General features: G+C 35.1%; 12 protein-coding genes and 7 non-coding genes across 25 annotated transcripts; 12 read left to right on the top strand and 7 right to left on the bottom strand.

Annotated features, from left to right (window-relative positions):
• The first annotated feature begins 39,098 nt into the window (after positions 1 to 39,098).
• LOC118263447 (transcriptional regulator ovo) lies at positions 39,099 to 58,913 on the top strand. Of its 2 annotated transcripts, none has more exons than XM_035575454.2 (4): positions 39,099 to 39,439; positions 54,452 to 56,100; positions 56,464 to 56,889; positions 57,069 to 58,913. In XM_035575454.2, the coding sequence occupies exons 1-4, from the start codon at positions 39,277 to 39,279 to the stop codon at positions 57,252 to 57,254; spliced, it is 2,424 nt and encodes an 807-aa protein (XP_035431347.1). In that variant the 5' UTR covers positions 39,099 to 39,276; the 3' UTR covers positions 57,255 to 58,913. The 2 variants fall into 2 exon arrangements, with proteins under 2 accessions (XP_035431347.1, XP_035431346.1); XM_035575453.2 differs by having other exon boundaries at positions 54,452 to 56,157.
• A 1,948-nt stretch (positions 58,914 to 60,861) lies between these two features.
• LOC126912592 (uncharacterized) lies at positions 60,862 to 61,759 on the top strand. Its single transcript, XM_050705320.1, has 2 exons — positions 60,862 to 61,009; positions 61,448 to 61,759. Exons 1-2 carry the CDS (start codon positions 60,880 to 60,882, stop codon positions 61,702 to 61,704), a joined length of 387 nt encoding a protein of 128 aa, XP_050561277.1. The 5' UTR covers positions 60,862 to 60,879; the 3' UTR covers positions 61,705 to 61,759.
• Positions 61,760 to 64,386: 2,627 nt separating this feature from the next.
• Positions 64,387 to 67,270, top strand: LOC118263595 (uncharacterized). Of its 2 annotated transcripts, none has more exons than XM_035575681.2 (6): positions 64,387 to 64,546; positions 64,642 to 64,735; positions 65,502 to 65,741; positions 65,979 to 66,011; positions 66,377 to 66,448; positions 67,119 to 67,270. In XM_035575681.2, the coding sequence occupies exons 1-6, from the start codon at positions 64,496 to 64,498 to the stop codon at positions 67,130 to 67,132; spliced, it is 504 nt and encodes a 167-aa protein (XP_035431574.2). In that variant the 5' UTR covers positions 64,387 to 64,495; the 3' UTR covers positions 67,133 to 67,270. The 2 variants fall into 2 exon arrangements, with proteins under 2 accessions (XP_035431574.2, XP_035431573.2); XM_035575680.2 differs by having other exon boundaries at positions 65,979 to 66,015.
• Positions 67,271 to 68,554: 1,284 nt separating this feature from the next.
• Positions 68,555 to 86,822, bottom strand: LOC118263289 (glutamine-dependent NAD(+) synthetase). The gene is given in 13 exon segments (XM_050705322.1): positions 68,555 to 68,999; positions 69,854 to 70,030; positions 70,525 to 70,829; positions 71,142 to 71,268; positions 71,638 to 71,793; positions 72,060 to 72,208; positions 72,482 to 72,628; positions 72,955 to 73,159; positions 73,367 to 73,616; positions 73,899 to 74,044; positions 74,203 to 74,458; positions 74,626 to 74,792; positions 86,664 to 86,822. Coding segments are annotated over 12 exon segments (2,193 nt in total). The 5' UTR covers positions 74,772 to 74,792; positions 86,664 to 86,822; the 3' UTR covers positions 68,555 to 68,870.
• Positions 79,193 to 85,648, top strand: LOC118263288 (cytosolic carboxypeptidase 2). 3 transcript variants are annotated; one of them, XM_050705317.1, is made up of 17 exons: positions 79,193 to 79,557; positions 80,972 to 81,147; positions 81,230 to 81,382; positions 81,448 to 81,680; positions 81,755 to 81,901; positions 81,973 to 82,231; positions 82,306 to 82,470; positions 82,548 to 82,663; positions 82,743 to 82,902; positions 82,974 to 83,293; positions 83,402 to 83,519; positions 83,603 to 83,680; positions 83,753 to 83,935; positions 84,348 to 84,493; positions 84,715 to 84,891; positions 84,974 to 85,147; positions 85,339 to 85,648. In XM_050705317.1, exons 1-17 carry the CDS (start codon positions 79,434 to 79,436, stop codon positions 85,643 to 85,645), a joined length of 3,036 nt encoding a protein of 1,011 aa, XP_050561274.1. In that variant the 5' UTR covers positions 79,193 to 79,433; the 3' UTR covers positions 85,646 to 85,648. The 3 variants fall into 3 exon arrangements, with proteins under 3 accessions (XP_050561274.1, XP_035431069.2, XP_035431070.2); XM_035575176.2 differs by having other exon boundaries at positions 79,193 to 80,392; XM_035575177.2 differs by lacking the exon at positions 84,715 to 84,891 and having other exon boundaries at positions 79,193 to 80,392.
• Positions 86,823 to 86,994: 172 nt separating the features above from the next.
• On the bottom strand, positions 86,995 to 88,697 carry LOC118263291 (uncharacterized). The gene is made up of 6 exons (XM_035575181.2): positions 88,572 to 88,697; positions 88,164 to 88,267; positions 87,978 to 88,089; positions 87,799 to 87,882; positions 87,612 to 87,710; positions 86,995 to 87,523 (listed from the first exon to the last, which is right to left on the bottom strand). The coding sequence occupies exons 1-6, from the start codon at positions 88,635 to 88,637 to the stop codon at positions 87,212 to 87,214; spliced, it is 777 nt and encodes a 258-aa protein (XP_035431074.2). The 5' UTR covers positions 88,638 to 88,697; the 3' UTR covers positions 86,995 to 87,211.
• An 852-nt stretch (positions 88,698 to 89,549) lies between these two features.
• Positions 89,550 to 90,069, top strand: LOC126912593 (vacuolar ATPase assembly integral membrane protein VMA21 homolog). The gene is made up of 2 exons (XM_050705321.1): positions 89,550 to 89,713; positions 89,805 to 90,069. The coding sequence occupies exons 1-2, from the start codon at positions 89,690 to 89,692 to the stop codon at positions 90,051 to 90,053; spliced, it is 273 nt and encodes a 90-aa protein (XP_050561278.1). The 5' UTR covers positions 89,550 to 89,689; the 3' UTR covers positions 90,054 to 90,069.
• A 22-nt stretch (positions 90,070 to 90,091) lies between these two features.
• On the top strand, positions 90,092 to 92,047 carry LOC118263290 (piRNA biogenesis protein EXD1). Its single transcript, XM_050705319.1, has 3 exons — positions 90,092 to 90,676; positions 90,757 to 90,873; positions 91,018 to 92,047. The coding sequence occupies exons 1-3, from the start codon at positions 90,092 to 90,094 to the stop codon at positions 91,258 to 91,260; spliced, it is 945 nt and encodes a 314-aa protein (XP_050561276.1). The 3' UTR covers positions 91,261 to 92,047.
• A 34-nt stretch (positions 92,048 to 92,081) lies between these two features.
• On the bottom strand, positions 92,082 to 94,250 carry LOC118263293 (vacuolar protein-sorting-associated protein 36). The gene is made up of 7 exons (XM_035575183.2): positions 93,843 to 94,250; positions 93,465 to 93,660; positions 93,022 to 93,383; positions 92,773 to 92,937; positions 92,591 to 92,691; positions 92,398 to 92,512; positions 92,082 to 92,316 (listed from the first exon to the last, which is right to left on the bottom strand). Exons 1-7 carry the CDS (start codon positions 93,936 to 93,938, stop codon positions 92,143 to 92,145), a joined length of 1,209 nt encoding a protein of 402 aa, XP_035431076.2. The 5' UTR covers positions 93,939 to 94,250; the 3' UTR covers positions 92,082 to 92,142.
• A 165-nt stretch (positions 94,251 to 94,415) lies between these two features.
• LOC118263401 (histidine--tRNA ligase, cytoplasmic) lies at positions 94,416 to 101,350 on the top strand. Of its 3 annotated transcripts, none has more exons than XM_050705314.1 (9): positions 94,416 to 94,704; positions 94,810 to 95,079; positions 95,964 to 96,179; positions 96,378 to 96,599; positions 96,829 to 97,035; positions 97,317 to 97,611; positions 98,053 to 98,153; positions 99,505 to 99,687; positions 100,171 to 101,350. In XM_050705314.1, the coding sequence occupies exons 1-9, from the start codon at positions 94,612 to 94,614 to the stop codon at positions 100,402 to 100,404; spliced, it is 1,821 nt and encodes a 606-aa protein (XP_050561271.1). In that variant the 5' UTR covers positions 94,416 to 94,611; the 3' UTR covers positions 100,405 to 101,350. The 3 variants fall into 3 exon arrangements, with proteins under 3 accessions (XP_050561271.1, XP_050561272.1, XP_050561273.1); XM_050705315.1 differs by lacking the exon at positions 94,810 to 95,079 and adding an exon at positions 95,360 to 95,532 and having other exon boundaries at positions 94,417 to 94,704; XM_050705316.1 differs by lacking the exon at positions 94,810 to 95,079 and having other exon boundaries at positions 94,417 to 94,704.
• Positions 101,351 to 103,415: 2,065 nt separating this feature from the next.
• LOC126912582 (uncharacterized) lies at positions 103,416 to 105,252 on the top strand. Its single transcript, XM_050705266.1, has one exon. The coding sequence runs from the start codon at positions 103,513 to 103,515 to the stop codon at positions 104,821 to 104,823; it is 1,311 nt and encodes a 436-aa protein (XP_050561223.1). The 5' UTR covers positions 103,416 to 103,512; the 3' UTR covers positions 104,824 to 105,252.
• Positions 105,253 to 106,661: 1,409 nt separating this feature from the next.
• LOC126912622 (uncharacterized) lies at positions 106,662 to 108,290 on the top strand. Its single transcript, XM_050705632.1, has 4 exons — positions 106,662 to 106,770; positions 107,135 to 107,293; positions 107,613 to 107,762; positions 108,117 to 108,290. The coding sequence occupies exons 1-4, from the start codon at positions 106,711 to 106,713 to the stop codon at positions 108,288 to 108,290; spliced, it is 543 nt and encodes a 180-aa protein (XP_050561589.1). The 5' UTR covers positions 106,662 to 106,710.
• Positions 108,291 to 125,571: 17,281 nt separating this feature from the next.
• Positions 125,572 to 125,660, top strand: Trnay-gua (transfer RNA tyrosine (anticodon GUA)). The gene is given in 2 exon segments: positions 125,572 to 125,608; positions 125,625 to 125,660. It is a non-coding gene; the product is annotated as a tRNA-Tyr (tRNA).
• Positions 125,661 to 125,982: 322 nt separating this feature from the next.
• Trnay-gua (transfer RNA tyrosine (anticodon GUA)) lies at positions 125,983 to 126,073 on the bottom strand. The gene is given in 2 exon segments: positions 125,983 to 126,018; positions 126,037 to 126,073. It is a non-coding gene; the product is annotated as a tRNA-Tyr (tRNA).
• Positions 126,074 to 126,603: 530 nt separating this feature from the next.
• On the bottom strand, positions 126,604 to 126,694 carry Trnay-gua (transfer RNA tyrosine (anticodon GUA)). Its single transcript is given in 2 exon segments — positions 126,604 to 126,639; positions 126,658 to 126,694. It is a non-coding gene; the product is annotated as a tRNA-Tyr (tRNA).
• Positions 126,695 to 127,226: 532 nt separating this feature from the next.
• Positions 127,227 to 127,317, bottom strand: Trnay-gua (transfer RNA tyrosine (anticodon GUA)). Its single transcript is given in 2 exon segments — positions 127,227 to 127,262; positions 127,281 to 127,317. It is a non-coding gene; the product is annotated as a tRNA-Tyr (tRNA).
• Positions 127,318 to 127,541: 224 nt separating this feature from the next.
• Trnay-gua (transfer RNA tyrosine (anticodon GUA)) lies at positions 127,542 to 127,630 on the bottom strand. Its single transcript is given in 2 exon segments — positions 127,542 to 127,577; positions 127,594 to 127,630. It is a non-coding gene; the product is annotated as a tRNA-Tyr (tRNA).
• A 14,377-nt stretch (positions 127,631 to 142,007) lies between these two features.
• Trnay-gua (transfer RNA tyrosine (anticodon GUA)) lies at positions 142,008 to 142,096 on the top strand. Its single transcript is given in 2 exon segments — positions 142,008 to 142,044; positions 142,061 to 142,096. It is a non-coding gene; the product is annotated as a tRNA-Tyr (tRNA).
• A 72-nt stretch (positions 142,097 to 142,168) lies between these two features.
• Trnay-gua (transfer RNA tyrosine (anticodon GUA)) lies at positions 142,169 to 142,257 on the top strand. The gene is given in 2 exon segments: positions 142,169 to 142,205; positions 142,222 to 142,257. It is a non-coding gene; the product is annotated as a tRNA-Tyr (tRNA).
• Positions 142,258 to 144,179: the final 1,922 nt, after the last annotated feature.

Raw genomic sequence — 144,179 nt, 5'->3', positions numbered from 1 at the left:
ATTGTGGAAATAACGTTTTATTGTTTTATTTGTATTGAAATATGATATAAATAATACATAAAGCAAATAAATGTATGAATAACTAGATTATTACTGATCTTTACTCTTAGCACAAACAAAAATTAAAGGAAAATAGACTGTATTGTGTGAGTATTACCTATCATAATCGGTTATGTAAGGATTTATGTTCGAGCGATCAATTGAAGCAACTTGTATTTTGAACAGTATTGATGTCTTATTTGCCGAGGCGTTGTTAAAGGAAAATGAGCTTTAGCGTGATTGGATAGAGTGCAATTTTGTAAGGTTGTGGAGTGTGTTATAGGTCTTTATGTGTGAGGAAGGGAGTATTGCGCGGAGGCCGACGAGGGTCGATGGCTTTGCGGAGACACGTGAGCGATACCGTTAGCCTGCACACGCCAGGGCCTCAAACACATGGAAAGGAAAATCTGTGAAATAGTAGCGTTAGCATATAAACTTATACAACGCATTATGTGCTACTTTTTCGCCATGACTTGTTGCTCAATGTATTTTAATAGTCTAAAGACGAAATAGGTTATATGAGTGGTCTTTGAAACAGTGTGCTGTTCCAGTATATGAATAAATGATTAACATTGACAAATATCAGTATCTACGTAGAGATTCTGCGTTAATTTCTAAACTTATGATTTGTAAGCATTACGTCAATATGCACGAATCACATATTCAAAAATAATAAAAACTAATATGTCTTCAAACTTAGTAAAAAAATAAATATGTTCTAGAATTTTCCACCGGACGTATTCGTACTTTTACCAACCCTACATTTCCCGCGGGTGCTCAATTCAATTACTAATTTCCGACGCTATGGCTATACAAACAGGGTTTAAAATCACAATATCTTTATATCTTGATAAGTTTGTGTGTGTGTGTATCGCATAACTTTTTTATTCGCTAACATATAAACTATGTTGTTTATGTCCTGACGCGACCGAGATTTTGAGGCACCAAAAATATTTCTTTGAAACCATAAGTAGTGCATACGTGTAGTAAGTGTCAAATAAATTGTTTATAATTTTATTATTGCATTTGTATAGAGCAGTTTTCATTAAAATTGAATAAAAATACGAGTTCAAATTAATGATGTCATTACAAACAGATACGATGGGTTTCTCGGGAATGTATTTGCACGAAAACTTGCGTTTAATTAGCCTTTGAGTTTTATGAATTATTATTAATAAAGCTGCGTCTAAAACTACTATACATCAAGATATGGGTAGCAACATCCTTTAATATATCCTTGACCTAACTGCAATCTTCAAGCCGCTTGCCAAACGCGGATATTGTAGGCAGATAATCCCTTAAAAGGGTGTTGCCTTTGTCTAACATGGAACATCTTCTGGCTGATGATGATTAAATAAAAAATCTCTGGTTATGATTTTTCTTATATTTTAATATAAATAGTAATATCGTCAAGTTACGATTGAATGTAAAGAAATAGATAATCTGATAGATATCTTATTACTTAAGTAAAAAATAAATGATTATAAATATATGACGCAAACAAATAAATGCACTCAATTAAAAAATTCTAACTCTTAACCAACTAAAAAGGATTATTTCTCCTGATTTTGATTTTAATTCAAAGCCAATTGCGCTGTTATATACGTTTTATTTATCGAATATAGCTAGATGCCTTCATAATGAGGAGAGTAGACCAGAGATATATCTGGCACTCGTTATGCATAACAACAGGGTAGCCTGAATGTTTTCGTATGCACCGTGCATTTGAGATAGTGCCAGATTGGTTATCGCTAAAGCTAGTGCTGGCACAATTTTCTATAAACATCTTTTACATTTTATTAAAATACGAAGCTTTTTACTTCTACATTCTTTTAAATAAATAATTAGTGTATTGACAGTCACATTGATACCCAACAGTTCTGACATATGTGCAAAAAATTTAGTTAAAGAAATTGATATATAGCTAAGTATGGATGCCATTTATCATCAGACGGGCTATAATATTTGTTGCTACCAATAGTAGCGTATAAAAATGTATCTTTATTTTGAGGGAGAGTGTTAGACTTACTAACTAAAAACCACCCCGTTCCTTCTCCTGCATTGAACCGGAGCCCCAGTAACCTGTTACATTGTCCGCAGAAGTCTGTCTAATGAGACAGGCTAGAAGTTTCGTTGCTACCAATTGTAGTATACAACAATATAATTATACCTACAAATGCATCTTAAATGCATTCATTTCTCATATCTTTCCTCGTTATTGTTCTTGACCCATTTTATACTTTATAATCAAAACATAACAGTGTCTTTTGTACAAAACAAAAACAAGTTTTTATCAATTTTTACTGGAAAATTTAATTTGAATATTTGGTGAGTACCTGCGTAATCTTACAAGGAAAACCACGAGGTTAAACAATTTATGTAGAACATATGTATACCGTATATCTTACTGGTATGTCCTTGAACAGTATCGGTTTCTTTTTCTTAGCTCTTTTTGTATAATGCATTTTAACTTACAATCTATTAGTTTATGTATGAAAATCAGTTGCTGTTCATTAGTCTCGCTAAAACTCGAGAAGAACTGGACCGATTTGGTAAATTTCGGTCTCGAATTATTTCTGGAAGTCTAAAGAAGGTTTAAAAGGTGAGAATAAAATGTTAGAGGCAATACGAAGTTTGTCGGGTCAGCTAGTATATTGGCTCCTACATAGGAATATAATTACAAGATTATATTTTTTTATTATATAGATGTAAATTTTAGTACAATTTGTTCTTAAAAAAATACAAGTTTTTATATAATTATAATATTGAGAAACATGATAATTTTCCTAAGGATTCACTACTACATTGAAAATCACAACTCTACCTGTACAATAAAATAAACGACTTGTCGCAATTTCATTAAAAAAACTCCATACATAAATAACTTATAAGATATTCTTATCGCATGTTATTACAAAAGCAATCATCGATTTATGGATCTTGTTTTATACGTTATTCAATTATTTCATATAACAGTGTGGAAAACCGATTATCAAATACATATTTTTGTAAAAATAATGATCGATAATTTGCTCGTTATGAATGTGTCGCTAATATAATTTCAAGCGGGACCAATACGCGCCACATTAGTGTTGATAGAAACGAATCAATACCTGTAAGTATGAAAATTCTAATGAAAATTTTCTAGTACGCTTCTTTCTTTGGAAGTATGAATTTTTTTTACTATTGATGGTTCGACGTTTGGCCGCTATCTCGCCTGATGGTAAGTGATGATACGGCCTACGATGGAGCACGTCTGCCAATAAGCAACCTATTCACTCGGGCTTTGAAGACACCCAAGACTCCGGCAAATTCCATAGCAGTTCGCACAAGCAATCTTGAACAAGAGCTTCGTGCGAGTGTGTGGAATATTGTGCGAGTGTTTGGCGCTTCACCGATTGTCTTGTGTTTCGATGATGGAAAGGACTAGGGGGAATCAAGTTGTGCAATTCCCCCGCGCACACAATATTTTTTTGTTCATCTAGTAGCCAATACAAATTAGACAATATAAAATAATATTAATAAGTTTCTTACATTTAATAATAACTGGATAAAAATTATAAGATGATTTACACCTTATAATTTTTAACTTAACAGCAGTATATCATTTTGCTACGACACTACGCCGTAGCACGAAAAAAAAAACAATATAAATTTATTTTTTGATTCTGACATCACAGTTATTTGAAGACTAAATACATATGAGAACTCTGATATGACGCCAATACAGACTGTGTCTTGAATAAATTCGTTTCAATTGAGGTTTTCCTTATGATCAGTAGGTAGGTCACTACGCAGCGCTCCCGTTGATGTCTTTCATTCGTCACGTACGCAATTTTCTTAACACGGATGTCTTGCTCCGAATCTCTAATGATTTTTGATAGAAATACTAATATCTTGAGGTTTGGACTTTCAGTATATGGTTAATGATATTGTTTTATTACGTATTTTATAGTAATAGAAAAAAATATATTATTTATACAGCATCAGAGATATTATAATATGCATTGCAATTTTTTTGGAATTAATTATTGGTAAAATTAAAACAATATCTAGATATCATCATATAGGTACATGAAGCTAGAGTCCTACAATATTAAAAAAAATGCTTACAGTCACTCAAGTAATTGAAAATACGTTACTAAAACTATAATTCTCCGTAACCCATGTGTTTTATAACACATTTATACGATAAAAGAAATTGAATTTGAAAAGTGGGTGTGATCAGTTCACAAACAACAGATGTTAATGTTTAAACTGAATTATAAATGTACCTAAGTACGTACGTTCGTTGGTTTTTCGTGATTCGTATGTTGATGGTCTCAAAGTATGCTTTTGACGTTGATAGCACCTAAGTTCTAAATGTGCGAATTTTCGAAATAATCGTCATCCGCATGTAAGCATGCAACCAAACACGTTTAAAGTAATCGAAATGAGAGCGCGTTCGGCGCTCTGATTGGTTGGTTTATTCGAGTAGGCCAATCAGAGAGCCGAACGCGTTCCGTTTTGATTACTTTAAACGTAAATCAAACACGTACTAAGGGTACTGATAAATACTGATCAATTCTCCTGACACTTTTCCTTAAGTCAAGGTTGATAAATGATAAATGATATTTATTTCTGTAAATAGGTCATAAAATAACACTTTTACACATCAATATAAAGTTGAATGTAAGTCATGACATTACTAATTTTATATTTGTAGTAATTGAACTTTTTCAATTTTTAGGAAAACAATGATTAAGCGAGCTAACGGATTCCCTGACAGTAAGCAATAAGTTATAAGTCACCGCACCAGAGTAGTTGAGAGGAGTCACAAGTTATTTTCATGTAGCTGACATCATTTCTTTTATTCTTCGAATTTAGGTTAGGAACCATTTTTATTATTACTGTTTACATGTGGTCCCACACCAAGATTTTCCAGAGTCAAAGAATTCGTTTGCATAAAAATAAAGTCTTGGATTATTGTAAACCGTTGCTCCTCTCAGTTTTCTCCTTTGAAACAAGTTTAAGGAATTAAGGTTTAACCATAGTATTTATTGGACATAATATTTTATTTTCCATTTTCCAGACCATATTTTATCTTTATTGGACCACCAGTTGGAAACCACTGATTTAATCAAAGAAAAAATTGGAATGTAATTTTCTTTAAAAAATATTTTCGTATGTAAAATCATGACAATTTAATAGTTCAAGTGTTAAAACGTGTCGCATAAGTTTAGTATTCATAAAATTATTTAACATAATTAAATATCTATTAGTTAGCATATTCCTAGTTTAGTACGAAAATAATTAGTGGGTTTGACATTGACAGATTGACCTGAAGTGCTAATTCAGTATTCTCCACTTAACACCAATTTTAAATTTTACATTAAAACTTCAGTACTTTATAAACATTTTCATTATTTATTACTTACATCAGACTTACTTAAACAATTACTTAGTAACGATTTTGTTCTGACGACGATTGGATAAGGATTAGGCTTAGTAACCATCAAATGACTCTGAAGGCTGTTAATCTTCCTTTTATATTATTACTACTAGTAGCTCAACGTATATTAACCTATCGATTACATATAGAGTATATTAAAAGTTGTCTGGAAGAAATCACCGTGTGTGATAAGACCGCCCATTGTACTCTAATTACTATTACAATGTAATGTGTTTTATGTATGTGTGCAATAAAGTATAAATAAAAAAAAAATGCTTGTATTTTTATATAGATAAATAATGTTCTTGTGAATTCTGCGTATCTCAAAATCATACTTCAGTAGGTTCTCTGTAGTTCCCTATATTCATTCATATTTTTCTCAACACTAAAGAAAACGTTACTTCTTAGGTCAATCCCATTACTAATAAATATTAACTAACTATCTCAATATATAATATACAAACATTTATTTTAAAAAAATGTAACATTCATAACATTTTTGTTAATGGAATCATAGTAGCGAGCCTATTCACAAACACATCTATGAACCGTAAGGTTTCAGAATAATAAAACTAATTATAATACTAGAGCATTAAAATTCATAGTGTATTTTTAATAATTCATAAGTTTCTATTGTATTTTTTTTATGGAACAAGCCGGTAAACGAGCAGACTGACCACCTGATGGTAAGCAATCGCCGCCGCCCATGGACACTTGAAACACCAGAGGCGTAACAAGTGCGTTGCCGGCCTTTTGGGGGCTAGGAATGTAAGGGTGATTGGAGAATCGGGGATTGGGTCGATTGGGAAGGGGGAAATTGGACCTCCAGTAATCTCACTCACACAACGAAACGCAACGCAAGCGTTGTTTCACGTCGGTTTTCTGTGAGGCCGTGGTACCACTCCGGTCGAGCCCATTCGTGCCGAAGCATGGCTCTGCTGCCGAAGTATGTGTTGCACACATACTTAGGTTTTCTATAGGAAAACAAGGTGTTATTCATAACATAGTACCTACCTAGTAGTGTCAAGTCAGTCGCCCCTGACTTCCCAAAACAATATCAAGGTTTTTAGCACGTTCTTGTTTACTACAATCTCGGGACGCTCGGTTTGCATTCTGAATTCAATTTTAAGGTCGTTGGCGTACTCTTCAACGAAGTGCCGTATTAATAGGTCGCAACGAGAATTTATAATGTGGTGTGTAGAAGACTTTTAGAACTGGCTGTTTAAGATTCTGTCTTTTATAGGATATTTTCGTTCGATTTTCGAGTCAAACAAAGCATTAATTCATTTTGTTTAGTTTTTTCGAAATATTTCAGTAATGTAACATTTATGTAAGATCACATTGAAAAGTGAGCACCTCAACTTATACTTTTGGGAATTAAAAACTGTAACTTGTGTATGTATATAATATGTAATTTTATATAATAAAAATGTTAATTTTGTTTCGCTATTTTCTTTTATTACATTCATAGGCTTGCCAATTTCTCCACAGGGTTAATGTAGATTAACCCTACAAAATAAAATATTCAATAATCAGTATGGTAATTTACTTGGAATATTCAATCAATTAAGTACTTAATAAATATTTCATAAGTAGACTGAGTGTTCCTGGTGAAACCAAATAACTTATGTTTATTAACTAAATTAGTACGGCATAGTTTAAGTAAATTTTACAAACTCGATTTCTAGATCCCTAATGAGATTAATAAAATTTTATTAAGTACTATAATATCATCAGCAATTTTATATTTTTTTGCAGGGGAAACATACACAATAACTTCTTTTGAGGCATGAGGAAGTGTCAGGCCCTTACTGACTAAAAACGATTTCCTACTCCTTCTCTTCGAGCCGGAGTCCTGGTAAGCCTGCTAGGTAGTCCGCAACTCCGGATTAGGAAACTCCTCAGAGGCGCGCGGAATACGAGGCGCCATACGCACTAGATAATATCATCAGTTGGAATGCGACCACTGCTAAACAAAGACCTACAGAAAGGGTTTACTAAAATCATATTCAATTCACGAAGCTTCAAAACTGCTGTTGGTGCGCCAAAAATTTAAAGACGCTGGTCTTCAATGGCTAAGCACATTTTTAGGACGTACAGGTGCTGTAAAATACATTTTTAGGGAATTATGACAAAAAACTAATGAAAACAAGACTATCTACAGTCTCACAGGACCCTAAAGTAAAGTAAACAGAATACCAAGAAAATCTGAATTTCAGTACAAAATGGGCTAAATTTTGAATTTCTGAATGTTTTTGTAATTCGGTTTTGGTTTGCATGGACAAGTCCCTGAAGTCCATTGCTGGGTCACTGCGGAGATGTAGAGAAATATGAATTCAAATTAATTCATACTTACTTTTGTTTTGGTTGTTCAGTAAAGGGAGCTTATAGAATAGTTAGGGAAACGTGCAGTCTCAAAAACAATAAGTTACAGTACAAGTCAATCTTTATGGTTGTTATAATTTTCTAAATTTTAAATAATCCTTAATTAGCTTATGGAAAAACAAAACAAAAATCTTCTAAAACTTTTTTAAAAAACCTAGTAAAATATCTTCAAAGAAGATATATTTCAACTAACGGCCTTCTGCTTTAAATAATATAATGACTTATATGGAATGGATTTATAAATATTATGACGAGAATTTTATAAATAAAATATTATTAAAACTTTCTTCTACTTGCATAAGACTTTGCAATGGAAATAACAAAAACGAATTGTTAATTTAGTATTATTTTTCTCACGCTGATTCATAACTTAACCAAAATAAGTGAGCCGGTCTCAGTGTCCCCATTTTTTGCCACAAACAACTTCAGAGGGCATTACCCTCTCTTATACACTCGAATGAAAACATCTAGCCTTGAGGCGAATGGCCAAACTATCACCGTCTTATAAAAAGCTCACGCGCTTTCATACTTTGATTCGTAATTTTAACAAAAAATGAAACGTTGACTCGACTAGCATGACCAAGAAATAATTAAAGTCTTTAACAAATATTAAGAAGACTTCTTACATTATTCACCAATTATTCTGTAAAATTAAATAATTCATTTTTAATATTTATTTTAACACTTAACTAACAACTCATCAGTGCCAATCTAAATAAACAAAACACTATTCAGGCGAATGTAAAACAATGTCAAATACCTGACAAAATATTCGTCTCATTATACAAAGAGAATGAGCACTAAGTCTTTATGTCTGAAATTATGCAACCTCTTTTTGCAAATGATGAAAAAACCGAACCGTGTCGGGCCGCCCACGGAAACGTACCAATGATAAACAGCAGTCTACTTTGGGTCCGAGGACCTTACCCTAGACATTGGCTCATGGCACAACGCAATAAGGTTGTCGTCGGTCAACGGCCGCCCCCTCCCGCGCCCCCGCGACCTCTTTTCGCCACAATCCAACGACTTTATAACGCCGGCTGCCACCAACAATGACCATACAGCCAAACTACCATCTCACAATAGCAGCTTTATCTAACATGAGCGCGAGAGAATGTGTGGCGTTCGCTCTATTCCAAATTTAGTTGAGCGAATCGAATCAAACCATGTAATGGCTACCAAATTACATATCATTATTGACAACTACGCACATAACTATTTCCTAAACTGTAATAATTCCTTAATTTTTATTTGTGGGCGAATCTTTCTGTGTAATCTATTTTTATTAGATAAAGTATGTATAGATTTTATACAGGGAGATTACGATTCGTCATTACACTGGATCACTCTTTCTTAGAGATGGAGCTCTGTCTTCTTTTTATATTATGTTTAAATAGATGAAATCAACGAAATATTAACACATAAAAATATACTAAATAATTTTAGTAGTGTTATTCATTTAACAACAATCGAAAGAAACAAGAAAATTGTTGATAAACTAGGACACGGAAAAGTTACCTGAATATGCTTTCTGGTTTTACCTTAAAAATAAATTAAGTTAAGGTTAAGTGTTACCGGCAATGGTCATGCAAACCTCACTGATTCACTTGCATAAACATGAATCAATTTCAGCCAACCACATTAACTGATGAGTGTTCTTATTCAATTTTTTTTTATACTGCATAGAATATTCAAATATGATGATAAATAAATGGCGTTATAATAAGTATTGGTCTGATCACATATTGTAAGACCGACAGCTACTACAAAAGATTAAAACCGCATTGGTATCATATCTTTAAAATATAAAATCATGTTCACTTGTGTCGAAGTGAGGTTGAAGTGCTCATACGCTTCATGATATTTTGTGGTCATTAGACTCTGAGGAGGTGCGTGGGCACATCTCTATTCACAACAATTAATGTTCCGGTGAATAACATCTGTCATGAACGATGTAGGGTAAGTGACTTCATAGTATTCCGTGACTCTATCGCCTATCGAATATTGCACAATATTGTTTTTAATTGCTGTTCCACAATTAGTACGCTCACCTGATTCGCTCCAGTTGTTACCGATTAAGTTTTTTACAATCCTCTGGCTAAGTCAAGTTTACAGTTAACTTCGCGGCCTGTTGCCAAGTTATACTGAGTTATAATGTCCGGAATCGTAATTGAGATAATGAGATACAATAAAGGATTCGATAATTAATTATTTATTTATTTGTTAATCAACGCTAATCTATATTGAAATATATTCATGGAATAAAATGTAGATGATTGGCACATTCATTATAGTATTATTATTCGTCTATAATAAAGAAGTATCCATGTTTGAATATTCATAATTGTGAATTTGTGTACCGTTACGATATCTCACCTCTAACCCCTAAATTATTGGCAATAACTTCTGATTGTATTAAACTACCTGACTTGGAAGAAACAGTTATTTTAAGATAAAAATAAAAGCTTAATCCATATTTTTACAACACATTTGGTATTTTATTGAAAATATTTTTGTGTTTTATTCTTATTTAGGATGGTAATCATCTGTTGCGCATCGTATTGCAGATTTGATCCGCACGGAAGATTTTTTATTATTTAATAGTTTTGTTTTGATTCTGCATAGGTATACAATATAGAATTCAACTCAATATTTTCCCGCAACTGAGCGCAAAGTTATGTAACTCGAAGATATTTTTCTTAATTATTTATTTAGGATCAAAAATTATTCACGCCACGTGTTTCTTAATTAATCGTATCTAAGTTGAACTCACCACAACGGTATCATGTGTAATCTCACGCTACAACTGCCAATAAATAAGAAATATTAAACAAAAATATGACTTAGTGCCAAATACGACAGGAAAAGCATCCTTAAACCTCATACAAAAGACAAAAGACAAAGCAAGGGTAATTGCGATGCGTAGCACGAACTTATTTAGTTCAATGTAGGTAGTATAATATCTGCATACACATTACTTCCGTCGCTTCGTGTGGGTGCCCGCATCTAACATTTTCACTCTTGATAGTTAGGTACTATTTTTACGACTGTTTTGTATTCACTTATATCCTTTTACGTTCTACGAGTAAATTGAAATTACTGCTCGTATGGAGGAAAATTACTGTCGCAATTCCTTTGTCAAACAGATTCGTTGTTGCTTGAGGGACTAGATATGCAACTTTAAATTGAAAATGTGATAGTATATAGACTTGGAGCTGTGGACAACCAGATTACCAGGGCTCCGGCTCAAAGCAGAAGAAGGAACGGGGTGATTTATAGTCAGTAAGAGTCTGACACTACTTCTCGCCTCACTCAAGGCGGGAGAAGACGTCGGATGATTTTCCTCCTTCAAAAAAAATAAATAAATATAGACAGGTGTACTTGAAATTGTAAAAAAATTACAATACTCAGCTTGCCACGAATTTGTTCGGAAATCCTCAACAACTTTCAAATTAGGACCGAGGAATATAATCAAGACCAGCATGCGCAACAAACGATGATGTCTCGTAGATATTATAGAACACATAATAACGGTGTTTGTTGTCTAGATAAACAAACAATAATAACGTAAAATGTAGATACAATATTGTATTCTGCTCCGGTTTGATAGGACACCTGTGTTGTTCTGAATTCATTATATTTTTTATGATTTTATAACGGTATCTGAGTTCCAAAACAAGTCTCTTTGTAGAAATATGGCAAACAAATTTTGTCTGCTCTACGTCTAGATATTCATTAAATTCATCTACTTACGCTACGGCTACCAACATCATACAAACATCGATTTGAGCATCAGAATTGCAAGTTACATTTTTGTACTAAGCGTAGCTTTGACGCTAGATTAATAAGTATTTAAGCATAAGCATAATGTTTCCTTAAAACGGTTCAATACTGATTAGACTTCAAGAAAATTACTTTTAGGAATGTATCACACGCATCCTACTTAAGAAAATCTGCCTTCTCTTCATTGCACTGCAATAAAATGATATTTTAGATGAGGAATAATAATATTACTTATCAACTAAACAACTAACAATCTCTCAACATCGTACCAATACTGTAATAATATTTTAGTTTATGAGAATATATGGATGTAAGTATCTCTTAGGCCGGGACTCCACCAAAGCGGAGACGAGACGAGCGGAGAGGAGATGTTTTTTAAACAACCAATAGAATTGAGTTATTGACACGTCTCCTCTCCGCTCAGCTTCAGTGGAGATCGCTGTGCGGAGATGTGTAATATTTGTATGTCGCGATGGAAGCGGAGATGTGAGCTGTGCGCGGACGACGCGCAGTGGAGACGAGAGATGTGAGCGGCGTGCAGTGAGCGATGTCACCCTCCCCCCTCTCGCCCGCTAGCAACCCGCAAAAGCGCGCGCCGGCCGGCCGTGTCAGAATGCGTACTGAGCACTCAACGCCCCGCACCCGAGCTGAAAAACATCTCTTCTCGCACAGCACACAGCACACCGCACACATCTCCGCTTTGGTGGAGTCCCGCGAGCTGAAAAACATCTCTTCTTGCACAGCACACAGCACACCGCACATCTCTGCTTTGGTGGAGTCCCGGCCTTACACTTTCACGCAAAAACTACTGAACGAATTAAGATAAAATTAGCCAAAGAGACAGATAAGTAGTCTGGACTAACACACGGGTTACTTTAACCCGGGTAACATCGACAACGCCACTAAAACAAGCTACATTGTCATTGCTGACAGAGTCAAGTCAATCAAACCAAAAGTTAAATATAATTTTCCTGACACCCGTAAACCAATTAACAGCTGAAACTGCTTTATATAAAAAGCGTATTGTAAAGGCACGTTTAACAAACAGCTCATTGACCGCTGCATTATATAACTTGCTCTTGGCAACAAGTAAATGCTATTGTCGTCTGAGTCACCTTTTATCGAGTTTTTTATTAATGTTCAGACACCCAGACACCAATCACTCATCATGCCTACATTACAGTCTAGGTGAGTTGTTTAAATTGAGAGCCAGATAGATACTATAGGGACTTAGAATGAAGCTAATTGTATATTTCTGCTAATTTGGTCGATCATTATGGATGCCTGCCTCGTTGACCGAGTGGTTGCAAATGCGATTGCCGGGCAAAAGATCTCGGGTTCGATTCCTGAGTCGGGCGAAGTATTGCTGGGTATTTTTCGGTATTTTGAAAACTTACCAATAGTAGCACGGAGTCTGGAAATGTGTCCGCTATATGGCAATAGACTCAACACCTATTACATCGGAATTACAACTTCAATTGTGAAAAATGGATGTATACATTGTACAGTGGCATAACGTGCCATAAAGTGCACCTCTGCCTTCGGGGATAAAAGGCGCCATATAAAAAAATGGATTTAAAACATATACTAGAATACATAGGTACAGAAAAACACTCGCAAAAAATGAAATAGCAGTACCTACAACTATTTCAATGACTCTAACTACATTACTATTTCAAAACTAAATCATTGTACAAGATACACCTGAGATAAGGATCGACTTAATAAATGGTAGTAGCAGAACAGTATCAAATTACCATGACATATGTTTATATGTCCAGCAATGGATCAAAGTAGGCTTCAAATGATTGATTGTGATTGATTGATTATCTAGTTACTTACTAATTTGGATGGGCATGGCCTTTAATAGATGGCTCATTTAAAACGACCCTTGGGTTTTGATATCAGTATTCAATCATGTTTTTTTTATCAATTGATCAGTACCTGCTATATACTTCATAAGTTCTATGTCTAGGGAGAACTAGAATATAGTTTCTAAAAATCTTTAAGTGCCTATACTCCTAAATAGGGTCATTTTAAAGGCCATTTTTAACTTTACTATAAAAACTTATGATTTGACTGAAGTTTCAGGACCATGATACTAAAACAACGCCCAGTTTCCAAAGGGTGATCTATAAAACCGTTAATAAATGGTTTAATAATAATGACAATCGAATGACTGATGTCTTAAAGGAAAAACTTGACCTACAGGTAACCATAGTACCACTTTGTACCTACTAGCCTAACTAGTTAGTTAAATAATTTAATCTATTTCACTTCCTGTAATAATTTACCTTAATGTACAACTCTGAAGTACTATGAACTTGTTTAATTCATGTGATTAAAATCTAAAGCGTGCTTTTAAGCGATGAGATTTCATGGGAAACCTTATTCTTAATTAGTGGTGGTCATCACACGGACTTGAGAACAGTGAGTCATAACCGCAGTCGTGAGACTGAGAAGAAAGCATCGTTACTTTTATAATCGTCTGTTAAATCGCAGTTTGGTGAAAAACAAACTTAAGAGTTATTATTGTTAAAGTTCAGATTTAACTCATTCGCATTATAATAATATCTTAAAAGTATGTTTGATATTTCCTAAAAAAGCATATGCATTGTAAGTGTCTACCTATCAGAAAAGAGATTGAACTAACTGCTTGAATGCAATGATTTCATTTGATAAACGCAATTGTGTGTAGTATATAAGAAATACATTCAAACCCACATGGTTCACTTTATGAAACAAAGGCAAATTAGTAGTATGCTTAAAAAAGTATTACTTCAAATAACAAGAAGGAATCATCACTTTTCAATAAAATATACAACGAAATTATAAAAAATAGCGGTGCCCATAAATTTTATGAAAAACGCTAGTGATGTATTTGGAATGAGGTATCTAAACATTAATATATGTGTCGCCAAGAGGAAAGAGAGGATCACCATTCTCTTTCCAATGGAAATCATGATTTCGATGACGTCAACATAAAAAAATAAATGCTGATGATTAAATTTTAGAATCATCATTTTACTCAAATTAACATTTTCATCCCGTTATCCTAGTACCATTCGAAGAAATTGATTTTTAAAATGATAAGAAAACGGAAACCGATTGCTTAACGTATACCTACTATTTTACATGTCCGTAGCGCCACACTGCATGCTAATGTTCTCTACAAACAAGAAGTAAAAAGAATGAAAGCAGAACTTGTGTCAAACAGTCATTTATCATCGTTCGATCGTTGTTCTATTTACGTCAAGGAGTAATATGTTTCATAGAATGAGACAAACAAACAATTAATTAGAAATAATTCAGGTTGCGTAGGGAAGTGCTCTGGCGCAGGTGACACCGGACGCCTGGCTTCCGTCGGTCATTGTCGCGCGAACGTGCAATGCTTGCATCCATTACTACTTTTTTGTCATCTATATGGACAGTCCGGTTGACTCAGTCGATATCACACTAGCAATCGTTCCCAAAATAATTGAGTTTCGAAAATGAATCCCGAAACGATCCATTTCAAATTAGTTTTGTCGAATGCTTATAGTATTAGTCAATTCTAATGATGTATATTGAACTTTGTACTAGATACATACATTATAATCAATTAAAAGTATGTTTTAATAAATCTGTTATATTATAATTTCATATTAGATCAATACAATAAGTATACCTATAAATTTTCAAAATTTGTTTTCAAATGAGTGCAAAACTTTTGTATGGTGAATTAATAGCGTTTTTCAACACACCGAATTAATACTAATAAATAATATTAATGACTTCATTGATTATGTAGAATATATGGAAATATTAAAAGATTTGCAAGTAGAAAAGGACAGTAGATAGACAAAAGTTCCTCAAAAATCTAGAACGCCTGGATGTGGCAGACATAGATTTGTTTAACAAGTTATCAAGTGTTTCTGAATTGAATATGTATTTACTAAATAATGTTGCATACTTCTGTATTAACATGTATGTGACCGGAATATACATAAATGTCACAGAACATTTGCATCACCAATTATCGTACCTATGTCGGATAAAATGTAACTTCGTTCTTCTATGATCTTACCTTACCTTTTATGAGTTTCTTAGAGATATAGGCAGGAGTGTACTTACATATAAAAAGCAACATCTGGTTAAGGGTGCTTTTCCATAAGAGATGTGCTATGTAGTTATGCTACGAAGATGTAATAGATAAGATGTGAAACTATGTATGTGACCACCAACAAATACTTGAGTTGTAACCGAATTCATAGACAGCCGCTCTCCAGACCACTCTACTGAGATAATTTCCTGTGACAATAATTATGTTACCTAACAAAAACAAAATGTTTATTTACTACTAAATATTATTTTACATTTTATTATAAACGAAAACGTGATTCAATCGAATAAAATAATATAATAAATAGAAAATCTATAATACTTGTCAATAATCAGCTGCCTTTATGAATTTGAAAATCTACGAATAACAATATTTCCGGGGATTATTATATTATTCCGATTTCCCTATTGTTGTCCCTAGATCCTTATCAATAATACATAATTCTAATATCGTAAAGTAAAATAATTACATAATATATTTTATTTCCCGAAAAATTTAACAAAAGCCAGAAGTACCGATCAACATCGTCATCATATCAGACGCAAGACTTCCATTACTGAACTTGGGTGAGTTCCAGTACCATTAAGTACGAGTTGGTTTTAAGTTGAACAAACGAAACGAGAGTTTGGCGTTCTGATTGGCCGCCACGAATTAACCAACTAATCAAGCGCCTCACGTTAGACGTAAAACAAACTCGTACTAAGCCTTCAGATCGATCGGTTGGAAGCGCGAGAAGAAACAGGGTGGTTTTTAGTCAGTAAGAGTCTGACACTCTCTCTCGCTTCGCCCAAGGCGAGAGAAGTCATTCCCCCCTCAAAAAAAAGTGATGAAACCCGGGCGTTTCCTCTCGACATAAGTGAGCCTATACTACTATCTACGAGTACTATGATAACAAATTCTAAAGTACAAAATTATGTATATAAATTATACAGTAAATTATTGTTGATCGTTGACACCGCAGTTCTCACGAGAAATTTAAATTTCAACAATAATAATATAGATTTTTAAAAAGCTAATCTACTACGTCTTACATTGTATTATCCAGGAACTAAGTATTTTCATTTAAAACTGAATAACAAGTTGTCCTATCTTCACGCTCTATTTCACTCAGAGTGACATAACTTATCGCATTCCTCATTTGCATGTCCTATTTACAATGTCAGGTATAAATATTCAAATAATTTTGCCATACTACGTGGCAATGAATGTCAGTCTTCCTTGATGCACAGCTCGAGTATGCGATGTATCGATAGTAGGGAAGCCATCCAGAGCACTCATCCATAGCACTCATTTTCCATATAAAAAACATAGCTTAGCTGAGTCCGATTCCACCAATGCTAAGCTATGTTTACCAATGAATATGATTACTGGAAATCAAACCCATCTCCATATCACAGCAACATTACTGTAGCATAGCACATCTCTGGTGGAAAAGTACCCTGAGTGTCCACGGGCTGATGACTGATGTGTTTGACTCTGCCGTTACCACACGGCTAATCTATTTATATGCTATGTCTAAGTACAGTAAAACAATGTATATTACTTAGAATTATTTGCTACGCGTCATGCAATAAAAATTCTCGACATTTTGATACGGTTATTGCTCTCAACGTGCTTACGACTCAGCTTGAGTAATATGCTTATGTGAATATTCCGTTACTGAAAGCTTTGTCACGTTGTGTTATGATTTCAATCTATCTTCAATATTTACTACTTTATAAAGGATACTTTATAATGTTTGAATGAAACATGTAATCAGTTAAAAAACTTAATTTAGTGTATAGTTATCGTAGCATTTAGTACCGAACAAATTGTGGCAGCATAGTATTAATTTTTCCTGAAGCCAGGTCAGATCAAAACAAAGGTATATTGGCAGAGCCGAAATATCTGTGTAGATCCATTTACCAAAGATGTGCCTAGTCAAAAGTATCATTATTAACTAGAAAATAAACACCATTGCACAAAAGCCTCTTCCTTGATCCTCCACGCCGAACAACAACTCGTTACTTGCATCCAACACCATTACATGTGCATAATTAAGTATCTACCTATATATAACTAGGCATTCCTTTGCCCATTCATGCGAGAAACCGCATACAGAAATGTTCTAACTCTTCTTCAAGTACTTTTTTTTCATGATAGCCATTACAAGAGCCATTTGAGTAATCAAGGCGCACAACATGGATCATAGAATGAAATTATCCCAAACAAACTATCTTAACTCATTTTATACCAAACAATAATTTTAGTTAGAAGTAAACTAAAGCAGATAATGGTTTGAAACTTATTTTTGACTACTACATAGTTGTTGCACTTAAATTCTGTAATGTACGAAAACTGATTAAAAATCTTGAGCTTGATTTTCAGTTCGGAAATAAGTACTGGAATTTCTGTAGTCTCAGAAAATATTCTAGAAATTATACTGTTTACTCCCTTATTTTATTTATTAGTATTAAGACACGTCAACAGTACAAACACTAACATTAATAAAAATCAAGATGGAGACACAAGATCAGAAGGAATAGAAAAATAACACTATTTTCTGTACATTGTCAAGAAATACGTGCGAGAAGTCTCCAGAAACGTCTAAGCGAGTAAGGGACTAACCAGAAAGGTGAGTCCCTCACATGACAATCAATACAATTATCACCACTACGCAATAGTTTAATTTCATCAGAACACAACGCGACGTCACTGCGGTCATTCATCGCGCTGATCCCTACAGGTCGTTGCCATAGGCCAATGACCAATGCATTTCACAAAATAATTTACCTATTTGTAATGTATGTAAAAACTGCTTAGTTTTTTTGGTGTGGGGAATCCAAAGGACTTTGGTCTTACTTGCCTTATAGATAACGGTTAAAGGTTACGTGAACCGTTGAAAATCAAAATTGTATTGATGTATTGATGTAGGCAGGTTTATGATTGTGTTCTATCTACATACATATTCATTATTTTTATATATTAACAAACACATCGCGCAGACTGGATGAAAAAAAATATTTTCAGAACAACGTATAAAATTACATAAAACGTAAGATTTTGAGTGCCATTTGTCAACGTTTAGCATGCATTAGCTGGACTAGAGACCGCGCAGAATAAGGTTTGAGAAGCTTGTATTAAATATGATACTAAAATTGCCTTTTTGAGGAAAATCATCCAATGACTTCTGCCACTTTGGGCGAGGCGAAACGGGGTGTCAGACTCTTACTGACTAAAAACCACCCAGTTCCTACTCCTGCTTTTCGAGCCGTAGCCAAAATTAAAGACTGAATTCCCAACTTAGAACTTACATACGGATGGACAAACTAATGTCAACAGTTTCATCAACTTCACTTGTCCAAATTGTCATGATGACAGGTAAAAGTAATAAATAACATTTCCAAAAAAACATACAAACCTTTCCATTCACAACTTTGTCAACTTCCGTAGCCTATTTGATATTCATGAGCTTCGTGTTGAATTGTGATAAAAGGCAATGTCCTAATTACAAACAGGCAGACTCGTACCCATTATTATGTATATTATATTAGAAGAAAATAAATAACGATTTTAAATAGTTAAGAAATAAATAATTTAATCAAACAAATAATATACAGGGTCTAAACGGTACGCTCCCGAAAAACGCTACAAAATGTATAGTTTTTATACATACTATCTATATTTTAAACGTTTTTGTTTTCGGGTTATTCATGCAACATCAGCCTTTACCAGATTACAACTATTACTGCATAAAATAAACATTGTTCTTGTTTGTTCAGTTCTTAATTTTTTTGAAAATTAATCTCACATTCCATCACCATCCATCCATCACCTGATTGCGGCGTTTGGGAGTGTTCCGTTTACACCCTGTATAATGACTATGACACTAGAAGAAAATAAATAACGATATATAATTAAGAAATAAATAATAAATTCATTCCTAATAGGTATAGGAATATACAAAATAATTATTATAATATAAAAACTGGAGCAAATTACAAATAAATTGAAATATCATTAATATTCATGAAAATTACATTTTATTCTAATAATTAATCCAATAGAATTAATTATTAAACTATAAATATATAGTTTTAAGTAATCTTTAATTTCATTGTAGTTTTATAGTTCTTTTCGTATTAATACTTATAAATAATAATATATTTTATATTTAAATTGGCCTTTGCCCTGGAGTGAGACAAGCATGGCTGAAAACTAATACTAAAATAATATTTTAATTGAATTAGAAATTAGTTCAAATAATTAACCGCAGAATGGGTCAAGGCGCGGGTCATATTGCATTGATACATTGTGATCCAGAGTGTACCTACGTTAACAATTGATTCAATTGATCCTCGATTTCAAAACTGTGTCATTATTATAATTAAATAGAAAAGATTGCCGTTACAAATACTTACTTTGTATTATAAAGCAGAAATACCCAACAAACAGGATCAAAATAAATCAGATATGTAAAATCCTGACCAACAGTTTAAAAGGATTTTTTCCAAGAGTCGGAAAATCCAAAATGGATTAAAGGTAAGGCTTGATGTGTTCTGAATATTGATGTAGGCACTGATTTCTACTAGCATCCTAATAATACTTATTATAAATACGAAAGTTTGTATACTTGTATGTATGTTACTCCTTCACGTCTAAACATCTGAAGGGATCGAGATGAAATTTGGAACAAGGGTAGATTATGGTCTGGAATAACACATAGGCTTTTTTTGAAAGCCGCTGGAATATGATAGTTCTCCCTGTACCGTACAAACCACCTATAAAGAGGATTCATAATATTATGCGGCTACAGGAGCGTAGCTAGAACCGTATGTGACGTATCAATCATACTGGGCCCCTGGGCTGCGGGGGACCACAACGTGCGTGACCAAATAATTAAAACCTCCTAATTTATTATAAAATAATAAATTAGAATTTAGAAATTATAAAAGTCAAAATAAGAATCAATTCCTTTTTTCACGTAAAACATGTGTTTAAATAATTACAGACTCTTTTAGAAAACTAACGTAAGCATAAGGGCTAATCATGGGCTCGCTATTATAACATTGAGGCTTGAGAGATAGGGCGAGAAGTCATTGGATGATTTTCCCCCATCAAAAATAGAGACTAGGGGGTCCCCCAAACAATTTTTAATAAGGGGCCCAGCCAAGACACGCTACGCCACTGTATGTCTACCAATAACGGAAGATAATATTGCCATGTCACTTGTTGTAATGAAGAGATCATGAATAGCTGTGCCTGAGCAATACCCGCCTCTTTTGAACCAAACTAGTAATGTTCGTATGACTGGCTGTTTTATTTAATTCGTATTTAGTCATATGACTGTGAATTCAAAGAGTGATGAATTGTTTATAGCTAAATTTAGATTCGAACTTTTAATTCCTGTTACGGTAATTGTATAAATGGTAAACGAAGTTGGAATTTTATTTTAAGATTCTAAAATATAGAGTCATCTTTTTATTCCAATGTGGAATTTGCATAGGCGTAAAGAGGCAATCTCGACTGCGCCGAAAGGAAAACAGGCGTCGATCTAGTCTAGAATGAGACCGGTTTTTGTCTATCTGAATATAATACCTAGGTGCGATTGACCAATGACCTCAATAATAACAGTGGAATTTGTACACCAACATTTTCAGAAGCTTCTCAGTAAGGTTAAGGAATTTACATCAATATCGGATCCGATGACATAACTGTACCCTAATAACCCATCTACATTCAAGTCAAACTCCCGACATTGCTCCACATACGAATATCAACCTGTTACAATTCGTTCCACCTGACCGTCCCAAATAGTAAACAAAGGATTTATTTATACTGGCGAAGCATCTTGAACGCTCACAAGTGCACATCAAACTATACAAACCAGTTTATCATGGTCTCGCTTTGTATGATCTGTCTACACATTCAACAGTCAGCTTATACTGGATTTGCATAACTTGATTTGTAGCTTTGTGTACAAAATCGGTGTCGCTGCGGCGCAATTCAGCCGGGACACATGAAAAGGGGGCGCGATACATGAATATGCATAGACCGCTTTGTTATAGCAACTGTTTTCAACATGTCTGTGTATACAAATGACGTTTACCTCAAATGACTCAGTTCGATCTTTCTGACAGGTCTGTAAATATTGTCTCTTATTTATTTACAGGTTTATTTCTAGAAGTTTTGAAGTTAAACATGTTGTTACGTAAAGATGTTTTATTTCCGTTGGCATGTGAACACTGAATGTTTTGTAGGCATTTTACATAGTATGCAAATTAGGGTTTCTTTTGTTTTGGTTTCTTTGTACCATTAAAACTGATGGTTCAATTACATGGGCTAAATATTAAACTATATTACTGATTTTCATTTTTATCTGCCATATTAGCGATCGAAAAAGAAAGATCGGGTGCTGAGTCAAGAGTAATGTAACTGGAAGAAGAAAATGTAACTGGAAAAAATGGGCGTTTACTTTACGTATGGGGTTTTAATAGCTCTTGGCCTTGAATCATAGAAAGATAAGTGAATCAAATACAAAGATCATACAATACCACAAAACAATCATAAGTATTTTGTAGTCACCACAACCAAATTGGCAAACTCAAAACAAAACAAAGTCGTTGAAAAATTACCCGCATTTCATTACACAGTAGATAAGATAGTTTGAAACGGTGAAATTAATTTAACCCTTGCTTCGCAGCGAACATTGTAGTGTTAATAACAGGAACCAGTCAACGCCACGGTGGTCCCTAATGATAGGCACACAGTAATTGAAGACTATCAAATTCACATTACACTTTGCAATCTTCAGACACATATTACTGTAGTACACTGTCTCCCACAGAAGAAATATGTGATTTGATGACTCCTTATTAGTATTGTTACTGTAATCACTATTTAATTTCATCATAAAAATATTTGCAGGAATTATTAAAGTCTTCTTCTCTTCATTGAATTTTCAACTTGTAGCATTGAATTCTTACTCTAATCGTATGTCCTAGCAATCTGCAGATTGTTATTCCAAGAGGCACGCCTACTAAATGTATATATGCCTATATAAAAGGTCAATAATATGATTGTCTCGTTTACGATACATACTCATACTCATGTATACAGATAATTTACGAACCAAAAGCCAATTTTAACGTGTTCAAACTTTTAGCAAAAAAAAAATATATTCCCAAAAATTAAGTCACGTAACCAATTTGCTTTCCTGACATAAAATTTTATTAACAAAAGCAGGTGCAAAGTGTAAAAATGTTATATGAAGTCATAATAATTAATTCGAGCAATCTGCGCGTTGGTCGGTTGTCGAAAATGTTGACAAAATCATATTCTACATCGACAGGCACCTGCAAGAGATTTGTGATAGCCATCGACCAAAGAGTATGCACGGGTTAGTCTGGTTTGACAGCGATTTAGGGTTACTTAACATGTACCAAGGTCTTCAGGATATAAAGGAAATACTAAAACGTTAGCAGCTGCTCGTTATATCGCAATTTGTTAAAGCCAAGCAGATATAATCTGTAACATAACATGTAACATTGTTGTTTTCAACTGCAGGTTCAAGGGCAATTCGTACTTTTTGGACTTTTTTATTGTTGAAGTAATATTTTGGTGTTGCCAAATGTTTTAAGAACCGTTATAATTGAATGAGAGAACCAAACATTAACACCTACGTTTTGTTAAGTCGAGTAGATAAAACAACGTGTATAAGGTGATGTGTTACTTATTCCTCGTGCATCTAGTAATTCTTGTTTCTCAAAATAAGTTCTTTAGTAGGAGTTCAGCTATTAAAAACAAAATGTTTTCAAATATTTATTTTTTACAAATATATTATTTATGGGCAATAAAATAGAAAGGAAGCATGTTTTATTCTCATATATTTGCCTCTTACTTAAAAATTATTAATAGCAACTCAAAACTATTATTTAAATTTCGTATCCACATGCGACTAGCAATTAACATCGCCATTGTAAAACTTGTCAATTAAAACAATTGTTTATAAAAGTTATAGTGCCTTGGAACTACAAGCAAGTCTTGACATTTACTTTAATGATCTCTGCCTATCCGATAACACAAAAAACTGCGAAAAAATAAATCAGCAGGTGGGATGTTCGATGACAGCGTCGATTAAATTCACGAGCCCCTTGTTATGTGACACGAAAGCTAATTGTACCGACTGACAAATGGTCTTGTTAGGAAGGCATTTGTAATTGCTCTACACACTTAGGCCATTCGACGAAATAAGGAGCGAATTTAAATAACTCCTAATTCGAAATGCTTTTGGTATTCCCAGTTGTTCCCAACAGCTCGTAACCAGCCCCAAGCGTGTATAAATGTCAGCATTAAATGAACACCCTGTGTTTTAATTGCACCCGAATAAAACGTCGGATATAATTATCACGTACATGTTCATTTTAGTCTGTTAAGTTTTATTTCAATTTTCGCCTGCAGTTGCAGCTCTGTAAATACATATTTTTTAATTATACATAACTACAAATAAATAGTTTTATCAGTATCTTTCACTTTAACCTATTAAAAATATTGAAATGAGTTGTTTTTATACAAAATTAATAATGTCCAGTCGTAGAAATAAAACTATCTGTATACAACTATAATATATTAATTCATTCGTTAACACCATTTCGCATTTTTGCGCTCCAAGAATTTAAACACTGTATTTTGCTAGGAACATCTTACTTACGGCCATAATTTACCGACACAGGTATGTAAGAACAGGCACATACATAAATAATATACATAGACAGAGCTCATCCAAGTTACTGCATCCGCGTAATGAGTATAGAAGATAAATTGCACACCTGTAATGACGGTCTTACGGGAAGATTACGGGGTGAAACATGCCATAATAAAACTGCCAGTACAATTAGAAAATCATAACTTGCAACTCACGTTTTACTACCTGAAAGAAAAATATAAAACAACGCGTACATTCCTAAAATAACAGTTTTATTTCTACCCTTCACCATCGTCTCGTAAATCAAAACACAATTAGCCCGCGTCTTTATTGAGATATCTTCTTTCGCGTGTTAATAAAGTTGTTCTAAAAATGGAAACCAAGCACCTGGCATATGCAAGTAAACTAGACTACCGTTCCCAATTCCCATTGAACACTTACGACACAGGCCGCCATAGCCCTGCACTACAGACGCAAACTCGTTTGGTCGATACTCAATTTCGTAACATTTCGCCTCTGTGGGGTCTGTGTCTTGGTCAGGGCCGCGAGGCAGTAAGAAATGGGGGGCACGCGGAGGGGGGAGGCGTGCGCCCGCGCAGAGCGGAACGCCAGATCGTGCTGCACCGCCGAGCGCGACCGCTAAAGCAGCCTCGGCTCTTGAATTGCAACATCGCTTCCTTTGTAATAGCTAGGTGATGCCGACTTATGTCGTGTCTGCGGTATGTGCCACCATGCTTTACTTATCAATTAACGACAAAATGCTTGTACCGTAGCTACACCAATGACAATTGTATTGAAAATTAATGGTATAATAGTACTTATTGTAACCTATTTTAAGCACTAAATTCTGTCCAAAAGTGATTAAATCTCCAAATGTTGAAACAAACCCACTCTCTCGACTTCTCCAAAATGCATTTACATAGAAGTGCAAAATAAATAAATATTGAAAATTTTAATATCTATTCTTGTTCAAGACATGAGCTACTTTCGCAAGCACGACAGCTAGATCGGACAATACAACTACTCATATTTCATGAATAAATATAAGCAATAACATTATAATGTATGTATGATGGGGGATATAACAAAAGTGGAACTGCGGTGTCTGCCGGCTCGTAACCGGTCGCGTAAGTCTCATAACGTTATCGTCACTGATGTAAGCGCGTGCGCAGTCGCAGGGGCCGAAGAAAGGAGTCGCATGCGAAATAACCATGTACTAGAAGCATTGGACAAAAACATGCATATCAATCATGCGAGAATTATAATAGGGAACTATCGTGATTGGTCTTTGAATGGCCTTATATGAACTTATTTACCATCATTGCGTGCAACGATTGGTGTGCATATTACGGACAAAGTATGACACGAGAATATCACGTGTATACAACTAAATTGTTACTTCGATGTAACAGCAAATACAAGCACACAAACAACACAGTTAATAGGTCGGTATCAAACAAAAAATGTTCCCACAATTATTGAAATTAAAAATATTGATAAAACCATCAAAGTCTATCAGTCAGATGAGGCAAGAAAACTTATTTCCATAAGTCAAACGGCGACCAGAGGTCGTCGATCTTACGGACCAGTGGGACCGGATCTCTGAGGAAACTTTTTATGTGACCAGCGACTCAGCGGTAACATATTTACCCAACTACGACCGACTTTATCACAGGCTCCATACCCGGTTTAATTAAACGCATATCTTTGTACTACCGCCATTATTAATTAAGTAATAAATGAAGTGTGAATTCTTAATCCGATGTTAAAATATGCGAAATTATTACGTACTTGTGTAAATGCATTGCCAGTACGCTAAACATCATATAACGTACACATAATTTTATTGCGTTTGCACAAAGTTTATGTAATTTGTGCAGAAGAATGTGCGAAGGTATTTAGATTAATTCAACAATGGTTCATCGATTTATACACAGAATTCTGTACTCATAACATTTTCGACACTTGTGTGTATAAAAATACGAAACCACATACGACATAGAGTCCTTCAGAACCTATTTAATTTTGCTACGAAAGGCTACGAAGTGCTACGAAATTAATTTTTTAAGTTACTGATTAAGGATAAGTTAAAAACGTGTAACTAAATGTTCTTTTTAGATAGTAAGATACATCTACTACATTTTACTGTGCTTCTAACAGGCAAAAACAGGCAAAAGATTCAGAATAATCCTGCAATGCTTAACGTTATATTAAACAAAATTTTATACATAACGTAAAACATAAGACATAAACAGTGTTGTAAAAAATGTCACAAGAAAGCGGTTGACTTTGACAACCTGACACCGCTCACGGATATTTGATCGATCTATCTCAAATATTGATAAAGCACAATACAATCGTGAATCCGTATTTGTTGACAAGAGGAAACAACGCTTAAGCTAAATGCTTGAATCTCACCTTTTTATCATTTGTACAACGTAATCCTTCGACCGTCAAATTACATCATAGTCATATGATTGCATTATAAAACATAACCAGTTAAACCATTTAACAGCTCCTGTGGTTTATATCTTTAATTTTTTACTCGATATTGACTTACATCGCCTTTGACTTCCAAACGACTTTTGCCACATCAGTCTCTGTAAATTGATTCAACAGGATTCTCTTCAATTATCGCCTCGAAATGAAGTTTTTTAACAATGTTTACATACACTCAGGTACCGGTTTTACTGTTTATTTAATATTCTAGACGCAACGTCTCGTTATTTATTTAACGTATAAATAAGAAGTCACGTTTCTACGGTTTTTTTTCGCAATTTTTCAAGTTGTCCATTTTTAAAATATGATTCGTGTGGGCAGATCCTGCTGAGCCCTTGTACGAGTAGATAAATATACGTCGAATGTTTACCAAGTCCTTACAAAAACTTGTTTAGAGAGAGTTATGATGATTTTTTGCACTTGGGTGCACCATTGTTAAAGTTAAATGAATGTGTTCATTAACTCTACATCTTATTCATGTTTCCTCAAAACGCTATGAATATAAAAGAGAACGAACACTATCTTTGTGAAATATTACCCTTTCATTATAATAATTCAGCACGTAACTTTGCCCATGGAGCTGTGAATAATTACTCAGCTTGTGTAATCAACATAACATCTTGTGGCTTCTGTTTAAGTGAGAATTTATTGTAAGAAATAAGTTCCAAGCAATATATTACTAATGCAATTTAAAATAATAATAAACTTTAAAATTAAATCTCAAGTAATTTTGAATGGTAAATTAATTATTGTTCACAAAACTGAAAGCTCCAATAGAACAAATAAAGCGAAAAAGGTGATAATATTCGAAAATCATCAGACTCCCTTTCAATATAAATTTCACTGGCTAAACTCTGTAAATCCCGCTACATGACCCGTACGCATTAGGGCAGTGTGTGTTGGTTATGCTTCGCTATACATAACTATAACTACAGTGGTCGCACGAACCGTCTGTATTATGCGCAAGCACAAATCGTCCGGCATTCCTGCGCTGGCGCGCCGAGCGAGACAGACATGAAGATGATGTCATGTGGTCTCGCTCTATACTCGCAATCCTTTCCTTTCTACCTGTTGCGCTGTTACAAAAACCCGGTCCTTAGGGCCGCTACCTTACGTGAACTGAATGAGGATTGCGGGAGGCTACGGCTCGGCCCATATAAAGATAGGGCAAGGGCTATTATACATACAAGGCGACGACTCGAACCAAAGATCGTCAGGAGTCTTGGGACATTATTTACCGTGGGGATGGCGGGCAAAAAACGTGCGTGCCTATATGAAGCGGTTGCATAATAGCTACTCGTTTGGGGAACGGGAACGGTGCGCGATTGGTGTTAGATTTGAATAAAAATTGTGCTCGTAATATTTCTAAGGGGTGTATGAATGTGTAAGTACATTTCAGAGAATGTTTCATCATCTATCTCGAATTTTCTTATGAAGGAAAATAGTTCCTGAAATAGATTCATGAATATATTGTACTACCTATTTGAATATTAGGTCTGTGGAAGATAACTTACACATTGAATTGCTCATATTAAGTACCTGCATAAATGCAACAGCCGCGATTATCATTCCAGAAGAGGAAATGACATCAAGTTATTTTTAAAGTACAGCCAACAAGAAATTTCGATAGTTAAATCGTGATTGTATTCCGAGTTCTAAATCCGAACGATCCAATCGCGATAGCACGAAGCTCGATCGTGACGTGGCTGACATTCGCCGCGCATGCGCGGTCCGTGATCTTGGCAATGGTGGCTGCGGCGCGGCAACCATCGCTATTGCGGTCGCTGTACCCGGCGCCCGCCCCGCGCACCCCGCGCCGCGCCCCGCCGCCGCCCGCGCACCACGCAGCCTTTTGACAACCGGTATACGTAGGTAGGTAGTTAGCTACACGTGAACATGCCTTGAGAATTTTCTGACGTTTAATTCACGTAACGAAGAGTTCTCACAATTGAGCTTTTAATGGAACTTATGGAAGACTTTACGAGCTTAGAAAATTACAACATCTAATAAGTTTTTATAGAAAAAAAACAATACAATTTTCTTTTCAACACAGGTATCAAAAGATACAGTTGTCGTAGTAATAGATTCTCTAAATGCATAGAGAATGGGCAGACAGTTGGTCTGTACAGCGGATAATAAATCGAGGCTTTAATAATCCTGCCGCGAACGCTCACAATGTGCTAACTATCTCTACTAACGAATAAATAAAGCTATTTATCAGGAAAGTACCGTTGCAATAGATTCAGTGTTTTAGGTCACAGGACATGAACATGCATTATCGATATATCCTTCTTCCGCATTTGCACAAAGTAACACAAACATGGCTCAATGTTTCTAAACTTCTTCAATTAGTCATACGAATGTTTCGTAAAATGTATTTATTCAGACTTATATCGGAATACGATTGACAGTTTCATGTCACAAGATCTACCTACACGGAACTTCATGCAAGTTGCATCGAATATTATTATAATATGCAAGTGAAGTAAATGTGGCAACTCAACGAATATGTATTTAGCACTCGAAGTGATGGTACGGGTTTGTGGCTATTAATTCCTACTTTGTGCTATTTTTGTTGGTCACGTACTATTCCTGGGTGCATCAAATATTACTTGCTAATTCAATATTGAACCGTATGGATGTAATGTAGAGTCAACCTTGTATTTATATTTGTTAAGGATCACCATCTCTTGCACAATGTTATCGGGTAAAATTGCTGGTAAACGAGCAACGTATCACCTGATGGTAAGCAAGCGCCGCCGCCCATGGACACCCGAAACACCAGGGGCGTTACAAGTGCGTTGCCGGCCTTTTGGGAGTTAGGAATTAAGGGGATGTTAGGGAATCGGGAATTGGGAAGATTGGGAAGGGGTAATAATTGGGCCTAAGGTAATCTCACTCATATAACAAAACACAATGCAAGCGTTGTACCTATCACTTCGGTCGAGCCAGCCCATTGGTGCCGAAGCATGAGTCTCCAACACTTGGATGCATGACTTATCACAATATTAATCATTTATATGACTTTTTACATTTATCGTTCGTAATGCTATTTAGCAGATGTTTATCTGTCTAACAAGAAATATTCAAAAGATTTAAGTGACTTGTAACTAGCTAATGAAAGTATTTATTTGACACAAATCTTTATGCAAAAGCAGTCTATTGTAGTCCTAAACAATTAACATAGGATACGAGTGTACGACTCATCTTTTCAAAAACAAAATAAATCGATTCTACTTTTAATTTCAAGTTTACTTTTCTCTGAATACTATTTGCAAATATGCTCAAGCTTTTACCATTTAAAATGGCGGACATGAGTCTATTTATTGATTATTCTGCCCATAAATAGTGTTAATACGCAATTTACTCGATATTTTTAGACTGCGACCTTCTCAAGAAAGACGTTGCTTTTTACAGCGCTATTGTATGTGACTTAAATGTGTGCATCTACATATTATACACTTAATGTTTTTATAAACAGTGAAACTAATGTATTCTCTTTATATATTTAGGAACTACCTATAACAAAGGTAACTATGATAACCGATTTAAGGTAATTATTGTTTTAAAAAGATTTCGCTTCAACAGTTTTGCAAAATTTCACTAATTAATGAATACGTTATTATGGTATTAGACTGAACTTAAGTATGTCCTACGAAAATATAATAAAAATATAAATTTGTTTATTCAAATAATATTGTAATAACCAAATTTTCAATTTAAGCGTGGTAATTTTTATCTACTCTGATGATTTTTACTCTATGCAAAAAAGCTCTTTGTCCAATAGAGGAAGAGTGTTCGTTCTTTATTTTAATCGATACTTTTACATGAATTAATTCAAAACACAGTAGTCTGGTATTTTCAGATGCCCCACGGAGAGTCAGCATAAGTCTCGCGAACGTAAATGAACGTATAAGTTTTTAAAAAAGCACTTTAAACATACATTGTCTATAATTGATGAATTTCCACGTACCTATCTATCTATATTTTTTCTATTTTCCCAGCATGTGATAATGTATGCTGATCAAAATATAGAATTGTAAATCCGTATCGCACTTGAACTGTTTAGCTCCATTCTACGGGTGATAACGTTGTACAAATCACGTAGGCGAAGCTGCGACCATTACACGTATGTATGTATGTATGGACCTGCTACATTATGTATTATTAATATTTACTATTGCCACATAAGGTGCGAAGTTATAAACATGTTATGCTGTCGGGTCAATGACATAATTATATCAATCGGAAAGACCTTAAAGGGAGACTGTATGGTTAACTCATTTGTTTTCACAGTTATTATTATCTAGCCTTGATTTATATATATTCATTTTATACTTGAGATGTTGAACAATAATCATATCATCATTTACGGCCCGTAAGAGTCCACTGCTGGACTATGGGTCTCATTTGAAAAGAGGGGTTTGTTCTAATCGTCACGCTTCGCAGAAGGAGTGGAGGCAGTTAAAGAGTATTAAAATATTATAGATACTTAGTATAAAATACTTCAGAAGCAAATGTACATACGTAGTATACAGCACTATTAAAAAGTTGTCTACAAGTCGAATACAACTGACTGCATTAAGTGACACCTAGAGATTTGAGGTGTATGTACCTATATTAATTTAATTATTATACAAAACATTTTCAATATCGTACATATACTTCTTCGAAAGGTAATAAATATCATGACATTATACCTATATGTTAATTTATGTTATTATATTATGTTAATTATTTATTTTCAGAAGACGTCATTTAAAGAAAACGTTTAAATAATGAAAACGAAATAAGTACATATTTGAACAGCCAATATATTGTCACACCTTTTTTAATTAGTATTCAATTAATTTCAGTCTTCTATCTGATAGGCTAGCCAAATTATAATATTTTCACAGTTGTTGTATATAAAACACATACACAAATTAACCATGAAATTTAATACATTGGTATACTATGAAATCTCCTTGAAAAGGATATTTTTATTGCAAATTAAGTGTATACAAATTAACATTTAATTTTTACAGCTGTATGTCACACAAGGTCGTTACCTATATTTTGGACTACTAGATTCACGTGGTGTTTTTAAAGTCTAATTTGAATATGGGTTTAAAAGGCCTAAGCTTTGTTACCTACTGATTGTTCCATAGGAAAAATCTTGTATGTAAAACAAATTATCACATGATGATGAAATTATCAGAATGATTAGCGTAGTCGTAGTCATCAGACTGCCAATTATGACATGAGTTTGGTTACTGAGTCAGGCAATGAAGTATTGCACCTGTAGCTGTGTGTATTATTATATTTAAAGCTATATGCTTTAAGTATCAAAACAAATGTTGGTAATCACATTTTTTCAAGTCCGTAATCTGCAGATATCCACCTTTGGACCTTAGACTACAACTATAAACCCAACATTTAATGACTAAACAACCTTTGCCCAAAGCAAAAATAACTTAAAACTCACACAAATCAAGTTCAAAATCCATCGCTAATAAATAGGGTATCGCTGCAAACATTGTATTAGTTGCTGTCATAATAAAATAGCTGGCTCGTGCGACCAATTGAATAATACGAGTATTCACTTGAGTTGTAATCAGTGGACCGGTTCAAAACATTAATACTATTGCAATTTATTCCCCTGTGATGCCACGCGCGTGTTTCATGGCAATCATCGAGAATACATGGTGTAGTACCGTTGTACGGTGATCTATTTACACGGCACACTTGATGTAAAACGAAGCTTCCAAGTGCGGGATGTTATTTACTTGAGTATGATATGAAATCTTGATAGAAGGTAGTTTACTCACCCTCTTGATTCTACAGCTGATGACATTCGAGGTGTGATAGGGATAAGCTACGCACTGCTACGCGCTACTACGCGAAAGCTAAGTGAGGCTAATACGTTATTTATAATGTGCTATAATTATTAGAAAAAAGGGATTTAAACATACATATAGTGTAATTACAGTATTCTTTAAATTTCCCGAAAATAGAAATAAAATCCATCCATATTAACCACTTTTCACAAAATCGACAATCTAGATCATCAAATTTAATGTTAAGTTAATCTCAAGTGTTGACTGATGATTTTCAATATTTTTTATAATGTATGGTACAGTGAACTTTGAAGTAATAATTTCAATTCTGGACTCTGTGCTGTTGTGCAGTCCTATAATGCAATTTCTGACCCTGAAATCCAACAAGGACTTCAGGGACAAGGAGTAGCATTTGCTACCACCCGGCCAATGAAGCAATCATGATTAGAGGACAGATAATTCCTATAACTCTAAAATCTTCTATAGATGGTACGAATCTTCTATGTTGACAAGATTTTCCTTCAACACCTTTACGCATATTTCGCACATTAAATGACTAATCCTACAAGAACATAATTATTATTACACAGCATTATTCAGATTTAACGGTTTTTAAAACCGTTATTATTGTTTGAAAATGATAAAAGCCTTAATTCATTCATGCCGAAAATTTTAAATTCCATTTAGCCTTCATAAATAATTCATTTGAATATATCACAAATAACTAAGAAGCTTCTTGGCAAACATCGTACAAACATCAAGAACCAAACACATCATGATATATGGGTATACCAATAAAATTATAATTGGCAATTTTTAATTATGGCAACAAGGAACCACCACAACGTTTCGAAAAAACCTAATTTTTGGATTTTTATATCCGCTTATACTCAATTATAATCCCATAAATATACATAAAATATCCTATATTATTTTATTAAAATAAAGATAATAATTGTATACCTACTATACATTGAACGGATTTTTTTGTCAAAACTGTCTGTCTGTCTTTGCAGATGCAAGATTGTGTAAGATCGTGACATTCAAACCACGTTGGTTAAATGTTGGCCACGCCATGTTGGTGCTAAGAGATTGGCGCCAATGTTGGCTACCACTGCTTCTTTGGTCATGAAAGAGGTTATCGTTGCCGAGAACTTGAGGCGAGTTACCGGCGTGGAACCGGCGCGCGCACCGTGCAACCAATCGTTGCGCAATCGACGCACACGCACTGCGCCCAGCCGAGGCACCCGTGGCTGAGACGTGCTGCGATCTATAAAGAAAAACTTGATTTGATTGAAATAATTTGTAATAGAATGTATAAAGGCTATTTAAAAGAAACAAATGTAATAAAGGGGGAACAAATTAGCATACCCAACGTTTGTTAAGTAATACACGTAGATTGTACCATTTCTAATATGTTAAATATTTTACAAAACTTAATCACCACGATTTTTTTATAAAGAAGATCCATTTTAACAATTACCATGTCCACTACAAAAAATATTTAGGTACTACGTCTTTGGCGTTATCTCAACATTGCTTGGCAAAGAACTCGCACGACGAAGCTGCGCCAGCGCACTATGGAAAATATAGGTCGGTATCGGATCAAAAATCTGTAACTTCATGAATTTTTGTCGTATCGTGATGAAATTTGGCACAAACATGCAGTAAGGTTTTGAGATTCGAATGATGTGTAGTTTATATTGTTTTCTTGTATATCTATGTAAGTTTTTTTGCATAGAATGACAGAAATGGGAAAAAAATCACGAAAAAAATAGTTAAAAATTTATTTCAAGCGGAATACAAGTTTATAATGACTAAAAAGATTAAACCATGGTTAATTACAAACAAGCAAAGTAAACAAATATATATATATGAAAACAATTTACTAAATTAAAATCATATTATTAATAGCTACATCCTATACTCTGGCTTCAGGAAATGATGTAGCTTGGTACAAATATAAGTAATAACTAAATACATATAAATATTATTTTTAACTTATACCACTTCAGGATCAGGGTTAGTTAATGTGGGTTCACTTTCTTCAAGTTATTTTACATTTTTTACGTACGGTTTTCTCAAACTTGTTATATATGGATCTGACGTGTATAAAAGCGTTTTAAAGACATCTTCATTTGTAGCAGATCGGGAACATTTTCTGGCATGATGAAGTCGTATGTTTCTGTAGTCTTTGTTGCGAGACTCTTGTGCGTCTTCCGATAGCTGTCCAATAGGAAGCACCGCAAAATGTTTGATAACGTTTTCCCCGTGTATGAGTATTTTATGAACGGATATAATACCAATCGTAATTACTTACATAGATTCTTGCAGTTTCTATTGCATATTCCCCAAATTTTTCAGGGTCGATCATCATTCCAGAAGAAAGAACTTGCAAGATAATGTATAGACGTTTAATCAATGCCTCATCTACACCTGTTATTTCCGATGAGCAAGTGCTATTATAGAAGAATCTTCGTGCGGTATTGCCATCGTTCGTATTCCCGCTAACTTGCCGAGGTTTGTCGACGATTAATCCCAACTCCTCCCTGAAACGTTTTTGAACAAGTTCTTTCTTTTCTTTTTTTAATCTCTTATTTTCCTCAGTTGAAGCAGACCAAGTCTTAAACGAAAGATTATAGGAAATATGCAATATCATTTCCATGCAGCGAATCCAGGCGTGTAAGGTGGACAATCCGTATTGAGTGTCAGCGGTTCTTAATTCTTCGACAAGATGAGCTTCTGTGTACTCACGTAAAGCCCGTAGTCCCTGCACATAGGCGTTTTTTATATGCTCGAAACCATATTCTTGGAGTAGAAGAGTGTTTTTGCCTCTTCTTGGTAGATTCTGAGGAGTCCCCATAAGCCACGCATGTTCTTCCTCGTTGGCCAGATGTTGATGGCGTAGAATATTGTTCAGAATCCGGTAAATTTAACGAATACCCTGAGTCCAACCAAGTACAATTCTTCTTTAAAAATGTTTCTTTTTTCCGAGATGCCAGGGCCCAGCGCTTGTTGAAAATAGGAAGAATGTGCCTTTGTATGTCACTAATTATAAAACACAAATTGTTTTCAGAAACATAGAGCTTTTCCACTAAAACTTTTGATAATGATTCGATGGTCTTGTCGCCCTCGATATAAGGGATTATGAAGTCTCGTTTGGTACAGCTGAAGGAAGACATTTTAACACTTGAATAGTTTTTGCTTCTCTTTATATACTGATTTTACAATATCGAATTGGTACCTACATCATTATTATCTTGTAATTTCACACACAAACCGAGTGCAAATTTGATAAGGTCCCTTTGTTATCATGAAATAATGAAGAAAATATCCAAAAAGTTCCATATTGTTCATGTGAAGTGGTAAACCGCAAAAGATACCAATTTTCGGGTTCTGACTTTTATCAGTATTTTTCTCATATCTTCTAAAACCGCAAATATCCGCAGCTGATTTTTTTGTATTCTATTTATGAATAGTTAGACTACTAGTCAACACAAAAAGTAGCGCTTGGGCAAACGTGGGTAACACTGAAAACCTTAAACGAAAAAAAAAAATAAGTGAAAAATAAGGTCTGTCACTTTTTAAGTAATTACTGAAATATTTTTCTTTACTTTTAAAATCATTAAGCTTTATCGCAAAAAGCATAAAATAACCTTTCTAAAAATGTATAATACTGCATATCTGTACCAAGTATTTTTTTCACAATATGGTATTGAAACATGGATACGCAAAGACTAGAGTTTGGCACTTCTGTCTTCTATGTATTTCTATCTATGAAAAAAAAAAATTTCGCGTATTAAGTGAAAAAATCTTAATGAATATTATAATTTGACTATTAGAAAACCTAATAAAATAGCCATATTAGCCAAACTATGATATTCGTAAAAAGCATTTTTGATATGCGCTTGTTCTACCATTTTCCATAGTGCAGCGCACGACTCCCAAACACGTGCAATGGCTGTTGGGTCCAACACGATTATTGAACAACCCGAGTTGCCCTACTTCGGACCGAACCACTTAACCAACGATGATGCGTTCATATTCGTAATCCCTTCTTTTTCTACTTATTCAGATATGTTTTTAGAAATAAGTGTCCATTTTTGTAACATAATCTGATAACCAGATTAGATGGAGGATTTCTCAGACTCTATGTTCTCCATAATTAGCTAATTAATGTTCTAATAGCTTCATTGATAATTATTTTTTGGGTTACCTTTTTCATAAAGAGAACTTAAGTGTAAATATTGAAGGGTTAAAATGTTAGCCCGTTCTTAGAATTTGGATTTTGTATTATTATATAGCTGTTCTGTATAACCTTCAGAGAAGAATAATTTAACTTTTATATATTCAGTTAATCCTTAATTTAAAGATTTTGAATGAACAAGATTCTAAAAATAAATACTACAGTTTAATGTTCACTTGTATAGTACAGAAGGACCGACAAAAAACTTACGCAGTCAAGTCGGCGCAAACGCAAAATCGCTACCATTTTTTACTAAAAAACCCGACGAGACCAATTCGGTAGCATATTACAGTTTTATTTTATTTGTGTAAACAACGCCTTGCCACTTTATGGAGTCGTTAGGTCCATTTTTAATAAAAAATGATTTATGATCACTAAAACGAAGCCTTTTTAACCATGAAAATAGTGTTGATTGGATTACTAATGATCTTTGTTTTAAGGTATAGTACCTAAATAGACATTCTTTGATTGTTTATTACAAACTGTAATCCAACTTCAAAGAGTTAGAAAAAAGTAAACGCGTTCCACAAAATCTTGTCGGGTAAAAAGGGATAACAGTAAAAATAGACATAAGCATATTTATTATTTTGATTTTCAATAATTTTTTATTACAATGTAATTCCCACGTAGCTTAACTGTTTCTGTTTCAGAAAAACAAAATTATCTGATTTCTAAAACTTAAGACCGAGTACTGTTAAAGCATTGCAAAAATATAAATAATACTGTTAAAATAAGTGAAGTCGTTTAAACAATAGAAAAAAATAGCAAAGCTTTATCTGCCTTAACAGAAAAGTAAATTCGTCTAGCCGTATAATCTCCACCATTACCCCAAGTCTGAAATGAATAGCTAATCACTTTCTTTGTATTGTACTTAAGACTTGTCTAACAAAAACTTAAAACCCGTTTTCTCGGGATTACCGCAAGTGTATCGTAATCTTTTTGGCACCGAACCCCTGGATTCTTGTCTGCGGATTGAGATCTTTCCTTGAAATTATTTGTTAATCCTTATTTGTTGCAAACATCATAATAAATGAACTCGTTAAAATCATACGGTCGGAATAAGCCAACACATCCGTTAGTATGAAAAGTGCCGGAAACATAAATGTAAAAGGAAGTGCATGAATTGTACTGAGGTGTTCCGAAACATAAAAGCGGCATGAGTAATCTGGAAGCGGCAACCGAAAAACTAGAATATTGTGTATTAGTGTAACTGTTAACAGCGATGCAATAAAATATCTGGCTCGAGGATGGCGTCACGGACATGTGATATGAATCCCAAAAGCGCCGACCCTTCCATTGCCACAAGCACAACAATACAATTTTTCCCAGAGACCGTTTAAACAACTGAAGTTGTAAACTTTATTATCATTGTGTCATAACTATTTCATAAGTCTCCGTCTTTATATTGATTGCTCTTTGCCCGTTCGGGTTCCATTGTTTTGCAAATCCCTTGTTAATTGAAAGGCTGCCGACACCAGACGCTGTGAGGTCTTTACCTGAAATGAAATGTTATTACTACATCTTTATGAAGCATTATAATAAATATGCTATCTGGGATTTATATTTCCAACTATATTTCATTGACTATGGTAAATGTCAGACGCTGATAATTTAAACTCAATAGGAAATGAACCTGGAATGTTAAAGAATTTCTTCGGTGAATCAAGTGACACAAATTTTAATGCAAATATCTGTATTCTTAAAAACGCTAAAGAATGAGTTATGAATGAATGTTTTTGAATATTTCATGAAGAAGTCATTGTGCTTAGATGTCTTAAGTATTTTGTTTGTATTGGTCCCTACATAAAAAATAAAAAAACCTAAACAAAATTTCCATTTATTTAATCTGTTAGTTTAACTTATTAAACTAAAATCAGTAAGTGAAAAAATACCATTGTGCTAGGACAATGTGAGATAGAACAAGCAACAACCGTCATACACAAAATAGCACTTTTACTGGTGCGTGTGGCTGTGTGCAAGAGCGGTGGTTGTGCGGAGGTGCCGGTGTGGTTCGGTGCGCGGACGCATGGGGCCAGGCGGGCGGCGCCGGCGCGGGCGGGGGCGGACCTGTTCGGGCAACGGTGTCGCGGGCACCGCACACTAGCTCTCAGTCCTTTCGCAGCGGCCAACGGTACCACATGTGCCGCTAACTTCTACGCACAAAATAAACATCAACAACGCGAGGAAACTTAACGTGCAGTGTGATACGATGCTGATCTGTGAATTTTAAAAGACCAAGTGACATAGACGAACAGAAGGATCGAGTGTAGTGTTCATTAGCGCCCGAAGATGCCGAAAATCTTCCTAATCAAGAAACGGCTGCATGAGCAGCAACTAGGGTTGCAGGAGGGGCTGGAATTGCTCGCTAGCAAGTCTGACCCACTGTGCCCTGGCTCTCCCCTCGATGATGGCCCCATCGCACTCCTCTCCAAGAAGGATAAGGATTGTATCGGTAAGTGTCCATTTGTTTGGGTTCTTTCTACAACTTTGTTTTCTTTCTTCTGTTATTAGTAGCATCTATATCATCATCTAATTTTTCTATAGTAACATAAAATTTCTTCTCTCTGTTATTAATTTCATCATTTCCATTAGTCTTATATTCATGTTTAAGTCGTCATCGTTGCTGTTCTGATCAAAGCTTTTATTTTTATTTATCATTTCCTTCTTAACGGCCACTTGCTCGCCCAAAAAAAAGATACTCACACTTGAACAGAATCCAGTTCTCGGCTCCGCTTCGCCAACAAATGTTACCTGCGATCATTTGTGTGTCTTGCGTGATCCTAATCTATCGTTGGTTTTGTCAAATTGAGCGACATACTTTTCTTCTGCTTAATGTTATTCTGGGAACAACTTGTTGAAAGTATTTCTTCAGAACAGTGAGATTGGTTAGGTCGATTTACGATGAAACTTTAAGAGGCAAAATTCTTTAAATAACTAAACAGGTTTGGTTACTAAAGGGAAGATAATCCTTAATGTGTAGTTTAGTAGATTATGATAAACAAAAACGTAATCGGTAGTCCGTCACTGTCACTGCACTTTTAACGGTCCCAGGTAATGTACCTACAATGCGTGAATCACTGATATATAACTGTCGTGTTTTTGCGTTTTTCCACGAATTGTTTACTCTTATAGATGTGTTAAAAAATGTCGATGTTTCCTTCTTGAAATTTGATTTGAGTCTTTTATCTTGAATGAGTTTGTGATGATCGTCGATAAATTCTTTTGGCTACTATTGATGTTATCCTCAGGTTGTCTGTGACTTGAATTCAAATGTTTCAACATAAGGTACTTGGAATAAGTTATTCAAATTGCAGTACTTTGTTTGGAATAGTTCCAGGGAAGTCAGGCTAGACAGGACTGGGTCTTCCACTCCTTTTTATTTCATAATTGTGTTTGTATACTCGATTTATGGCTCAACATTTTCCAAAGCCATTAATGTCATTGCGAACGACTTTATTCTCATCGTCTTTTTATGATCGTTCACTTCTTGTTTTACCTTTGTTGTATGTTCAAAGACAAAATTAATGTTACTTGATCACACCAAGCAATTCATTGCAACTCACGGTTATGTAATACGACGATAATTGAGCTTTAAGTACAGTTAGGACAAAAAATTTGGGATGTTAGCACTACCAATGGTTCGGCTCTTTTTTTGTATCTAATGGAGAGCTACACACGGTACGGGAATTGACCGGATGATAGGTACCGAGGTGTCAATGGTTGCGGGACAATGGCGCGACTTCCGGCCGCCAGCCATCGCCGCTCGCTTTGTATTTAGGTTAGTCACCGCAATCTCGACTGTCATTTCAATATAATTAACTTGTGTGACGTATGTGTCCCGTATTTGCATAAATTTCGCTTCTCTGTTCAATTACCAAATGATTACATTGTTTTCTGCAATTTTGGTAATGTTTTTTTTTTGGTTGTGCCATTTATAAAGCATTTTTAAATGACCTATTAATTTCTCACTATTATTATTTATCAGAAAACTCATCAGGCTTTCCTTGAAACATTTAGTTTGTCATTTATTCAATTACAATAATATTTTCCTTTCCACCCATGTTATTTTCTGTTTTTTTTACAAGGAATCGTTTCGTCATAATTGCAAAGTTGACGTCACAAATTGGTTGTCAATAAATTCTATATAACAGAACTTGCTGAACATGTCAGACATATAAACAATTTTACTGTCTAAGTCGAAAACAGTGAGTCAACGTTTACCGTTAAGCCCGCATGTACGTTTAGTAGGTAAATTTAAATTTATATACTTTAAAAATAGAGTACGGATAAAGTAATTACAGGTGTGTTGGCACCTGTGGGTAAAAGGGCACGGATGAGTCGGCCCGAAGGTCACACGACCCCAACCTGCGGCAAAGTGCACTATAAATAAGATGGGGAGCAACTGGGGCCGGTACTTCGGTAGCGATAACTATTGACATTTATTCATTGCCTTTTTATTGCTTTATATCCATTTAAATGTCCAGTATAATTATATGTGTAGCTATAATTTTCATTTCTTATTTAAAGTTACTAGTAAAAGTAATAACTTCAAACCTCACTCTTGTTTAATAAATGTATTAATTTAATATAAACATAAAATGCCGTAATAATCATGTTACTAAAATATAATAACAATTAGTTCCACGTGGAACGATAGTTATTTATTCAAAGGCTACGTAGCCCTACGACGACCGCTCAGTACAAAAGACTTCAACGAACTGCTTAGTTGTCATCCTGAATCCATTTTAATATTAAATTGAATTTATCTACTAGAGGGGATCTTTTTATTAATTAGAATATTTTTGTTATAAATATGCCCCATTACAGAGTGTCCTCCGCCCCCACCCTGCTGTGCAGCGCCGTGAGAACCGTACGGTTAACTTGCCGACCTTCCGCGGTCATTAACAATACCCGTTACCAAAAAAAACCTAATGAATTATGCAATTCCCACATTCTTAAGACATTATAGAACAACAGAAGTATTTAATTAACGTGATATTAGCAATTTGCTCAAACGATGTTGAAATTTTATTGCAATTTTTACGCAATTGTAATTTTATTAAGTAAGTAATATTTTATCGATGTTAGACGATAATAAGGTGTGACGTTACATACTGCAGTCACGTGAATAATTAAGAATGACCCTGCGGTTTGCCGGCGTACCGTGTGCCAATTCGATCTGAGTAGAAAGACGTCAATGTACTACGCGCAAACACACACTGACGCGCACAGCAAACTCAATTATGAGAAACAAATTAATCTACTAGGGAGAGTATTACTAATGAACAAATGATAAATTAAGTTATACCGAGTTATTAACAGCTTCAGGGGTAAAAACAAGTCTAATGGAACTAGTTTACATCTATCATCAATAAGAGTTGAAACATGAATGAAAAAAGGATTTAATATTCAACATTTACCACGACATATACTAAAATACTGCAATCTGTAATATAATAATCAGGTACACAAATACACATAGTACGTTTAATTAAACAGCCTCAGAATCGTGAGCATCAATTAACATTATACTGTTGACGCTCGCATTAAGGCCAAGGGACCTGTACAGATGCACCCAACTGTACTCTTAAAATACACATTGTTCTTAATAAAACTATTGTATTCGAGATCACGACTCGCATTGCTACCAATTTTACTTCAGAAGATTTATTGATAGAAATCATGATATTGCATCTACTCGATAGTTTCTATACGAACAGTAAATTGTTGTACAATGATAAAATGTCTATGTATCTGTTAAAAAACGTTAACTTTAATAGCAGTCACGGTTCTACTAATTCAATGCAAAGAAGATGGACAGCCGAAACAAAAGTGTACGCTTGCTTGCTTATCGCGTGTTGCCATAATATATCGACGCTGGAAAGGCAAAATGTATTAACCGCCATTATGTGAATTGTTCAGTAGAGCGATTTGAAGTTTCAAATTTTGCAAAAAAATCATAACTAATTAATTACTGGAGCTTTTTCATTGAAACTCAAAATAGTTATTACGAATAACGTTTACTATGAAATGTAATAATAGAAAATAATGTAAGTGTCTTCGTGTCCAAGATTTTGGAGTTAATACAATGCAGGCCATAATCTTGGTTAGGTAAAATTGACTTAAGTCAGTTGACCGTACTCACCGTGTCCAGGTAAAACATGTTTTAACGAACAAAAAGCTGCATAAATGAGCTAGATAAAATGTGTTATATTCTGTACAGCATACTAACACGTCTAAGTAAAATGTTTTATCAGGCCCGGTCAAGTCAGACCATGAAAACTAAAATGTCTTATCTTGCATTAAGCTAAAGTTTTCGCTGGGCTTTAAGTATTATCTCACCATATTAATGAATAATGGAAGTTACGGGTAAAACTAAATAACGCAAAAAAAATTTTTAAAAGGACTTTTCATCGCAAAATGAAGAAAAAATATAAACGACTTACTTCTGAGATCAATCAGTCTTAAAAAACCGGCCAAGTGCGAGTCAGACTCGCCCATGAGGGGTTCCGTAGCAGCAAGTAGATGGCATAATATAAAAGTTATAAAATAACTTCGTTATACATACTGTTTGTATGAACGACAAAGTTATATTTGCGTTTTTTGAAAATGCACTTTTTTATTACGTTTGATGGGTCGACGTTTAGCCGCTATCTTGCCTGGTGGTAAGTGATGACGCGGCCTACGATGGAGCACGTCTGTCCATAACCAACCTATTCACTCGGGCCTTGAAAACACCCAGGTTATACCCATCAGGAAACACAGACTCCGGCAAAGAATCCCACTCTCTAACAGTTCGCACATGGAAGCTTGGAGTGAAGCGCTTCGTGCGAGTGGGTGGGATATCTACCATGAAACGGTGACGCCTCGCCGATTGTCTTGTGGTTCGATGATGGAAAGTACTTGGGGGAATCAAGTTGTGCAATTCTCGCACACACTCTCTGAAATGTATCTGGTAAAAAACGGAAAGGCTTGCAACCTTGCGCCTGTGTTCAAGGCTTTGAAGCCGGGCCTCTACAAGCGCATCATCATTGATGAGCTTCTTGGCACGCTTTTCGATGTTTTCTAGCGCTTTGATCTGGCATTTAGCCGAGCCGTCCCAAAGGTGAGAACAGTAATCCATACATGACCGAACCTGCGCTTGGTACAGACTCAGCAGTTGTTTCGGTGTGAAGTACCGTCTCACCCACCAGAGGATACCCAACTTTCTACCAGCCAGATGCGCCTTCGACTCTATATAAGAGCCGAAGTTTAGTGTAAGCGATAAAGTTACGCCCAGAAGTTCAAGATGATCCGATCCGCACGCACGGGTCTGGTTCTGGTCGGGCGGCGAGCTGCCCTTGCTCGCCGTCCGCAGACCCGCACTTACGGTGGCCGGAGATCGTCCCGCGATCCCCGACGCCCGGAGTGTCTCACGCGACGGCTGGGACGTGAGGAGGTTTGTTCTCTCACGCGCCTCGCCTTCTCCGTAGCTAGCATGACTGCTTCGCAAAAGGTGGAGACGGCATCCCAGTCCCCCTCGCTCCGCACCATGGCCTGAACCAGTGACGGGCGCGAGAGGTCACCGTCGCCGACCACATCCCTGAGGACTTGGCGGTGCTCAGCCCATACAGGACACACCGCCACCGTTCACGGACGAGTTCTATTAGTATTATTTCTGAAAAAGTAATAATGATATCTCGTTCAAACCAATTTTCTTTGAAAGTTTCAGCATATATTTTTTTTTTTTTTAGTTTTGTCCCTCCCATATTTTAAATGTTAGAGAGGGGGACACTCATTTTTCTACTTTGGAAACGTCTATTTTTCAAACAATTGATTTTAACGAAAAATGGTTTTAGGAACCTTAATGTCTTTTTTAAAGTATTATCGATAGACACCCATCACGAATAGGTTAAAACTTTTTGAATCAGTTCCATGTATGGGGTGCCCCTTTTAATTTATTAATTGTTATTCGAAATCCAAATAGCGGTTACCAGAATACATCAACCTACAAAGTTTCAACTATGTAGGCCCAACAGTTTTGCCATTTTGGTACGGAACATGGAAAGGCAATACTTTTAAGTATACCTAGTAGAGATCAGATATCACAAGTTAATAGGTACACTTGTACTTAGACTTATACTAATCAAATACAAAATGAAAAACAATCAGACTTTGGAAACATATTCAAGACATAGATAACATGAAACTTCATCAACATCTTTTGTATCAGTATTAATCTTATAAGTGTAAAATATAATCTCACTTAATCTTATATTGAAATAATGACTGCCTCCTTGGCCGAGTGGTTGCAAGTGCGATTACTGGGCAAGGGCAATACCCGGGTTGGGCGAATTATTGCTGGGCTTTTTTCGGTTTTTCGAAAATTTCTCAGTAATAGCATGGAATCTAGAAATGTGTCCGATGTATGGCAATAGGCTTACCTATTACATGGGACTTACAACATAAATTGTGAAAAGTGGGTGTACATTATACAGTGGCGTTACATGGCATAATGTGCACCGCTGCCTATCCCTTCGGGGATAAAGAGCGTGACGATATAATAATAAAAAATAATCACATTTTGGAAAATTAAAAATCTTCTTCTTATATCAACATCTTCTATATCAGTATCTGGTAAATTCTTTTTGGCATTACACGTTTGCAAACTAAGGTACTCCTCATATTTACGAACAGTGTATTGCGACTGCGAGCGTGAACTCCCTCGTCGACAGCGCATGGGTGACTGAAGCGCCCGCGCAACGCTCTCGGCCCTGATTAACAGCCGCGGTCTCGGTGAATGACAGTCTTGAACTACCGTCTAACCACCATAGTTTAGTATTTATCAATCTTTTTTGGGAGGGTTAACTCACAAATGCAATTAATTTTACATTAGGTAAATTAATTTAAGTGCTACAAACACATTAGAATAGCTTCAGGTAAAATTGTATTATCAACCATTTTAGTAATAAAATGTTTTGGATAAAATTGTTTTAACGTCCAAATAATTGTAACATGCAGAAAAGTAAAATGTTTTAAACGCAAAAAACATATATTTTATTTACAAGTAAATTGACTTATGTTTAGATTTTATAATAATTGCCAATCTGTAAAATGTTTTATTGCGTTACTTTTTAGAAAAATGGAAAGGTAAAGAGATTTAAAACCAATCTAGTTGTAAACTTAAGCAGGTATAAATGACTTATCAGTAGTTTGTTACTATCATGTACGCTTTATGAGCCAAAGTAAAAAAATGAATGGATTTAAAACAAAAAAATATACGAAAAAGTCTAAAATCACCGGTGTATTAACCGCCATCAAAGTGCTCAAATTAAGGCGAGACATAGACCATTCGAAAGAGAAAAATCAGGCGATTCCAACGGTATATATAACTCATTTTCGACCAAAGTGGCGCTTAATACATTTTGCCTTTCCAGCGTCGATATGTGAACAGTAAATCTGCATCTTTACGAGTTACCAAAAAAGAAGAAACGTATTTCGCCATGTGGCCGTGGCTATTGTATCCTTACCCATTGTACTCCAGCTACCTTTTTAAGGTTTTGCCTTTTTAAAGATTGGCGATCATAAAAAAGCGATTACATTCAGAATAGGCGCACAGAATCTGTTCTTGGAATGACTTTTGCCGGTATAATTGTTATTAATGGCGTTTCAATCGTCAGTAATGCTGTTTACTCGCAGATATATTTAGATTCAACTGAAGTTTTTGTGACAACTTGATTGGTTTTTGCCAAAGTCGTGTCGTGCCCCCTAGGTTGATGCAGGTCAAGCGTTACTGGACATTTCTATAGAAAATGTGTCATGATTATACTGGTGTAGGATTGCCTACAACGAAGTGTAACCGAGAGTAAACTAAACTAACTGAACTCCCACAAACTTGAGCGAGGTTATCCTTTAATTAATTTTGGAAGTAAGCCCATAACTTAATCTCAAAAACCGGGCACACATCATAGCCTAGACCTCTTATTATGTCGGTCAAGGCAGGGTCCCTTATAAGGCTTCCTTTAAGCTTAAGCCTTCTTTAAATACGCTCCAACGCATTTCTTATTTCGAAACACAAAGCTTGAGAACGGAGTACAAACGAGTACGTACTACAAGGAAATTGACTTAAAGACGTAAAGAGTCAACATCCGACGGCTCACTTAAGTGACGGTTACTCAAGGGCTCGCCATATTTTTTCTTCATTTTTTTCCCAAAGATGTTACACACGTGAGTAGCCAGTTGTTCTAGGAACGGTCCCACATGGCTGACATCCATGGTGATACGTGATGGATACGGGCTATTTTAATTGCGAATTAACCTGTTTCTTACTCCCATTTTGTAGATACATCTGCTTTTCTTATGTACAAGTGGTATGGTGTGTTGTTTTTATAATGTTTCAAGAAAAACATGCTGGAAATGCGGGCTCTTTAATTAAAATAATATTCAATTGAAAATGGTAATACGAGTATGAATGTAATATTTGCGAAACTTTGTAGTTTTGTAAAAAGGTCGCTAAGAATCAGTCATCGCTTTTCTTAAGTAACTATCGTATGAATCATACCAGATCTAGGAAATAGTGGGTTGTAGTGCATTAGTCATCTTATCAGTACTATTTTATCCTACTACTGAACGTCTGGCGAAAGGTCCTAAGGGTATTCTCAAAGTTGTTTTTTGCTCATCCAATTTCTAGCCACAAAAAGCATTCTCCAAATGTGTCTGGCTTCACGGTGTATACGGGGTGTGGACGACCGCAGCCTGTGTCCAATCTCCTATATTGCGGAAACAATAAAACTCGCCGTCAATGTTCGCGTGATTGATATTATAAAATTCTATGAGAACGCCGTCAAAGATAAACCGCAGAGCAGTTCTCCGATTTTATGCGCTCTAGAGACGATAACGGGAGTCTAATTACGATAGAGTAACATTTAGAAAAATTGCAATCACTATTATTGAGCTGTTAATAATATAGGACTTAAGAAAATGCCTTCCCAGACTAGTTTAATGGTTTCAATGCCAATCTTCCGAGTGATTAAAACATAAAAAATAATCAACTTTGTGGTCGTGAAACCACAATCGAAGCGTGCTTGTGATCAGAAATTGAGTAAGCCTTTGCCTGTCTAGAGTTAGGTAATATTTTAAGACCAAATAATCTGAAATCTTGTTCAAGCCTACCTAACCGCCTTCTGTCTATATTGCAAAAATACATACATACTAATGTTAATAAACAATTCGCATGTTAAACGGTAATTTCAACAAATACAGACATGTGACGTAGCTTCGTCCGTCTCGTCCGCGCACGCGCAAATACCGTGTATGTTCTCAACGAACCACTTGCAGTGTTGCAGAGCTTGTGTAAACTTAGAACACGTGGAAAATAAATCTAACTTGCACCGGTCCTTAACGGTTTGTCCTGTTAAACATACTACGTTATTAACAGATTCAAGTTTACCTTAATGTCGTTTTTTTATTACTTGCGATTTGTGCGAAAAAACTCAGTAAACATACGTGGGAATTATATGTATCCGTGAGGAAAATAATGCCACAAAGATGATAGAAATCACATTTTCAGTTTTCCTTTACAGCAGAGTCACACAAGAGCATAAAATCAATTCCTGTCAAAACATAAGATAGTCATAATGGAAATAGATATAACTTTATGGTAGAACCCATATGGAACTTTCGATAAAATACACTTTGTCATCGAAGCCACCGCCCATTTATCTCGAACATTTACGACCACCTAGAGCAACTGTCACTTTTATCACAACCTTAAAATATCGGGTTACTCTAAAATTTTAAACATTCTATTGAAACGTCACTCAAATACTTTAGAGCAAAGAAATAATTTCTGTGTATGTGTGTAAATAGAACACAAGAAAAATATGTCGTTAAAAATATAAGTAAAATAAATAGCAAGCGGTAAGCACGGCTTAAATCTCGATCGTAAGGTCATCTCCTCCATTGTTGTGTCATGCGCAATAAAAGATAATCATTTCGTGTGTTTTGGAGCAATTTGCTGGAGACCGCCCACGATCTAGTACCCACTACACAACACATGTCCTCACGAACACGTAATATGTACCAAAGCCAAAGTGACATTTACAACAAGTTTTGAGACTAAACAAACATTAGGGGACATTTGCTGGGGTTCTCAATATGTACGAATGACCATCCAAAAACACGCCTCCAAAATTCTGATTGCCTTATTATGTGTCTACATTATGCCAAGCATTTTAATTCAAGGATCACTTGACCTATTTGACTGTCCAATGTTGACTCCTAATTTTTTCATTTTCAGCATTGGATAACACATCGTATTTTGAACCAATGCCAGTATTTTAACGAAGCACATTTGTTTGTCATTCCCTTTAAAAATTCAAAATTGAATAACGGTAATTGTTTTAACGGACAAACTAGTAATAAAGTAGAAGTTGCTGCTGATACAGAGGACATGCGAAAACAAGTTAACCGATCGCCCTCTAAGATACCGGATTTTTTCTATTAGCTAGTCGAATTAGTTGACTCTAGCCTTGAACACTTCGCTAAACATATTTGGGTCATTAACCCTCACCAAATCTGGTTGTGATTCACGCCGTGATCAAAATAATAATAAAGCGTTGAACAGTTTTTGCGACCGTTTGGTCTGAGAGACGAAGTATTAGAATCGGTTTTTTGTGTATCAAAAGTGCTATTGAAAAATATACGGAAGGTTAAATAATTACATTTTGTAGGCGTACCGAGCGTGGGTAGGTAGGTATTCGAATTAGACTGTACCAATTCACGGCTAGATAACGCATGTGTGAACGGAACAAAGGCTGTGCGGGAAAACAATCGCGTTACTTTAACAACCTTTTCTTCCTTCCTTCAATGTCAGCATAACACGTGAATGTTTACGAGAAATAATGTTCAAGAGCGACGGCCGTTAACTCGCTTGCAGCTGTGAAGGCTCCTAAATCATGAATGCTTGAGTATCAGACATCCGAGTGCTTGCAGATTTGTAAGTGTGTTACACGCTTACATATGGTCCGAACGGTCCACATGCGGTCGCACCCACTATAAATAATTCAAAACAAAAAAATGTCCTTCGGGCCGACCTTTTAACCGATTCTTCACCGCGGCAGGCGCGAGCACAGCTACGTACCGTGTGCTATCGGTACTTATGCTTATGGAAAAAAGGCTTCAACGGAATTTTATGTGCTCTCCGTCCGGAGCGGTTCTTCATAGCTGTCTTACGTTTTATAATGCGTTAAATGCTAACAGCGTCCGATAACCCCGGCCGCAAGGTCATACTAGTCCGCCCCGCTGCCTCGCTAGTTTTTATTAATGCCCCAGGCAAGTTTTACTGCCGCCTCTATATGTGTGCCTTTGTATGTTCATGCCCGTGTGCCTACTAATAATTTATCATGTTATATTTTGAATATTATGTGCACGGCATAAAGGCCACGATCACGTCGAAATTATCTGAAGATTGTAAATTATAATTCAGATGTAATTTTTCAACTTAAGTCATTTTGGATGGTCATAAGTCATAATGCGTTGAGAAATCTTGTAACAAAAAGTTGATTTGCACCGTTGCAAGTAGCTACCACAATAATCATTGCTTTATAACAGAGTAGTAATAAAATCGAAACCCGTTAAATTTAAATAAAAGGAAGCAACACTTACATTAATTAAATATAATTAGATCGGCATAAGTACCATCGAAGGCTTAGTTATTGTTATGCTTGCAATTGTAACAGTGGAGCGTAATAGTTTGAACAACCCATAATTAATCATTTTAGAATAATATTTTGTCGATGATTAATGTACCGATAATTACTAGGAACACGAGTCGTAATGGTGCAAGCCGCAAAATGTGTTAAGGTTATTAATGCTTAACATAGTTACGGCGTGATTGCTTGATATTATTACAATTGTAATTTAATAAGCAGGTACGAGTTACCCAAAACATGCTTCAATAATTGTGTCCAAATACTTATAAGCGACCGTGAAATCGCAATAAGGCTCTCATTATGTAAAATAATTTCTTTGTTTCCGAGTTGATAACTTAATAGCGTCGATAGAACTATAGAAACCATGATTCGTAACAGAACGAAATTATTTATACAAGAAGCACAACAGGAAACCGTTGAACGTATGAAGTTCATCATGAGAATCACGTTATTGCATTAGAATTCTGCTGATATACAAGGAAAACAGCTTGATAGTGTAGGTATGTACGTCAGATCGTTACGGACATAAATGGCTCACGCGTATTTAGCTTCAAATTGTCTTAAAACAACTCGACCGCTCGAGAATCGCTAATTATTGCCAAAATGTGATGCGGAGAAGGCTGCCGTTAATGGCCAAATAATGAGTGTTCGCATTCAAGGTTGAGGCACAGTGCTCCTCGACAGGAAACACCGAGTAACTGAATAGATATGGACGCGGCAATTACCAGGCCTTGACTTACCGTTTTAGAATAAAAACCGCGCTATTTAAATGTATAACTCACATGCTGTGATTCATTTGACTTTGTTTTAATTGCGAGAACAAGGGTTTTGTTTATAATACCTGTTGAACAGCATAAGAGAGCACTATAACATAATATGGAAAAGAACGTAATTTCCCACTGGTTTTAATATGTATTTAAAAACTTGGACAGGTTTTTTGTATAGGGACAAAAAATTTGCCAAAAATATTCTGCTCTGACGCATTAATACTAAAAAACTAAGAAAATAAAATATCAATCTGCAATATGACGTCAGCATTAAACGCTAACGGTGATCATTTAAGTGATGATACAACCGTGACCGTGAGTGTAAGCGAAGTACAGTAACACTGTGTTAGTGGTGTAAAATACACACACGCATGTAATGTTACTAATAGGTTAGCGTACTTACAATAAATATTCAATCTAACATAATACACATTAACAAATCTCAAAAGTAACAAAGTGTTTGTTGAAAATAAATCGGAATGCGATCAAAACTGGTCTCTATTATTATTTCATTAAACACTAATTATGCTAAAAGCCATTTCTCATTATGATCTTGTGTTAATATCAGGTCGTTGATACACACACATACAGGAATATTAATCACGGAGTTAGTCTGGTTTGGAAATATCAAACGCATATCGCGAAAATTATCTTTGCATTTTTAGTGCCATATAGGTATCTAAACACAAACCAATTACGAACGCGAACCAAATTCAATTCAAATTTTAAAGTTCAATAGATTGTCTCTTAATGAATATTCAATGTTGGAACAGTTCACGGAATATGTACTATAAAGGAACGTAAATAAAGTATATAACAGTAAAAGTAATAATATGATACTAAGACATTTAATGATTACTTAAACTATTCCTTAGTAACAATTTTGTATGAAAACAATCGCTAAGGACTGGGTTAAGTAACCATTAAATGACTCTGAGTACGGCGGTAAGTTAAAATTATTGAAGATTCCGCTTTATAATCTTTAAAAGGTAAAGTTAATTAACAGAGCGGAGTATTTCCATTGATAGCTGTTCTCATATTTTGCACTAATTGAAACTGTAACACAACCTTGTCTGGAGGGCATGTACTGTTTTAGCATAACGAGTTCCTTTTGTTAGGTATAGTATCAAATTGTTCTAAATTGATGCTAAACAGAAGCGTAAACAGATTAGGTTGACTTCTATTTTTCGAAGAAATAATGTCTGATTCAACTTCTAGGTACAATTTTTTCTTATTACTGTTTGATCAATATTTTACTTACTAAATTAATATTCTTTACAGTATTTTTATTGGTATTAAGATGCTAATTTACATTGAGACATACCTTAAATCGCTATAATATGTCTCTGTCACACATTTGAAACGTTATCATTTCCATCTCCACCATATAAAGTGTACCGGCTACGGCATTCCTCTCCATCTGCAGTAAATTTTATTCCAAATTCGTGAGCTATTTCAAAGTCGCGACGTTATTTTTTTACATAGCAATACAGTCAGTTGATGTGTATTTACATACTTGGAGAATTATTTTAAACGCACATGTTATTATGGTGTCGAACACCTTTACCATTTCAGTATTACTTACTCTATATACTTCCTCTCAGTAGTATTATTTAGTATTACTTAGTCTACTCTATATATATCTTCAATTGCATCTATCAAGAATTATTTCATCAAATCTCTATAGTATAGTTGTTGACAGGCTGAAAAGTTTTTGATTAAATAAAAAATAACCGTTTTAAAAACATCGATGTAACCTTTAATACACACAATAAGCTAAGATACTAAAAATAAACTTTTATTAAAGCATAAATAAGCACAAAGGATTAACAAAATCAACTTGCAAATTGTTTACGAACGGGCAGATTACGGATCACTTTTTATGATGCACATGTAAAACGTACGAGTAATTGGTATTTAGACGGAATAATTCAATGTCCCTTGTAGGTCAAAGCTTACCCAATAGCCAATAGCGACAGACGGCTTATAGACAGTTCTAAGAAACCGGCTAACGAATGAGCGTGGCGTACAAAAAGCAAACATAAAATATTTACGAGTCTTAAGTGCCGCTATAAAAATTGTCAACGAACACAACACAAAATATCCTTCTCCAACCTGAAAGTAATACAAAATCGTGGCCTATGGACGGCGAGATTCAAAACGAGACCCGGCGTTTCACGCCCGGCTGCGCAGACGCATACAATTACAAGCTCATACAAAAAAGATCCCCAACAATGCACAGGCTTCGTCCTTGAGTCCCTAACAAAAGCCGAGAAAGGGCAAAGAAACTCGTTTGGCCCAACCTTGGGACTTTCACTGACTACCTACGCATATTTTGCTATAATAGAGGATTTTTTTTACTAAACACAAATGACTTCCTTTAATTTTGGGATTCACTCTTGTTTGGAGAAACTAGTGTAACGAATTAAAATTAATTTTCACTATTTTGTTCTCAGAATGCATTTTAGTATCCCTAGTATTTTTTGTAAATTGCAATTTTACTACATTGTTCAATTTTAGAACATTTTATCTTCATTGATGTTAAATATTAAATAACACGCGGTCATTAAAATTAAAGTAGGTATAATGAGAGACCGGAAACATTGAGTAGAGACTATGGTTTGGTTACAACTGCGGTCAATGGATGGTAGATTTGGGTCGAGATTGATTTTGTCACTGCTGTCTGCTTGCGCGCCAATTACAATAATGCGGCAAATACACATAAAAACATACACTCACACATACTCATTGGTGTGAGCGTATATGTAGAGGCGAGTATTACCGTTATGGAGGCACATACCAGTGACGTCAACGAGGCCTCATGCCTCCGACGCCTCATGAATACGTTAGTAAAAAGCCGAGGACAAATAGTAACTATTTTATTGAAACTAGTGTTCACTCCATTTTTTTTTAATAAATCTTCGATAATAATAATTATAATTCTAGGAACCTAGCTGTAAGCCTAGTGGGTAATATTAACTGATGGTTATTTTTTCTTAATTTCAGAACGAGATGTGTTCGGCGAAAGCAATGGAGCAAAAATTCCAAAAGAACCTCGATTTGTATCTTCCATACTGGGAGGTGACGTCCCATATGGTAGTCATAGAGGACACGTTCTCACACAAGCAGAACGTAAACAGTACCTACCTGTCTTAGCGAAAGAAAAGAAAAAGGAAGACAAACCTCTTATAAAAGAAGAAAAGGACACACTTGACAGTGATCCAGTTGTGCTACCTTCTAGAAATAGCCCATCGCCAGAATCAGCTCCCTCACCAGGCATTGATAACAGTGTTACATGTCAAAAAGTGTCAGTTATACAAAGAACACCATCACAATCACAGTTCCGTGATGGAAAAAAAGAAGTTTCTGACGTTAGTATTCCACAAACATTACCTGCTACCGAACCAGAACAAGACCAACCTATTGATTACGTTATTGCCAAAAAACGTGGTGAATCAGAAGACGAAGAAACTGAAAAGAAAATAAGAGAACAGAGGAGAACAAGCAGTTCAAAAATCGCCAATGGAATTTTAGCGCGACCAACTTTAGTACTGCGTAATCGTCCCAACAAAGTTCCAGGCATTATTACTGCTGCTGCTGGTCATGGTAGATCTACTGGAAACGCCGGTTCAAATGGCAGTTCACAAAGTAGCGGTGGCTCAGGAAGTTTTAGTTCTGGTGGTGGTGGCACAGCACCCTCGTCTGGTGGGGGCGGAGCCATCGGAGGTGGTTCTGGAAGTGGCGGAAATGGACGAGACGGCCGTTCTAACTATGGACCAAACAGCCCACCTACAGGCAGTCTTCCACCTTTCTACGAAACTTTGGGACCATCTACAAAAGGCGGCCAAAATTCATTTAATGCCAATAGCAATTTCTCTAATGAATTCAACATAATCAATGGGTTCAATATGGATTGTGAAAATAATGACAATGCAACTAATTTCCCAGAACAAAGTAAACAATATTCATTAATGCAAAATGCTCACTATGGACTAGCGCTAAAAGATGAAGAAATAGATTATGAAAGTAAATTAGAAAACATAGGCGCTATCGGTAATTATGGAAATAATTTCGATGAATCAATGGTAGTTGACATGGGAGAAGATGTCATTGACAACTATCAATTTGCCAACACACTAACTTTTCCTGGACCAAACGAAGGTATATTAGGAAACCTTTCAGATTCAGCAGAAGATTTTGCTAGTTTACTAAATAATCATGTAGAATCAATTACGGATTCTGATATTAGAGAATCATCATCTATTACACCAGATTCAGTACACAATCCGGTAGATATTGAATCACTAGCAGACCAAGTTAATTTAAGTAGATATTATGAAAAAGCTAACTACTTAGCATTCGCCAGCCAAGAAAATCAGGGTTCCTCGTACAATTTCACTAAAGATCGGCCAGATTTATTGATGCAATTGAATCCAGCTCTTTTACAACACGGTGAAGGACAAATGCAACAGCTACAAATTCACGTGCAACTCCAGCAGAGACAACAGATTCTGTCTCCCGGCTTCCCCTTCACTAGTCATCCTTCGCTCGACCTGGACTCGCCGACGGGCACCTCACTGCCATCACCCGGCGGCAACAACTCACTGGACGGGAGCAGTCACATCGAGAACGCTTCACTCAGTCCAGCTGCTGCTGTAAGTCTCAAGAAAGCCTCTGCCGGCGATGGCAAAATTCAAATCTTGCAACAAAGGGTAAGCATTATTTGATTTTAAGGCGAAGCTTTAACGTTTCTTTCCTTCTATGTCGTCTTATATTAATGAAAGCGACATAGAAGTTGTAATAAAATATTTTTTATTACGCCGAGCCTAAATCAACTTATGCTTTAACTTTCTGCATCTGAAACTGTATTTGTGTCACATTAGATAAACTCAGCTTTATAATTCCATGATGAATTTCAATCTTTTATGGCACAATACCCTTTTCGAAGCACATTTTCACTCTCTTTACACTTGTGTAATGTTAACATAATTCTTATAATATATTTATTTTGTTTACAGTTGGGTCTACCAGCAGAACTTCCGTTGGAATTTATAAATGGTGGACATGGTGTGAAGAATCCTTTGGCAACTGAAGCTAATGCGAGACAAAGGGAAGAGGAGAAAAACAAACAAGTATTAGTTAGCGAAGATGATCCCACGAAGTTTGTATGCAGGGTCTGCTCCAAGAACTTCAGTTTACAGAGGCTCTTGAACCGACATATGAAATGTCACTCAGACGTGAAGAGATACTTATGCACATTCTGTGGCAAAGGGTTCAATGACACCTTCGATCTAAAAAGGCACACGAGGACGCACACTGGTGTGCGACCATACAAATGCAACCTCTGCGAGAAATCGTTTACCCAAAGATGCTCACTGGAGTCCCACTGCTTGAAAGTCCATGGAGTCCAACACACCTACGCATACAAAGAGAGGAGGACTAAGGTAATTATCAATATTCATATTTCTCTAAATATTTTGTATCCATATGTAATTGGCATCGAATAATAATACTGTTTTATAAAATCTTTAAAAACACAGTTCCCTAAACACCTTTTCAAAATCACTTCAAAAGTCTATTATAATATATCACCAGTAACTAAAATGTATGTTATTTATTTCAGATGTACGTTTGTGAAGAATGCGGACACACAACATCGGAGCCAGAGGAACATTACATGCACCTAAAGAAACAGCATCCATACTCACCTGCGTTACTGAAGTTCTACGACAAACGACACTTCAAGTTCACCAACGCGACGTTCGCAAACCAGCTCCTGGGACAGCTGCCAATGCCAGTACACAACTAAATACACATAAATGATAATTTCATAACTGTTATTACTAGTACTTGCAAACATTAAAGACATTTTTGTTGTGCTACGAATGAATATTCTGTGGGCATTTCACATTAAATAATGCAAGCTACAACTACACACAACTTTGTCTGTAATGGCTACAAGTGTCAACCAACAGGTACCAATTAAGGTATCGGATTTTTTCAACAACATGGTGAAATTTAAATGAATATGGCATAATATTGTACTTAACACTACGAATTTATTCCGTCCGTTTTATACGTATACTTACAATATATTTACTAAAAAACCCAGTTCTTATTTTAGTTCAATTTGAGCCTGCACACTCGAAATTCCTCTTAGTTATATAATCGATTTTGTCTTCCAAGCTACTATTGTAGACATTCCGTGTTTTAAGAAAATGCATATGTATTTAACTTATGTATAAAACCACGGAACAGTATCCATGTTTTGTTCCAATGAAAAAATACCTTAATTTTTTAACAGTCAATGTGAAATAATCCACTGGCCTATAGCTAGGCATGACTGCAATTAAAAAATCAAAGTATCGGGTATTATGTGCAATCTTTGGTGATGGTACGGGATTATGTTTAAGTTTCGTATTAAGATAGTTTTAAATAGCTTTAGTCCGATTGTCTCATAGAAATCGATTGTAAGTTTCATTTCAAACCAGCCAGGGTAGACAGGGGAGATATGATAACAGAGGGGGAGTTACGTGGATGGTGCTAGTTATGATATTAATGTTGCTGACTTGAAATGAAGCGATTATGGATCGGATGACACTTCTTGTCCGACCCATAAGCAAATATCAAAGCTTTTGCTTTGGTATTAAAATAAATCCACGGTAAGGAATCTCTTTCCTCGTTTTAGTGATACTAGCTCCTAATTATTTCTCAAATTAATAACACAAATTATGTCACAATTTTAATTTGTATTGTAACTATAGAAAAATGTTATGTTTGTTTTTTGTTTTGTACTTTAATAAAGTCCAAATTTATTAAATTCGATGGGGGCGCCCTGAGGCGGCGCCCGACATGTCGTACCAAGTTGAACTGCATTTCTAGAAGTATTTATATTATTTAAATTAAAATATTGATCGGTTACAGTTTGTGCTGTGAGTGTGTGTGAGAATTATGTATTGTGTAAATGTGTTATTTAATGCGTCAATTGTTATAATTTTAATTAGACATCAAGATGGACTTGATGAAGCGCTTCCGAGTTTTGAAAGAGGGTATAAAAAGACTATGATGCTCAATTGATACATTTGCGCTTTCACAGCGAAGCTTGTGGATAAATTATGTACTTAAAGAATTGTAAATATGTCTAAATTTAGAAGATAGTAGTAAAATTTGAGAAAGTAATATGCATAATTATGTTAGTAGTACCTACTTAGCATTTATGAGATTTTTAAAAGATAATTGTTAAAGTATTTTGTACAATTCGGCAAGATGGAATAGATCTGAACATTTATATTGGCTTATCATTGGTCGGTGCATCGACGGCGGTCTGTAACAATTGTGATAGCGCAATGCCTTCGTTAAACATACTTGTCTGTTGCATTTATTAGCATTTTGATACAATTTCAAACTGTATTTTAAGAAACAAACAATTTGTTACTCTGTATTGATAAGCAATATATCATCAATAAAATTTCTGTAGTTTCATTCATACATCTAAGAACAATGAAGGAACCTTTATAACTCTTGTTTTTTTATGGTCACATACAACTCTATCTATCAAATATGTAAGAATGCAATAAAATCCAGATACCACTCCTAAATAGTAAAGCAAAACATAGCGAAGAACCTTTTACTTATTTGAAACCTACCTACCTTATGCATAAAGTCTAAATCCACAATCCTCTTTAAAAAATCATTCCTTCTTTGTGTAAGAGTAGGACAGCTAAAGGTTGATCTTTATTATAAAATCCATGTCCATATTGTACTTTTATAATAAACCAGTAAAGGTTAAAATATTTTGAAAGCAAAGCATTTTTACTTAACTACTTTTAAAATTCAATTTTAATGTCATCAAATCAGCTTATCAGAAATTGATACGTAATGGTCAAATGATTAAAAATAATTTATGAATGCTTAGTTTACCTTAGGGTTGCTATTAAATAGATACCTCCCTAGAGACTACGATACTCACAATAATGATTAAATGTCACGTAAAGACGAAATGAAAATCAAATTAAACGTAATGGCTTTTATACCATTATACATATAACACAGTATTACTTAGCATTTTAAACTAGCTAGACGTTTCGATGAAGATGGACGTGGCTGAGGATTCAATGAAAAATGAGCTAACGAAAGATTACGGTCTAAAACTCAAAAATATCTTTCGTATATTAGAACCCACTGGATATTGCCGATTTGTGATTAGAAATGACCGGATGGTCGAGAGGAATCAAGGAACGCTGCTATACAACATTTGCGTTTTAATCTTAGCCAACGCGAGTGCATCTTACTTATTATGGTTCTCAAACCCCACAGAAAAGTACCTCAGCTTGGTGGAATACATAGCAATAATATATTTCACAGTTTTTGCAAATTTACTCATGTTCCATATAACATTTGGCGATAACTACATGGGTCTGAACTTGATGAAAAATAATATAGATATCGACACATTGCTGGGAGTTGAAGAAACAGGTTTTATGCGAGATATATCCCTTAGGTTGTATATCTTCATCCTGATTGTGATAGGGTTCACACAAGTGACGGTCGTGGCTTACATGTACTATGTGTTCCATGTGTCCATAGCCATACATGTCGTAGGCAGTATTTATTTTTTCTGGCTATTCTTCGCCTACGACGAATTCTGTTTCTTCATATACTTAAACTCCTTTATTGCTATGCGCATTCGCTACCTAAACGTAGCCTTAATAAAATTTACGAAGATCAGAAAGGAATATATTCCTAAACAGACCCTTTTTGATGCAATTTTTTGGAAGGATGAATTTGATGACCGAGTAACTTTCCATGCCAGATCCGATCCTAAAAACTTTTGTGTCGCTATCAAAATGCTGTTCGCACAATTACGTAGTTTTGAAGATTGCTATAGTTTTACAGTAAGTGGCTCTTTTACTCAACCTATCTCGATACCGTAATATCATTGATATTTCTAAAGTGTTCCATAATTTCAGATTGTTCTAGGTGCGGCAACCATTGCAGTCGGTTCCTTGGTGGCAGTTCAAACATTTATAATGTACGTTCAAACGTCAGAAGTATGTATACCAATATGATTTTATTCTAACCTAAAGACTGACTAACTGAAAAACCATGACCCGTTGCACACGTTTCATAAAAATCCTATTTACAACGCATTTTTTTTATGGTGGAAAATTATCCAATGACTTCTCCCGCCTTAACTCGTTTAATGTACAAGATATCTAACTGACTAAAATCCACCCCGTTCCTACTCCTGCTTTTCGAGCCGTGCTTCAGCCCTACTGGGCCCTTATCTGTGGTGGTGTGATGGCTCTTTGAGGCGCACGGGGAACGCAATTACCCACAAGATACTTAGGTATATGTTTTGGATCATTCTTGTGTTTTTTTATTGTACATTCGAGAACGTTTGGTTTCAGACAATGATAATACGCGCAACTGCTATGTTGGGCTGGTCAGGCGCTAGTTGGTTTCATCTACTGATAATAAGTATGCAGTCTGATCTCTTCTTCAAAGAAGTACAGCAATTGAAGCTCATTTGTGCTTATGTACAACTTAAGCCGAGTAGTTCTGGTAAGTGGGTCACATTTTTGACTAAAGTGTTTGTTAAATTAGAACATGTAGAGTTAAAACTTGGTTCTTAGGTCTTTTTATATTGAAAGGGGGAATATCGTCCAATGAATTCTCTCGCCTTGTGCGAGGCGAGAGATCAGAGTCAGACTCCTATTGACTAAAATCCACCCTGTTCCTACTCCTGCTTTTCAAGCAGGCAAATTGAAAGCAGCCGGGACCCATTCTAGAAAGCCAGCCGTTTGTGCCCTCACTAAGTCTTCATATTTAGGTCCCGACTACTTAAATTTTACGATGACTTTCTTGTTTTAGGGTTTTTTCATTTTCATATTATGGGTAAAGAAATGCAGTCGGATTTTTCGTTTTTTAAATTAGATTTTTTTATTTTACTTCTTAAGTTATAAGAACATTAGAGAACTGATGGTGGTATTTTTATTTTAGCGGAATTATTGAAATTGACGAAAAACATTTTGAAGACTTTGGAAGTGAGAGATACCCACATGTCAGTGTACGATATGTTCTCGTTCAACACTGGTCTAGCGCTGAAGATAGCAGCATCTACCTTCGTGTACATCACTGTTCAACTTCAGTTAGCCTTCCCGAATTTAAAAGAAGTGCACAAAATTGTGAACGTTACCCTACCCCCAGCTGAATTTGATTTTGATCCGAGGAAGGTTAAAGAATTTTGGTTCTTGTAGATCAAGGTTTTAAGGTGGTATTTTGTATGTTAGTAAGCACCGAGTTTTCTAGGAAGTAGGTAAAATTGTTAAGCAAAAGGTTAACAGCACACAGTTTTATGTATCCATAACACCTAAATAAATATTATACGTCTATGATATAGTTAATATTGTTTTATTTACTAGAATGGTAATGAACCTACAAGAATTTCAGTTGAGATCGCCCTCCATTGCAGGATAAATATAGTTAGTAAAAAACTTGTTCCTAAAAGATATTGAATAACTTAACGATCGTAAGACATAGGAAGCCGTCACACGCCTAGTTAGAAACGCTTTTCTAACACTGAAATACACAATACTTCCAGGTAAAAGAAAATAACAAAGGTACTATGAAGATGTGGCTACGTCTATAATTAAGAGAAGCACATTTTTAATTAACCTTTATAATTAATATTGAATACCAAACTCAACTTGGGCCATTAATACGTGAACCTGTGTCTTAATACGTACTTTTGGGAAATTAAATAGAGTCAGATTAAAAAACAATTTTAATTTTCCATAACCAATAATTCTTTGGTGTCTCTCGCTCTGAGTGTTTATTAATTGAACTTAATTTTACCTTAGAGATTTGAAATATTAATGTTATTGTGACTTCCTTCGCATCTACTCCAAAATAAAATAAACAGCAACCGACTATTATTATAGGATATAAAGGATATTTTAATACTGTAGGTACCCGCTTAATTATTTTTTAATACGTAGGTCAATCAATAGGGATGCCCCTTGATACATAATACTCTTAACTTATGAAAGTTGATTGTTGCATTGTTTACACCTTCGCCTATCCTTTCGGCTGAGAGCTAAAGAAACTTAGTGAAATATAATTCGAGCTCGTGACACTCGTGATATGATAAAAGCTGGACGCGATGCAGTGCGAAAATAAATTCGCGCGAACATTATTTCGCAGTGCGGACAGGCTTTAAAAGTCTCGTGATGTCATGTGTTATGTTATGTTTTATTTTTCAGGTGTAAAACCATCATGGAAATAAAGTCACTGGCCTCAGTCATTTATAAAAAATAGCTTCCGAATGACGCAGAATTTGTTAACTAATTAGACAAGTTCTTTTGTCGTAAATCTTTGAGTATCTACGAGTCTTTGTAGGTATTTTTCCAATGTCTCATAATTCTGTTTGACGGTTACATAGAAACGAGTATGTATGTTATTCTAACATCATCTTTTTGAGATAACTTTACCTATATAATATTATTCGTACCATAATATCGATCTTACGAACTTTATTATTTGAGACCCTATAATTGCGTTTGTTATAACCTTCGTGGCTGGGTCTGAGTTAACGGAGTTAAAAATATCTATATATCTTTTATTCAGTACCAATTAATCTATCTCTGTACCTTGTTTTTATCCTGATTTGTTCAGTGTTTTTCCGTGAAAGAGTAAAATACGTAGGTGTAGGTACCTACATTGTCACAACCTTTCACGGTATGATTCATAAGATCCACCGACATATATTATTAGGTACAAGCCTCTTAAATTAAATACTAATTAAATATTCTACATCTGGCTTGTTACTTGTACAACTTCTAGAAAAATCTATATTTCATGCGTAGGTTCGAGTTTCAAAGGACGTGTGCAAAATGCTTTTGAAAAGCGTAACATTGACTGTCGTATGAATAACAAGTTACCTTCCTTAGTTTAGGTACCTAAGGACGAATATACAATACAATGGAGATGTTACATAGGAACCTTGAAATTGTAAAAGAAATACCTAAGCATGGTTATATATATAACTACGTCTTTACGACAACATAAATAATCTACATATTAAGAATAGTTAATTCTTAATATGTAGATTATTTTCGATATGATATTATTTCTGTAAAAAATACTTTTCATATCTTAACAGTATGGAAATATTCAAAAAAGTCTTATTGTACTTTAAGTGAAGTAAAATGGCATAACGATTAAAATAAATAGTTTTCAAATAATTACCTAAATAATTTCCTTACTCATATTTCTTTGTAAACAATTCTATAAATACCAGTTTTATAAATATTTATTCAGAATTAAATATTTTTGCAGTTTGCTCAGTTGGTGCTTTTATTTATAAGTATTTAATTAAACAAAATAAACAATTATTTTATATAATATTTTGTTCAAAACAATTATTGAAGTACCTACGTACCTACGTAACACCTTATGTTTCTAGAACGTAATCCGTTACCTGAATAAAAAAGAATTAAACCTACCATATAAGGAAATAAATAATTTCCACCTTTTACATATTTAGGTGGACTATTCGTTAGGTACTTCAGAATGTCAACAAATAAATAATTTGATTGACAATCTCAAACAAATTACTATCTACAAAAGCATGCAACTACATAGTTAGGCAGACTAATCAACGCAAAAAAAAAAGAAAAATGTCCGTCTCAGATACTATACTTTTCTATGACAAGCAGTGTGAACCCAGCCTTATCTAACTTCAGAACATACGTAGATACATAATTTGTCAAAATAGCTGGCTTCTCGACCAATAGATACAGACAGTGAGTGATCCCTTAACAAAAGTTATTATTGCAGAGGTAAGCGACAAACAACTTAACACATGCGTACCAATTAGTGTAGCAATTGTCTAAATTGGCATAAATCTATTTGAACAATTGTTTATTGTTTACTTCGGTACATAGATTTCGTATATAATACGCGTTGAACTATGAAGAGATTAGTGTTTTACCGAACTTCAGTAAAGCTAGATCAAGAGTTACGAAGTGAAAAAAGTATCGAGACAAAATGAAGACCGCTACACTTTGTCTTGTTGTTGCTGCAGTATTCGTATATGTGGTAAAGACTTAATATATATTTTAATTTACGTAGGTACGGTTGATATTTTGTGAAAGTAATCAAATATAAATTAATCCATTATAAATTATTTTTAGAGCGCCAAGCCTCAGCAGCCACCCGCTGCACCAGCAGGACAGCAGGCGGCTGGACAGGCCGGACAGGCCGCAACGCAAGCCGGCCAAACAGCCGGTAAGTAAATCCCCAAAAACTTTGAAAGATCCCAAGATGTTACCTTTTGAATGACACGACTTAAGTCTTGAAGAGCCACACTATTATATTACTCTTTATTACCTTCTATCTTTTATGTACCTAGACCAAATTCCTGACCATACCTAAACCTAAACCATTCTATATCAATATCAATTCTTTTACTTAAGTTGTATTCTTAAATGCCTCTATATTTTTACTTAGAAGAGACATTTAACAAATTAAATCAATTTTGTATTCGTCCAACGTAAGTTTTACGAACGGGACAAAAGGCACGCGTTAAGGAATTTAAATGCATTTCCAAGTCATAAATTGGCTATCTAATATTCAACTGGCTACCCTATCGGCATTCTATGTAGCAATAGAAACATTTACAAACTTAATTAGATACCTAAATGTTTACCTGCTACCCATGGAAAAGTTTGTTAGATTAACTTCAAATAACACTCATCTAATCTACCCTTATTTTTAGTCTTCAACTTGTAGCATAAGTAAACTATAGATATTTGATCACGCTTTTTTAAAGGGGAAAATCATCCAATGACTTCTCCCGCCTTGAGTGAATTTGATCACGCTAATCTCAGAAAGTTAATATTTTACACTAAACATCATGTTATGAAACTTTGGCAATCTGCATCACAAATGCAGTCTGATAAGCATAAAATCGAAACCTTCGCTCGTCCTGTGTTAGATTGCGTGCGCAGACCAAGACGTAGAGAAGCATTAAAGCATAACATACCTATTGCAGGTGGTGCTCTATCTGGCGCGCCAGGTGCTGCCAACGGTGCTGCTTCTACTGCTAACGCCGCCGCTGGTGGTAATCCTGCTGGTGCCGGTGCCCCTAGTGGTGTTCCTAGCGGTGCCCCTAACGGCGTCCCTAGCGGTGTTCCTAGCGGTGCCCCTGGTGGTGCTCCCAGCGGTGCCCCTAACGCTGCATCTCCAGCTGGTGCTGGAGCCAACCCTGGTGCTAACCCTGCTGCTGCTGGAGGTAAATAAAAATTACTCACACAGTTTCGTGAGGTTAATACAGTTAAGTCGGAGGCTTGATCTTATGACCGATGTTCAGTTCGGTAGTTTTCAAATCCTCTTGAAAAGTCTCCAACACACTTGTAACTCCTCGGATAATGCGGGTATTAAATTGTCTAAGTGAGGAGTTAATATTGTTGTTTGTTAAATTAAATGGGTATAAAAAACTTCTAATCATAACACGTTTGATCTATTTCAGGCGCAGCTAACCCATCTTCAAACCCACAAAACTGTGAGTACGTATAATATTATCGCTCTAACATCCCGATACATTTCCACGTAACTAGGTTTAGGTATAACCGCATACAAATACGTACATACATATTTACTAAATAGTCCACTTCATTTTTATGAGATAAATTTTCACTACACAAGGCATGAGATTTACAAAGGGCTAAAAAGGTTTCATAACAACATTCATTGCAAAGATCATCCGAAATATTCAAACAAATAAGATTAAAAACGCTCCACGAAATCAAAAAATATCAATTTAATTGTGCACTATAGGATCATAATACGATCTAAAATAATCATCTGATTCATCGCTTCGAATACTGTTATTGAATCTGAATTTTTGTGGATTTTTTTTTTTTACAGCAAACATCATCGCCGATGCCATGAAGGAAGGAAAGACCATCGTGGATTTCTTCACACAAAGGTTCATACCGGGTGAGTAAAATCCAGAGTCGTATAGATATACCAACTGATAACCTGAGAAATTGACACACACTGTAAAACAAACTGTTCATTATCTATTATCAAGACAAAAATAGGTTTCAAAATAAAGAATGTACCACGCGGTTTCATAAATATAACATAAAACACCACGCGAGGTAAAACACCACCGACTAAAATATAAGTTCTCTACTAGTGTAGGGGAGAATAGGGGTGTAATCATTATAGATAGCTTTAAAAACCTTATTCATTTGGAATAAAGTTAAAAATCCCGCCAGTCGTTACGATACGCTGGCGAAATAATCACTCGTTCGTGGAGATTACTCTATGACAGAAACGCGGACTCATCGCGATTCTCACGCCCGTGGCGACAACTGACATATTTTAGTTATTACTAGCGATCCGCCCCAGCTTTGCAATGGTGATATATTATGCATGTATTATACATAAAAATCTTCCTCTTAAATCACTCAATCTATTATAAAAACCGTATGAAAAGAATCCGTTGCGTGGGTTTAAAGATTTAAGCAAACAAAGAGATATAGGGACTGAGAAAGCGACTTGGTTTTATACTATGTAGTGATATTTACGATTATAAGATTTTCACCCTGTCTAACATATTTCTTTGTACATCAATATTTACGATGATTCTTGTCTTTTCCAGGTTTCCAGGGATAAGGCAATTCTTCCAACGAACAGTCCGCGTACAATAAATTCACAACTGAACAGGATTTGCAACACTGAACGATAATGCATTACCGACTGTAGTATTCCCTAGGTTACGTAGATTTTAGACAATAAACATTTCAAAACGCATTCACTGTTTTTACTTTCTTGTAGTAATAGAAATTCCAAAATATGGTACCTATTATAAAAATGTGCCTTAACGTGCATCTCTGCCTACCCCTTCGGAGATAAAAGGCGTGACGTTGCATTATAATCATGTTTATTCCTATATACAGACAGCAAGCAGTTTCAATCACTATTTATAACTTGATCCCGCATGCAGCACGTCAACTTTTGTACTAAAACTAGTATTCTGTGCTAAAACTACTAAACTAACTTCAAAGACTACAAAAGAAACATATTAATAACTTTGTTATTATGACTTTTATTCAAAAACTTACCATCTGTACAATATTGCTAGAGAAAAAGCGACCTTAAAGTATTAAGACTATTTAAAACTATCTACTATTATTCTTTCTATTGGAGTCTTGAAAGAAGACTTATCATCCTTCTACACCGTGTCCTTTTTAACCTTAATTTCTTCGGCATACGGTCAAACTTTGACGGATAACATAATACTTCATACTTCATCTTCACTTCCTCACACACCGCTGTAGGAACTCCAACCTTACCCTTAAGCAAATAAAATAACAATTAATTTAACAGTAATTTATTAAAGCAATTAAATATGGAAAACTAACAATTATTATTTGTACGTACATTTGATACCTAAACTAAGCTACCTACACTAATTTGTGTCGTTTCGTTTCTCTTATAAAATACTTCAATAAGCTCATAAAATATTAAAACAATAATTTGATACCTGCTAGTAGATAGTGTACAAATATTATAATGATTATATCCATTACAATCCATACATAATATGAATACAATAAACATATTATCACATAATACTACCGATTGAAAAATACATAAATAGTCACTAATCAAATGTGTATCAAAAAGCTAAGGCAAACATTGGACGAGTTTTGTTACTTCAACAAATGAACAGTACCCTTAGTACTCTTACAGTTTTTTTTTTTTAGTCTGTTGACAGACCTTTTGTTTTGTTATTGTTAGGAACATTTATTGGTTTTATTAAATTACTTTGAGGAAGTTTTTTTAAGCACAGATTAACATAGGCTTATAAAACTGTGTGTATTCATCAATGGGAAACATCTTTTGATCTAGGAACTTCCATCTATAATAGATCCTCTGGCAAGACAACAGTTAGAAAATGAAGTCAGTTCAATCATCATACTCTTTGTTCACGCATTGAAATCTAAATGAACAAACTAGATCCTAGATCTATTTGCAAAAAAAGATCCTAGGTCTATGGCAAAATAGCGTCTTAACAAAATATCTTAAGCCATTACCAAGTTGTCTTCATTCAAGATATTAATAGCAATATTAATTGGCTAAATAGTACGTAATAATGTGTTGAAATTCCTTTAATAAACTTTACACTCAAATCACTGGAAGAACATAATTTATTTTGAAGTCATATGACACAAGAAATGCTGGCTTGGGCCATTTATAAATTTTATTGCGGATCTAAATTTTACTAAGCAAGTCTACATAATTACGACTTCTAATGTAAAGCACAACAACAAAGTCAGCATACGTTATTGTCTATATCTCGTTACAGCAACAATACAGGGATATATAACTACGTAAATACATATGATGATTATATAAGGACGCCTTTCCTATCGCCCCTCATAAAGTGTGAATTTACGTTGGATGTTGAAGCACTGCTCAGTTTCACGTCTTGCGGTCTATCGTTGGATCCACGCTTTTCTTTCGACATCTGTGCTACCTGAAAAGAGAAAATAAATTATAAGAATATGATATAATATTAACTACTACCCTATTTGTTAAGTGAAGTGGTAGTTTTACTTATTTAGACATTCAGTAGAACAAATTATGTTCACTATAACATAATAATATGGAATACGACAAATTTTTATTTTATTGTCCGTCTTGTAGATTATTAAGATTATTTTAAAATATTAGATAAGTACGTATTTTTTTTTCTAGGTAAACAAATGCTTTCGAAGACGTATCGAATTGGCGTACTTGCGTCCCACGTCTAAACTTCTGATTAGATTTATCTAAGTATTGTTATCTTACATGACTAATATTTAAAACATGCGTTTAATATTTTTACATTACCTAACTGACGGACTAAAAGATTTTAAATTTCTATACCCCGTGATCATCCTTATTATTGAAGACTACTCACGGCATTGACAAAACTACATACACAACAGTGTATTGTTTAGATAATTTTCAAAAGGATTTTTCCAGAAACCAAATGTTTAGAACTAATTATTCACACGCATAGAAATATTTTTCATAACATCATTTACATATGAATATCGTTCACACAGCAAAAATACCGAAATCATTAACTCTCAAAAACATATAATTTGTACTCTACTAACATGCCAATAAGGTTGATTTAAGAACATCACGAGACGTTCAATAATCTACAACAGTTCAAAGTAAACTAAACTTTAATATATTAGCATTTAAAGCTGATTTTCCATTAAAGGAAGGTTGATTTAAGAACATCACCGGATAGTTCGATAGTCTATAAATATTCAAAGTAAACTAAACTTAATATATTAGCATTTAAAGCTGATTTTCCATTAAAGGTAGGTTACTTACAGCATCATCGATGGCTTTGAACTGCCAGTTCCAATGTACTCGGTACAAGAATGGCCTATGGTCGAAACGGTTGTCATCAGGACTGTATGTCTCCGCGTGATACGAAGGAGTTAGGACAGTCATCTTGTGACGATTGATCGCGTAGCAACGGAAGAAGTGCTTCACTTTTTCTGCCACCTGGAACATTTATGTTTGTGTTAGTAAACATGAAAGGGAATGTAAGTAAGATATTAAAGTTTGAACATTGTATGTAGAATATTAATAGTTGTAGGCACAATCTAGAAGTTATTATTATATAATATAAAAAACAACAATATAAAAAACTGAAGAGTTTGTTTATTTGAGAGCGCTAATCTCGGAAGTACTGGTCCGATTTGCTTAATTATTTTTGTGTTGGACAGTCTCTTTATAAAGAAAAGTTATAGGCTATACAACATCACGCCATAGTCAATAGGCGCCGAGCAAAGCGGGTGAAACCGCGGGGAAGTAGCTAGTATAACATTAAAATTTGTGATTCTATTTACTCTAATTTTAATTTATCGCAGACTAATCTAATAACACCACAATATTCGTTTTTTAACATAAACATGCTACAATAATATAATCTAGAAAAAAGGCAACGGCTACAGAGAGTGAGCAATATTGCAATAAGATTATAGAGAAAATCTCACCTCATTCGGCGTACACTTATCACTCCAAGTGTGAACTAGTTTATGGAACATGCTGAACGGTCCACAGTGCTGTGTCTTCCTCAGTCTACCAAACTCAGAGAGCTCCGCGTAAGTCATGCCCATGTCTTGCTCGTCTGTCTGTGTTATCTGACCGTCCGTCAGGGGCTCCAGTTCTGCTGTAGGAGGCGCTTGTAATATCTCCGAGAGGGATGGCAAGAAGAATCTGATGAAATAGGTTAATGTATTAATATTCTGATTTTGTGTTATATTATCGTGTAGCATATTAAATTAATTGCATTGTACGGCTTCCTTATCTGTTCCACGAGGTAACTGGACTAGCTTCAAGCTCAACATGCTGGATGCACTGGCAGCGCGATATTATTATAAGCCCCTGTAGTTTGATACTAGTCAAGTAGGTGTACTCTTATATTATTATTTTTTTGTTTGTTTTTAAATTCCTCAATATTATACCCTATCATACAAATCACTATCACTACATAAGACTATCAGCTAGGCTATTCTGTAACTTCCAATTATAAACATCGTTGGAAACGCGCGATCGCGTTTCCAACGATTCTGTCATGTCATTAGTTGTGAGAATAAACTCGACCAATGACAGACGAGAATGGGATCAAGCTCTTTTAAAAGTTCTAATTAACCGAGGACTAATAGGCCACCTGGTCTACCGCGCACCCAGAGCATCAGTTGCGCGAACAGGTAGGACAGAACCATACGGAGACGAGCCTATGGAAGAAATAACTATGAGATTTGTCATGGAATAGGACTACACAAAAGGGTTCACATCGGCATTGCACACCATTATAATTTGTGGCAAGTCGTGAGATGACGGCAGAATACATTCACTCCAAAACTCCATTTACTTCTATAAGCGGAGTAACGTTACTTTGAAGTGTTCATAGTGTTCATTTGTCACTACTGTAGGTTTCGTAAAAGACGCCAACTAAGGATACTTTTAACGGCCTCCAACCTCTCGCTTCCAACAGCGATCACTTTTATAAAGGAAGGCCATAGTACCACTGCTGGACTCATGCAGGTTGTTGATAAAGGGTACTCTATTTCGAATTATACTTCAAATATTTGTAATGAACATACCTGTATATTTTGCAAAGCCAGATTCTGCCTCGGACATCCGCCCTTAGTTCTAAACTTGGGTACGAAGCCAGTAGCGCTGGTGAATATACCAATAACTGCACTCACTGCTGCGTCAATGACTATCGGAAAGTGATAGCTACCGATCTCGCTGGCCAACTGAAAGAGAAAATATATTTATGAAAAAAGTGGTAAATAACATAATAATATTTTGTACACATATTTAATACACAAAAACTCTGTAGCTACAGTCATGAACAGTATGCGCGAAGACGAATGCGTAATAAAATTTTACTAAATTATAAGCCCCGTTATGGCTCGAAACTAGTCGAGTAACATTGCCGAATAAGTTACACGAGTAAACTATGTCAAATAGCTATTTTGAAACTATAATTCTAGGGCCTCATTTAAATCAGTTCACTCACCTGCGAAGCTCGTTGCTTAGTCTCCTGGCTAGAGTTCTCCGAAGCCATATAACACGTCACTAGTAACCGATTACACAGCTCCATCGGATCAGAGGGCGTGTAGTCTGACTGACAAAGGATTTTGCGAACATCGTACAGTACTTGACTTTCTACAAAATATTAAACATCTATCATGAACATCACCACAACGCATAGGAAGTTTCATTTTGTACGTATTAACTGTCATCGAATTATGTAGTAACTAAGTTGAAGGTAAGTTTTAAAATAGTAGCGAAACAACATAAAGATCAATCTTACATGGTGAAAAGTAGGTGTACATTGTACAGTAGTATGCCGAAATGTGCTCCTCTGCCTATTTCTTCGGGGATAAATGGCATGATGATACAATACAATACGAAAAATCAATAATACAATGTACTTACCTCCTTTCTGAATAGCATCACAAATCTGTGTGCACATGGAGAAAACTATACAGGCAGTACTGGTAGAATCCACCCCACCACTCAACGGTAGAAAGAATCCTCCCTGGCCTGACCTTCTTAGGTAATCCCATAGCCAGCAAGCCGGACCTAGAACGACGCCATATTGAAAGTGTATTCTTATTGATATTAAAAAACATTGTGTCATAAACTATGGAAAAGTTAGCAAATTACTACATTGTATTGTTATAATTCTCTTATGATATATGTAGTCTGGTTGAGTTCCTAGCTGGCTTAAAATTAATCGAGCTATCTCGTTAATTAGTTACGTGAGTAAGCCATAAAACATAATTTAATATGTCTCACGAGTGACGAGAATAGAACATAAAACATTGTTTCCTTAAAAAGTTTCAATTCAAAAGTTAAATTGAGTTAAATATTAAGTTAAATCTTTCTTGAATGAACTACACACTAACCTAGTTCAATTTCCTCCTCAGGCGTTAAATACTGCCACTGTATAGGGGGACTAGTGGTAAGATATACGTCTTCATCATCAGATAGTGCGAAGTCGACTGTGATGCGAGGAAACGGCGGGTTGGAGGCCGCTAGGTGAGATCGAGATCGGATCTGTGTCCGATAGGAACGAATATCTTCTAGATCGATCGTTGCTGTTACTACTTCCTGTAAAATTAAGGTTTTATGAGTATCTGTCAAAGGTTTTAACAACCCACCTCGACTTCATAAATTGCAATGCAGTGCGATTTGCTCCAATCGTATAGTCTACAAGATGTTCAATTCTGTGAACAGAATTGTCAAATATGGCAAGAAGATACAAAAAGGCACGATACCATACTTCAGTAATATTTTATAGTGTAGCAAAATACTAACCACATCATGCAGAGCAAACTGCATTCCTCTACTAACAATCTCCCCATTAACAGCCACACAGGAACAGCCATTGAAATATATCCTCTGGCCATCACATCCCCTCAGATTGCTGAACAAATAAGCACCCCCACTCTTGAAGGTGGCACTCTTGACTAGATCCACTGTGACGTAAGCCTTGCGCAGTTCCATGTAACTTCCCGAACCATTCGCTATGATCTCCACACCGTCCAAACCGAGAGGAATGTGGCGACTGGAATTAGAATTTTGAACAGTTATCATTTAATTATTTATTTAAGGTAATACTAGTTTTCCGCTTACAGCTTCATATTACTTTCCCCACTAATGAAATCCACATTAATAATTGTTCAGTAGTTTTCGGGTTTTTCGCAAATAGATAAGCAGGCGAGGATATTTTTTTAAAAGTAATAATGCTAAGGAACACTTACTATGTCCAAATAAAGATTAAGTACCTAATTAAATCAAGTGTTGTTCAGAATCATAATATTAAACAGTTTAGTCACGCCTTCCTTACCTCTGCGGATTCCATAATTCTTCACAAATTTCAAAACCTATACACGTATCTTTAGTCGAAATAACAGCATCACCAATAGGCACCGTCGTTTGGTTCGTTATCGCCGATATCATCCTAGGTAAATAGTATTCTTCAGTCTGTCGTTCCTTTGTGAACAATTACAAATACAATTTAGCTCTCCTAAATCTAAGTACAATTCTTCAAAGCCACTAAGCATGTGTATTGAAATTTCAACTTTAGTTTCAAATCGTTTAAGTTCAAAATAGCAAACAATAAGCTTAGCTACCTGAAAATCACCACTTACTTTGGTCCAAGGCGAAAACCACCTAGATTCTCTATAATTTCCATCTTCACATAGTAACATCTTTGGTCTGATAAGCAGAATCTTTTTGTTAAGGAACGCTACCCGGCAGTTGTATAGGACGTTTCTGTGTTGAACAGGCATGCCGACATCGATCAACATATCTTTACATGTCGCAGATTTGAGGAGCTCTGCGAGCACTTGCCAACTGTGGAGATATGTATCTGGCTCGTAGAAATGGTCCTCACAGCTGTAACCACTGCAAATGCACCGCAATTTAGTAAACAGAGAACCATAGTCATTCAAATTCAACTGCCAGTATCATTTATTTAATTATCAACGTTATTGCAAAACGATAAGGTTGAAAATGTATAGAAGATACTAATTAAATGCTTGATTAGACTTTAGGACGTGTTTCATAATTACCATATTTCTAATTCAGGCCCAGTTCGATACAATGCTCCCATTTCCTTAGCCTCCTGTATGGACTGCAGAATCCTATTCATGTTCCCTTCGAAGTCCAGAGCCCATTGGTTTAGCGTCGTCACCGCCACCGTCACTTTTCGACCCATGGCTGCAGATTCTTATTTTACCTTTAATCAAAGAAAAATCAAGTTTATTATGACGTAATTAGGTATCTTGTTAATTGGCAAATGTAAAATGAGCCAATTAGACAAAGGTAATCTCCTTCTTTAAAAACGTTGCCCCTCACTAGGATTTTCTCGTATATCATGGGTGCGTTTACAAACATAAAAGTTCACATAAACATGACACCCAGACCCGAAACAACAATTTGTGGATCAAACAAAAAGTTGCTCCGTGGGGGAATGATAAATGGTATGCACGGCAGCCGATTGTCCAACCACCGCACCAACTGTGCTGTTAATTAATCCATTAATTCATTTAACATTATTATTTCGTTCACCCCTACCTCTGCATCTGTATAAAATAAACAACTGCGTATCGGTTCTTGAAAACATTCAATACAACTCTCAGAAATTATATTAGATATACGTACGCTTACAAAATACTGTGTAGTAGACGTATTCTACAAATAACTCAACTGTAGTACGCTTTTAGTAATACTACATTACTATTACTTAGTGTTTAACTTGTTGAAAGACTAGACCTATCTCTATTGTTGTTAAACTCGTATCAATCAAAGTCGAAAACACCCACGCTCGAAATTTCCTAACTTTTTGACTAGGTACAACATAACAAGTCTATGAATACTCCAAACTTTGTACACTATGAGGAAAACCTGTCGTGAAATGTTCTAGTTTCCAAAACCCACTTTATTAGAATACCTATAAGCCATCAAAATAAATAAAGCAAAATTATATCGGGATGGGAATTCGTAACATGTGTCATACGAAGAGCGAAAGAGTTACTAACGAATTTTGAAACTCATCACTGGTTCAAATTAAGCATTTTACGGATATCACGGTTGTGAACTCAGATTTATTAAAACCCTGTGTTAAACTAAAGCACGAGTCATTTAATTATCTGTGATAAAATTAATCCTTAGCCTGTATGCCTCAATCACTCTGATGCGTTCATGTAAATCACCGTGATCGCTTGCTTACGAATTCTATTCGCTTCCATTTTTCATTATTATTCAAATGCGTAATACTAAAAATGCCGAAGCAATACTAGTGATTTACTATTGTTTCTATTAAACCTCATGGATGTTACAAATTGTATGAATATTCACGAAACATAAAGTCGGAGCCGACGGGCGATTGATGAATGACAAAAGACCATAAGATAGTCCGTCTAGAAGGCAATCGATCCGAGCCAGGCAGTGCCAAGGCCCGGCCAATCACCCCGCAACCCTTACAAGATACATAGTTCACACATCCCTATAGTCAACAGCCTGTAATTCAATAACGTAATTGATTACGTTGTTAACCCCATTTTAAAACGATATTTTTAAGCCATGTGAAGAGTTAATCAGTTTCCTATGCTCTATTTTAAATAGAAGTTTGAAGTATGTGTTTCGTTATAAAGATCATATTGCCTCATGCGACATGGTATTATAATCTAGCCAAACTTTTTGATTGGCTTGCATGTTCCTTTGCTTTTATTGTTTCCAAGATTTTTTCAGTTTCGTATTTTTTTATGTCTGAAGTTATAAGCACCGTAGTAATGCCACCAAAAAACGAACAAAAATACTTTATGGCGCCTAGAATATTCCATTTAAGTGGATATCCGAAAATAGTTCGTATATGTGGTACAATTACAGTCCTGATTTCTAAAGAATTTATTTTGCTGTCGGAATTTCTTACGTATTTCATATTACGCATATCAATTCAAATAGCTTAAGTGTTGTCGAATAGAGTTCATAGCGTGAGTTCATGGCTAATTTTACTTTCATTACCAAAGTCGGTAACAATTTTCAATAATATTGTACCTACAAATAACTAGTTTCGGTAACTGGAATTGGTAATGAAGGTGTTCTACATATTTTAACTGGAATGTTCAAACTGCTGCTGACAATTGATAGGACCCTTTACCACTGCAGTAGATAAATGAGTATCTATACCTAGTAGAATCAACAGACCTATCAATCATCATCATCAACATCATCATCATATTAGCCACAGTACGTCCATAGCTGAACATAGGCTTCCCCAATGACCTATCAATGTTTGCAGCTAATTCAGAATTTCATATTTATCGACCAACATCGACAATAGACCAATAAATCGACCCAATCTTGCGTATTCCTGTAAATAAATACTTTGGAGCCGCTTCTATAAAATCTGCCGAAACTATAAAAGTATGCAGAAAATATGTTTGTTCATAGGTATGGATAGACAGAATACAAAAATATTTTATGAAACCTGAAATTAAAAAAAAAAGAAAAAGGACCATACTCCAAAGCTATTTTTAGTCATGCGTAAGTAATTAAGTAGGTAACTCAAGCAAAATAGCATTTTCAGTTGCTACTGGAATTAAAGTATAAAAGCAAAAACGTAATCTACAGAATAATGTAATAGGATGATATAAATCTAGTATCTAAATAACAGAAACGAACGTATACAGAAACTATAAATCTTACCAGCGAAAATCTGCAAATACTGGCTTCAAGCAGTCTGATCGATTTTACATACCGAGTAACCAAGGCAACTCAGTGTACAACTTTATGGGACTACGCGTACTTTGATGTTCTTTTCTAGTGGTTTATAAAACTCTTCATAAAATATTGTTTATATGGCATGCATGCATAACTCTGTTTTAGGACATTTAAGGAAGGTCATGTACACCACTGGAGATATTTCGATAATATGTGTATGATTACATAATTTATTATGCGAGCCAAACAACACAATCTTACGTGAAAACAGTAAATAATTTCGTAAACCATTTCTTCTATCAGATAGGTTACAATTATAATATTAGTAGCTCTATTAAATACTTGGTTTATATTAGAGCTCAAAATAGCGAAAGTGGTACAACTCAATTTCTGTTAATGGATCGCCGCCGAAAGTTTACCAATTTGTTAGTCCTTTAGGGTTCCAACTTATCAATAAAGAAACATTTGATTACAACGAAATAAAAGCCATTTAATAAATATCTGTTTGCTATTTTTGTCTGACGATTTATGTAAATTGTTTAGGTTCATACTTTATTCGTTTTTCAGTATTCGTCTCGGCGGTAAAAAACGTACCGAACATTTTTGTACGGAGCGTGTCATTGACTTTTCAAATATTGCTTTCTCCGAAAAACAAAAAAGAATAGGCAAAAGCCAGACGACAGAGCAGCAATAAATATTATTGCCTAATACTGACGACCACGCTATCGTACCCTACGGTAAATGCAGTGATTAAACCTGACAATACGAAATAAAACTTCTATTATAATAAATATCAAACAATTTTTAACTTCCTTACCATAATAACTTGTTTGTTTGTCACGCTTTATTTACTCCTGAAGCGCTGAAACTAATGTTATCAATTTTGGTGCAGAGCTAAAAGGGACTGAACAATAAAATTACAAATTGTAGAATAGATCAGTAGGTTTTTGAAAGGTTATATACGGAGTCTCTTTAGATATATCATATTTCTAGATAATCTTACAGTAAATTTGATTTTTGTTTGGACATACCTAATTACCTACTGACACTTCTATCGACACATCGATTGACTGTCTGACGGAGGGATCTCTACGCGGGAGACGATACACGCTTTGCATACTGAATGTCAAAACATGGCAGTTTCCAACAATATTGTTCATTCCGTAGTAATGTTGAATTGTATCACAACGCGAATGCTACAAAACCCGCACATGCCTTAACCAAAATGATCTTGAGTTTTACAAATTCCTATTAGAAGCACCAATAAACTAACTGCCAATTATGAAAATGAGAAGGAAAATTAGGTTCTATTTTGATTCTATATGGAAATCCAATAGTTTTACTACTTGTTTACGAATCTTACAACTTTGTTTATACACAATTTAAGACATGTGGGTCATTGTGGGTAGTACACGTTTCCATGCATGTTACGTTAACGACGCCATAATCACTTTATTGCAAACGGATAGCTATAGCTAATAGGTAACGGGGTAACCTTTTCTTGGGCACATGTATTAGAGCTACCAAACAGATTGGAGGCTCCTGATTGAATTTATACAAACTAGTGTCAATGAAGTGTTTAGTTTCGGTGGTCTAAAATTTTGTGAAATAATTAGGTAGTTACTTTGTGTAATAACAACAAAGATTACCTATATTAAAAACACATAATTCAATAACTAGGGTGAATCACATGTTTACGTCTATTACTAACTAGTTCAACAGCTATGAAGACTTCAAAGGAAAATCTCTGTATTCGAAAGTCTACAAGGACGTTCAAGTTTACAGTCAATTACAAAGTTTTCCTCACAACCGCCACAAGCTACCGCATGCTTCGTAGAAGTGCAGTCACCTTTTAAGCCTTCAGTGGATACGTTATCACAGGTAGTCAAGGTGACTAATCTGAGGACTAATAGTAATCCGGGTGCAGATAAAATTGTCCATACTATTTATGTATTCGAGACCAAAGCCAAATAAAAATCTAAAACACCGACTTCCGTGCTTATTTGATCGTCATGCACAGTTTTAAACAGCTGAAACCATACCTCTATGTAACCACAGGCAGACTAGTCTAGACCGAGGTGCCGACTGGAATTTATAACAGCTAAGCACCCCAGACAGGCACACGCCTACGTAATCCGATAACAATGCGCATTTTATGGTAATTAGAACCTTCTGTATTCCGCTTAGTGACTCAATTTGCCATCACACCGCCATGGGTAAAAGCAAAGAGATAGAAGCTCCCAGTGATAAAGGAAAACAAACACAGGACAGTGATCAAGGTACGTGATTTAATTATGTGACCTATGCCAATATTTCTTCGATATTGTTATATTCTTTCTCGTTAAAAGTCTTCATATTCAAAAGTATTTAATATTATCTTATGATCTATCAAGATCTGATGAAAAACATAAACCCTGTAAACGATTAGGCACTAAATATTCTAGCAAATCCCAGCAATAAAACCCTTATATCGTCGTGACTCATGATTTTCATGAGCTTCCACTTGATTGCTTTTATAAAGCACTATAAATCAAATCAAAGTTTGACCTCTATCAAAGGTTTCCGACATCGATATTTCCATAATTCAACATCGAATTTTGCATGAATAACCATTTGACGTCACCAATCACCTGATAAGCTTTATACGGTCGAAGCATGACATTACTAGGGCAATCGTCTTCCAATAAACGAAAGCGAGTACCCCTGTTTTTGATGTCGTCAGTTCAGTTCGGAGCGCCGCGCAACCCACCAGGTTACACGCCAAAAATTGAAACTTGACGACTAACATTCAAACGATCGTGTAGCCATGGTGACGAAACGCTCGACATCGCCGATTACAGAAATACACATGACAAAGATTAATTCGTGCTAGCGAATAGCTCATGCAGCTGTTCGTAAACTTTTCTAACATGTTATGGTGGAAACAACTCGAAAGCGCTCAAGAGAACATAATGATGATTGAAAAGGAAGAGCAGAGAAAGGATTTCATTGAAAAAACGACGGTAACCCTTACACTTCCTTCAATAAATCCCGTAATGCAAGATGAAATGTTCATAGCAAACATAGAACAAGTTAAATCGCTACAAGCTTCGTTATTTCCAATATGCAGTAAAGGTAAATTACATTTATGTCGAGTGAAACGTAGCGCAAAAACTTTTAAATTTTCTTTTTAGTGATGGAATTGTTTACCTACTACACTTTACAAAAGTTGATCACGCTCCGCTACTTCGAAATTAGTTTTTGGAATAACCAGATACAGTCCTGAACACAAAGCCTACTTTATCGTTCAATACTCTATGATTATTTTAACGATTTAGAACATTTTCAAATAATATAAAATGAACATACATTTAATTGTAGTTGCGTGTTTAACAATGTATGTTTTGAATGCAGGATCTCTTACATAATTTCCGATTTTATCTAATTCGGTTGTGGGACTCGCGTGCTTAGTGATGTTATTTGTGAACATAAAATGCCTTTAAATACGCAACCTGCCATTAATGCTATGAGCGACGGTTTCATTTCAAGTAAAGTAGGTCATAATAAGTAGCTACACACCATAACAACCAACCACAGGTTGCAACATTATTTTTGCTAGTAATTGATTCGTATTCTCTTATAGAAACTTCAATTCAAAACAGAGCCGTGTTAGAATTGCGATTTTAAAGTGATAATGCGATTTATTTCATGCAGGTACGTTCATCTCAAACTTTCTCCAAAACAATATTAAAACAAATCAGTTAGAAATAAATACAGATATAAGAACATTTCGGACAACAGCAAAATTAAAGGAACCAAGAGACTTGTTCGCACTTCCAAAAGAGCTTGATTGCCCTCAGCAAGCACCGCGATGGCCCACAGAATGTCAAGTAAGTGTCCCCAGCCTTTCAAAGAACGATTGTCCACTTTACGTATATGGATATAGTAATTGTAATTGTAAATGTATCTTAGGTAGTAGAAGAAAAAATTCCACACATTGTATGGAGCCCCGCATCTCCTGAACCCTATTACATATCATCAGGGAAAGAGTTGCAGCCACAGCCTGTGGGCGAAGATGCAGGAACAGTTATTTTTCAATATTATCCGATGAGTGCCGTCAACTATGTAAGTAATTACACGCTCATATATCACCTCTAAGTTAAAGTTACTGATTTAATTATGTTTTACAGTTCAGTCGCTCCACTGTCGGAGGATCTCGCTTATATCTATCAGCATGCGCAAGTGCCGGAGGAGAAGATGAACTAAGATTTGAATCTCGTTTCGAAAGTGGCAATTTAGCAAAAGCAATCCGCATAACCTCAGCATATTATGAACTGCATCTCCGCACTGACCTTTATACTAATAGGCATATGCAATGGTTCTATTTCAGAGTCACGAACACGAAAAAGCAAATGACATACAGGTAATACTGTTTGCATGATCACTCCACGTTACGTGTTGTTTCCTAAAAAATTATACACACGCAAAATGTTACAGATTTTCCATAGTGAACTTATCAAAAGCCGAAAGCTTATACAACGAGGGCATGCGACCTCTATTATACTCGACCAAGGACGCTCAGTTGCATTCGATCGGGTGGAGACGATGCGGTGATAACATCGCGTATTACAAAAATGATTCGTCGTAAGTAATTAACTATGTAAATGCAAGTAACTATAAAAATCCAATGACGATACATTGCAATATAATTACAGATCGGAAGAAGAAGAGCAATTTCCAAGTTACACATTAACATTCAACATAGAGTTCCCTCATACAGACGACGCTGTGTATATTGCTCATTGTTATCCATATACTTACTCAGATCTGCAAGAATATCTATCTAAATTACAATCTCATCCCGTCAAATCAACATATGCTAAACTAAGGCTACTTTGTAGAACATTAGCTGGAAACAATGTATATTATCTAACTGTAACAGCTCCACCGAGTTCTTGTGAAGCAGAGCAAAAGGTAAGACATCTAAATTTGTCTCATTGTTCGAAATCGTTAACAATAATGACTTGAAGTACCGTTTGGTTCAACAGAAAAAGAAAGCGGTTGTCATAACAGCAAGAGTTCATCCTGGCGAAACTCCTTCATCTTGGATGATGAAAGGTTTTATGGATTATCTCACTGGAGATTCAAATCAAGCTCGTGAATTAAGGGAAAAGTTTATTTTCAAATTAGTACCAATGTTGAATCCTGATGGGGTAAGTGAGAATATTTTAATAAAAATAAAAGCATCGTGAATGTGCTATGCACATTACATTTTTTTCTATCATTGCAGGTAATCGTTGGTAACAATCGATGTTCACTGACCGGAAAGGATTTGAATAGGCAATATCGAACAGTCATACGGGAAACATATCCACCAGTCTGGCATACGAAAGTGATGATACGGAGGTTAGTAAGAAGGACACAATTTTCTCGAATTCTATTGAAGACATTACGGTATATTATCTAATCAATTATTGTACAACAGACTACAGGAAGAATGTGGCGTAGCCATGTATGTCGACCTGCACGCACATTCCCGAAAACACAATATATTTATTTACGGATGTGAAAGCCGAAAAACTTCTGACAAACGTTTACAGGAACAAGTATTTCCTTTGATGCTGCACAAAAATGCTGCCGATAAGGTACACTTCAAATTCGAATTAAAATAGTCGACATTATAATGCAATTATTGAGATTAAGCACTTTATTTCAGTTCTCATTTGAAAACTGCAAATTCAGAATACAACGTAGTAAAGAAGGCACTGGTCGGGTCGTGGTTTGGATGTTAGGAGTATCTAATAGCTACACGATGGAAGCTTCATTTGGCGGTTCAGAATTGGGAAGCAGAATGTCAACACATTTTTCAGTTCAAGACTATGAAAGTCTGGGAAGAACGTTTTGTGAGACACTGCTCGATTTTTGTGATGAAGATCCTAGTAAAGAACGATTAAGAACAAAAATTGTCACCAGGCTCTTGAAAGAAGGGTCAAATGCAGATGAGCCAACGAATATTGATTTATCAGACTATTCAAGGTAATTTAATATTCAGATCAGGGTCACCGCTACTGCTAAGTCGAGCATAATTTATTCTTAAAATGATAAATAACTAGACATGTTTAAACGAGTATAGTTTATTTTCAGTGATGAAGGAGACACATCGAGCAGTAGTTCTGAAGGTGGACATAGAAGAGAAACTAAAAAGCAGCCCGCGCCGCCTCCTTCCCCCATATTTCCCGATATTAACAAAAATTTAAACGAGGTAGGATTAAGATACGTATTACCAAGGTTTCTATTCTATACCTACATGAATTAGTGTGTAAAATTATGAATGTTATTTTGCAGAAACCAAGAAAACCACGGCCAAGACTTGAAAAGATGAAACGAATTGAAAAGAAAAAAACGAAACGAGAAACTTTGCAGGTAGACTAATACACAAAAAAGATACAAAACAGACGATGTTATATAAACTATATTGATCGTTCTTTTATACAGGTATCGAGAGCAACAATAGATTTAACATCAGACGCCATGACGGACATGTCATCGGATGCTGAATCGTACGATGGAAACCACAGCCCTATGCGAAGAGTTCAAAAACTGATACACTCATCAATGAAAGTCAAACCAAGGCGAAAGAAAAAAATGCCACCTGAACTGAAAATCGTGAAAGCACCGGTAACCTTCAGTTTTATAACATTTTACGTAATTGACTACGATTACTAATTCGACCTGAGTCATCGTGGCTTTTCTTTGAAATACACATCACACAGATATGGGGGCCTACTCTAATTCAACGAAAAACGAAGTTTCGGACAAAACTTCGCAGATTATATACTACAATAATTCTATTTATTGCGTACTTTCGTGAACAAAAATGAACGAATTAAATGAAGCTAAATAAATAACTTTTGATATGAAATTAAAAATAAAAGATTATTTCAAGTAATTCTATTAGTAAATCAATAAAAGCTACGGTCGAAGATTAAACGAAACTTCGGATTCGAGACCCGGAGTAGGCACTCTGGCTTTTTTGAAAATCGAATTAATGTCACCCTGTGCAACCCTTTCATCACCGCGTATGTTTCAGACAAGTGATTCGCCGTATCATTCCGATCATGAAAAGGCCTTGAAATGTAGACGACCGAGAAGTGTATCAATGTTCAACGAAACCACAGAGAAACCGAGACTGAATCCCGCATCGTGGCACCAGTTTAGGTGTTTACCGCCTGCAAAGTATGTTTCATTTCATTTCATAGCTAGACTACATATCATACTTTACATGCGATTGATGAATTCATTTTTAAGTTATACTCAGCTTAGCCATATTTTTGCAGTACTACTTTAGGTTAAACAGATAATAATAAGGTTTTTTTCCAAAAACATAGCCATAGGTAAATCAAAACTTATTCAAATTTCAAGTCACTAGAGAAATAGACAAAATTCTAAATTTTTAGGTGCTTGTCTGAAATAAAAACTAGAAGTACTCAGCCATCTGAGCTGCAGGTCAAGTTGAGTACTCTTAAAAGAAATGTATGGACAGGAGTCCAAAGTGAAGAAAAAGGTCCACTGTCATGGGGCATATCAAGTTTTGCAATGAATTCATATTTTACCGACAGTGAAGCTTTATTAAGGTATTTACTCAACATTTAGTCTAGTAAATCCATTTATATAATATAATTATTTTAATCAATTACTATTTTTAATAACTTTCAGATCCTGTTCCAAGAAACTAGAAGAACTAGAGGGGGAACAACAGAAAGCTAAGGATGACAAAAAGAAGAAGAAATCCAAAACAAAAAAGCTTACACTTAAAGTGCCAAATTCATTGAATGATATCATAGAACCTATAAACACTAAATTACCTAAATCTTGGAAGAAAAAGGGAAAGTGAGTATCAATATTCTGACTTTTTCATTTATTAGATCATAATCTCTAATTACCATTTTGTCACTAACCACCACACTCAATTGTTTTAATGGTTACAAAATCAGTCCTAAGCAATTGTTTAAGTAAGTGTTTCTAAAGCAATATTTAAATGTCTCTGAGTACAGCAGTAAATATTTTACTTTATTTTTCAGACTAAAAAGTAAGTCTGAGAGTTCCCCGTACCTAAACAATACCAGTTTTACGGACATACCTCGGAACACCCACCAAGCACCGAAATCAACCCAGGCAGAAAATAGATTAGCTAAATCAAGATTCAAGAAAGGTGCTATAGTTACTACTGCTGTACAGTCAAAAAAACAAATTGCCAAAGCCAATATTATATCTGACAACTCAGACTCGGATAACTCTATTCAACTAAGCAAGAAAATTAAAAAGAAAAATAAAACTGTTAAAAGTAAGTTTTGTAAAACTATGTCTGAAAATAAATCTAAGAATTAAGAATTGTTTTTTTTTTCTATTTTCAACCCTAACATTTGATATGAAAAAGTCATCTTATAGTTGTAAAATAATAATTATTTATCAGCATGACAGTGTCGATTCTATGATAAAAAAAAATATTTGTATGTTTCTATATGTATATTCAAATGAAAATATGATGCAAGTATTTATCAATTGAGCTTGAATACTTCAATTATAAGGAATGTTTTATTAATTAACCTAATTATGTTGTTGTCATGTCCCATTGATTTTCCTTATTCATAGTACATTATAAGTTTGTATTAGTTTAGTTTTTTTGTTTAAGTTTTATTTACAGGTTTTATGTAGAAGGCATCTTGACTGAATTTCAATTGGGAATTAAAATTACCTAATTAAAATAAAACGGAAAAGGAATTGTACAAGTTATTAGTAATTATTTATTTCTTACCTTATCAAAAGACCTTAAGATATACATTTTCTTATCACTGAATACACATAGTATTGTAAGATAAGTTTGTTTTACATCAGTCACAATGACTCTCATAAAACTAAGTATATTAATAAAAAATATCAGGAAGACAGTTAATTAGAAAATACATAGGTACAAACATTACACTAGACAGTCTACACAACAAGTCATACCACTCAACCATTGATCATCTAAAGAATCCCAAGAACATACTTAATTATAATAACATACATCACTTGATTATTTATTAATGACATAAGTTAATTATTAAAACTAATATTAACTTAATAGGTACCTAAATATTATGTTTATTTAATTCTTACACACATTCAACATACTCAGGGAAATTTCAAGGACGATTAACCCCCAATCAGATAATGTGAATTAGAAATTGCTAATCGTTAGTAAATAATCTTACGGTCATCTATTCTAGTCGTTATCACCACGGCAAAGGAGAACATTTATAATAATTAGTTCAACGTAAACTTGTTATAATGCAGGTTGAGACCCCATAATACAAAAACTTATAAAAATTCACAATAATGACAAAACTATATAAAATGTACTTACAGATTAATGAATATTGATGTAGCAAACAGTGCTTGATCGTGAGAATACGTTGTAATGCAACTATTTATTCCTGGTGTTAATTTTTCTTTAATTTTTAAAACTTTGCAAAACATCAGTTGAATTATTTTCAGTTGACATTTATTTTGACTTTTTTGACGGTTTGGTGACTAAATCTGACATTGACGGTGTCATTGTCAACTTGAACGACACTTGCTTCTTTCTTATTCCCATTCAACTGGCAAGTTGTTGTTCTGTGTGGTAGTGTGATGTGTGTGTGGGGATGTGGGACTGAAAGAGAACTAAAGAGGAAGCCTTTGTTCAGCAATGTAAATGAACGTCTTCCAACTCCGGCTGACAATGATGATTCTAGGGAAAAGTTAAACATTTTTAAGCAAAGCCAATATAAATTATGTTTGCAAATACAAAAAATAGCATTAGGTACTTTGAAGGAGTTGTTCGGTGCTGGAATTGAACCCACAACACACATCACATTGAGCAGCATATACTATGCCAACCACAAGATACCAACCGTTCAGTATTTGTTAATATCAGCAAATATTTGTGAGCCAACTCGACTGTGTCAAATTGGTGGAAACTGTGCAGAAAGAATTAGTGACAGGAGTATTAGTTGGAAATGCTATAACCCTAAGATCTCCAGTGTCTGAAATCTGAAGAGCGTTGCTAACTCTGGTTCCGGAAGAAGTATATCCAGGAAGTTGCGGTTCCCCTGTGATCGGGTTAAATGTACCACATCTCGATTTTGCCAGTATACAGGATGTGACATTTCTATAAAATCGAACGTTATCTGCATCTACAGTTATATTCACACCTGTTCTAGCTTCTCGTGTGCATTGTGTAATCTGCAATATTGATAAATAAATTAAGTACACTTCTGAGTAGTAGTAATAGGAAATCTACAGTTATTATATTAACAATATCAATACTCACCAAATTAACTGAGTTAGCCATTCGAAGACATCGGACAAAGTCACAGTAGCCCATAAAACATCCTGAAGGTTGTACATTTAATGCAGATGTAGATAAAGCCTGCAAAGTTAAATAAAAAGGTATACAATGGGAGCTTATCAAACCAAAAGACGTAACAATTAAAGTATTCAGCTAAGTATCTACGTACCACGAGAGCTGTGGCACATGCTGCGTATGCGCCGGTAAAATATTGTACAGCGCAAACACTTAACGCGTTCAATTCTTGAGGTCCCTTTAAATAGTTAATTCAAAAATTAGTTTAATTTTCAAATTAGTACGATACTATGATACAAACGTATTTATTTTAACTTTAAAAAAATAACAGACCTCAGCCATCGATGTTACTTGCGAAAAACAACTGATACAAGCATCTCTCAAGGTAACGTTAGTAGGTTGCGACGTACTGCATACGATGTTCAATAAATTTTGCAGTTGCTGGCTGTAAAACCATTTGGAAAGCAATATTGTCATTGAAATTACACTATCTTGTATATCTGGGACAATAAAACTTACCCGTTTGATGGACATAAAGCCTGAAGTTTTTGAGTTTTCCATTGCAATATCTTATTTTTCACATCACTGAAGTCAAATCCACCACCATTTGTAGTAATTCCAATCTGTTAAAAAATAAATTAAATGATACCGAAACATTTTTAAATACCCAAAGAAAAAAAGAAGAAACTTATTAATCAGACTCTAACCTCGCTGAGATTGAGTAAATTCTGGTTCTTCCATTGTAAAATACTTTTTTGAACTTCATTAAAATCGATTATAGTGCTATTTGACCCGATCTGTGGGACGAATGCAAATCATAAAGTCCTCATTATTAAGATAATAACTTATTTATAAGTAGTAACTAAAATATGTGCTAAAACTTGATGATTAAATATAAATGATATGAAGTCGTAGATGAGTACTTACAAAACATATTAATAAAATTCCAGACTGAATTTTAAACATTTTAAATGGGAATTGGTAATGAAACATATGTTAAAAAATATTAAGATAAACAAGTGAATATGGGACTAGTCAGCTAAACCGGTTTTGTCATGATCAAAAGCAACAACAATGTGACACATTATAACGGATGTATCTACGTTTAAATACTTTTTACACAATTATAATGATTATTCCCCGCTACAATTTAGCACCATCCTTTTATGTGCAAACCACCGTGAAGCAGCGAAAGTGTTAATGGTCCATTCATAACGTGATAAATTTTGTATGAAGGTACTTGACCACCTTTCAAAGGCGCCTTTCCTACTACCTACGGTATATTAGGTATTTTAATCGTGCACAATTTTTTTTGTGCGTACCGATTCCAGAGCTCTCCAGAATCTACCAATGTATCTGCTTAGCTTAAGTAATAGTAGTAAAAAGCATGTCATGCTAAGTACTTTAATAAATAGCATAGGTATTAAGTATTATGATACTTCGCTTTATGCCCCGTGCTGTAGTTACATTACCTACGTGACCTACGGCATAACGATTTTTTATGGAATAAGATATGTGTGACCATTCAAATTCAAATGTAAATACGCAGTGCGTCACGTCACAGTCGTCTAAATTAAGAAGAAAAGTGTACAAGCCAAATAAGCTGTTTTACACTAAGCACTTCAAATTGTTCAAAACAGAAAATTAAAGTTAAGTGTCGAGAATCCGAATTGTAACACACTGTGAACAAAGAGTAAAGATGAATAAAGCCATAAGCCGTAATCCGTATTTTTTAACTCCATGTGTAATTTAGTTTGATTTGTGGTAAAAATTAGGCAATAATTGTGTCTGTATCAAATATTGAATTATCATAATAATAATATCAAAGGAGAAAAGGAGAAAACTATGTACTCCTTCATGAAATAATTTGTGCTTTATCTGTGAGAAAATCAATTTCCTTTTGCCTCAATCATTGTCAATTTGTCACATTTCTCATATCATTCAATCATTCATTCATTCATTCTTGTGTGACTGATGCAGCTTGTGACTGTCGGTGTTCGCATTTTCTTCAATTTTATTAATTTATTTTAATTTCTTTTTGTTTTATGATGATTGAAGGACGTGCAAATGTAAGTGAATAATGATCAGTTTATAATTAAGTTTAATAGTAATACATCGTTTACTATGTTAATAATGGTGATTTCAACTCTTAACTTTCAGGAACTACCCGATTTTCAAGTCTTTCAGACGGTAATAAAATACTGTTTGATCATTATTGTGGTCCCAGTGTTTTCATTCTTTACTGCGAAGAGCGTTATATTCGATGGAATTTTACGACTGGAGCCAATCACGAGCAGTGTATACTCCGCTGTAGTTGCGGTCGTCGTGCTACATCTCACTCTCGGACTTTACATATTCAAGGCTTACTCCGATTCAGAAAAATCGGAAAAACCTGTCAAAAAGGACTAAAATTCTGTAAAGTAGTTTTTAAAATACCTCATCACAAAATGGACAACTTATACATGAAAGGTGAATTACTACAAGTTCATACAAAAAACAGTGAAATATTTGAAGGCCGGTTTTACGGAATGACGAATGATAAGTCAAAGATTTCTCTTTACAATGTCAAAGAACCACAAGGAGACCCCAGTGATGGCATTCTTCACTATTATGACTCTGATATAAGGGACATTGTCAAACTTAAGGAACCAGATGAACAAAAGCATTTAAAAATATCAGAAAAAGAATGTGAAGAAATATTAAAGACATCAAAAAAATACATATACATAAACCAAATTGATAAGATTTTCCATGATGCAATAGAAGACCTGAATCAACATAGTTATATTGCCTTGAGTACTGATGGTGCAAACATGGGAAGGAAATGTAAAATGCCAGTTTTGGTATTGTCTACACCTACTCAGATTTATATATTTGATATTCATGTCTTGGAATACCATGCATTTGAAGCTGGACTTAAGAAACTTCTGGAAAGTGAGATTCCTAAAAAGATAATTCATAATTCCAGAAATGTATCAGATTGTTTGTTTCATAAACACAATGTTAAGCTGAATTCAGTATTTGATACTCAGGTAATGTTATTGTAGCACCAAAATCTTAATTAACATCACATTGTATTGATAAATTTAACTCAATATAATATTTATTACAGGTTGGTGATCTACTTATCACTAGAAACAAAACTGGCCGCCTTCCTGATAAAGTGAAGAGTCTAGCACAATGTTTGAATCTTTATCTTGGCTTGCAACTGTCTTTTGTGGATGACAAAGTGAGTATACCATATAAAGAGTCAATGAATTAATTAATATAGCCTTGTATTCATTAATACTTTGTAGATCTGTTTTTTATTAATAAAACTCCTATTAGAAATTGTTAATTCATTTAATTCATACTTCTTATGTTGATTTTACAGTTTGGAGTAGTGGAGTGTTCTGCGCGCCCATTGCCTGTACAGATGAAGGACAGCCTCGCCAAGAATATTGCATTCTTGCATCGTCTTTCAGAAACAATCAATGAAGAAATGTTGCTGCCATTTGTGAGAGGTGTTGAATGCTTTGTAGAAAATATACGATCTCTGGATGATTTCAAAGCTTGGGAACGTTGTGGTATGCAAAATCAAATACCAAAGGATTTTAAGAGTGCAATTGAGTATTAAATACTATCTTCGACACATTCCGAAGAGAAACAAAAAATGTAGGCCTAGTTTTTTTTCTTTTCTTGCACATTTTGGTTTCATGCTTTTAGACTAGTCTCTTTAAATTACAGTATTAATCAAAAGTAATCAAAACATTTATTGTAGTTGTTTACAATTAGATTTACTCTATTTTAAAAAAGGACATGCACAAGTGTAATGGCTTCTTTCTAGTAAGTACTTAATATTATATTATTAGGGCAAGTGTTTGACTATGTGTAAGCTACACATTATTATATTTCAGCTCATTAATATACCAGCAAGCAAAATAGAAAATAATGGAACAGACATTTGTACATGTTTGTTTCTATAAACATTTAAAGTTAAGTGTAAACTTGTAATATCAAAAATGTAACAGCTTCTGTCTTTAATGTATCTGTGATCACTCAACGCAAGTGTCTGATAGGGTTTGAAATAGTCGTAGATTATTTTTATATTTATGGAAAATGTTGATGAAGTATGACATTTATTTCTTGTATTTATAATTCTCTATAAGATTCAACTGATATATATTTTTATGTAGGTTATATTAAAAAATAATGTTTTGTCATATCTTGTCGTAAAATAATATAATTGTGTAATAATAATATCTTTGATGTAAGATTCGTAATATTTTGGGAGAAGGTTTACAGATGGTTTACTTATGGTGTGATTATGTGTGGGCTTAAATTATCACTTTTTATAAAGAAGCTTGCTTATGTGTTGTTCAGAGCCATGCTTTAAGTTTGAATAAAACCTGTATGTGCTTGAATATGGTGTATTATTTTTACAATAAAATTCCTTGATATTGCAAATAATTATAATAAACTCTTAACATATTAGTAACAGTAATAATAGTAGTGTTATCTATGAGGCTTCTCGTAAAAATAGGTTAGGATAAAATGCCAGGCCTTCAATAGACTCATCTCGGCACGCCATACCAAGGCGTTCAGTCGTGAATAAGCGCTCGCGTGCTAGTAGGACGGAAACATTTGCAATTTGTGATAACTTCACAGGAGTCAGGTATCCATTTTCTTCAAGCTAGAAAAATAAAAAAAGGATTTTAAAGTCATTTCAATTACAAATTAACTACATATTTATCAAATGTAAAGAAAGTATTACCAATTCACAGGTAGTCTTAGCTACTTCTTCATCCCTTTGACTATTCAACTGAAGAACACATGCACCACTTGGGAATTTCCTAAGGGTCATAGGAGCACCAATAGTCTGCAACAATCTAAAAAAAGAGTAAATAAACGACCAGTCTGACATGACACGACTTGGAATGACAAAACAGCATTTATTTTATACTTACTTGCAGGCATTTAAAAGATCCTCAGGGGATATGAGTTCCAAACCTCTGGCTCTATTTACTCTGCACCATACATCAGCTAATGACATAATTCCCCCACAATCCTATTACAAAGAAAAAATATAAATATAATGGTAGTGTACTTATTGCTGAAATAAATAGAACTCGATTAAAGAGGAACTTACCATGAGTACTGCAACCATCATGTCAGAAATCTGTTGTGATAGTCCCAAATAATAGTCTGAGTCGGATCTGAATGCGTCTCTGGTTACTGGATCATCAATACCTAAGCTCATGAGGTAGGCTTTAAATCTAACTGTGTCATCCTCAGAAATATCACCTTGTTTGTCCTGGAAGTAGGTAAATTAAATAAAAACCACATAATATTGATTTTAAAGCAAGTATAAATGTCTTTTATCTAAATAAGTATTTACCCTGATTTTAGTAGAAATGTTTTTGGAAATTGCAACCATATCTTTGGCTTTTTCCATAAGTTTTTTCAAATCCTGAAATGCTACACTGATGCTTTGATCAGTTGCTCTGTGTTGTTCTTCTATACTTCTTTCAATTCCAACAATTCCAGAACGAATTTTAGAGTTGACAGGGGTTACTGTTGGTTTTGATGAAGCATTTGAGCTTGTTACACTTGTTGGTGAAGAAATAGTTGCTGGCCTTTCCCATGCTTTGGCAGCAACAGCATCAGTTAGAGCCTTATAAAATACTTGGTCAATCCCATCTTTGAATGAAAATTTCACAAAGTGGAATGGACTAACCACAGCAGGTCCTGGTCTTTTACCTGGATTAAAAAAATATATATCAGTATAAAATTTACCAACATAATCATGCACAACTGATAGAATTGATTACAAATTATTACCTGGTAATGCAGGTCCCAAATGCAATAAAATTCGTTTCGGACCACCAAGGCCAAACACTCCACCACTTTCTTCCTCTATACAAAAAACATAGTATAAATGTAGTGACAAGCACACAAGCCCCTTGGGTATATCTCCTGGCTTTCCCCACAGGATTCTGTGTGTGGTTAGTACTACTTCTCCATCAGTAAAATGAGTCTGAAACATATAAACATTTATGTATATTCCTTCATGATATATTATGTAGAAATTAGTTGAAAGTTAAGTATATTAAAGTAGCAGTATACTACTATTATGTTATAGATAAAATGTATCCTATAACTCTTTGTATTACATAAATTGGAATAAGGATAGGCCTCCAAAACATCAAAATAAACAACCTTATCATCACCATCATATATCTTCACATTTTTATCACGTTTAAGGTAATTTTCACCTTCAAATAACCGAGCTTCAATATATTCAAATCTATCCATTGTATAATTTCATTTAATATAAAATAAATTCTAGAGAATTTGTATTATTTTCGATGATGAACAAATCGAAATTTACTATTGACATTAAATGTCAACTTGACATCTGATGGTATGTCTGATATTCGTATTATAATTTTATTTTAATTAAATCATTCAGGGTTATCAATAATTTATAAAGCAAAGAGTGTGGTATTTAAAATTACTTCTTCATTGATTTAGAGGTTTTCATTTTATTTTATTTTCCTGATGTGACACGAAATTAATTCTACTTTATGGCAACATTTTTTACCACTTTTGATGACTTTTGCCAATTGTCATTCATAAGTCACTGTCACATTTAGAAATGTTGTGTTCCAGTACAAAATATCGAATAGTTATGATTATATGCATGCTTGTTAAAGATATTACGTAGAAATACCATTGTCGAGTAACAGAGATAGAAAAAATTCATGCTGACGATAGAGTTATTTACGTTCGTGTCATATAACCTATAATTTGTACTATGGTAGTGTGCAAAATTGCTCGGTATTTGTCGATTGCAAAGGGAAAGGTATGAAACAGTGAAACAGTCGAGTGCCTGTAATTATTTCTTAGCAAAGAGCACTTTTACTTTGAAGCCTTGAGAGAACAGACCTTTGGAATTATTTTAAGTTCAAGTTTATTATAAGTTACTATGGCAGATACTCAAGAATCATTACTTTTAAAAATAAAAGAACAAGGTGATCTTGTGAGAAAATTGAAAGCTGCGAAAGAATCAAGTGAAAAGGTAAGTTTCTTCCCAGCAATATAATAATCCGGCTGCACAATTAACATGCTGATGTATTGTTATAATATTGCATCATACTACAAGTAAATATGAATTAATTTGTAGGCTAAGAAGAATAATTTACAGTACAATTTACCAGAGATTGAGAAACATTTACGTGATTATAGTTACATTTGTGGGTATACTCCCAGTTATTGTGATATAGAATTAAGGAATGACTTAGGAAAGAATATAGATTTTGAGAAATATAAATCCATCAAGAGGTGGTGGTACCATATGGGGAGTTTCAGTGACTTTGAAATATCATTGTTACCTAGATTGAGTCCTCCTAAAGTGTTGGAAAAAGTGAAAGATGGGACCACAATAGATCAGCAGGTGTGTTCTCATGCTGTTGTGTAGATTTTGGATTTGCTTTGTGTACATATTACGAGCTGAGCATGAGATATTTGCAAGATAAGCTTGGTTTTTGGTTCACCCCTCTAAGTAGATAGTTGTTGAATCTCCACATATGGTTGTTTCGTCACCACAACCTCTTTTTCATGATATATTTCATTAATCATACCTGAAATAATCAGTGCCAAAAAAACCAAAATGTGTATGATAAATTGTTTGAAATGCATGATATGAATTTCTTTTTTTCCGGTTGTAACAAAAGTAAGGCTGTGGTGACGAGATATTCTGTATTTGAAATTGTGGAGACAGAACTAGTGAAGCATGTCTCATAAATTGTTGAGGTTCCTAAAGAACCGTGCAACTGTGATGCGATTACACAATCCAGTACTCAGCACTAATTTCACAAAATGTATTGCAACAACATCTCAGTGCAAGGTATTGGCCTACTTAAGTAATGCTTTACTATTTTATTTCAACAATAAAAAATTATACTAGTACTTTAATGTGCTGTGTTTTCTTTTTTTATATCTACAAAAATTCTTCGTTTTTTGTTTAATATTTCTGTCACTTTCTTTTGTATGAAATTGTTATTCCCCAGATAATGATTTCTCAAGTTGCAAGAATAGAAATTGTAATTACACAGATGATTTTTACTTTGCTCTTAGAAAGTTTTCATTTTAAAATTAATCTGCAATTGCTTTTAGAGTTATAGAAGTTTCTATTATGGTAGCATTTTTATGAAATAGGTACTTTTATCTTTAATGGAAGAAATGTGTAAAAAATACTAAGTTTCACACTGTATACTATTGCACTGACTTCATATCTGAATAAAATTGCCTAACTATAATTTTTATTACAAATTCTAGATTCAAGAAGAAGTAGCTAAGCTATTAGCATTGAAATCTCAGTTGGCTCCAGCTGAAGATGCAGGGCCTCAGAAATTCACCCTTAAGACTCCTAAGGGTACACGGGATTATAACCCTCAACAGATGAGCATAAGGAATGGAGTCCTACAAAAGATTATTGCTGTATTCAAGAGACACGGTGCTGAATGTATTGACACACCTGTCTTTGAACTGAAGGTAATGTCATTCTTATTTAAGTACTTATGCGTGATATTAGAATTTCTGCCATAGTGATATTCACTCAAATCACATTAAATTAAAAGTCCACTCTAGGTGATTCTAGATATTATCTAGAGCTAGAGAAATATTTTTGTTTATGAAATATGATTTTATGATATTTTATTTATGGCATAACTACTTTTTTTTTTATTCTAGGAAGTATTAACTGGAAAGTATGGTGAGGATTCTAAACTGATCTATGACTTGAAAGACCAAGGAGGTGAGATTCTGTCTCTGAGGTATGATTTGACGGTACCACTCGCGCGATACTTGGCAATGAATAAGATCAATACTCTGAAGAGATACCACATTGCTAAGGTTTACCGTCGAGACAATCCTGCGATGACCAGAGGCAGATACAGGGAGTTCTACCAATGCGTAAGTATTTTTTATAGCCACACTAGGATATTGTTGTATGTTTGTAAATACTAGTTTCACATACATAAGAGGTGTAGTATTACATATGGGAGTTGAATCCGCGACATATGCAAATTTTTATAGTTGACAAAATTAATTTATTCATAATTAATATTAATAATTATAATTTTGACCTTGAGATCAATAATTTTAACATATAATAATTATGTAATATCTACTTTTATTACAGGATTTCGACATAGCAGGCCAGTATGACCCCATGGTGCCTGACGCGGAATGCCTAAAGGTAGTGACTGAGATATTGGATGCCCTTGAGATCGGCTCGTACGTTTTGAAAGTAAATCACCGGCGGTTACTGGACGGCATGTTCGAAGCTTGCGGAGTTCCTGCTGACAAGTTTAGAACTACTTGCTCTACTGTTGATAAGTTAGATAAGGTGAGGACATCGATTTTTTTATGAATGTAGTAGTAAGTCCCTAGCTGTTGCTTAGTTGTTAGTTGTTGCGAATTATGAGTTATTTTTATTTACCATCCCAAGTAGTCTAGCAGTGTTTCAAAACAATCCTAATTCATAAGATTTCAAGGAGATTTTTTTTTATAAGAAATATATAAAAGGCAATTTGCCAAAGCCAATAAGAATTTTACTTACAAAATTAAATGTACCTACCTACTGTACTATGTACCTATACTAAACAAGCTCAATTCTTATTTCTTCAGTCGCCATGGGAAGAGGTGAGGACAGAAATGATAAATGAGAAAGGCATATCGCCGGACGCTGCAGACAGAATAGGCGAGTATGTACGTCTGAACGGAGGCGTAGAATTGGCTGACAAACTCCTTACTGATGAGAAACTCTCCAAGACTAAAGCAGCAGTAGAAGGTCTGCAAGGGATCAAACTGCTACTGGAGTACTGCAGCCTCTTTGGTATTCAAGATAAGATATTGTTTGATCTCAGTCTGGCTAGAGGCTTGGATTATTATACTGGTGTTATATACGAAGCTGTTTTGACACGTAAGTATATTATTATATTTTACACTAACAATACAACAAACTTTTAGTTTTGTTCTTGTAGATGTTTTTCAGCATGCGGTGTAGCACAACCCTCCAGCCCGCAATTATATGCTCATACAGCAGCGGTGCACACAAAAACACACACGACACGCAACAAAACAATCCTATCCTCCAATGAAATCCTATCCTGCAATAAAACTGTACTGCGATTGGCAAAAAGCAGCTCTTCACTTATTTAGCATCTTTACTTTGATGATTAACTGCCACGCAGGCGCATTCAAAAAGCCACAAAATAATTTGTACTTGTCTTCGAAATTAACATCATATAATTGTTTTAATTGCAAATTGTGAAGACGAAATTGATTTAACGAACATTACACCTTATTTCAGCCAATTATGTTGATTGTTGACTTGTTATTGAAAACCTATGTTTCCTTTCAGAGCCAATTAAAATCGGCAATGAAGACCAGACTGTCGGATCCATCGCTGGCGGTGGCCGATACGATAACCTTGTTGGCATGTTCGACTCGAAACACAAACAGGTATAAATACACATTTTTAGACAAATCCATACACTAGACCTTTTTTCTTTATCAAGTATATACCTATTTAAAAAACCAATTTCACATAATTCATCACTTACCAAAGATTTTATAAGTCTTAAATTATAAAATCTATAATTGTTATAAAGTCTTATATTATAAGTTTTATAATTCTCAAATATCTAAAAAGTTAAAGTAACAGTTGTTTATATTTAAAGAAAGGTTATTGACTTAAACGATTACTTTCTTAGTGATGTCTTCCTTAGTAACAAAATGTACAAAGTAAGATGCGCTAATAGCAAAAAAGTGTAATTACTAATTGATTGCAAACTCAGTGAGGCGCGACAATGTTTAGTCCACCATAATTGCTGTTGAGCGCTAAGTTTTGTAATCGCGGGACAAAAAATAGCCACTTGCGAAAGTAAATGCGACATGGAAATTATTAAGTGTTTAGGATTTTTAACTTTATCGTAAGTCCAATAGAGTGTATATTTGAATAACGTCTATTAGCCGTCTAGAGTTGTTCCATATCAAAACAACTAGTCAACTTGATGGCTACGTGACTTATCATAGTGTAAGTAGATTAAGTAAAGAGATAAATCCAGAGTCTTTTCTCTTGTTTTTTATGTATTGGTATTGTTAAAAACCACAAGACAGAAAAGAATATTATGGCTTCTCACACGTACATTTTATATGACGACAATTTACCTTCTTGGCAAATAAGGTTAATAAAATTATCAAAAAAATAAGGTTAAAAAAAATACAAAAAATAATCAAAGTCAAATAACTAAGAAAAATATATTATTATGATATATGAAAATGTAATATTTTATATTAATGGAGTATTATTTAATCCTTACATACATTAAGTGTTACGTAGTCCTAGTAGAAAACCAGTTGGGCACCATGTTCATTCATTTGATTATCATATTAATATCTAGTTTTTATGAATGAAGATACGAGAAATTTATTCAATAGTGCATACATCTACATAATTCATTCGTAAGATTCATATTATATTTTTATCACGTTGCCGGTTCCTTCATATTCATATTGTTGTGTATTAAAATTGAATTGTAATAACTAAGTTAATGTATACTACTGAACGAATCTTAATGTGGCACAGAGATAGATTATAGTTTGGAATAAAACATTTTTGCTTCGCGAGGCCGTCGCGTTCTCTACCAACAGACCTAATCCTCTGTCCATCAAAGGCTGGTCAGGCACATGTAATGCTCTTGCTATGAATGGTGCCGATTGCTTATCATTAGGTGATCCGTCTGCTCGTTTACCGATCTATTCAATAAAAATAGTCAGTTCTAAATAATGATTATTCTCATTTATGTTCCAGGTACCATGCGTAGGAGTCAGTATCGGCGTTGAGCGTATATTCTCAGTGTTGGAAGCTAAACTCGCCGCGGGAGACATTACTGTGCGCACGAGTGAAGTTGACGTGTATGTTGCGTCTGCGCAGAAGAACTTCCTTGAAGAGCGTATGAAGATTTGTGCTGAGCTGTGGAATGCTGGAATAAAGGTGAACGTCATTTGTGAAATAATCACACACACACACACACACACAACGCCTTTTATGATAGCGATCTTTTGAAACTTATTTGTGAAATAATCAAATTTCACTTGTTGTTAAGTATTCAATGCGAGAGAACCAGTTGTATTTAGTAAATACCGCCTTCCGCTCGCGCCTCATTGAGCCATCAGACCGCTATAGATGGGGTCCAGTAGGACTGATGCCCGATACGGAGCCGCGGAAGAAATTTACGGGTTGCTAGGGTTCCAGCCCGAAGAGTAGGATTATGATGGGTGATTTTTAGTCCGACGCTCCTCACCCCTTTCCCAATTCGGGAGGAAAATTTGGAGAATTCCATTAAAAAAATCCCACATCGTGTGTAACCACAGACTTTGTAATTACAAAGCGTTTAGATAACCAAAATTTATACTGCAGATGTGTTATTTTTTTTTTATGTTATGTCTTTGTAAAATCCTCCTTTATTGTTTACAGACCGAGCAGTCCTACAAGAAGAACCCTAAAATGTTGAATCAGCTTCAGCACTGCGAAGAGAACGGCATCCCTCTCGCAGTTGTATTGGGCGAGTCGGAACTCAAACGAGGAGTGGTCAAAGTACGGAACATCACTACAAGACAAGAGGACGAAGTACCTAGGGACAAACTCGTTGAAGATCTTAAGACTAGAATTGCTGCACTAAGTGTTAAAGAACTCAACGGATCAGCGTAACTTGACTTTAATACAATATATTTGGGGTATTTAAAGTAATGTTCACTTGTGTTATTGCAAATGTGACTTTATGTCAAATGATATAAGGTTTATTTTGTTGTATATGTAAGTGAATGGTGGTTTAAATATGTCATAGTGTTACAGTTCAACCTGTATTCTAAATTATAACTAATTTTAGAGTGTTGGTATTTAAGAATGTGTCACAAGACTGTTTCTAGTTCATCTTCTATAGAAGTTCTATTAATCTTTATTTTCTAAAGAAACTATCCGATGTAGGAGCGCCTTGTACACTGTACTTTCTTACTAACCAATATAAGCCGTTGATTTTGGGTTAATTTTATTTGAAACATCATTATAATTTCAGTTATACATGCTGTCAATGTTTAAATGAGAACACTCTGTTTATAAATAATGGTTATACACTTAATATCCCCCTTTGTCCCAATGCTACCAGAGTTTATACAGCTGCACATCAAAGATGTCTTTAGACAGCAAATTAACTCGCTTTTAAATAACTTCCAATAACAATCATTCAGTCTGATTGACTTGCAGACATATCTTGCTACATTAACTGCATTTTGTACTTTATTCCGATACTATTTGAGTATAAATTACAATGCATTTGGATGCGTTATTTTTATTAAAAATATGAATTGTACTTACCTACTCAATAAATTGGCGTTAAAAGGTATTAACTACTAAATGTGAAGTGATTTTTATTTTTATTTTACTGTTATAAGTATCAAAAAATGTCTTGCATTTTTCCTTTATACTTTTACGATTTTAAATATTTAAAATGTTAAGTTCTTCTTAGTATTTTAAACAATTTTAGTAATTTATTGTAGTGACAAAATTCTTAGTTTAAAATCCCTAAATAGAGTACGCATCAGTCCATTTTTGTATATGTGTGAGTTACAATATTCGTTTTAATAAATTATAAACAAAATGTGTGTTTTCATTGAACTATAACCATGATTCCCATGTTTTACTCGAAGTAACACCCTGTTAACCTGTATAAAAGTAGTATACAAAGAGTATAATAAGTAGAGGGGAAGTAGTATAGAAGTGTGGGTATATACTACGTAGTTCAGGTAGTTTATGAGTTGTAGTAAAATACCTAATATGTCTTGATAAATTTTATCAAATATAGCCTTGACCTTGTTTTTGAAATCTCACTGACCTATAACTTTTTGGCAAAATGAATAAAAATAAAGGATAGTTTTAATATTTTTTTAGGTATAGCATAAAGAGTTTTGAAATGATGAATTATTTGTTGTTAAGTGGTCGCAAGTACGACTGCCGATCAAGGGTTTTCGAATTTAAATCTTAGAGGAGTTGCTTGCGGACAACTTAACGGGTTACCGGGGCTTCGGCTCAAAGCAGGACAAGGAACGGGGTGGTTTTTAGTCAGTAAGAGTCTGATACTCGCCCCATTCAAGGCAAAAGAAGTCAATGGATAATATTTTCCCTCGTCAAGTAAAGGGGTCGCACCAACATGGCTTTACTATTTGGTTAAACTTAACTATTTTATTTTCGTAGTAGCACGTACCCGTCTAATTCTGTTTAGGTGCACTTACTACTTACATAATCTGTCGAGGCAAATGCCTGGGGTTCTATTCCTGAATCGGGCAAAATATTAGATATTGGTATTTTTAGTTTTCAGAAAATTTTCAGCAATAACGCCGCGTATGAAATTGTGTTTCGTGTAATGTTGTTAATAGGTGTAGGTACGTACCCGTGTATTCTACTATAAAAATAGGACTCATTATGTAGGTAAATGGAAAAAAGTGGGTGTTGTATCTAACACATTTAGCACTTCTATCTAACTCTCCGAGAACTGCGATTGCAGGGTTTGTGAAGTGGTTGGGCAGCTGGCTGCCGTGCAAACTTATGTAACTTCGATTCCCGGATAGAGCAACTCTTTGTGTAATCCACAAACTGTTCTTTCGGGCCTGGGTTTCAACTTTTCAAGTGCATGTGAACTTGTAGGTACGTTTTGTAAACGCACCCACGACAAAGGAAAAAATCCTAATGTGGGGCAAATGATTAAAAAAAACGTGGTGTCATGTACCTAATGTTTATGTAGCCATGCTCTGTTGACTGCAGGTACAGTTGCCACACAAACAAAGCTTCTTCAAACAAACCTTTGTTACCGATAAACCGTTGACTCCCAAATCACAATGGGTAACTGCACTGCATGACTTATTTTCCAAGTAAAAACTTGTTTTTAACTTTTTTCTTGTCATCATAATAGTCGAAGCACAAAGGTCAGTAGCCTGTCGTTACTGAATTTCAATCACCGTAATGAAACTTGCTATGTCATCTTGGATGTTTTAATGCAGCTTGCGCTTTTGGCGTAGTAAATAAATGATCGACTTCTGAGCTGTGTTGACTGAGTGACCACGAGTTAAATTTATCTGTCGGTTCCTATCTATGTTATAAATACGTGTTGGTAATTTTTTTATAGTCATACCAATATGAACAGTAGTATAAACCTGAAACTACCTGAAAAATATTAAACTGAAAACCGCATCAAAATCAGTTCAGCCAAACGTGTGCCACCCGCGCACAAACTTACACACATGCACAAACATACATACATGTAGGTTAAACTGAGAACCTTTTTTTTAAGTCGGTTAATAAGGGTAGGCAAGCCACTAAATAGTTAGGACGGTTTATGTGTTCGCAACAAATCTTGTGAGGTGTAATGAAATGAATACATAGGTACCTTACACAGGTAACCACGCGGAAAATTATTGCTTGATAGTAGGTAATAAGCAGGTAGGTACATAATATACGTTTACCTAAGTACGATGAATCAATGACCTTCTAGTCAACGTCCCGTTTGGGCTCCATTGACCTCGATCGGCTTGTCCTACAGAACGTCCGCGTGCTTCTAGTTCCATAATGTCATGTCATGGACGCGCCAGCCAGTTGTTCGATTCATTGTTCCCACAACAGCTTCTGTGGTTCCTGTCATTGTGCCCAGATTCACCGTGAAGTCCAACACGATTTTCGACGATATAAAACTGTTTATAACATTCAACTCCCGCCTATTGTAAGTTATACCGTTTTACTGACAACACCTAGCGTTAGACGTGAGATGAGATGGTGCCCCGGTATAAGTATTGCGTTGGTTGGGTGCTTTGTGTGCTGTTATTAGTTTCGACCATCAGTGGATCGGCGATCAAAGATGCGCTGGAAGAACATCTGAAAGACATCGCTCACGACGAAGGAGTAGAGTCCATCAAGCATGATAAACATAAAGGTGAAAAAATACACCAAGTAGAAAGCCAGCTAAATGACAATCATAAGAACCAGTACTCAAAAGCCAACGATGAAGCAAAATACCTCAAGAAGGAGCATGATACAAAATCATCATCAGAGGGCGATGCATACAAGGGATATAATAGCAAACAAGATAAAGCGGAGGATAGTCAGGCGACTGGTTATAAGAGAGGCCACAAGAAAGGACATCACAAGCAAGGATTTCAAAATTCATACCATAAAGATGAATCATCCAATAAAAGCACCTATTTCGATGATTTAACCGACGAAGGTGATCAAGCAGCCTACAACAGCAGACTAAACTCTCACGACAACCAGGGCGGAAGAAGCTATCACGGGTCTCACAATAACGGTCAAGAATATGTAAGAGATAACTATAACGGCGGAGGTTATAACAGGTACGGCGACACAGGGGTAAAGCAACATGGTCATCAAGATTACGGTAAGAAATATTATTTAGATGACAATTTGGACCATAATAAGTACAAGAATACGCATAACAATTATGCCAGAGACAAAATTCATGATCATCATGAATATCGAGCGCCCGAAGTTCGTCATCATGATCCTGGTTGGGATTGGCAAAGATGGAATGATAAAAGAGATTGGGATCGTCCTGGATGGCAGAGAGATCCAGGTTGGGAAAGGGATCCTGGTTGGCAGAGAGACCCTGGTTGGCAAAGAGATCCTGGCTGGCAAAGAGATCCTGGTTGGCAAAGAGACCCTGGTTGGCAGAGAGATCCTGGATGGGAAAGAGATTATGGTGGCCCTGGGTACTATGATGATAGAGGTCTTCGTCACGAAGGAGGATATGGTTACGGTCCTAACCATGGTTACGGTTATGGCTATGATGAATCTCGTTCTGCTCCAGTCGCAGAAATCCCGAAAAATGCGCCTGTAGTTGCACATAGAAAGCAGACGATAACTATCTATGAAGACCCGAGATACGACGGTAAGGAAACAGGACAGCTTAGGAAAGAGGAAGGAGATTACCTTCAGCTAGATTTCAAACCGAGCAGCCATCGATATGCTAGTTACGACGATACCTACTACAATGTTCCTGTAACTCGAGAAGGCGCGATGGAATCTAGCAAAATTAATAAATTAGTTTACAATTATAGAAGACAATAGGCGACACGAAATATGAAGATGCTTTCTACAGATACTCATTAAATAACTTGTAGTGATTTCTAACTTTAAGTTATTTATTTATGAAGTATTTGAAATCCTAGTAGAGTACTTAGTTAGTCTATCTTTCTTTTCTATCCTTCATTCCTGATGTCGTGTCGTTAACTGTGCGGATTGTAGATAGAAAGGGTTTAAAATAAATTGTAAGCTAGGTAGGCCTACTTTGTAAAGCCATTGTTTTCATTTTTAAATCATGTGATTTAATTTTGTCAACAGGCTGAATCTTGGGTTGGGAATTGGTTGTGGGTATATTAATAAGTATAAATGCAAGTTATTTATTCAGTATTGTTAATAGTAGAATGTTAGAAACCTAAGAATGTATAAATAAAAATTTTACCTCAATATTGTAACTACAGGAAATTATACATTTCGTAGAACCTTTGGTATTTCATTTCACTAGATATTCGAGATATTAAATATAAGTATTGACAGATTTCCAGTGAAGCGTGCAAGTCAAATAGGTATCACTTTGAAGGGATTCCTCGGGGCAGTTGCTACGTGACGGACGGACGGTCAGTTGGGCGGCGTATTTCAATATGCTACATGTGGCACGGTTGAGCGGGCCGGGCTTTCGACCGTGACGGCACCGGGAGCGTGCTAAATCGGTGTCACTGGTCCGGGGCTAAACCGTTTGCCATAATTTTACGGTAATCGTTATTGTTTGCAACTAATAATAGATTAAGCCGAGACAGACAGCAGTTGTCTAATAATAATGATTTGATTAGATTTTATGAAATTGATACTTAGTCAAGCAGTTTGGTTATCTACAAAATAAGAAAGAAGAAGCTTGTAAATCCAATATGAATAAAATAATATGACTACATATGTCTAAATGCATATTAAATAAAAGTTTATTCAAGTGGTAATTTGTGCCACCTCAGAGGCGACACGGCATTCAACGTGGCATGAACTCTTGCAAAATTCACAAAACTCTAGGGTGTCTTTGAGAATAATTTCTACCATAATTCCGAATTAAGTCGCTTTATTACCCCTTCCGCCTTAATTAAAAGACATCGTTATTGAGCCACTACCCACTCGTAGATATTTTTCAGTGCTTTTATTTGTAATTTAAATTTTGCAACCCTTAGTCGCGGTTCCGCTTTAGGGGGATAAACTAATTTAAACGTTAAGCTCCGGACAAAGTCTCGTTTTATAATATGTATGGTCTGGGCAACATTTTAAAATTGGATTAGACCAGCGTGCATCCGAAATAAAGAGTCTCTTGTTTTTGTATTTTTCCTCTGGATAATTCAGTTGTTTTCAGAATAGGGGTAATTTATTTTGAATTGCTGAGCCCGGCTTACAACATACGAGCGTTTTATGCTTATTAGGTAGGTATGTATGTACCTACGTATTACAAAGTTACCTACGTATTATAATAACAGATATCAGCCTTTAACAAACATTAATTTATTGTAACTCAAGCATATACTCACTATTTTACAAGGTACCTAAAGTTATACATGAATATTGAATATACCAAACAATATAATTAAAAGTTATTATAGCTGCTATTCCAACTCACACATAGTATAAAAAATAAATAAGTCTTTCATTAAAATTAAGTACTTAATTATGGGTATAACATCAAACCTGTAAAGATAATTTATTTAGGCAAATGATGTATTATTGTAACTATACCTGCCTAATGGAGTATACCCGAAATGCGTTAGTAGTAATTGAATGGATTCATTATGTTCATTTCTGATTTTATTTTAGATAAAATAGATGGATGTATAAATATAATGTAATGCCATACTACTGGCTCGTATAGTTTGTATGCTGAAGCTATATTTGTTGATCTGAATTTCCATTGGTAGCTTTGTAATAATGTCCAGTACTGCAAGTGTTTGTGTGTTTCTGTTGTGGATGATTGTGCATGATAATCATGTAAGTTAGGAGATTTATAAAAAAGTATCTGTTTAAACCATTTTAATACATAAAATGACGGGATTGTGATATTACAAATACGATATTATAATGAAACTAAGGACATTATCATCAAGAATTCATTCCTATGAATAGAAATGAACCCCATTTTTTGTATTTTAAGGAAAATTTGATTAGGAAAAAAATTTCATTTTTTAAAATCTATTTGAACCATTTACATTCGGACCCGTGACCTACCTATCAGTCTAGTTTAATCTCTTTAAAGACAGTATAATTTTGTTTTTTTAGAATTATGTTTATAGTTAGTATTCAATAGAGAGGTGGTGGTAAACAGAAGAATAATAAACCAAATCTCCTTTTCCAGTGTCTTAGAATAATACCAGAACGTACGGACATCGTGTACTACAACAAGACTTATATTGAAGATACACCAACATTCAACGTGCGACGAAGCGCTCGCAAGGGGGACTATGTTGTTAATTTGAAATTCGAAACTAAGGTTACGTTTGGAAACGAAGTGTTGGTAAGAAATAAGAAAATGTATACAAAATAACTGCCTAATTAACTTAATATATTATTATGTAATTATAATGCGTCTCTTCGTGTGTTCTTCTACGTGAAACAAAAGCTGATTAAGCCTCACTGGGTAAGTGGGGCTTAATAATAAAATAATCGGTTAATAATAAAATATCTAACTGATTCATTGAAAACTAATTAAAATGACTAAGCAAATTCTTTGAGATTGTTAAATTTGAGTCTCCATAATTAATTATAAATAATAACTATAATAAAACCACTATCCCAAGACTACTCCATGTAATTAAACATTTTTATTTCTATAGGTGGATATTGTGTTCTATCAATTCCTTAACAACGAGTTCAAGAGATCGTTTCCAGAGATGCATTCCAAGTTGTGTGACCTTATAAACGACGACCCTTATATTGGAGATTCTGTGAGAGAAGCTGGATTGAAAACTTGTCCTATCGTACCCGTAAGTATTTATAGATCTATTTTAAAATGGTATGTTAAATAAGAAGTCATTGGCGTTCCATTGGTTCTGCCTACCCCTATGGGAGACAGGCGTAAGTTTATGTATGTTTCAAAATGGTAAGGATAAAGGTTTTATAGGCTGTACAAAAATGTACGGTCTCCTTGTTTGAGTGCAATAGCTGAGCAAAGCATTTTGGGAATGTTCGACTTTCGAAGATTTTGACGACTGTGTCTGAATAAAAGTAATAGACGAATACGGGACACGCATATCTCTAACTGTGCCCATTATAAACTCGCTGTTAATTGTTTTAACAAACCTTTTTCTGCTAATTTAAATGACTTTTTTTGTTTTTAGGGAAAATACGCTTTGATGAATATAGGCTTCAATCGTATGATACCTTCTGTGTGGCCTTTTGAAAAAGGGATGGTGGAATTCACCATAAGGCTGGATGATCCGAAAGCCATCATAGGTAAAGGCCAACTAATTACTACCTTCAGAGAAGATCGTCCCAAGAAAAAACATGAATAATCAATTTTTTTTTACTGAGTTTGTATTTTATATTGAGTGAAATAAAATAAGATTGTGTACATTGGCTTTTAATTATTTATTTAGTATTTAGTACATTATGTGGTCCACACATGGGTCAATTTCTTTATACTATTTGAAATTATCTTCCAGTTAACATAGAGTAACGCATAAATGTAATATTTTTTTCATGTATTATTCACTAGAACAAGAAACTTTCACGATTTTTTTTTACAAATACCCATAAATTCTAAATAGGACTCTAGCGTTCCATATTCATTCGTAGATTTCCATGAAAATTGTAAAAGGATTTCGTCTGTCGAAATATTGTAAGTAAATGATAAGTGGATCTAACAGAGCTATGCATATTAGCAGCCAATTTGCAATTTAAAAAAATAACACCACTTCAAAACGCTTTGTGGTGTACTGGTGACAATGGATAGTCTCTGTATTTAGTTTATTTCGACATCTTGAATTAATTGAGGGCGCGCTCGGTTTTAAAATCCTTTGTTTTGAATTCCAAAATTGATATTTCGCTACTACAATTTACCTGAGTAGTCATACGTAGTTTGAATAAAGGACTTGATTTGATTGAGACACGGAGTAGAGAGGAAGGTAAGCAAATGCTATGAAGCAAAGAAGTATGTAAAATAAACAATATTACCATTTTTTCAATCACTTGTTTTATTATTCTTTATAATCATTATTAAAACAATGAATGTTTTATTAATCTTTATAATCATTATTGAAACATTCAGTGTAGGTCACCGGTATGTAGGTTATTTTTCTAATAATAGAGATATTAGCTACAATACCAATAACGTATTCTGAGCACTTCATTATTTTGTCAGCCAGTCTTTCGCAACTTTGCGGAAACTGTTCCCCACGCAACAAGGGCCCACTAATCACCTTCAAACTAATCACCGTGCCCTCACTTTTTATAGCACTTACTAACGACTTGTCTTAGCACTAAAGCAATTTCAAAATGGCACCCGAATAACACGCCAATAATCGTTAGCAGCGATTGGAAAACAAAACTGTGATTATAGGGTATTATCTAGGCTTCTCCCTCTCTTTCTAGCTCGTTTGTAAAAGTAATGTTGTCTCATTTGTCTCGTGAGGGGACGAGATAGAGTGACATTACTTTAACGAACTTTCGATGGTCCACAACGGGATGGGGTTCAACATTTTCTTGTTAGTTTTCATCTGATAGAGCTTAGCTTTGTATAATTGCATACAAATTGTGTTTGGATGAAGGGAGGAGGTTGTGTCTTCTCCTGTATTTGTTTTGATACTTACTTACATTCTGATGCTGGTAATTGTTACATTTTTTCATCGGTGGGTTTTATTTTTAATTTTAATTGAAGTCGTGGTGTAAAGAATAAAATACAGAAATCTAGTGAATTAAGCAGTAAATCGCAAATAGCTCAAATATTTAGTACTAAAATACAATGTAGGTATAATTCAATCGTCTGCATCCATTTGCTAAGTGCATATTTCCACAACACCTCAGTACTTCAGTCAACAAATCGTGGTATCAGGGGCTTATTTTCTAAGCAGTCAGTTAGTCGCCCACAAAGTTGGTGGAACAATGAACGCGAACGCAACTCTCTCCGTTATCTCCGACTGTTTATTGTCTGAACTTGGCTGGATGGCCGTTTTGTTACCGATTCCCCGACAACTCGGTTTAGGTGAGCAAGTTAGAGTAGCGCGAGACCGTTTATATTTCACGATTTGACTACGATCCGATGTCTTGGGAATATAAGGATTTTCTTTTAGTACCAGTTTACTCGTTAATAATTTTATTGATATTACGACGATAAGATAGGTATTACACGTATTATTGTCGATGAAAAAAATACTTACGTGATACAGATGTTTAAAATAAATAGACAAGTTCCATTTATAAGTATGAATTGTTGTATCATGAAAATAAAAGTGGCTCAAAATCAAAACAAAAATCACCCGAAAACTTGATGCAAAACAAAGATTTTGTCTCCTAATTTGATTCCACGAGTCGCAACGTATAATAAAGACAAAATTCAAAGGGGTATTCATTGACTCGTGACGAATCCACTGCCTGTAGCTAACTAATTGGTATAAAATGAACCGCTCCCGCGGGATGTTACCCCGATTTTGTTTTAATCGAAATTTTCTGCGCAAAGTGTCGGCTGCGGGATGAATTGTCACAATTCTCAACATCCAATTTAACATTGCGCTTTGTTAAACATAATTTACGATGTTAGAAACACCGATATTTCCTCCCCCTTTTATTAAGAAGAAATTAAGAAGATACTTTTTGAAGAACGAGACACAAAAGGGTTATTATTGAGGGCTTCGATACTTTCTTGAGGTTTCCTATTGTAGTGATTTAATTTTAATTTTTAAACTTTTCTTTCTTTTGGAATTTGTAAAGACTTTATTCTTAACTAACACTCCTCCCTTGTCATAAGAACTTACAGAGAAAGACGAAACTGAAAAGGCTTCTTTACGTCGTAGTTGTTATACCCAACCCTCCAGAAATGCTTGACTTACCCCTTTTTTTTTTTGAGGGGGAAAATCATCCAATGACTTTTCTCGCCTTGGGCGAGGCGAGAGGTAGTGTCAGACTCTTACTGACTAAAAACCACCCCGTTCCTACTTCTGCTTTTCGAGCCGGAGCTCTGGTAAACCCGCTAGGTAGTCCGCAGCTCCCCTCCAAATACAATTCTTTCTTTAAGAAAATGTGCCTGAACGAACAAAACCACTATTCATTAGAAACCAGACTAGTATAAAATGCAATTTATCGATCTGCATACCTCAGGAACCTAGTGCCAATTAGAATGACCTATAAATAATGTCAGCATACAGTCGTACTGTAAACGTCAGCTGTTCACGGCTGACAAGTTACAGGTTACTGTTGGTACTACTGGCTAGTGTTTGCTATGTTCCACAAACAGCCTTCAGGTGAGTTATGGCGGGCCCTGTGTGCAATTTTGCTTATTAACGAGACCAATATGGCGGCGTTTGATAAGATTTTGGTTTGTCTTGGCATTCGTGCCTCGAAGCCGCCTCCGGGCATTTGGAGCTGAGGCTACTGTAGGTGGAGAGTGTGACTGTTTGATGTATGCTCTACTTTGAAAATTTTTGGGCTATGTTTTCTTGTTAATTTTAATAAATTATTGTACTTTATATTTACTAGTACTTAAGTAGAAAGTTGTATTTGATGGCGGTTACTTCGCTTCATAGTTTGCCGAAATGATGCATGTCTTATGACAATAAAACAACAACTGACTGTAAACAAGGAAACATTAAACTTTTCTAAAATTAATTTTCAGACCAATTCCTAGTAGTCGATAAAAATGTATCTACGTTTTATTAAGACTCTTCTATCTATGCTATTCCCCTGTAAAATGTAGCTGTAACTTTAAGTAGATTAATTTTTACAATGACTTATTTATTATTGACAAAATATTGAAGTAGAGCAGCTACCCAGTCGTGCTACTAAGAAATTTGGTTGCAACGTGTAAGGCGCGCGCGACGCATAACTGTAGCCAGGCGCAAATCGCCCGCCTGCTTCGGATGACTGGCGTGACGTGTGTACACTACACCCTGTACACAACCATACTATGTTACATACAAGTACTTGACACTTTGATACTACAGGGAGAAGTTCTGGAAATTCTACAAAACTAACATTAAGAGGGCTGAGAGTTAAAACTTAAACAGTACTGCAAAGCTTTGTTTATTTTGCGCAAGTGTATTCGGAACTTTTTTTTCATGGTATAAGCCGGTAAACGAACAGATGTAATACCTGATGGTAAGCAATCGGCGCTGCCCATAGACACTCGAAATACCAGAGGCGTTACATGTGCGTTGCCAGCCTTTTCGGGGTTAGGAATTTAAGGGTTGATGGGGAAAAGGGGATTGGGAAGACTAGGAAGGGGGTATTTGGGCCTCCGGTAACCTCACTCGCACAACAAAACACAACGAAACCGTTGTTTCACGTCGGTTTTCTGTGAGGACAGTCACTATCAGTCCGGTCGAGCCGGCCTATATGTGTCAAAGCACGGCACGCCCCCTCTTATTTTTTGTTTCTTTTTCTTGCCTCAATGTGTCTATAGTCACCATTACAACTGAGAATTCACACAACCATCAATCACATATAAAGTTAACATAACCGCTCCCTACAGCAAAAAACAACACATAAACAAAGAATTTGCTTTAAAATTACGTAACACGGTTGATATAATAAATATTTAAGGCTGTTAAACAACAACACGCCCAAAAGTAAACACTGGAGGCTTGAAGGAGGAGCTTATTACGGTAGGCTTAGCCGCGCCGTGTTATCTCGGCAAAGTTGAGAATTTGCAAGCGCCTCCGGCTTTGCGCAAAATATGAGACGCTTCGAAACTTTGTATCGTCGACGCTTGACAATGAAATACCGACGTCATTATCATACTACACATGGAATTTATCGCGTTTTCGTATTTATTGTTGAATATATTGTATGTGTTGACGAGGAACTCAAACTCAAATGAATATGAGCCTCTAGCTTGGCTTGAAAGTAGTTGAGTTCCACGTCAAACAGTTACGTGAGTAAGTCGATAATATAATAATTAATTTAGTGTAAAATTTTTACAAGTGATGACGAGGATTCTTCAAGATAATCTCATAGTTTTCCCGTTAAGCCTTTCACTGCCAACAAAAAACTGTTAAAGACTCCACTAGTGTCGGACAACGTCAACTAATGTGTTAATCTTTTACTTATATACTTAATAGCTACTTCCGCGCGGTTTCACCCGCTCTGCTCGGCTCCTATTGATCATAGCGTGATGTTTTATAGCCTATAGCCTTCCTCGATAAATGCACTATCCAACACAAAAAGAATTATTCAATTCGGACCAGTAGTTCCGGAGATTAGCGCGTTCAAACAAACAAACAAACAAACAATCAAACAAACTCTTCAGCTTTATAATATTAGTATATATATATATATATTAATATTATAAAGAAAAATAAAAATATATACTATATATATATATATATCTATACTATATATATATATATATATACATATATAGTATAGATTGACGGTATTACTTAATTCTTGCTTGTTTTTTCTTATAAAACTGATTGACAAATTCCCGAAAAAGACTTCTATTAATAAAATAAAGGAACATAAAATATAATCTTATCAGACAGATAAATAAATAACACCTAAACGTATCAATTACAACTTCGAAAGCACGAAACGACTGTCAATGAAAAGGATCGCTTCACTTCGGAAAGTTGTTGAGTAAGTCTTTACAAAGTCGGTTGGGGGACAAACAGGGAAAAGAAACTGATAGATTACCGCTATCCGGGATTAGGGATGGACAATTAGACTTGCTATTCGTCCGATCTAATCTGCCACTAAGTTTATCATTTGTTTCCAAGTCGATGTGTAATCGATTACCGATTATCTACTCCGATTTGTTTATGTAAATCGGATTAGGTTTGTTTAGGTGATTTGTTGAGTTGTTGATAAGGTGGAATAATGATATTGATGGTAGGTAATCTTTTAGAGATTTTAGGGATTAGTAAGTATCTTATCTTAGCTGTTATTCTAGGCTTCTAACTAGGCTGCCTAGCGCAGCTCACCGTTATATATGTGTGAAACATAATATTAAGGAGTGACTCTTAAGTTCTATAACTTAGTTGTCTAAACCAAAATCATTTGCTATAAATAACATCAACAATGAAATGGCTACATTTCTGTAACCGACGCGAATTAAATACCACACCGCGGCACCGAGGCGTACAGTCACCACAATTAAAATAATTACATCATAATATCATCATCTAAAATTAAATTCTCAGCCCTTCGCCGCTCAAAGGTATCAAGTTGAACATCGAATAAATGTGGCCATTTCTCATTTTAACCGGAGCAAAACTTAATAACCCTACTGGAAACGCAATAATTACCAGCGTTCAGTACGAGATTCGGGAGAGAAATAAATGAAAGTCATTAAGAGACTCGCGTTTAGATATTTCATCCCCCTTGAAGAAGACGTTAGCGGGCCGCCACGCTACCGTGCCGCGTGTTCCCACGCAATCGGCCAAAGAGTTGTTATGTTATGTTGTTGATTCTTTTTACCTACTTCCTTACTTACAGTTTTCAAATATTTAGGTATGTGTTAATACCTCAAAATTATTTCAAACACGAACTACAATCACGGCACCTTGGTTACAGTGCTCGTAGCAAAGTTATTTCGAGATGCTGTTTAGAATAAGGGTAGGTTCAGATGACAAGCGCTCAGCGCGCGTTGAACGCGCGTTGAATTTTTTTATAGTGTTCACATGGTGCGCGCTTGTCAGGCGTTAAACGCGCGTTGTTGCGGCCAGTTTGAGTTCTACATTTGTCGAAGATGGACGTAGAAACAGTTTTATCGGTGATTTTATACAGACGGCAGAAACGAAACAACAGAAGACGGAGATATTGGGTTCACCCAATTTTGTCAACCAGGCTGACTGAAAGTCAGTACATTATTTTATATCCTACATTGTTTTATGTACGTTTCTCTATTTCATCAATTAATAATTCCGTATTAAAAGCTTCGGTTTCCATTTCGGACGATTTTCGGACGAACTTGACGAACCCTAAAATACGTCTATCCGCGTCGAAAGCGCGCGCTCAACTGAACGGAAACATAGAAAACCAATGATCTCAAAGCGGCGTTGACGCGCGCTGTCAATAGTCGAGCGCTAGCGCAGCGTTGAACGCGCGCGTTAGCATGTGTACGGCCCGAATAAAATGTATGTACATAGTTGTAAACGCGCGTTATCAAAACGCGCGTTGAGCGCTTGTCATCTGAACCTACCCTAATAATGATTAAAAGTGTAGCGAAATATGATAAGTCATAAATGACATAACTTGCATATAGACGATCGACGAACCTATTAATGGATGACGTCATAAATCCTACACATATAAAGTTTACATGGGAAAAAACATGCATAGAAAATCCCAACAAACAACAGTTGGGCAGAAAGCTTGCTAGCCACGATCACCTCGTCTGGTCAGAGGATCCTCCTTTTAATAGGGAACTTTACACTCTGTTCCCTAAAAAAAGTAATAACATGACAAGAGACTGTGACTGGATTAGTATAGTTGGATGTCGAGGATTTCGTATTTCAATTGATACATAATCGTGCATCTACAACATCAGTGAGGTAATAAACAAAATTAATTATTTTAAAGTAGTAGGTATAATATGTGATGGTGTCTCGTCTACACGATTGTTCTTTGAGCTCGTAGCACCTGACAAATTATCGCCTCTCAGAGGCAATCCTCACGTTTGTTTTTGTTGAATTGTTCGTGTGTTTTGCGGACTGAGACTAATGTGCAATGTAATTGCCCACACCATACAATAGGTGCATACTTGAAAGAAAATCGTATATTAAATGTTTCTTTGCTAACATCTCTTTTCCAGAACTAGCCATTCGTTCAAGATCCCAGGGAACATGCTCTATAGAAGATTCCTAATTCTGGATTTTTGCTTTCCTAAAACTCACTTGAATTACTATGGTTTCCTACTTAGTTCAGGATCTCAGGGATCACGTTCTATAGAAAAATTCTGAGTCTGTTTGTAACTAAAACCCCTATATTATAAATGTATGCTGTAATTAGGATGTTAATTTTGCGTTATGTAGGGTTTCGTTTTGTTATGAAAATGTCATAATATTACTAATTAATCTTGCAGACAGACAAATGTAACTAGTAACAGCCACTAATATAGCTATTTTGTTGACAAAAAGTTAAAACTATTGTAGTTAATAGACGGGAATGTATAGTATTGTGAAAATATAAATCATCACTATCGGTAACCGCGAGTCCCGAGGCACGCGCCATATCAGATTGCGGTGCGTTCCGCATATAGAGCGAAGATTTTTTCACAAAGCCCTATCAAATCGACACCTATACGCTTGAGTTTTTACCTATTTCTAACGCAGCATGAATTTAAAAAGGATTATTCTATGGATTCCTGTGCTATGTTTTTTGACACTGCTGAATGGGAGCTGTTGTTTTGTTTGGAGAACAATTTACTGGGTGTTCGTATTAGAACAATATTTAGTTTTAAAAGATTTAAGTGATTTTGTTTTCGTAATTTTTTTTACTGTCGTAAACATCAGACATACTTATACATAAATATCTACGCGGATTAAAGGGCAGGCTATTGTGCAATAGTGGACGTTTTCTAGCTGATGATGATGTTAAAGCATCACCCCCCTTAATATTACACCATTTGCTTAATTAAACGGTAAAATTCATCATTGTATCCAAACGTAGAAACACATTTCCTTCCAAACAATATTATTATAGTCTTATTTTATCAAGAGCAAAATTATAACTCCTTTAAAACCGTGTACTTAGCGGAGATATCTTTATATTATTAGGTAAAGGAGTCGTGAAAATCCGTGGGCTTTATCTCCTCCCTTTAATTGTTGGCAGGAGTACAATCTCTAAGTTTACTGGCGCCGATTGCACGCAATAAAACGTAACAGCCCTTTTGTTGTGAGCTGTTCATATCGTGGTTCCGTCGCCTGAACACTATGCTTTGTGGATTAAGGAAACATTGGATTACTGTTTGTCCCACATCCACGTCTTTTGTGTGTGTCTTCGTGTTGTACAAAGTTTTATTGGCATGTTTCCATGTTTTAATTTAGTTTTGAAAAACGTATTCTTAGTTGCTTAGTGTAATATATTATTTTGTAAGGTACTCCTTTTAGATTTAGATTGATTTTGTTGTTACTATTTAATACTATGGCAATAAAAATGATTGAAGAGGTACGTCATATAGCGATAGAAAAGATTGAAAAGGTAAATCTCAATTATTCGTTTAAATTTTTATGAAAATATTTTTGGTACTTATATTACGAGCCTATAGGTACTTAAAAACTTGATTAGTATAGATTGTAAATACTTACTCATAATTATTTAAATGCAAAAGTTGTGTGTATGCTTGTTATTCAACACGTCAAAACGGCTGAAGGGATCGGAATGAAATTTGGAACAGAGGTAGATTATGGTCTGGAATAACACATAGGCTACTTTTTATCCCACTGGAACGCGGATGAAGCTGCTGGAAGAAGCTAGTATTACATACAACGAAAAAAGGCTAAACCAAAGAAAATATTCCACAGATTTCACAATACTAAACACGTAGTATGCGTATTTTGAATAATTTAGTTTGTTTCGTGGAAACACACACTTCCTCTTACTCTGCCGATCTCGTTTGGGTAAACTTAGTTTGATACGTGACTACACTTTCGGAAGCATATTTTGACGAAAAAAATACTTTTCTTTGGGAGTCTGTATGTCTGTATGTCTTTGTATCAATAGACATGGTGGAAGTAAGGTTTACCTCGTAGGTAACTTTAAATACCTAACTCTACTTCAAAGATTCACTGCTGAATTTTGAGAATCTGTAAATCGAACGTAAAACCTCATCGTCAGTTGTGACCACAGACTAAATATGCAGTCATAATTTACTTACAAGCTCTATTAATAATATGTTTTTGAAACATTTTAAAACATTACATTTTTTTAAATGTGTTCAGAGGCGGAACACACGAAAGTATTTGACTGGTAGCATAGTGTTTAACTGTTATTTACTTTAAAAGTTTTCGAAGCACGTCAAGCAAGTCGTTGTTTCCTACCGGGGTGTAATCATGCTTTACTATAATTATACTCAAACTGCAACAACAAGACGTGATTTTGAAACCGTTTAAATTAATAAGCACTGTAATATCGTAACTTTACCGTACAAACAAAAGCTGGCAACGCACCTGTGACTCCTCTGGTGATGCGGGTGTCCATGGGCGGTGCTGATCGATTACCATCAGGTGACGCGTCTGTTCGTTTGCCACCTATTCCATTAAAAATACGTTACGTAATATTCTGTAAAATCTGAAATATCTACGAAGTCAAAACCTCGAGTTTCAATTACAATAACGTTTAGTAGCATTTTTTTAAACAGTCAACTATTCATAGCAATTGATACAAGTATCAATCATCATAAGACATCTGAATACATACAAATAATAACACTAAGTACATAATTAATTGTAAAAAAAAAACATCAACCATATAAGTATTCTAATTTCCCATTACAATTTACCCAACAATAAAACAAGCCAAATCTAAATATAATGAAAACGTGTTCCAAAATATTCGATGCTCGATTCAAAATGTGTCCATCCATTAGCTGTGAACAAAGAAGCCTATTAAATCAATTACCTACTGTAAATTTCTATAGGGTAGGGAGAGGGGGGGCAATTTGCATGAGCGTAGCCCAATGACGCTAATTTCGGTGGTCATTCGGTGTAATAAAATTTTATCAGACATTCGGACATCGATTACCCTTTGATCGTACGTACTTATATGGAAATTTAAAGCTTGAATTTGTATAGATTTTGGACTAAAGTAGATATATAGGACTTTTAGGATAATTTTGTAACGATCACAAGTCGTTTTCGTTCAAAATCGGGGGTGCTCATCACTATGAATACCTTGTGTTATAAATAATATATTACTTTAACTGGTCATTTACAAGAAAGATCTGTTTTGGAAGCAGCAACACAGTCATACCAGTGCTATGTATCGATAAGTAAAATGATATCCATCCTTTAGTATCATTAGGTAAAATAACAATTACGTAACCATTATCCTTCAATGAAACATATATAAATGAAAACGATTTCATTTCATGTCTGAATTACCAAAAACAGGAGTAAACAGATCGGCACCATTCTTTTGTGTTAAATGAAGTTATCGTATTGGAAGTTCGTGTCAGTTCGTCAGAGCATCGGGGGGCTTTGTCGTGTCATCACCGTGAAACTCACTCATTAGGAAAACTCCCAGGAAAATGTTGGTTTAAAGGGTACCCGCTCCATATCACCTCTTAATTGTAACACATTTTTCGATTGAGTTAACTTTGTTTTTGAACGGAGACAAATCATTTTGACAGTAAAGTCGTTAAGTATTTCAGTGATATTATTGACAAAGGATAATTGTTTAGGGTGAGATGATTGTGTTAAGATGAAAGGAGTTTATTTTTATTATTATAAACCCAGAAGTATCTACATTACATTCGCGTGTATACTGCATAAAATTGAACTGGTCTGCTCAAAGCCCGTCAACACATTTTTACAATGTCAATGGTGGTACTTTTAATATGTATCGGACAGGCCTTGATTTTAATTAAAATAAAGGGTGCAATGTAGATGTATTTATTTGACAATGGGGTGACCAAACTGCTCCCTAAAAGAGAGGAACGCTTTATGATTCATGAAAAAAACTTTATCAAAATTTAATAGCATTCCCCACTAGTAGGCAGAACGTCCAATGACTTTGATATTTTCGACGGTATTAATTAAAAAATTATAAAGCTTCCCGCGGTTCCCGCCCCGCAGCCATTGTTGGGGCCCCACAAAGCATTTATATCGCGGAAAAAGATAAATATGCGAGACGCAGGTAATTGCGTACGCTTTTATTGAGCTGTTGTTTGATTTCAAAGGCTTTTTATTGTGTACAGCGTTTATTGCCTGCATGTATTGACTTAACAGTCGAACTCTTTAATGAACAAGCTTTATTGGATTGAGTTCTTTATTACTTTTTTAAGTTGTCACTTTTCGACTATTACGTATGTTGTTGATTTAATAGTATTTTAAAAAAGTACAATATATTTTCTTATTGAAAGATCGTGTTGATTAATTGGTTCGTAATGTATCAAAAAAAAAGAGTATACCTTACGGTGTATACAGTTAGATATGATATCAAAAACAAAACAATAGAATCCGAGGCCTAATCCTAAAGAAATCTCAAAGGTAAATATTTTTTCTCATCATAATGAAACGACTGGAAGCTTTTGCGATGATTTTCCGTTACAATGTTTCCCTTAGGAAGGCGCAGGTAATTATGATTGAGCACAAAATGGGTAAAAATAAGGTGGAGTATTGTTTCAGACATAATTAGGGTTTGTGGTCCCAGCGGGCATCGCGCGCTCGCTAAATGCAAGTCATAGGAACTGCGGTACACCGTACTTTTTTAGCACGTAGGAACATTATTTTTTATGATGTGTAACTGCAGTAAGCAGTTAGGCAAGGTAATATGAGGAACAGGTTCATAGTTATTTTTGCAGAATGTTGTTTTAATTGATTGACGCGTTTTCTTCCTGACTGTATTTAAATAGTCATATTCACTCATTAATTTGGTGGTTGCCCGGAGGTTTAAGACTCCCGCTTCTCATGCATGAGGGTGCGGGTTCAAAACCTACTAACGGCAAGTACGAATGTGTCATTTCCGAGTTATCTGTACTTTCTAAGATTATTTACACACCACTGACAAACGATGAAAGAAAACATCGCGAGGAAACCTGGAGGTATAATTTCTAATTATAAGTTTGAAATCGCCAACCCACATTGAGCAAGCATGGTGATTAACGCTCAAATCCGTGCGAGAAGAGGCCTTTGGTCAGCAGTGGCTACTTATAGGCTGTTGACGTGTGTATGTGTGATTCACTTAGTAATTCGTTATAACATGTAGCGGCACCGAAAAGATCTTTAGATATTACTTCCACTTAAGAAAGTCGTATTAAATTAACATGTCTACCTTCAACCACGTTTGAACTTAACGGCAAGGAGCGTCGATTATGAATATTAATATGGCGGTGACACTCCCGGTTAGCGGTTGTACGTTAATTCGGATAGACAAACCTCTTGTGACAATAAACGTCGGCATGTACTGAGATATTTTGGATGTGTTCGGCTTTGTTACTTGGTGATAATGTTAGGCTTGTATTTAATGTTAATATTGTGATATTGTGCGGCTTTAAATGTTTTGTCAACATTGGGCGCGAATTTTCAAGTCTAACCACCAATGAATTTCATTACATATATCAGACATTCGGTATTTGAACTGACTCAAAAGTGAATTAGATGTTATACGCAAAAATCTCATTTTGTATTTGTCTAATGAATAGAAAGTACGTAGCAAGATAGATTTTTTACAAAAAATAGAGGTTTTCATAAAATACATTTGCTAACTCGAGACGAAATTGTTAATTGTATAAATTGATGATTGTATAAATGTTTAGAAGTCGAAAACTACTTCTACTAAGAGAGTATTACTTTATATTTTTGAATCCTGAATCACAGTAAGGCAGTGTGCGTAGTGTTATTTATTACATCCTGTTTGTTCAGCCAATTCAAGTCAATTCATATCCGCCGTCTTCGATCTACGTCGCCGCTAAGATAAAGCCATAATTAAGAGCCTTCTCGATCGATTAACTTAAGCCGAGTTTAAAGAGACGTTAACTCCGAGAGAAAGGTTTACTCCGGCGTGAAATGGCATTAGGTTTTCGCGCGTTTTATGCTCCTCCAGACGAGAGACGAGTCGCTAAGAAAGGGGGCTTTAATGGAAGATTGACTTAATTAGGTACCGCCTTAAATTAGCGTAAGTATTTTTGATTGATACAGCTTAAATGGATTTGTAAGTTTACAGTAAATTACGCCGGTCCCCAAGTTTCTTTTAAGGATTAGAAAACTTTTTGGTAAGTGTAAAAGGCTTCCGGATTAAGACGTTGAACTATATTTTAAAATGTTTTCAACTCTCTCTTGAAACGAACATTTTACTTCACAGTTTTAAATGAGTTTGTAACACGAAATAGAATAAAAGAAAATCAATAATTCAAGGAATTGTGAACCTTAAAGTAGGCGTTTAACTAAACCAAATAACAATAGTACAAAACATTATTACACCTTTTTGTGTAAGATTTGGAAGTAAAACATAAATTATGCGTAGAAATTATAATAGAAACAGAAATTAATAATAAAAATATAGTGTTGACCTCACCAAACGCAATAGTTGGCACGTGCTCAAACACTTTCCGTGTTAAATGGTAGTTAGAAATTACTTTTGTAATTAAATCAAGCATTCTTTTCAAAGTTACGTATTAATAATTTAGTAAAGGCTTTGACAGGGCAATTCCGTCTCGAGTACTTGCTACCCTCCTGTTTATGTTGAGAGGTGAATAGGGCTGTGACGAGATTGATCGAGTTGTTTGTGTAATTTTATTAATCGAAGTTATTATTCCTTTTGTGTTCTTAATTTATTCAGATTTAGTGGAGGTGATTTTTTGACGAATTGTTTCTTAGTAAGCTGTTAGAATTCTTTTTTATAATCCCTTACATTCATATAGTTCTTTTTTATACGAGTGGCACCCCTGTTATTCATTGGGTGTGCAGATTTGTAATTGTGTATAAGTCTTAGGTAACAAATACGAAGTTCTACATTTAATAGCCAGTAGGGAAAATCTATTTTTGGGGGAATGCGATTTCAATTAGCCAGTTTCGTGTGTCTTAAACGACAGTTCCTAATACTACGAGTACTCGTATTTATTGCACTACCTATAGATATATCTACGAACGATGCAATCAGCCGTCAATACAACATAGACAGGTATAAATAAATAATGTGACATCATTTCACGTTCCCATCACTACGATTTATGTTGCGTGACGTTTCCCGGCGATGTTATGAATCGGCGGCGACGTAAATGCTGTTCCAAATGTCAGTTTGACCTTATGCTAAGTGGCGGTGTAGCGGGCCGCCCCTGAATTATTTGACAAGTACTGTTTGATCTTTACAGGCTGCCCTTTCATATGATTGCTGTCATTTTGCCCGTAAAGTGGTGTCAGTGTCTGTCTGTAACCTGTATTATTAATAACGTGGCTTGTGTACCTTTGAGGTTTTAGGTAGATGGTAATTGATAGGGAGGTTATCTATCAGCTGCTGCTCGTACTTGCTATTCAAGATAATTGAGGATTGGTGGCTACGTTGATTGGAGACACGGCTTTAATCGGGTGAAAACTGTTTATATAACGATGAATATTTGTATCATTTTAATAATATGTTTTTTGTGATATAGCCGGTAAACGAGCAAAAGGATCACCTCATGGTAACAATTGCCGCCGCTCATTGACATCTGAATCACCAAGGGCATTAGAAGTGCGTTGCCGGCCTTTTAGGGGTTAGGAGTTTAAGGGTTGTTGGGGAATAGGGGATTGGGCTTCACTCATACAATGCAAGCTATCACTTCGGTCGAGAAGGCCCATTCGTGCCGAAGCATGGCTCCCACACTAATATTCACTCCCATGTTAATTAATTTCAAAAGACTTATTTCCATCACCCTTTAATCTCAGTTTAGAACCAGAATCATACATTTACAAACTTCTAAACAAAACAGAGGACTTTTTTAAAGTTCCCTATTATAATTTTGTTGCGTCTTGCATTTACATTTTTGTGCAGATTATTTATTCCGAAGTGAAGAGAATCATTAGCTCGCAGGTGGACTTAATGTGCTTGTTATACTTTTGGCACGAAATTGTATTTTAAAAGGGAAATTACAATACTGTTACCTAATTTTTTTATCTCATAAAAATAGGTATGAGTTAAAATCTTTTATTCTTTCATTATTGCTACTTAAAGCCTATAGGTTATAGGTAGACGTCTCATCTATAAATCTCAGTATAACCTAAATGATAATATCGTATTGATGTCTCTGATGTTATTGTAGACAGATTAGTCGCATAACTCGTACAGCATGAAGTGTAACCTTTTAAGCGAAACGCACCGGAGGCTCATTTACCCCCTTACTAATCTTCCCAATCACCGATTCCCCAACAATCCTTAAATTCTTAACCCTCAAAAGGCCGGCAACGCACTTGTAACGCGTCTGGTGTTTCGGGTGTCCATGGACGGTGGCGATTGCTTACCATCAGGTAATCCGTCTGCTCATTTACCGGCTCATAAAAGCTTATCTTTTATCTATCATCGAAGAACATACAATTACAATTTAAAACTATGAACATACTTAGTTCGGGTCTGTAGTTAGTACAGAACACTCATTTACGTGCGTAACTGATGTAAGTCACAGTCCGAATTCTTGGGGAGCTCGTTAAGGGTCGTTTCATACGTCCGATACGGGACGGGTCGGAAACGGCGCGACTATCGCCGACCGCCACGACAGTTTCTATTCAAATTAGTTGCGATTCAACCGCACTTTGCGGTAGACTTAAATTCTTTAGTACAAGTCCATTACTGGTTTTGTAAGGACTTCTTTTCAGTTGTGTCTGTGTAATGTTTCAATGGATGGTATTCTTATCTATATTATCATGAAGTTAAATGATAATAGTGTTCTAGGGACGCCTGAGCTCTAGACGACAACGTCACTGCTTCCGGACGTCGCGTCGTCGTGTTGTTCAAAATGCGTGCAAACCAAAGTTTTGTTCGAGTGAAGATTTTGATAATAATTTATCTTTGTGTAGGACATAGTTGGAATTTACTCGTATTAGGTAAATTAAGATATAAAGCTAAAGAGATTGTTTGTTTGTCTGAACGTGCTAATCTCGTGAACTACTGGTTCGATTTGAAAACAATATTTTTGAGTTGAATAGTCCAGTTATCAAGTTAAAACATCACGCTACGACCAATAGGAGCCGAGTAGAGTGCTTGAAGCCACGTGGAAGAGGCTGGTGTGATGTTTTGGTGTTTTTTAAAACCGCGACATGAGTAGACATTTAATATGTAGTAACGTTGCAACGAATATTTTTGTAAAAACAGTGAATAATGATCACTGTAGCTACCAACAAACTGTAACGTTATTATTTAAGGGTCACATTGGTTACGATAACATTGTTTTTATAAATATTTCTGATAGAGCTACTTTTATATTTATTATTGGCATTCTTATCTACTCACAATCACTTTAACTTTAAAATTACCTGATTAATCAAACTTGTGATACACATATAATTATATAATCATGTAAATGAAGTCCCACTGGTTGCTTTAAACATTATAATCTAACTACCTTTAGTTAGATCTGCTAATCCTTATTAGCAGAAGCGTATATCATGTAGTGACGTGAACATTTAATTAACAAACCACTTTCACAAATTGCAATAACGGTGACTCAATCCCGGGATAATAATCAAATTAAAAAAATACCATTATTAGCCAACCCGAACTGAAAAGTCAAACAGACCTTTTGTACTTCCCATACAAAAATTACTGCAAGTGCTGACAGTCGGACCCAAAGCCATGTATGTGTTCGCCAATTGCGGTCATAAGGACCGCTCGACGGACGAGTTAGTTATAATGCGTAGTAAAAGTAACTAATGCGATTTCTTTCATAACAAGTTACGTGACTTGTTTTACTTGTTCTAGGAGGTGGTTAGAAATTTCACCGACTTTCATATGCCTTCGATAGCTCAGTTGGTAGAGCGGTGGACTGTAGATGTAAAACAATTGATATCCATAGGTCGCTGGTTCAAATCCGGCTCGAAGGAATCTTTTTGCATCTGTAATTTGAATATTTTTCTGATATTTTTATCTGTTTTTTATGCTTGAAATAAATTACGGAACCATGGTAGACATGTTTTGCGTTTTTGTTAAGGGTAGAATAAAAGTAGAATCAATGGTAATTTAATAAAAAATGTGAGTAATATTAAATTACATTTCTTTAAATCAACTTTGATCAATAAACGACATATGTATAACCATCTATTACACTCGACTGTCAAAGGTTTATTTCTAAGCCTCAAGCTTATGTCTTTGTAATTATAAGTATTGTATGAAAAAATAAACAAACAAACATAATAAAAAAAATATTCCTTCGAGCCGGATTTGAACCAGCGACCTATGGATAACAATTACTATTTACATCTACAGTCCACCGCTCTACCAACTGAGCTATCGAAGGCTTGACAACACACTCGAAATAAGCGACCACAACATTACATATTATGCAATTGGTCTACGTAAGAGTTGCACTACTGCGGTGAAGGTAAGTCACGCATAAGTTACCAAATGGAGTGCTAACTTGCGACCCGCTCATAAGCACGTATTCTTTCTAGTAGCCTATGCATTGATAAATGTAATCTGTGATTAAAACAATGAGAATGTCCTAATCGACTGGCGTATGTCAGGGATTTATGTACACATAATATGTAAACTAATGTTTATAGTATATTGAAAATGAATAGCCAGTCGTTCTGTTACCGCGCTTATAAGTCATACATGTGGCACTCCATTTATTAATATGCAGTGACTTAAGAAACGACGTAGAAAGACAAGATATAGTATAAAAGTTTGTACTTTTACTTATAAAAATGATTTTACAGAAATGAAAATCCACCGCTCTATAGACTGAACTATTGAAGGTTTTACCATTCCTATTCTTCGCAATAAAAAGTACGTGAAAATAAATACATAGGTATATAAAAAAAATATTCCTTCGAGCCGGATTTGAACCAGCGACCTATGGATAACAATCACTATTTACATCTACAGTCCACCGCTCTACCAACTGAGCTATCGAAGGCTTGACAACAAACTCGAAATAAGCGACTACAACATTACATATTATGCAATTGGCCTACGTAAGAGTTGCACCACTGCGGAGAAGGTAAGCCACGCACACGTTACCAAATGGAGTGCTAACTTGCGACCCGCTCGTAAGCACGAATTCTTTATGGTAGCGTATGCATTGATAAATGTAATCTGTGACCAAAACAATCAGAAAGTCCTAATCGACTGACATATATCAGGGATCTATGTACACGTATGTAAACTGATGTTTTTAGTATATTAAAAACGAATGGCCAGTCGGTCTGTTACCGCGCTTATAAGTCACGTGGCACTCCATTTATAAATATACAGTGAACTAAGAAACATAAGACAAGACATAGAATTTATAGAAGTTTGTAGGCACGTTTATATAAAAAAAAAACATCGAAATAATAGTCTACTGCTCTATCGACTGAACTATTGACGCTTGTACCATTCCTCCATTTAAAAGTACGTTCCTATATATAAAGTACGTGAAAATATATACCTATATTTAAAAAAAATATTCCTTCGAGCCGGATTTGAACCAGCGACCTATGGATAACAATTACTATTTACATCTACAGTCCACCGCTCTACCAACTGAGCTATCGAAGGCTTGACAACATTCTCGAAATAAGCGACCACAACATTACATATTATGCAATTGGTCTACGTAAGAGCTGCACTACTGCCGTAGCGGTGAAGTTAAGTAATAAAAACTCCTTCGAGTTGGATTTGAACCAGATACCTATGGATTTCAGCAATTCCACAGCTATCCACCGATCAAAAGCTCATTTTTAGGCGAAAAAAAATGCGTACAAAAGAACCAAAAAAAAAATTCCTTCGAGCCGGATTTGAACCAGCGACCTATGGATAACAATCGTTTTACATCTACAGTCCACCGCTCTACCAACTGAGCTATCGAAGGCTTGTTGGATAGTGCGAAATAACATACCACTAAGTTACCGTACTAAGTAAAATGTTAAGTAACCCAGTAAGGTGAAAGGTGCTCTAGTTGGGTGTGTGGACGCAACTGGGCGAAAGTCTGCGTAAGTGTGCGAGTGTGTGCGTGAACGCATAATCTGGCCTTGCCCAAGGTAGTGACGTCGTTTGTTAATCAGATGTAATATAACATAGTATGTTTTCAATTTGGAAAGCGTAAGTACAAATGCTGATGGTAGCCATAGGTTTTACTGGTTACGTGTGAGTCTTCTAGCAAATTAATTGGACTTAATTGTATATTTCTAATGATTTTCAGGCACTGTAATTTATTAGCCTATCTTTAAACGACTGCACCTTTTTAATATCATCATAATTTGAATACTATCTCACTGAATACATCCGAAAATGATTTAACAAAACCAGGATAGTAATAACAATCACGTAGAGAGATAAGACGGTGCTATTTCAACACCACTTCGGTTTTACTGCACCTTGCACCGCACCCTTGTCAAATCCTCCATATTATTTGCATATTAATTGAGTATTCTGGTTTTAGGAACGTCGCAGGGATCCTAACGTCGGGGTAAAGCCGCTTTACAACCGCGACACCGTGGGATTGGATAGCATTCTCAAGTTCTAATGAATACTTCGACGTACCTGATTAGCGTGTGCGCTTTGCCTATATCTTAGTCTGAGGTAACTTTGTAAAGCGGGGATTGTCAGGGGAAATGTGTGTATTTTCTAGAGGTTTGTGATATGGAGTGTGATTTGCGTTGTGTTGGGTTTGACATTACCATGTTCTATAAGTTAATATGTAAGTATTAAAAGTATGTACTAAAATTTCTCCAATGGATTTGCATTCTTCTACTTGATGTGAGGTTGAGGTTTAAAATAATATAACAATAAAAAAGTTAATTTATTTATTTCTCTCCACAAACCAAGTACAAATAAAAAGACCTGAAATACAATTCCAGATTTAGTAAATACACGTATGTTTTCATTTAATTTGATATTAAGACATTAAAATCGTGGAACACTTGGTGAACGGTCGCGGTCGTTAATGACAGGCTATTGTTTTACGTGCGATTTTTGTTGGTTTAAGTGTGTTGTCAAACAAAAGTATACTTTCGGTTTTATTGAATGAATTTTAATAACGATAAAAAATTACATGGCATTTAATGTAAATAATTACAAACCTCATCTTTCACAAGGAACAACGTAAACACATCAACAAACCTGCCAAGATTTCACTCGGGGGACAATTTAAGCAACTAGGAAACTATTGTGTCGGCAGACATACTCAACTTCTAACTTATGCGACAGTTCCTCAACAATAATAGCAGCGGGAACGAAACTATTTAGCGAGTTTACTCCGTCAATAGAGGGCGCCACCTCGACGGGAAGGAATAATTCATTTAGCTAGAATTAACTTGCGAACTTCGCGCCGCGAATCTCCTGAGTCGCGTCGCACGTCTTTAAATATGTTCATTGTTCATATTATTATAGTGCTGGGGTATTATTGCGAAAGATTTTGTTGATAATATTGTAAAACTTCTTAGTAAAATGCAGTATCCAGGAATCTGAATGAAACTAATAGGATTTTTATAGTGCTACAGTTATGAGACTGGTGTCTGTTAAATGTTAAACTTGGGTTACAGATCATCAGGCCCGGAGACATTGAACAAGACAAACATGGATATATATCTTATCTTGTAGTCTACAGCACTGAAACAGTTGGAGTACAGTTCGATATAGCATTTAGATATTTTTTAAATTAATTTACTCTTTAATTTTAGGTACAGCTTACTGACAAATACATTAAAATTACAGTAACAAAATCACATTCATTTTTCGATATCAAAATAAATATTGTTTGTAAACGTTTTAACGTCATAGCTTCATGTTATCAGTTGCAATAACATGCACACTGATTGCTTCACACTTTACATGTATTTGAGTGATTATGTTATTATTTGTTTATGTAACAACACCTACTATTTTTGTCATGACACCAATGCACATGTATTTTACTTATGTTTTAGCACGCTATTTATTTAACTGCTAAAAATGTAGAGATAATTGTAATGTTTGTGCTCAGTAATAAATGTATAAATGATAGTTTCGATCAGGAAAAGAAATATTGTTTCATGCAACGTCACACCTTTTATCCCCGAAGGGGGTAGGCAAAGGTGCACATTACGGCACGTAATGCCACTGTACAATGTACATACACTTTTCACCATTTGTGTTATTAGTTCCATGTAACAACGAGTGAGCCCAGTTCATGGCAATAAGCCATGAACTGGGCACAATTCTAGACTCCATGCTACAACTACTGAGAAATAAAATCGAAAAACTAAAAAAAAACCAGCAGCCAGGGCCCGACCCGAGAATCATACCCGAAAACCCTGGCCTGACAGTCGCACTTGGGACCACTCGACCAACGAGACACTCATCAGCAGCAATATTGTTTATATCGAAGTTATTTTTGCAGCTACCAGTCATTATTACTAAAACTTTCAAATACAAATAATACTTTACTTCAACTTGTACCATAAGAATGGTCTTAACATGGGTTCAGCAATAAAAATACGTTCAATAAACCCTTAAGCAAATGTTTATGTTTTGAAAACAATTTTATTATGTCGTCGTTATTATAATGTTGACTGTCATGTCTCACATACTTATATTGTGTTGTGTCATAATCGTGTTTCATGGCGAGGCGGCGACGAGAAGCTCTGCTTGCGGTTCCCGTAAACTTAGGGCTGGTAGGACTGACTTCTTATTTTAAAGTAGGTTTTGAAATTTTGTTTTTGTTTGTCGTAATTTTACAAAAGGTCAATTCATTCCTAATCATTTAATTGTTTGAATGGTAATACATGTTTTTTTTTGTTTCTAGTGTACAATACATAAATTAAATCGAATGACAGATGCAACACAAATTCAGTGATTTACGTGTAATATTATTAGGTTATGTCTTAACAAAGCTTAGTATAATTACAATAAATAAATTAATATGTATCTCCTATTGTATGACATAAAAATAACAAGAATAAAATTTGATTAGGCCATGAAAAGAAGTAAAAACGGTGTTTAAACAAGACGCGGACTAAAGGACCAAAACATTGTGCTAATAAGGACCAAAATATAAACTTTACTTTTATACCAGAACATGTTTATAAATAAATATTTATTCCTTCATGTTGCGACCCTACTGTAAACCCACCCTGACATTCACTTAATTACATAGATTACAAGTTGACATTTTCGTTGGCCACGATTTAAACTTGACTGATATGGATTATCCATATCCATTGCGATGGGTTAATCTAGTGTTTGTTGTTTAGTACTTTTATCGCAGGAAAACAGCGGAGTCTAGTATGTGTTGTTTTTCTAATATAGCTACTTACGTATGTGTTTTCATTTCTCGATGTGCACAAAAATATATTTAAAGAGTTTAGATATTTGTAGTTTGAGATCGTCCCTTGTTTTGAATGTTTTCCTTGAATAATATTTTGTGACATGGTAATGAAACAATGATTTTCTGGAAAGTCATTTAATTAAGTACTCAACTTTAATTTTAATCAATTTTACATGTTAACTCATGCTTAAGCTCGTGCATCATATTTAATTATTCTAAAAGTAACAAAGCATTTATAAATGGATGATCATTTCGTTATACCTTGAAAGCTTCAAGCTGTCAAGCCAAATATTAATCAAAGTCGAAACAGACTAGTACGCATATGAATATATGGAAGCTTTTTAATTATAAACGACCGTAATGATCATTTTTCATTCTTAATTGCCGTTTTCCTACATTTTACCTAATCACCATTATCCGAGTAAACATAACTGTTGGGGTTTTCACTGAGTTGTTTTATAAAATTAATTCGTATTACATTGTTTACATGTAAAAAGGTTGGAATACATTATACAGATAGTACGTTCAATGTTGATAGTTTGCAAACAGCAATAAAAAGCGTTTGTTTTGGGGTTGGTGGCGTTGATTTTAGATACATGAATATTCCGAGCTGTTTGGCATTCACGCCGCAGAGGCGGTATCTAAACACCGGGAGTGCAATAAAACTAAGCACATGACAATCCGACGAGCAATAAAACTCGACGCGATCGCATGAAGTTACATGGCTGTTGCCTGAAGAGCTGGTGACGTCACTTCGCTTTCATATCACGAGCCTAAACCCCGCTTACTGTGCGGTGCTCCCAAGTAGCGTCGCGACGCTCTACGACAACGCTTTTGAATAAGTGCTGTGACATTTCTTATCGATGATTTTAATGTTATATGTAGGTAATTTTTACCCAAACTTTGCTTGAGTAAAACGTATTCCATATTCTTTAACTAACTAAAATTAGGTATATTACAAGTAAATAAAACCATGAATGCCTATAGATTTTTTATGCTCAAAGATTTTTTAAAAATTAAATGTTAGGTTTGATAAATAACACAAACAATTATTTCTTCCTTCAAATTATTTAATATCGTATATTTTTAAATCCCCAAGCCATACAAATTTACAATACAATTCAACGCAATAATACAATTGAAACCAACTAACAATAAGGACCATTGAAATCACAAGAACAAGTTAGAAAGGTATCGATACGACATGCGCCCATCCCTAAACGTTACCGTGTTTGTAAAGGCATATCCCTATAGAACAACACCACCTGACACCATTATGCTATTATAATATTTTGCTACTCAGCCTCCTGATGTCTTCTTGACGACGCAGTGAATACCAAATTCATGTACAGAGAGAACCCTTCGAACAACGTTTCTTTGATTTTGTTTCACGAATCAAATTTATTGGCAATTGTATTTGTATTTGATATTGGTGGTGTTTAAATGACATCGTAAAGTTCATTTTATTGTGACAGGTCCTTATATCCGAATTTGTGCAAGGGTGTTTGAGGCAAGAACAGTTGAATGCCGATTGGTATCGATGAAGGGTTCAAAATTCAAAAGTAAATCCCGTGGTTTTAAATAAGTCTGCATAAAAAATAGGAGTTATTTTTTGTTCTCTTATATGTGTGTATATTCATATAAGCAAGTTATATTGGATAAGATTAAGATTTAAATGTATAATATAATATATTTTTTAATAAAACTTAAAACTGTTTGCTTTTTTCAGAAAGGGACATTTTTATATCTTTGGACCCTGAATGCAGTTACTTAATTATAGAGAAATATAAAAAATAATATAACAATGTCACAGTCTTAATATAATAAAAGTAAATAACTATATTTTTATTCTTTTCACAATACTTCCTCATAGAGGTTCGCCCATACCAATTTCTAGGGCGTTCGATGACAAAAGTTGAAAAAATATCTGGCATTGTAAAACTTTGGCGCATGTTTCTACGTTTGCACGCATTTATTTTTTATTGTGAGGGTTCGAATCCAGCGGCTGGATTTTTGTTTAAAATTGCATTTTTATATTTGGAACGCGACCCGCGACCGACATGGCGGGTGACAAATACGGGCAACGCTGCCATGAATGACAATTGAAGAGATATTTTTGTAAAGACGCGCCGATTTTTATTTTTATGCGAAAGAAATTGTGCTCATAAAAATGGTGTTGAAATGATGAGTGTCATTTTTCACTGTCGACGGGATGTCTCTTTATGGGGCTATTGTGTCTACATGATAAAAAACCTTGTTTTTAAACGTACCTGCCATCAATAAGGGGAAAGTATTTATGGTGAATATTTCATTGCATTGGCTGTTTTGTTTGGTCCTTTCTTCGTTGAAAGGACCAGTAAATATTTTCACATTAAAATGAAAGATGTTTTATTTTATAAAGATAATTTACGTTTGAAACAACTATACCTTGAAATGATTATATTAAATAATAATACATAATTTCAATCTCATTATTATGTTTTTTTTTTAATAATACATATTAGATTACAGTAATTATACCTTCGGAAGGCACATTAAGCTTGTTCCAATGAAGCTGCAACACTGTAGTGCACAGATATGCGAGGAATTTGCGCACATGGTGCTGGGTTACACTGGACACTTTCGTACACAATTGTTTTCCACGAGTCTATCTTGATTTCTTTCTATATTCGCCGATTTGTGGTGTTATTCAGTGACCGACCAAGAATCAGTTAAATAATGTGAAATACGAAATTTGAATAAAATTATTTCAACTCTATTATTTTCTTAATCGAGAAACTATCTTTTCTATTGTAGTAGTCCATCATTTTTGTACTTAAACACCTTTTAATATCAAACAGAATATCACGAAAATTCATTTTTGTTTCATGTTTACTCAACCTGGTCCTAATGTTACATCTCAACGGTTACTCCCCAAACCTTTTGTCCGCGACAGTACCCCTGCATATTCCTAAGCTCCAACGGATACATTTGATTAACCTGACTAGACAGGCTTCATTGATTTACAGTTTGGCATCTACTTTAATCCTAAGCCAATATCCAGTTGCTAACTAGATATGGCATGCGTATCTACATAGCTCCCTAATTTAGTTATCCAAAATGTATAATGTATACTCACTACCTATAGGTACCAAGTTGGAGACATTTTATGTGAGGGGATATCGCTACAGGTACTTAACTTTGCTCTTTCTAACGTACTTTTGTTACGGATTTTCAAATTGATGAGAAAGCAGATTTTGTTGACAATGATGATACTTTTCGTATTTTTTTTAATTGTAAGTACTTTACAGTAATAAATATAATATTGCACCGTTCGTATTAATCCCAATAACGGTAACAAATGAGACCATTAACGTTAATTAATTGTATTTATTTTCCACGAACGAATTAATCGGCCGTCATTGTAAATTGTTCGAATGATTTTATCACTTTGAAAACAATGCTTTTGGCAAGTATGAGGTGTGATGCACAATAAAATTATTTATGTTGTTTCCGTCAGTGCCGACAGTGAATCTGGATATGATTCGTTTAATCGAATGTAAGCTCGGTAAAAACGACCGATGCTGGACATTAATCGCCCGTTAGCGACGCATTATTCACGGGCACGCGTTGCACCGAACCAACCACCCTGTATCACCCCTTTAACGCACGCACTCTGCACACACGTATCGACCATCCCATACAAAGCATTCCAAACCTTATCTACCACAACATTCAACCCAATTTAGAACAACAACAAAGTAAACTTACACGCACAATGGCATACAAGATCGTTTAACTAATCCAAGCCAATATATTCTCTATTTCCCAATGAATAAAATTAATACCTTTTTAAATTCTGCACATATGACCGTTTGTAACTGTTTGATAACGCTTTAGTGGCACTATTGTGTTGGTTAGACTGTAGGACCATTCTGAACTTTATTTTTAGACCGTTTAGGTGCAAATTGGGAATAAGCTTTGTATTGTCAAATATTATAAATGCAGATAGAATAATGTATAGCATTGATAATGGCAATATCAATAGCCACAGTTGCATTCGACAATTAATTATTTGCAAACAATATCAGAGGTCATGCTCATAAATGGCTTGCTTTTGATATACCTAGACGCTTGATTCAATATTGATATTAGTTAATGATACTGTATTACTGAGGCTCATAATCGCATTAATGACGTATATTGGTAATATATTAATTGACCAATTAAGGCAATTAATATATTACTAACAGCTATATGGGTCATTGACCACGAGAGTGTTGTGATACTGCAGACATTGATACTAGAGATTTGTGACACATAGAACAATGAATGTTTTCTTTTTATTTATTTCGTTCTCATCTTCTTTTTAACCCAGATAAGCCTACCGTTCCATATTTAAGATAGTCCAAATACAAAAACAAATATTCATCTACCAACTAAAGTTGCTAATGTTATTCTTTGTGTTAAATAGTACCTAATAAAAATTGTTTCAGGTTTATCAGGGTTAAGATAGTTTAACGACAATTTTAACATTATGTAGTAAGATTTTGTTTAGAATGGATACTGTTTTGTATGGAGTAGTCAATTGTTTTTTGGTTTTTAACTGTCTAAGCACAAAATAGCATAGAGCATAGAGTAAAGAATCTTGCTCAGTGTTTATTATTAGGCTCGCCTTTATTTAGCAAGATTATATCTAAAAAAAACTTGATAAGTACCTACCTACATTTAATTTAATGCTTGATTTTCAGCACCTGTTGGCTACAGCATACTGTCAAAGTATAATAAGACTACGTTAAAAGTTAGGTATGCAATGTATTTAATCAAATAATTAAATTAAGGAATCTGAAAATATGAAATTATCAGCTCTAACAAAACATGTATAGAGAGAGAAACACTATTCACAAAACTATTTCCAAAAATAGTGTTGTACCACGTTACCATGATAGGTAGAAGTGCGTAAACCGATCGACGCGTGTGATGGAGCAGAAGGCTTCCACTCGATGGAGCGTGAAGATACCGCGATAGTTCGCTCCACTACCTCACTGTGGACACCTCCTGGCTGGCTAATGTGCTTATACCTAGGGTGGTTTGGCTTAACATTGTTAGTTTATTAATACTTACTTGTTTACTGTTCATTGGATTTCAGAGGTAGTTGTCAACAAACCTTTAACTTTGGAAATAGAAAATTCTTGTTACATGCGTTGCTGTTGAATATAATATGTGATGTTATAATGTCTGCCTCGTTGGTCGAGTGGTCGCAAGTGCGTCTGCCAGTTCCTGGTCCCGGGTCAGGCAAAGTATTACTGGGTTTTTTACGGATTTTCGATAACTTCTCAGTCGGTGTCTGGAATTGTGCCCAGTATATGGCTAGGCTAACCCCCTTTTAAATTATTACATAGGACTTATAACAATAATGTTGAATAGTGGATGTACATTGTATAGCGCCATTACGTGTCGTTGTATGCATCTCTGCCTACCCCTTTGGGGATAAAAGGCGTGACGTTGTGTGCATGTTATAATGTTACAATGATTTTTATAACTACATAGGTGCTCATATTAAACTGTGTAAAAATTAGACTTCGTAGATTTTTAGTTTCGTAAGTGTTTATGTATGTTTTAAATATTTAATTTAACGGGGGCACGGTAGTGCCCGCCAAGACGAGCCAAGCGAAGCGCAAGCGCAAGGGCACTACCTACCTTTTCTCGAAGCGCTTCGTCGTATTTTTGAACCTTCATAACTTGAGTTTGGGTTATACCAGATAAACAAAATTTTCAGGATATAATGTCAGTGGTAGACTTAATAAACCTCTAAAGTTTCAATTGCATAGCTCTTATACTTTAGATTTTATTGATATCTAAAATACCCCGATTTCGTCACCCACTCACTCACTCACTGATGATCAACAAAATTCTTAAGGTACTTCCTGAAGTCCTAGAAAACTGAAATTTGGTATGTAAGCTAGTATTAGTACCCAAACAACAAAAAAATCCTAATACTTGGAACTTTTACACCCCAACCCCTTAAACTAGGGGGTGAAAGTTTGTTCGAGACTTCCGCAACTTTTGACGCTAGAGGTCTGAATGCGGCCGCGGAGGGTAAAAATCTGAAATAGGGAAACTTAATTCCCTATTTCCTGCTTGAATCTGAAAATTATACACAAGTACATAGAACACAAACTTTTCATCAAATCAAAACATTATCCTACCCATAAGTACTTAGATATGAATAATATTACTACACTTCACTTCGGTAAGTGTTTATTAATCAACCTATACTTTTGAACATAAGCATCGTAAGTATAGTATGCGCCAACGCCCGCCGCCTGCCCCCTCGTCCCCGCGCAGTAGCTATAGCTAAAAATAATCGGCCCGTCAGCGAGCGCGGCACCCGAACGCGGGCAGACGCGCGAGGGCAGACGTCGTTGACGGTTGTCTCGTTGAATGAAAAATTTTCGGAATATTTCGGTGATTTAAAAGTTTGCTATCGCGGAGAAAAAAACCATTTGCCTAATATTTAATTGTTAGTAGTTTAGTAGGTAAAGGTTTATAGATTTGTCGCTCATTTTATCTTTCTATCATAAGCAACCTACAAAAAGAAATGAAATCCCACAAAAACATTTCATGTTAAATGTTGCCAAGACGAGACCATATAGCTCGCACTGTCAAAAAGTAATCAGATCCCGTGTAGAGCCAAGTTTCTAACCCTACATGCCCAGACCTAAATCGATAAGCCCTAATTTTTCACACTCAAGTTACGGGGAAATTCTACAGCCATAGCTCGTACTGCGTAGTTCGTAGCGCGTAGCAGAGTTTTTACGCTATAATCTCGTAGGCGTGCAAACCTTGGACGTAACTGGCGAGTTGGCCGCACGGAAAGAGTTTAGAAGATTGAATAGATTTTTAAGCTCAAGCCCATATGACGAATAGCAAAAAGTCCGTGCGGCCGACTCGCCAGTTACGTCCAAGGTTTGCACGCCTACGAGATTATAGCATAAAAATTCTGCTACGCGCTACGAACTACGCAGTTCGAGCTATGGCTGTAGAATTTCCCCGTAACTTGAGTGTGAAATTAGGGCTTATCGATTTAGGTCTGGGCATGTAGGGTTAGAAACTTGGCTCTACACGGGATCTGATTACTTTTGACAGTGCGAGCTATATGGTCTCGTCTTGGCAACATTTAACATGAAATGTTTTTGTGGGATTTAATTTAACTGAGATTAAAGTCTTATTTTCTACTAAATCTTATTAAAATTCCCAGTATATTTGATGGGCTTGAAGATTAATTGGGTTATTACCTATTATAATACCAAAGTAATTATCTAACCAACACACAGTGTTACCAACCCTACTGTTTTAACAGTAGATTTGCTGTTTTCACATTGATGACCATGTTTTCTGTTTCATTCCTATTTTCTACTGTTTTTCGCGTTCAGCGCCACCTAATACACTACTATGCAAACATTTTTCGATAACCACTACGCAATAAAACGCAATGACAAACCACTACGTAATACCACAACACATCGACTACAACTATTAAAGGAGTATTACACACTAAATCCGAAATAACTGATTGCTATTCATTTGAAGCTACAGAAAAGCACATGAAGAAATTCAACAAAAACATGTATGATTTTAAAAATAAAAATGAGGGTGAAAATATTGAAGATGAGGCAATTGAAAATGAAACTGAAAAATAATTTTACTTTCTTTTATGTTGCTGTGATTATAAATATATCAATGTATGTGAGTTCTAGTAACTAAAAAAGTTGTTTATTATTTAATTATATGAGCAAAATTTTGAAATTAGCCTTTTTTTCTTTACCTACCGCTTTCTACTGTTTTTTTTAGTTGAGTTGTTGTTTTTTAGTTATTTGAGGTTGGCAACACTGCCAACACAGATATTGTTCGTTTCAAAAGTTAGCAGAACACATCTGTCGCACAAACAAAACGTAACTCCGAACGGCTCTCGAATTTAATACTTCCAAAATGAATATTTATAAAGGCGTCAACTGTTAATCCCGTATTGTTACATTTTCACTCCTTCTGACTGATGACGTCAAGACAATACGGGGCTCTTATGGTGGTTGTACACTCTACGTATACATTGGAAGTGGGAACTTACGTTTATGTTATTTTTTAGTAAATTATTGTTTTTGTACTAAAATCTTTTCATGATACGTGTCTGGAAATACTTCTACTTTTCGATACATGTAAATATATTTAAGTACATTTACTAAAAATCACGGTTTACTCACGGTATATAATGGTAGTATATTAATGTAGAAAAGCTCTACCAGTTTCGTGTCACTTATGGACTTTTCATCATGAACAGCATTGGCAATTGGAAAATACTGTAAAGAATATGTAAGGAAAATATTATTGAAAATTTGTTTGCTGTAAGGAATTGAACGCTTGTTGTATGATATTGTTACAGCTTTTTTTTCAATGAACTACAAACGCATATAAGTTATGTTTTGACACCATTAAGTAGCATCGTTAAACCCAAATCACCTTTAACTTGTCAGCATACAAAAACATTACAATTATATTCGGCATCTCCTTAAGTCAACAACAGTGTACACAAACCAAGAAAGCGCAGTGTTCATCTGAGGAATTAACGAACAAAGGCTTAAGTTAGCTCCGACGCCTCGTCTTTGTTTGAACGATTCGTATAAAAGATCTCGGCTCAACAGCTGACGGGCCGTCGCTTACAGATCAAATCTGCTCTTAAAAGCTTAGCAAATTGATGAAGATTCGTGACAAAACAGGTAATTAGATATAGGTTACTTTAAAATAAGATAAATATTTATTTTATATGTACATATACAATGGTGGCCTAGAATCATTATCTAACAGTAGGTACCTTAGCGTAAAGCTGCGGATTTAAAATAAATAGTATTTTTCTTATTCAAAGTATGGAACGTTTTAATTATATCTGTAAAATTTATGTGTTCAAAAGTGAAACTTGAATAAGCTACAAATTTTCTTTTAGTATAGATTCTGCGACAGAGGGTGAAATTAATAAATATTTTTAAGTGTTAAACGCAGTTTCAGTTGCATTGCCTCTATATTATTCCTATATGAGGAGTCTATTTGAGTACATTTAGTACACAAGTTCCCTTTAATTACCTGGAGAGTCCAGAGTGCTACAATACTACAATGGGTGCAAAACAGATTACAAATGGTTGGCGTAAATCATGGCAACACTTGCAGTTAAGGAGATATCGCCCATTCAGCTCTCTGCGTCTTAATTAACCCATGTCGTAAATACTCTGTAGTGAATATTATTCATTATATTTATGTTGGCATAAAATTAACAAAAAGGACTAAGTTTAGTAAATAATTAATTAATACTAATGGTGTATTACAGGTTTTGGGTCAAAAAAATCTTTGATGTTATAAAATAAACATACATACGAATCAATATGATGTTTTTTAATTATGATCTTGTTAATAAATATATTTGAGCCAGACCAAAATAATATCATAAATCTGTATTTCATTGGCAATTTAATGAGCAATATGTTCAGTTATAATAAAAGTCTGTGTAAATATGTATTCACCGGTAGTCGATAGCTCAACTTTATTAAATCGGAAGGGGACGCGGGGTAAATAATTGTGTTCATTTATTTTCGTAATATTTGTGTATTTAGCATGTAGTTCTGCAAATATTCGGAATTTAATTAATTGGCTACGTTTGTATTTAGGGTGATATTGTGTGGGTATGTCAATAATGTAATCTAGTTAGTTCGACTGGCCACCATGATCGAAAATCGATCGGGAGGCTTTAATGTAGTGTTAATAGTTTATCAAACGATTGATTCAAAGTCAAAGTCAGAAGTCGCACATAGACGATCGACGATCAAATCAATGGTTGACGTCATAAATCCTACCGGCCCATTCAACACATTTTGTATGGAGCTTATGTCAAAATTCTATATCTAGTAAGCAAATCTACCGAAAGATAGATTATTGGAATTGGCCGTACATCGCACATACCAAGTTTACATGCGAATAAATATGGATAGAAAATCCCTAGCAATTGCAATTGGCGCTAAAAAGTAACAACATATTCATACATTTTGTAGATGTTGTCATATCATTCTCACTTATATCTTAGCCAAGATATATAATAGCACAAATAGTGTTGGTTACTTCCCAAAATAATAATGTATCGCCATTCCCCGGGAGCATCTGTGTTCTGTCTTACAACTCTTGACTCAAGTCCGCGACTCCGAAACTGTGGTTGACATAGATCGATGTGCGACCACGGGATCCCGGGAATGCCGGCTGAGAACGGGACAACACTAAGTGACTGATTGTGCGACCCTAGATCCCGTGTATTCTCCGTAATATTTTGTTTATTTAGTTTGGCCGTAAGTTTGTTATCAATAACAAGGTAATTTTTTTGTTATCAGCTGTGACTCTGCCGTTTTTGGTTGCGTAATCATAGAGAGAGAGAGAGAGAGTTTAAGGAAACTACTCTTAAATTTTATTTAAAATAATATTAAAACATTGAACGCCATGGTGGTTACCGTTGACCGACGTTAGCAAGGATTTGCCTTCAACAGTTTTCTATTGGCAGTCAAACACTTAATTGAGTTTTTTATAGTGAAATTGAGACAGACTATGAGAAAATATTGAATATTAAAGTGCAATCTATGCACAGTGTTTAAAATAGTTTTATCCACTGTTAGGTGCAATATAATATCATACCACAAACCACAACAGCTAAAAAGTATCGAACTGACTTTAGTTACACTTCTGCCAAACCTTTCTTAGACAAACGTATATCATAGATGACGTCGAATGTAGAACAATCTACGAATCGGCTAAGCGACTACTCTGCTTGCGTATTCAGTGCGTAATTTACCTTCACGTAAGTAGAGCACCTTTCACGTCGATAAATTGCATAATGTGTTATATTGTGGTCGCTTATTTCGCGTGTCTTATCAAGCCTTCGATAGCTCAGTTGGTAGAGCGGTGGACTGTAGATGTAAAACGATTGTTATCCATAGGTCGCTGGTTCAAATCCGGCTCGAAGGAGTGATCTTTTTGTTTGATTTTTTTTTAGATATAATCACAAAGAGATAGTTAAATTTAATGTTTAGTAGTAAGCCTTCGATAGCTCAGTTGGTAGAGCGGTGGACTGTAGATGTGAAATAATTGTTATCCATAGGTCGCTGGTTCAAATCCGGCTCGAAGGAATCTTTTTTATTATTATTTCATTACATTTTACTCTCGGTTTCTTAACTCTTCAGATTCGGTTGTTGCAAGAGTCAAACTCTCGATTCTTGGATCGAAATGCATTGCATTTTTATAGATACCGTACATCATTAATTACGTATGCCTCTTCTCTACAAAGTATGTATCTTCTTTCCAAAGTTTATTTTAATATTAGCAGTGTCAATCAACAGATCGGCGAGGCTCGGGTAGGCGACAGCAGACGGTGCTCAGGGACCAAACGCCGTAAATAATTGATAAATTGCCACCACACTCCCCGAAGTGACCCGAGCCCAAACTTGGAATTTACGACCATTTAATTGTAGCTTAATTCCCAAACTAGTCTCAGCTCATGATATATATAGTTTCGGCCCAACCGTGATTTAGTTTAGTTTTCTGTTTGTTGATATTATTATTATTAGATGTTGCTTAAAGGAAGGGTTATGCACTCATGCAAAACATTAATAATGGGAATATTAACAGCATGAAATTGAAGATTTTTTGTATTAAATGTATATTTGAGAAACTTCAACCGAGCCAATGATTTTTTTTATGTGTGTTCAAGAGGATCTGAGAATGGTTTAGATTCACAATTTTGTCCGCCGGACAATGTATACATATTAGTAGTTGTTGATTTTGGAATGTTTTACACCAACAGACGGAGCTACCATCGCAGTGTCAAATATTATGACGTTAGATATTGTCATAATATTTGAATAATAATTTTCATCAAAAAGGTCCAGAATGTTTTAGCTTATTAAAAAAATATTTTCAAATTAAAGACGTGTACGGACAACGTGTATGTAGTAATACATAAGTTAAATAAAAAAGTAGCTTAGGTACACCAATCTGTGTCTTCCATGAAATATTACACTAAAACGAACAACCGATAATAATTAACGAACTGCGCAAAATATTTTGTCCTGACTACTTATAATTGACTAAAAAACAGATATAAGTCATGTGTCAGACGATTATGCCTGGGGCGGGGGTAATATGCACGCAATAATTGCCCGGCCATCGGCCGCCCCGGGCAAAGCGACATTCGTCCTGTAATAAAAATGTAATACTTCACTTTATTTTACGTACTCCGATTTTTTATTTACTCATACCTACGTTATACACGAAATGAATTCTGTTTCACTTTGTGAGGCAATTTATTTCGGTTTTAATATATCTACTGATTGTCATAAACCGATTTGGTATTTTAAGGAATACTTTAATTTCTGATTTGCCTCGTTGGTCGCAAGTGCGACTGCCAGACAAGGGGTCTCGGGTTCGATTACCAGGTCGGGCAAGGTATTACGGGGCTTTTTTCGGCTTTTTGAAAATTTCTCAGTAGTAGCACGGCGTCTGGAATTGTATTCAGTATATGGCAGTAGGCTCATCCCTATTACATGGGACTTAAATATTACCAATTTTTTGCGTTACTGCAATAATTGTACGTAAATTATACCAAGCATATACCCAAATAAATATTAAGTTGCCGTTTATGACGTCCTTTAGCGAAACGAGAATGTTTACAAAGCTCGTGTTTCGAGAGCAAAGTTTCTAGAGAACAACCACTAATCATATTAGGTGTATTAATTAATTCCCCGGACGGAGTGCTGCCGAATGAAAATGTATGGTAAAACTAAACTAAGGGAGTTCTCGGTATACACTAATAGAGTGGAATTCCGTGCACTCTGTATACAATGTATTTATGTTTAAGAATTCTGTGAATCAAAACTAAAGTTGCATTTCTAGCTCATTTCTACTTCGTGTAATTTATATAAGCGTGGATTTTGTATGCATATTATGTAATTTTAAGATAATACTGTATTTAATTTAATCTATGAACTTAGATATTAATAAAAATAAAGTGTAATTATGTTAAAAGAATTAACAGACTTACCAGTCGAGCATG

Source organism: Spodoptera frugiperda, chromosome 27 (genome assembly GCF_023101765.2).
Source record: "Spodoptera frugiperda isolate SF20-4 chromosome 27, AGI-APGP_CSIRO_Sfru_2.0, whole genome shotgun sequence".
Lineage (NCBI taxonomy): Eukaryota > Metazoa > Arthropoda > Insecta > Lepidoptera > Noctuidae > Spodoptera > Spodoptera frugiperda.
This window is presented reverse-complemented; position numbering and strand designations above follow the sequence as displayed.

Excerpts from the sequence above, each read along its gene's own strand:
- LOC118263447 (XM_035575453.2), top strand. The coding sequence starts at position 39,277 with ATGCCGAAAATCTTCCTAATCAAGAAACGGCTGCATGAGCAGCAACTA. Across the intron at positions 56,158-56,463 it reads TTCAAATCTTGCAACAAAGG|TTGGGTCTACCAGCAGAACT; the intron begins GTAAGCATTATT and ends TTTTGTTTACAG. Across the intron at positions 56,890-57,068 it reads ACAAAGAGAGGAGGACTAAG|ATGTACGTTTGTGAAGAATG; the intron begins GTAATTATCAAT and ends TATTTATTTCAG.
- LOC126912592 (XM_050705320.1), top strand. The coding sequence starts at position 60,880 with ATGTTGGGCTGGTCAGGCGCTAGTTGGTTTCATCTACTGATAATAAGT. Across the intron at positions 61,010-61,447 it reads ACTTAAGCCGAGTAGTTCTG|CGGAATTATTGAAATTGACG; the intron begins GTAAGTGGGTCA and ends TTTTTATTTTAG.
- LOC118263595 (XM_035575680.2), top strand. The coding sequence starts at position 64,496 with ATGAAGACCGCTACACTTTGTCTTGTTGTTGCTGCAGTATTCGTATAT. Across the intron at positions 64,547-64,641 it reads CTGCAGTATTCGTATATGTG|AGCGCCAAGCCTCAGCAGCC; the intron begins GTAAAGACTTAA and ends AATTATTTTTAG. Across the intron at positions 64,736-65,501 it reads GCAAGCCGGCCAAACAGCCG|GTGGTGCTCTATCTGGCGCG; the intron begins GTAAGTAAATCC and ends TACCTATTGCAG.
- LOC118263288 (XM_035575176.2), top strand. The coding sequence starts at position 80,161 with ATGCAGCTGTTCGTAAACTTTTCTAACATGTTATGGTGGAAACAACTC. Across the intron at positions 82,664-82,742 it reads ACGAAAGTGATGATACGGAG|ACTACAGGAAGAATGTGGCG; the intron begins GTTAGTAAGAAG and ends ATTGTACAACAG. Across the intron at positions 83,681-83,752 it reads CGAAACGAGAAACTTTGCAG|GTATCGAGAGCAACAATAGA; the intron begins GTAGACTAATAC and ends TCTTTTATACAG.
- LOC118263291 (XM_035575181.2), bottom strand. The coding sequence starts at position 88,637 with ATGTTTCATTACCAATTCCCATTTAAAATGTTTAAAATTCAGTCTGGA. Across the intron at positions 87,883-87,977 it reads AAGTAACATCGATGGCTGAG|GGACCTCAAGAATTGAACGC; the intron begins GTCTGTTATTTT and ends AACTATTTAAAG. Across the intron at positions 87,524-87,611 it reads TGGCTAACTCAGTTAATTTG|ATTACACAATGCACACGAGA; the intron begins GTGAGTATTGAT and ends TCAATATTGCAG.
- LOC126912593 (XM_050705321.1), top strand. The coding sequence starts at position 89,690 with ATGATGATTGAAGGACGTGCAAAT. Across the intron at positions 89,714-89,804 it reads TGATTGAAGGACGTGCAAAT|GAACTACCCGATTTTCAAGT; the intron begins GTAAGTGAATAA and ends CTTAACTTTCAG.
- LOC118263290 (XM_050705319.1), top strand. The coding sequence starts at position 90,092 with ATGGACAACTTATACATGAAAGGTGAATTACTACAAGTTCATACAAAA. Across the intron at positions 90,677-90,756 it reads ATTCAGTATTTGATACTCAG|GTTGGTGATCTACTTATCAC; the intron begins GTAATGTTATTG and ends TATTTATTACAG. Across the intron at positions 90,874-91,017 it reads TGTCTTTTGTGGATGACAAA|TTTGGAGTAGTGGAGTGTTC; the intron begins GTGAGTATACCA and ends TTGATTTTACAG.
- LOC118263293 (XM_035575183.2), bottom strand. The coding sequence starts at position 93,938 with ATGGATAGATTTGAATATATTGAAGCTCGGTTATTTGAAGGTGAAAAT. Across the intron at positions 93,661-93,842 it reads TATATGATGGTGATGATAAG|ACTCATTTTACTGATGGAGA; the intron begins GTTGTTTATTTT and ends TATATGTTTCAG. Across the intron at positions 93,384-93,464 it reads TTTGGGACCTGCATTACCAG|GTAAAAGACCAGGACCTGCT; the intron begins GTAATAATTTGT and ends TTTTTAATCCAG.
- LOC118263401 (XM_050705314.1), top strand. The coding sequence starts at position 94,612 with ATGGCAGATACTCAAGAATCATTACTTTTAAAAATAAAAGAACAAGGT. Across the intron at positions 94,705-94,809 it reads CGAAAGAATCAAGTGAAAAG|GCTAAGAAGAATAATTTACA; the intron begins GTAAGTTTCTTC and ends ATTAATTTGTAG. Across the intron at positions 96,600-96,828 it reads ACAGGGAGTTCTACCAATGC|GATTTCGACATAGCAGGCCA; the intron begins GTAAGTATTTTT and ends CTTTTATTACAG.
- LOC126912582 (XM_050705266.1), top strand. The coding sequence starts at position 103,513 with ATGGTGCCCCGGTATAAGTATTGCGTTGGTTGGGTGCTTTGTGTGCTG.
- LOC126912622 (XM_050705632.1), top strand. The coding sequence starts at position 106,711 with ATGTCCAGTACTGCAAGTGTTTGTGTGTTTCTGTTGTGGATGATTGTG. Across the intron at positions 106,771-107,134 it reads TGATTGTGCATGATAATCAT|TGTCTTAGAATAATACCAGA; the intron begins GTAAGTTAGGAG and ends CTCCTTTTCCAG. Across the intron at positions 107,763-108,116 it reads AAACTTGTCCTATCGTACCC|GGAAAATACGCTTTGATGAA; the intron begins GTAAGTATTTAT and ends TTTTGTTTTTAG.